The sequence below is a fragment of the Lepidochelys kempii genome, chromosome 16 (assembly GCF_965140285.1).
Source record: "Lepidochelys kempii isolate rLepKem1 chromosome 16, rLepKem1.hap1, whole genome shotgun sequence".
Taxonomy (NCBI): Eukaryota; Metazoa; Chordata; order Testudines; family Cheloniidae; genus Lepidochelys; species Lepidochelys kempii.
In genome coordinates this window covers 3,632,584-3,773,651 of record NC_136395.1, presented here as the reverse complement: position 1 = coordinate 3,773,651, position 141,068 = coordinate 3,632,584, and the positions used below count along the sequence as shown (strand labels likewise).

The 141,068-nt window shown below is 52.5% G+C and overlaps 2 protein-coding genes and 2 non-coding genes across 13 annotated transcripts; 1 reads left to right on the top strand and 3 right to left on the bottom strand.

Annotated features, from left to right (window-relative positions):
• Window positions 1-71,460: 71,460 nt before the first annotated feature.
• RPL12 (ribosomal protein L12) lies at window positions 71,461-77,715 on the bottom strand. Of its 2 annotated transcripts, XM_073314472.1 has the most exons (7): window positions 77,577-77,715; window positions 75,913-75,986; window positions 74,807-74,905; window positions 73,771-73,852; window positions 72,880-72,966; window positions 71,647-71,759; window positions 71,461-71,554 (listed from the first exon to the last, which is right to left on the bottom strand). In XM_073314472.1, exons 1-7 carry the CDS (start codon window positions 77,611-77,613, stop codon window positions 71,549-71,551), a joined length of 498 nt encoding a protein of 165 aa, XP_073170573.1. In that variant the 5' UTR covers window positions 77,614-77,715; the 3' UTR covers window positions 71,461-71,548. The 2 variants fall into 2 exon arrangements, with proteins under 2 accessions (XP_073170573.1, XP_073170574.1); XM_073314473.1 differs by lacking the exon at window positions 72,880-72,966.
• LOC140899453 (small nucleolar RNA SNORA65) lies at window positions 73,097-73,224 on the bottom strand. The gene has a single exon (XR_012155338.1). It is a non-coding gene; the product is annotated as a small nucleolar RNA SNORA65 (small nucleolar RNA).
• Window positions 74,082-74,211, bottom strand: LOC140899454 (small nucleolar RNA SNORA65). The gene has a single exon (XR_012155339.1). It is a non-coding gene; the product is annotated as a small nucleolar RNA SNORA65 (small nucleolar RNA).
• Window positions 77,716-78,119: 404 nt separating the features above from the next.
• LRSAM1 (leucine rich repeat and sterile alpha motif containing 1) lies at window positions 78,120-139,958 on the top strand. Of its 9 annotated transcripts, none has more exons than XM_073314467.2 (25): window positions 78,122-78,395; window positions 85,373-85,465; window positions 88,132-88,188; window positions 89,730-89,774; window positions 93,750-93,827; window positions 96,125-96,193; window positions 114,037-114,121; window positions 116,043-116,164; window positions 116,576-116,666; window positions 118,336-118,466; window positions 120,759-120,788; window positions 122,156-122,278; window positions 122,809-122,948; window positions 124,473-124,517; window positions 127,132-127,202; window positions 128,502-128,601; window positions 129,595-129,682; window positions 130,208-130,282; window positions 132,006-132,086; window positions 135,368-135,463; window positions 136,155-136,253; window positions 137,251-137,382; window positions 137,895-137,976; window positions 138,320-138,456; window positions 139,348-139,958. In XM_073314467.2, exons 2-25 carry the CDS (start codon window positions 85,394-85,396, stop codon window positions 139,471-139,473), a joined length of 2,175 nt encoding a protein of 724 aa, XP_073170568.2. In that variant the 5' UTR covers window positions 78,122-78,395; window positions 85,373-85,393; the 3' UTR covers window positions 139,474-139,958. The 9 variants fall into 9 exon arrangements, with proteins under 9 accessions (XP_073170569.2, XP_073170568.2, XP_073170564.2 ...); XM_073314463.2 differs by having other exon boundaries at window positions 85,272-85,465; XM_073314465.2 differs by lacking the exon at window positions 78,122-78,395 and adding an exon at window positions 78,404-78,844 and having other exon boundaries at window positions 85,272-85,465.
• The last annotated feature ends 1,110 nt before the right edge of the window (window positions 139,959-141,068 follow it).

Genomic DNA, 141,068 nt, shown 5'->3' with positions numbered 1-141,068 from the left:
CACCAAAGGGAAGGTCATGCCTGACTAATCTAATCGCCTTTTATGATGAGATTACTGGTTCTGTGGATGAAGGGAAAGCAGTGGATGTATTGTTTCTTGACTTTAGCAAAGCTTTTGACACGGTCTCCCACAGTATTCTTGTCAGCAAGTTAAGGAAGTATGGGCTGGATGAATGCATTATAAGGTGGGTAGAAAGCTGGCTAGATTGTCGGGCTCAACGGGTAGTGATCAATGGCTCCATGTCTAGTTGGCAGCCGGTGTCAAGTGGAGTGCCCCAGGGGTCGGTCCTGGGGCCGGTTTTGTTCAATATCTTCATAAATGATCTGCAGGATGGTGTGGATTGCACTCTCAGCAAATTTGCGGATGATACTAAACTGGGAGGAGTGGTAGATAAGCTGGAGGGGAGGGATAGGATACAGAAGGACCTAGACAAATTGGAGGATTGGGCCAAAAGAAATCTGATGAGGTTCAAGAAGGATAAGTGCAGGGTCCTGCACTTAGGATGGAAGAATCCAATGCACCGCTACAGACTAGGGACCGAATGGCTAGGCAGCAGTTCTGCGGAAAAGGACCTAGGGGTGACAGTGGACGAGAAGCTGGATATGAGTCAGCAGTGTGCCCTTGTTGCCAAGAAGGCCAATGGCATTTTGGGATGTATAAGTAGGGGCATAGCGAGCAGATCGAGGGACGTGATCGTTCCCCACTATTCAACATTGGTGAGGCCTCATCTGGAGTACTGTGTCCAGTTTTGGGCCCCACACTACAAGAAGGATGTGGATAAACTGGAGAGAGTCCAGCGAAGGGCAACAAAAATGATTAGGGGTCTAGAACACATGAGTTATGAGGAGAGGCTGAGGGAGCTGGGATTGTTTAGCCTGCAGAAGAGAAGAATGAGGGGGGATTTGATAGCTGCTTTCAACTACCTGAAAGGGGGTTCCAAAGAGGATGGCTCTAGACTGTTCTCAATGGTAGCAGATGACAGAACGAGGAGTAATGGTCTCAAGTTGCAGTGGGGGAGGTTTAGATTGGATATTAGGAAAAACTTTTTCACTAAGAGGGTGGTGAAACACTGGAACGCGTTACCTAGGGAGGTGGTAGAATCTCCTTCCTTAGAGGTTTTTAAGGTCAGGCTTGACAAAGCCCTGGCTGGGATGATTTAACTGGGAATTGGTCCTGCTTCGAGCAGGGGGTTGGACTAGATGACCTTCAGGGATCCCTTCCAACCCTGATATTCTATGATTCTTACCTCTGGAGGGACTTTGCTGCACTGAAGCTTTGAATGAAGGCCTGAATGACCCATCCCAGCTGGGGATGTTCTCCAGAGTCTTGATTTGAACCTGCCGTTTATTCTATCACTGCTGCAAGCCTGAAGCAAGAACTTTGCCATTACTGTATGTCATTGATTCCATTTAACCTATTCTAGCTCTCAGCTATATCTTTTTCCTTTATGAATAAACCTTTAGATTTTAGATTCTAAAGGATTGGTAACAGCGTGATTTGTGGGTAAGATCTGATTTGTATAGTGACCTGAGTCTGGGGCTTGGTCCTTTGGGATTGAGAGAACCTTTTCTCTTTTATTGGGGTATTGGTTTTCATAACCATTCATCCCCATAATGAGTGGCACTGGTGGTGATACTGGGAAACTGGAGTGTCTAAGGGAATTGCTTGTGTGATTTGTGGTTAGCCAGTGGGGTAAAACCAAAGTCTTCTCTGTCTGGCTGGTTTGGTTTGCCTTGGTGTGCATAGAAACCCAAGCCTTGGGTTGTAACTGCCCTGCTTTAAGCAATTTGTCCTGAATTGGCACTCTCAGTTGGGTCCTGCCAGAACCAGCATTGTTACAGATGGTCCATTTCAAGGCCAAGCTTGTGGATGGGATAGTGAGTTTCACTGTCAGACAGTCCTCGGCTGGCAAAGGCTATAGGTTTACGTTTGCCTTCCACTTCCTGGTATAGTACTGCTCCCAGACCCTCCAAACTGGCATCAGTATGTAGGATAAACGGTTTGCTTGTATCAGTGAAGACTAGGATTGGAGCATGAGTTAGGCGAGTAATGATTTCCCGAAAAGCCCTTTCACATCTCTCATCCCATTGTGGCCCAAACAGTTCGAAGGGGCCATAGTGTCTCTGCACAGAAGGCTTTGAGGGCCTCCTCTTATTCTTGGTGTCATAGAATCATAGAATATCAGGGTTGGAAGGGACCCCAGAAGGTCATCTAGTCCAACCCCCTGCTCGAAGCAGGACCAATTCCCAGTTAAATCATCCCAGCCAGGGCTTTGTCAAGCCTGACCTTAAAAACCTCTAAGGAAGGAGATTCTACCACCTCCCTAGGTAACGCATTCCAGTGTTTCACCACCCTCTTAGTGAAAAAGTTTTTCCTAATATCCAATCTAAACCTCCCCCACTGCAACTTGAGACCATTACTCCTCGTTCTGTCATCTGTTACCATTGAGAACAGTCTAGAGCCATCCTCTTTGGAACCCCCTTTCAGGTAGTTGAAAGCAGCTATCAAATCCCCCCTCATTCTTCTCTTCTGCAAGCTAAACAATCCCAGCTCCCTCAGCCTCTCCTCATAACTCATGTGTTCCAGTCCCCTAATCATTTTTGTTGCCCTTCGCTGGACTCTCTCCAATTTATCCACATCCTTCTTGAAGTGTGGGGCCCAAAACTGGACACAGTACTCCAGATGAGGCCTCACCAATGTCGAATAGAGGGGAACGATCACGTCCCTCGATCTGCTCGCTATGCCCCTACTTATACATCCCAAAATGCCATTGGCCTTCTTGGCAACAAGGGCACACTGCTGACTCATATCCAGCTTCTCGTCCACTGTCACCCCTAGGTCCTTTTCCGCAGAACTGCTGCCTAGCCATTCGGTCCCTAGTCTGTAGCTGTGCATTGGGTTCTTCCGTCCCAAGTGCAGGACCCTGCACTTATCCTTATTGAACCTCATCAGATTTCTTTTGGCCCAATCCTCCAATTTGTCTAGGTCCTTCTGTATCCTATCCCTCCCCTCCAGCGTATCTACCACTCCTCCCAGTTTAGTATCATCCGCAAATTTGCTGAGAGTGCAATCCACACCATCCTCCAGATCATTTATGAAGATATTGAACAAAACTGGCCCCAGGACCGACCCTTGGGGTACTCCACTTGATACCGGCTGCCAACTAGATATGGAGCCATTGATCACTACCCGTGTCAGATTTGTTCTTATTGGACTGGTATCCCCTGGTAAGATCATTCGTAGCATAGTTCTTCACAAATCTGCAGTAGTAGCCGCTAAATCCAAGAAAGGTCTTGAGTTCTCTGTAGTTACTTGGACGTGGCCAGGTAGCGAGTGCTTCTATTTTACTGGGACACGATGTGACCCACATACTTCACTGAGGTTTGGCAGAACTGGCATTTGTCAATTGAAAGCTTCAAACCGGATGCCTCCAACCTATCAAGCACTTTAAGAAGTCTTTCTTCATGCTCCCAGGTTCTTCCAAACACAATCAGATCATCCAAATAAACTAACACTTGCAGTAAATTCATGTCTCCCACGACTTTCTCCATAAGACGTCGAAATGTGGCAGGTGCTCCAGAAATCCCTTGGGGCATGCGTTCAAACTGGTAGAACCTAATAGGCCAATGAAGGCTGTCTTCTCCTTATTTTCTTCTCCCAAAGGGATCTGGTAGTATCCACTCCGAAGATCCAACACAGAGAACCACTGGCTACCCAGCAAAGGCTTTGAGCCAGAAGGTCCAGTAGAGACTCTCTCTAGCTTGGAGAAAGAGGGACCTGGCTGCAAGGGCTGAGAAAGTACTTAGATTGGGAGCAGGGCTGGGGAAGGCCAAGGGAGCTGGGGAGCTTGGGCCTAGGAAAGCCCCAGGCTGCAGGCTTGGGAAGGCGTATTAGGTATGGGGGTTGCAAGGGCAAACCCCCTTGCCTGTGATGAGTGGCTCATACTGCAGTCTGTCCCAGGGCACGGGGGCTAGCTGGTGACTGGCAGGAGCCTACAACTGAGGCGAGGTAGGGATAGTGGGTGGGGGGTTCCCCTGGAAGGGGGAGACCCAGAACTGTGGGGGTACTGCCAGGGGGCAGCACCCAAGACAAGGGCACCGGGGCCCGGGAGGAACACGGGGGCCAGGGGCGGCAAGGCACTGGCCTGAAGGATGCGCTCTGGAGGCTGGACGCTAATTCCCCGAGACGACCAGCAGGAGGTGCTGCTGGGAGAGTCTGTGCCCCATGACAACCACCCATTAATCAACTGTGTGACTGAACTATGTGAGAACCACATAATGGGACTTGGGGGCTGCTTGCTCACAGTGACTCAGCAAAGCTCACCAGGACATGCCTGGGCTAGTGTCTGCCAGGCACATGGGCCAATGGTATAAAATAAGGAACAGTTGCAGCATGAAGGGGCCTTTCTTCTCCCCCCACCTACACTGGAAACAACCGGGATGCCTAGAAGATGAAGATCATCAGAGGCGACTGGTCCAGGCTTCAGGGGGAAAGTGCGTGCATTAAGGACTGTAGCATCCAGTGGGGTGAGAACACTGCTTGATCTAAATACAGTCTAGTTTGATAAGGTTTAAGATTTAGATTGTGCGCTTATTTTTATTTTCTTTGGTAATCATCTGTCCTTTTATGCCTCCCACTTATAATCACTTAAAATCTCTCTTTCTGTAGGTAATAACCTGTTTTATATTTTACCTAGAACAGTGTATTTTGCTTGAAGTGCTTAGGAAACCTCTGTTCAGTGTACAAAAGCTGGTGCATGTCCTCTCCACATCAAGGGAGGGGCAGACTGGGTAATAAACTGACACTGGTCAGGCTTTTGACCAGGGCAGGACAGTACAGCTCTGGGGTCCTAGGCTGGGGAGGTGGGGGGAACTAGCTGGTGCCTTTCTCCATGTGATTCATGAGAGGCTTTGGGTGCCTTCATGCAATCTGGCTAGGTGTGGGACTCCACCTGATGTTGTGCTGAGTGATAATAGCGCCCAGAGGGATTTGCTGCTTGTCACTAGCAAAGCATTGTGAGAGACAGCCCAGGGGCTGGAGAGTTAAGGGGGAACAGTGGTACCCCAGTTCCAAGTTGCACCCCAGGGATCCTGTTACAGCATTATGATGGGATCGGGACTCACCACTGCTGGCGCCTCCCGCTGGGTGCTCTGGGAATTAGCTCCTGTCAGCTGCAGAGCACCCTCGGCACATGGTGTCTCACCCATTGTCTGCTTTGTTGCCTTGGGATCCGCGTTGCTCCCTGCTCGGCAGCATCCTCTTTAGGACACTGTCCTCTGGCAGTGCCCACTACTCCAGTCTCACCCCCTTTCATGGGGGGGGGCATGTTAACAGCAGTCTTTCAGCTTGCACCTGCCTCAGTGGCCAACCACAACCCCAAAGTCTAGCCCCTCAGCTCAGGGGCAAGTTGCAGTCTGTCTTGCCACACTCCTCTGTGGCCAGGTGCAATACGAGGAGGGAAGGGGGGGAACGAGGCACACCTGCTACACTGGATCCTAACCCAGGGACCCTCTAGCAGCAGCCTCTCTCTGCCCTTCTTCTCTCTCCTCTTATCCGCCTATCTTCCCTGGGCCTCTTCCCCTTTGGCCCTGTGCACCTTCTCAACCCTTCTTAGCAGGGCTGCAGTCTGGCAGGTAACTGGGCCGGAGCTCTCCTCTGTTCCCCAGAGCCTGCCTAGCACTGCTCTGTCCAAGGTGCTAGCTCCTTCCCTCAGGAGCCAGTCCTTCTCACTTGCCAGCCAGGGAGAGACTACCCTGTTCTCTGCTAGGCAGCCTTTATATAGGATCCAGCCCAGCCCTGATTGGCTGCCTCTTCCTTGGCCCTGATTGGCTCTCTACAGACTTTTGTCGATTGGCTGCTGGCCTTTTTCTCATGGGGTGGGGCAGCTGCCACATCACAAGCATATAGGGGAAATGACACATAGCTGAGTAGTTGCTAATCTCTGCACCCTACAGCACACTTACAAAGATATATTGCAGCCTCTCTATACTACAAGGATAGATGCATTCCAGTGTCTGAAGGACTATGTAACAGCAGGAGACAGAACAAGAAACAATGAAAGACTAGCTACAAGGCTGTATTTGAGGCATTCAGTAACTACACTATATCCACACACTTCCACTGTGTGCTCAGCACAAAAAATCCCATTTACTTTGATTCACACATTCAGACAAGAACGCATAAAAAAACATAGGTGTGATCACAAAGGTGGATTGACCTATGGAATGGGTTAAGTCTATGATAATTGTTGAAAAACTGAACAGTAGGATTGCCAACTTTCTAGCTGCACAAAACCGAACACCATGGCCTGGCTCCTGCCCTGAGGCCTCGCCCCTGCCCTGCCACTTCCCTGAGGCCCTGTCCCCCACCCACTACATTCCCCCCTCACTTGGTGGTTCACTCTCCCCCACCCTCACTCACTTTCACTGTGCTGGGGCAGGGGGTTGGGGTGCGGGAGGGGGTGCAGGCTCTAACTGGGGGTGCAGGCTTGGGGGTGAGTCCATAAATGAGGGCTCCAGCTGGGGATGCTGGCTCTGGGGTGGCGCCAGGGATGGGGGTTTGGGATGCAGGAGAGGGCTCCAGGCTGGGGCTGGAGAGGATGCGCACTGCGCAGGAGAGGGCTGTGGGTTGAGGCAGGGGGTTGGGGTATGGGAAGGGATGCGGTTTCTGGGCTGGGGCCAGGGATGAGGGAGGCTTTGAAAGAGCACTTTAACAGTGAGCCAAAATAACACATTTTTTGTACTGCTCTATCTGTCCCTGTGATTGCTGTACAAGTTGGAATATAACATTATCAATGCACCTATTAATTTTGATTGTGAATAGTCCTATGAGTTGTGTGACACTTAAGGTGACCAGATAGCCAGTGTAAAAAATTGGGATGGGGGTGGAGGGTAATAGGTGCCTATATAAGACAAAGTCCTATATATTGGGCCTGCCCCTATAAAATCAGGACACCTGGTCACCCTAGTGACACTGTGCAGTAATAAGTAATTGGTTGCTTTTGGACCTACGAAACATTTGATAGCAGACATTGCAAATGAATGGAGAGGAGTTCAGTTTTAAATAGAAAAGGAGGACTTGTGGCACCTTAGAGACTAACCAATTTATTTGAGCATAAGCATCCGATGAAGTGAGCTGTAGCTCACGAAAGCTTATGCTCAAATAAATTAGATAGTCTATAAGGTGCCACAAGTACTCCTTTTCTTTTTGCGAATACAGGCTAACACGGCTGTTACTCTGAAACCAGTTTTAAATAGACATTTATTTTGAAACAGGATTCAGTGCAAAAAAAAATTGTGAAATGAAAATATATATATATTTAAAACTTATTACAATTTAATAAATTAAGGGAACAGACCTTATGAAGCAGAAGGAACATTCATCTCCATTTCAGGTACACCTACACCATCTGTTGCTTTCACAGGTCAATGTATGTGAAGCTGTGATAGGCTTTAATGTCCCTGGGGTGGAGTGCAACATGATGCCATGTGGAATCTTGGGAGGGGATAGAGGGATGCCCCAATATTGTGCTCTCCATGGGCTGCAGAGGGAGGTGAGCTTGGGAGTGTTGAACCTGCAGGTCAAGCAGAGTTTGTAGTATCTGTAAAAAGAAAAGGAGTACTTGTGGCACCTTAGAGACTAACCAATTTATTTGAGCATGAGCTTTCGTGAGCTACAGCTCACTTCATCGGATGCATACCGTGGAAACTGCAGCAGACTTTATATATACACAGAGAATATGAAACAATACCTCCTCCCACCCCACTGTCCTGCTGGTAATAGCTTATCTAACGTGATCATCATGTGGGCCATTTCCAGCACAAATCCAGGTTTTCTCACCCTCCACCCCCCCACACAAATTCACTCTCCTGCTGGTGATAGCCCATCCAAAGTGACCAGCTACTCCTTACTCCACATCTCATGGCTGCTCGGCAGAAGATGGTACAGTATGACTGCTAGCAGTCCGTATCGCCTGCCCGCTCACCATAAGACGGTTCAATAGGACTGACTGCAGGACTAAAGAGAATGACCTGCTCAAGTCACTCCAAATTTAGTCCCTGCGCCCATGTCTGCCCAGGCGCTCCTGATCGACCTCACAGAGGCGACCAGGAGCACCTCAGACATGACGATGACGGCTACCAGTCGTACTGTACCGTCTGCTGCCACAAGGCAAGGGGTTGCTGCTACTGTGTAGCGATGCCGTACCGCGTCTGCCAGCATCCAGGAGACATAGGGTGACGGCTACCTGAGCGGGCTCCATGCTTGCCGTGGTATGGCGTCTGCACAGGTAACTCAGGAAAAAAGGCGCGAAATGATTGTCTGCCCTTGCTTTCATGGGGGGAGGGAGGGAACGGGGGCCTGACGATATGTACCCAGAACCACCCGCGTCAATGTTTTAGCCCCATCAGGCATTGGGATATCAACCCAGAATTCCAATGGGCAGCGGAGACTGCGGGAACTGTGGGATAGCTACCCACAATGCAACGCTCCGGAAGTCGACTCTAGCCTCGGTACTGTGGAAGCGCTCCGCCGAGTTAATGCACTTAATGCACTTAGAGCATTTTCTGTGGGGACACACACACTCGAATATATAAAACCGATTTCAAAAAAAACGACTTCTATAAATTCGACCTAATTTCGTAGTGTAGACATACCCTATGCCCTGGTCTACACTAGGACTTTAGGTCGAATTTAGCAGCGTTAAATCGATTTAAACCTGCACCCGTCCACACAGTGAAGCCCTTTATTTCGACTTAAAGGGCTCTTAAAATCGATTTCCTTACTCCACCCCTGACAAGTGGATTAGCGCTTAAATCGACGTTCCCGGCTCGAATTTGGGGTACTGTGGACACAATTCGATGGTATTGGCCTCCGGGAGCTATCCCAGAGTGCTCCATTCTGACCGCTCTGGACAGCACTCTCAACTCAGATGCACTGGCCAGGTAGACAGGAAAAGAACCGCAAACTTTTGAATCTCATTTCCTGTTTGGCCAGCGTGGCAAGCTGCAGGTGACCATGCAGAGCTCATCAGCACAGGTGACCATGATGGAGTCCCAGAATCGCAAAAGAGCTCCAGCATGGACCGAACGGGAGGTACGGGATCTGATCGCTGTTTGGGGAGAGGAATCCGTGCTATCAGAACTCCGTTCCAGTTTTCAAAATGCCAAAACCTTTGTGAAAATCTCCCAGGGCATGAAGGACAGAGGCCATAACAGGGACCCGAAGCAGTGCCGCGTGAAACTGAAGGAGCTGAGGCAAGCCTACCAGAAAACCAGAGAGGCGAACAGCCGCTCTGGGTCAGAGCCCCAAACATGCCGCTTCTATGATGAGCTGCATGCCATTTTAGGGGGTTCAGCCACCACTACCCCAGCCGTGTTGTTTGACTCCTTCAATGGAGATGGAGGCAATACGGAAGCAGGTTTTGGGGACGAAGAAGATGATGAGGAGGAGGAGGTTGTAGATAGCTCACAGCAAGCAAGCGGAGAAACCGGTTGTCCCGACAGCCAGGAACTGTTTCTCACCCTAGACCTGGAGCCAGTACCCCCCGAACCCACCCAAGGCTGCCTCCTGGACCCAGCAGGCGGAGAAGGGACCTCTGGTGAGTGTACCTTTTAAAATGCTATACATGGTTTAAAAGCAAGCATGTGAAAGGATTACTTTGCCCTGGCATTTGCGGTTCTCCTAGATGTAGTCCTAAAGCCTTTGCAAAAGGTTTCTGGGGAGGGCAGCCTTATTTCGTCCTTCATGGTAGGACACTTTACCACTCCAGGCCAGTAACACGTACTCGGGAATCACTGTAGAACAAAGCATTGCAGTGTATGTTTGCTGGCATTCAACCAAAATCCGTTCTTTATCTCTCTGTGTTATCCTCAGGAGAGTGAGATATAATTCATGGTCACCTGGTTGAAATAGAGTGCTTTTCTTCAGGGACACTCAGAGGTGCCCGTTCCTGCTGTGCTGTTTGCCTGTGGCTGAACAGAAATGTTCCCCGCTGTTAGCCACAGGGAGGGGGGAAGGTTGAGGGGGTAGTCACACGGTAGGAGGAGGCAAAATGCGACCTTGTAACGAAAGCACATGTGCTATGTATGTAATGTTAACAGCAAGGTTTACCCTGAAAGAGTGTAGCGACTGTTTTATAAAATGTGTCTTTTTAAATACCGCTGTCCCTTTTTTTTTCTCCACCAGCTGCATGTGTTTCAATGATCACAGGATCTTCTCCTTCCCAGAGGCTAGTGAAGCTTAGAAAGAAAAAAAAACGCACTCGCGATGAAATGTTCTCCGAGCTCATGCTGTCCTCCCACACTGACAGAGCACAGACGAATGCGTGGAGGCAAATAATGTCAGAGTGCAGGAAAGCACAAAATGACCGGGAGGAGAGGTGGAGGGCTGAAGAGAGTAAGTGGCGGGCTGAAGAGAGTAAGTGGCGGGCTGAAGACAGTGCTGAAGCTCAAATGTGGCGGCAGCGTGATGAGAGGAGGCAGGATTCAATGCTGAGGCTGCTGCAGGACCAAACCAGAATGCTCCAGTGTATGGTTGAGCTGCAGCAAAGGCAGCTGGAGCACAGACTGCCACTGCTGCCCCTCTGTAACCAACCGCCCTCCTCCCCAAGTTCCATAGCCTCCACACCCAGACGCCCAAGAACGCGGTGGGGGAGCCTCCGGCCAACCAGCCACTCCACCACAGAGGATTGCCCAAAAAAAAGAAGGCTGTCATTCAATAAATTTTAAAGTTGTAAACTTTTAAAGTGCTGTGCTTAAAGTGCTGTGTGGCATTTTCCTTCCCTCCTCCACCACCCCTCCTGGGATACCTTGGTAGTCATCTCCCTATTTGTGTGATGAATGAATAACAAATGCATGACTGTGAAGCAGCAATGACTTTATTGCCTCTGCAAGCGGTGATTAAAGGGAGGAGGGGAGGGTGGTTAGCTTACAGGGAAGTAGAGTGAACCAAGGGGCGGGGGGTTTCATCAAGGAGAAACAAACAGAACTTTCACAGCGTAGCCTGGCCAGTCATGAAACTGGTTTTCAAAGCTTCTCTGATGCGTACCGCGCCCTCCTGTGCTCTTCTAACCGCCCTGGTGTCTGGCTGCACGTAACCAGCAGCTAGGCGATTTGCCTCAGCCTCCCACCCCGCCATAAACGTCTCCCCCTTACTCTCACAGATATTGTGGAGCACACAGCAAGCAGTAATAACAGTGGGAATATTGGTTTCGCTGAGGTCTAAGCGAGTCAGTAAACTGCGCCAGCGCGCCTTTAAACGTCCAAATGCACATTCTACCACCATTCTGCACTTGCTCAGCCTGTAGTTGAACAGCTCCTGACTACTGTCCAGGCTGCCTGTGTACGGCTTCATGAGCCATGGCATTAAGGGGTAGGCTGGGTCCCCAAGGATACATATAGGCATTTCAACATCCCCAACAGTTATTTTCTGGTCTGGGAATAAAGTCTCTTCCTGCAGCTTTTGAAACAGACCAGAGTTCCTGAAGATACGAGCGTCATGCACCTTTCCCGGCCATCCCACGTTGATGTTGGTGAAACGTCCCTTGTGATCCACCAGAGCTTGCAGCACTATCGAAAAGTACCCCTTGCGGTTTATGTACTCGGCGGCTTGGTGCTCCGGTGCCAAGATAGGGATATGGGTTCCGTCTATAGCCCCACCACAGTTAGGGAATCCCATTGCAGCAAAGCCATCCACTATGACCTGCACATTTCCCAGGGTCACTACCCTTGATATCAGCAGATCTTTGATTGCGTGAGCTACTTGCATCACAGCAGCCCCCACAGTAGATTTGCCCACTCCAAATTGATTCCCAACTGACCGGTAGCTGTCTGGCGTTGCAAGCTTCCACAGGGCGATCGCCACTCGCTTCTCAACTGTGAGGGCTGCTCTCATCCTGGTATTCATGCGCTTCAGGGCAGGGGAAAGCAAGTCACAACGTTCCATGAAAGTGCCCTTACGCATGCGAAAGTTTCGCAGCCACTGGGAATCGTCCCAGACCTGCAACACTATGCGGTCCCACCAGTCTGTGCTTGTTTCCCGAGCCCAGAATCGGCGTTCCACAGCATGAACCTGCCCCATTAGCACCATGATGCATGCATTGTCAGGGCCCATGCTTTCAGAGAAATCTGTGTCCATGTCCTGATCACTCACGGGACCGCGCTGACGTCGCGTCCTCGCCCGGTATCGCGTTGCCATGTTCTGGTGCTGCATATACTGCTGGATAATGCGTGTGGTGGTTGATGTGCTCCTAATTGCCAAAATGAGCTCAGCGGCCTCCATGCTTGCCTTGGTATGGCGTCCGCACAGAAAAAAGGCGCGGAACGATTGTCTGCCGTTGCTCTGACGGAGGGAGGGGCGACTGACGACACGGCTTACAGGGTTGGCTTCAGGGAGCTAAAATCAACAAAGGGTGTGCCTGTACATCAAGGAGTATTTCAGGCAGGACTTCACGGAGGGTTCCAATAAGAAATGGTGCACCAAAGTTATCGTTGTTATTGGAACAAGGAGGTTAGCCTGGCCTCTGATTGATACATGGCTAGATTTACCTCGCTGCGCCTTCTCTGTGAGTGACTGCAGTGTGATCTAGACAGGGGAGGAGGAAAATGAGTACAAAACAAATCTGGTCTATTTCTTGTTCTGACCCACTCCATCTATCCTTTACATCTTTGGCTGGCAGCAGACGGTGCAGAAGGACTGCATGCCATCCACATCTCATGGCTGCTTGGCAGAAGATGGTACAGTACGACTGCTAGCCATCTTCATCTCTTGCCTGCCTGGCATAAGATGGTACAATACGACTGCTAGCAATCCTCATCTCTTGCCTGCCTGGCAGAAGATGGTACAGTACGACTGCTAGCAGTCCGTATCGCCTGCCCGCTCACCATAAGACGGTTCAATAGGACTGCAGGACTAAAGAGAATGACCTGCTCAAGTCACTCCAAATTTAGTCCCTGCGCCCATGTCTGCCCAGGCGCTCCCAGCCGACGTGGCCAGGAGCACCTCGGACACGATGAGGACGACTACCAGTCGTATTGCACCGTCTGCTGCCAGAAGGCAATGGGTTGCTGCTACTGTGCAGCAAAGCCGTACCGCGTCTGCCAGCACCCAGGAGACATAGGGTGACGGTTACCTGAGCTGGCTCCATGCTTGCCGTGGTATGGTGTCTGCACAGGTAACTCATGAAAAAAGGCGCGAAACGATTGTCTGCCCTTGCTTTCACGGAGGGAGGGAGGGAACGGGGGCCTGACGACACGTACCCAGAACCACCCGCGACAATGTTTTAGCCCCATCAGAGTGCTCCATTGTGAGTGCTCTGGACAGCACTCTCAGATGCCCGATTGTTTGCCATTGCTCTGACGCTGGGAGGGGCGCTTACAGGGTTGGCTTCAGGGAGCTAAAATCAACAAAGGGGGTGGCTTTACATCAAGGAGTATTTCAGGCAGGACTTCACGGAGGGTTCCAATAAGAAATGGTGCACCTAAGTTATCGTTGTTATTGGAACAAGGAGGTTAGCCTGGCCTCTGATTGATACATGGCTAGATTTACCTCGCTGCACCTTCTCTGTAAGTGACTGCAGTGTGATCTAGAAGAATGAGTCCCCTAGACAGGGGAGGGGGGGAAGCAAATCTGGTCTATTTCTTGTTTTGATCCACTCCATCTATCTTTTACATCTTTGGCTGGCAGCAGACGGTGCAGAAGGACTGCATGCCATCCACATCTCATGGCTGCTCGGCAGAAGATGGTACAGTACGACTGCTAGCAGTCCGTATCGCCTGCCCGCTCACCATAAGACGGTTCAATAGGACTGACTGCAGGACTAAAGAGAATGACCTGCTCAAGTCACTCCAAATTTAGTCCCTGCGCCCATGTCTGCCCAGGCGCTCCTGATCGACCTCACAGAGGCGACCAGGAGCACCTCAGACATGACGATGACGGCTACCAGTCGTACTGTACCGTCTGCTGCCACAAGGCAAGGGGTTGCTGCTACTGTGTAGCAATGCCGTACCGCGTCTGCCAGCATCCAGGAGACATAGGGTGACGGTTACCTGAGCGGGCTCCATGCTTGCCGTGGTATGGCGTCTGCACAGGTAACTCAGGAAAAAAGGCGCGAAATGATTGTCTGCCCTTGCTTTCACGGGGGGAGGGAGGGTGGGAACGGGGGCCTGACGATATGTACCCAGAACCACCCGCGACAATGTTTTAGCCCCATCAGGCATTGGGATATCAACCCAGAATTCCAATGGGCAGCGGAGACTGCGGGAACTGTGGGATAGCTACCCACAGTGCAACGCTCTGGAAGTCGACGCTTGCCTCGGTACTGTGGAAGCGCTCCGCCGAGTTAATGCACTTAATGCACTTAGAGCATTTTCTGTGGGGACACACACACTCGAATATATAAAACCGATTTCAAAAAAACCGACTTCTATAAATTCGACCTAATTTCGTAGTGTAGACATACCCTATAATAGGGACCCGCAGCAGTGTTGCATGAAAATTAAGGAGCTCAGGTAAGCCTACCAAAAAAACAGAGGCAAACGGCCGCTCTGGTTCAGAGCCCTAGACATGCCACTTCTATGATGAGCTGCATGCCATTCTAGGGGGTGCAGCCACCACTAACCCACCCTGTGCTTTGACTCCGTCAAAGGAGTGGGAGGCAACACGGAAGCGGGTTTTGGGGGCGAGGAAGATGATGATGAGGTGGAGGTTGTAGATAGCTCACAGCAAGGAAGTGGAGAGACCGGTTTCCCCAACAGTCAGGATCTGTTTATCACCCTGGACCTGGACGCAGTACCTCCGAACCCACCCAAGGTGGGCTCCTGGACCCTGAAGGCGGAGAAGGGACTCTGGTGAGTGTACCTTTGTAAATATTATATATGGTTTAAAAGCAAGCGTGTTTAATGATTAATTTGCCTCTCAAGTAGTAGAGGTCTGTGGCATGGCTCTGAAAGTCCCAGGGTCAAACCTGCTTTTTCGCCCCTATATCCCCCACCACGGGCGCCCTCCTCCCCTGCCTGCAGCCAAGCAGGGAAGAGTGGTTGCTTCTTCCCTTTCCCCCGGTCCCCCCTGTAGTCCCCAGCCCACTGGTATCTCCTTCCCTGACCGCAGCCTAGCAGGGAGGAGTGGTTAGTCTGGTTCGTTCTCCCCCACTGCCCTGCTCCTCCTGCTGGACCCTCCTCCCCTGCGCATCATCTAGCGGGGAGGAGTGGTGGTTTTCCCTCCTTCCCCTGCCCCCACCGCCCTAGGGGCACCCTCCTTCCCTGAACGCAACCTAGCAAGGGGAAGTGGTTAGCCCTGTTCCTTCTCCCCCCAACCCTGCCCCTCCTGATGGACCCTCCTCCCCTGCATGTTGTTTAGCGGGGAGGAGTGTCTGCCCATTGCCCCAGCCCCATATTAGGGCCTCCTCCTGCTTTTTGCCACAATGGAGGAGGACCCTGCTTCTGCCCCTACTCCTACCCCTGCCCCTGTTGACCCCGTGGTTCCCCCTTTGCCACCACCCCTGCCTGCCCCTGTGGCTTCCCTCTTGGCCACTACTGGTCCAGACTCCACCGCTGCCATGGCCCCCCCTTCCACAAGCAAGAAGGGCCAGGAGAACAAGAAGGGCAAAGGCCCCACCCAGAAAGCAAAACTTCCTGCAGGCGGGGCTGCTCTCCCTGCCATGGGCAGGGCTGCCCTCCCCGCTGTGGCCCCGACACCTGCCACAACCCCTCCTTCCCCTGCCATTCCTTCCACCAGCTCTGGGGGCACTCCATCTCAGGCCCCCAGAACGTACGCCCAGGTGGCCGCTGCCTCTCCACGTGCCACCGTGCCATCCACGACAACTGCCACCTCCGGTACCATCCCTGGCGGCCGAGGTCCCTTCCCCTCACTTACCAGGAAGCACGGCGTCCGCTGCCTCCTGGTGCCAGCCTCGCCCCACGTTGAAACATACGTGCGGGCATTGGCACGGGTGGTGGCGCCCACGGCCTTCGTGGCGGCCTCCAAAATGTATGGGAAGGTCGTCTTCTTCCTCACCAGTTCATGGGCTTTCTCCAGGTGCTGTACACTGAGGTGGAGTGTCTGGTCAGGCTCAACTGGACCCTGACCAAGCCGGTCAGCTTCAGGTGGGGAGTACGGCAGGGGTGCCCCCTCTCGGGCCAGCTGTACTCTCTGGCGATCGAGCCCTTCCTCTGTCTCCTCTGCCGGAGATTGATGGGTTGGTGCTTCAGGAGCCAGAGCTGCGGCTGGTCCTGTCGGCGTACGCCAACGACGTGCTCCTCGAGGTCCAGGAACTGGGCAACCTGGTGCGGGTGGAGGCTTGCCAGGCTGTCTAATCGGCAGCCTCCTCCACCCGGGTCAACTGGGTCAAGAGCTCTGGCCTGGTGGTCGGGGACGGGTGGCAGGTGAGCTCCCTCCCACCCGCTCTTCGAGCCATCCGGTGGAGCATGGGTCCGCTGCTCTATCTCGGCGTTTACCTTTCCGACATGCAGCCTTCTCCTCTGGAGAACTGGCAGGGTTTGGAGGCCAGGGTGGGTGAGCAGCTGCGGAGGTGGACAGGACTGCTCCAGTGTCTCTCCCTGTGAGGGAGGGTGCTGGTGCTGAATCAGCTAGTCCTGTCCATGGTCTGGCACCGGCTCAACACCCTGAGCCCAACCCCTGGCCAGGCTCCAAAGGACAGCCCTGGAGTTTTTCTGGCCAGGACTGCACTGGGTCTCTGCAGGGGTTCTGAGTCCTCCCCTGGAGGAGGGAGGACAGGGCCTGGTCTGCCTTCGTAGTCAGGTCCATGTCTTCTGCCTCCAGGCCCTTCAGAGACTCCTTTATGGTGCAGGTAGTCTGGTGTGGAGCATGCTGGCGCATGCCTTCCTCTGCCACCTCTGAGGGCTCTGATGTGACTGGCAGCTCTTTTTCCTTCACCTGAGGGGCCTTCTGCAAGATCTCTCCCAAGCTGCCGGCCTTCTACCAGGACCTCCTCCAGACCTGGAAGCTCTTTTCGGCAACCAGGTCCATTGTGGCCACCGAGGGGGTGGACCTCCTGGCGGAGCCTCTACTACACAACCCCGATCTATGTGTGCAGGTGACGGAGCCTCCCTCAATGTGCCGGAGGTTGGTCCTGGCAGAAATCACCAGAGTCAGAGACCTCCTGGACTATAACAGGGGGGACTGGGTGGCTCCCCGTGCGCTCGGTCAACGCATGGGGCTCTCCACCCTTCCAATCCCCCTGCGTGTACTCCAGGAGGTGGGCGCTGCCTTGTCGCCCATTTCTCTTGTCTTCCTACGGCGGGCCCTGTGAGAGGGCACTCCCCGCCCGCCCCTCACCCCAGGCCCTCCGGACCTTTTTATTGGGCCCCTGTTCTGCGAGTCCCCCGCAGCTTCCCTGCTCCCATACTCCAAGCTGGATGTGCACCTTGCAGCCAGTTTGCTTCTGAACCATGCCCAGGGACCAACTGTACATGCTCGTGCTCCACACGTTGCATTCCCTCACCCTATCGTCCCACCCCAACACTGAGTGGTGGGACTACTTACCACCTGTGGAGGGTGAGGAGCCCCGCTCGGCCAGCCTCTGTTACATCTTGGTCCCACGGCCCGCCAGGGACATTGGTTGGTGGCTCCTTCATGGAGCCGGAGCGTGGGCATGTATCTGGCACAGTTCACCCCAAACTCGAGGCCTGCCCCTTCTGCAGCATGAGGGAGAACCTGGCACATGCTTACTTTGAATGCGCCAGGTTGCAGCCTCTATTCTGGCTCCTTCAGAACCTCTTGTTGAGGTTCTGGCTTCACTTTTCCCCGCATCTGTTCATTTTTGCACACTCTATCTGAGGCCCCACAAAGTCGCGAGACCTCCTCATCAACCTCCTCCTGGCTGTAGCTAAAGTCGCCATCTATAACAGCAGGAGGAAGATGCTGGATGAGGGGGTGCTCTGCGACTGTGGAGCCTATTTCCGTTCCTCCCTCGTCTCATGCATCTGGGCAGAGTTCCACTGGGCAGCGTCCGCTGGCTCCCTAGACACCTTTGAGGAGCAGTAGGCGCTGTCTGGGGTCCTCTGCTCAGTGTGCCCATCCAGTATCCTTGTTTTGAACCTGTGACCATCACTCCGATCCCTGTTTTCCATTACTTGTCCCCAGTATCCATTTGGTTCCTGGGTCCAGTGGCTGTGCCTGCTAGGCTGGGGGAGGGCCTTTAGAAGTGGGCAGGCTTGCACCTGCCCACCTCCCGGGTTTTCCAATAAATCCAGCTGCTAGGCCCTGGGCTCTCACTGCTACTGCTCCAGCTCCAGCTACTCCCCTGGCTGGGCCAGACACGACCCCCCTTCTCTGCTCCTGGCTGCTGCACCACCCCTCCGGTTGTTGCTGCTCCTGCTTCAGCCCCTTGGAGGGGGGGCTGCTGGCCCCCTCCCCAGAGGAGGGGAGTGAGGGACCCCAGCCCCAGCAGTTGCTGCTGCTGCTGTGGACACCACCACCACCTGTGAGGGGTCCTTCCTGCCTGGCCACCAGGCTGCCTGCTAGAGCTGCTGTTGCTCCCTGGGAGCTGCTGGAGCCTCCGGGAGGAGGAAGAAGAGGATTGTTTGCTGCTGGGGGAGCGCGCAGAGACTCTGCAGACCACTGTGGAGGGGGCCTTCAAGGACTGAGTAACTTTCGAACTGTGCTCTTGTGGTGGGGGTCTTGACTGTGTTTGTGGGGACACGGGGGGGATGGAGCTTCCCCCTGGTCTATCTGTGTCCTCCCCTACCCCCACCGCTGCCCCCTCCACCACCCCCACTGGCTGTATACCATCTGCCTCAGCTCCTGGCTCTGGACTCAGCTGCTTGCTTGGCTTCCCACACCTGTTCCATCATTTGGGCCAGAAGCAGCAGCCAGCAAAAGCTGGGTTTTTTTGCAAGCGCACGTGGGTGCACATGCCCCCCTCCACCCCTGCAACAGTCTCCCCCTCTCCCCTTGCGGCCCTTTGCTTCCACCCACTTTTGGCCCAGCCCCTCAGCAGCTTTAGTTTGTTTGCCTGCCCCCCCCCTTTCCCTCTGCAGTTTTGTTTGTTTATTTGCCCCACGCCAGCCTCTAAAAGCTAGCTGCTTGGTTTCCTTGTCTTCCCTCCAGCCTGGTTGTCCCCTGCCCCCCACCGCGATTCCTCTGCCCTGACTAGCCCTTTGCTCTGTGTGCCCATGCCCCCTCCCATGTGCTTGTGCCCTTCCCCTGTTTCAGTTTGAACCCTTGTCTCACTGCACCCCCCCAATGCTATTATAACCCCCCCTCCTCTAGTGCAGCTAGAGGAGCCGGAATCCCATCCTGTGTCGGTGACTGAACCCCCACCAAGTCCTTGATCGCCCCACCTCCAGCCCCCGCCTTCTGGCGCCCTCCTCCCCTGCCTGCAGCCTAGCGGGGAGGAGTGGTCGACCTGCTTCCCCTCTCCCTACTCCCCCTCCGGAGTTTCTCCTCCATCCCTGCTCACTATGGCGGGGCACAAGGAGGGTGGGAACTTCTGGGCAGTCCCTGCTGCCCCTCCTCCATCTGCCCCCCTGTCATCCCCTGTGGCTTCCACCTCAACTGTTGATGCCAAGCCACCTTCTACCGCCCCCGGGGCACCAGCAGCAGCGAAAAATGGGGTGAACTCCACTGCTTCCGCGTCCCTTGCCCTCTCTGATTGTGAGGGAGCCCAGCCAGCCGGCGAGAAGGGCCAGGGCAGGAAGAAGGGTAAGGGCCCTGCCAAAAAGTCTAGGCCCTCCATGGCAGGGACTGCCCCCTCTACCATGGCCCCACCACTGGCCGCAGCATCCCTCCCTGTTGCTCCCTCCACCAGCTCTGCAGATGCCCATAGCCTGGCCCCCAGGGCGTACATCAAGGTGATGGTGGCTCCCCCGCCTGCCACTCCATCATCTCTCCCGGCCATCGCCTCCGCTACCATCTATAGTGGCCGGGGCCTCTTCCCCACCTTGACCAGGAAGCACGGCGTCCGTTGCCTCCAGGTGCCCGCTTCCCCCCACATGGAGACCTACGTGCGGGTGTTGGCGAGGGTGATGGGGCCCACGGCCATCGTTGCGGCCTCCAAAATGTATGGGAAGGTTGTCTTCTTCCTGGCATCAGAGGCCACGGCCCAGGAGGCGGTGGAGAAGGGCCTGGCGGTGGGGGGCGTGTTCATCCCCCTGGAGCCAATGGAGGACCTGGGTGTCTGGCTGGTCCTGACTTCCGTCCCTCCCTTCCTTCCCAACGCCGCCCTGTTACCTTGCCTCTCTACTCTGTGGAAACCGCTGTCAGTTGTCGGCCCTCTCTCCCTGGGCTGCAAAGACCCCGCCCTCCGTCACGTCCTCTCGTTCCGCCGGCAGGTGCAGCTTCAACTGCCGCCCGCGGCGCGGGATGGAGAGGCGCTCGAGGGGTCCTTCCTGGTCCCCTACCAGGGGGCCCATTACCGGGTGCACTACTCCACGGGGGAGGCCCTGTGCTACCCCTGCTGGGTGATGAGGCACGTCCGGAGGGACTGCCCCTTGGCCCAGCACAGAGGAGCGTCCAGGACCCCCGAGCCCCACCAGAGCACTGGCCCCGTCATCGCCTGCGCCCCCAGCTGCCCGGAGCCACCCCTGCTCCTTTCCAGTCCACCGCTGCTCCCGCTCGGGCCCAAGGGGCAGCTCCCCCAGTACGCCCAGACGAGCGGGAGAGCCCTGCCCCCGCTGCTTGCAATCTGGCGGAGTCTGTGGAGGAGGGTGCGGCAGGGACACCACCGGGCATGGGAGAGGGCCTGCCCCGGGGGAATCCTCCTTCCCTCGTGCCACCGCACCACTGCCTCCCCGAGTTCCCGTGCCATCACCCTTGCCCCCTGACCTGACCCCTTCTGGCCAGCCCACAGATGATGCCATGGAGGGCTGGGTCCAAGTACAGGGGAAGTGGGACAAGTGGAAGGCTTGAGCTCTGCTCTTTCCATCTGATGCGGAGGCCCCCCTAAAAGACCAGGAAGGGGGCCACCAACATCGAGCCTTCTGCCTTGCCGCTGGGTGCATCCCATCTGCTAGTGCCGGCTGGGGATGGCATGGCAGCAATGGAAGGTAGCACTGCCCCTCCTCCTGAGTCCCTCCCTCGGGGAACCCCTCCTTCCCCCTTGCCACCTGAACTCCCTGCATGCTCCAAGGCGAGCATTGCTTCGGGCACCAGCGAGGAGGTCCCTAGGGTGGTGGGTGGTGATTTCCCCTCCATCTTCGCGGAGATTGAGGCCCTAGGTCTGAGCCCAGTCACTCAGGGGGAGGACGACCTTCTGCCAGCGAGCCTCAATCTGGGTGACCTCATCCCGGCCCCCCTCTCCCCATGCTCAATTCCCCTAACCGCTGCTTCTGCTCCCGCCTCCGAGGAACCCTGGATTCTTCCACCACCCCTGCCGCAGATGGCCCCCGGATAACAGCCGCCGAGCCTATTGAGGTGACAGCCAGTGCCACGCGGCTGGGACCTGAGTCACCAGGGGCTTCGCTCGTTGATGCGGGGCAGCCGACCTCCTTCCTGGGTGGGGGCCCCACTGCTGCTTCTCCACCTATCGATGCCGTGGCCACAACAGCTGCCTTGGAGCGCGAGCCCGGTATTGTTGAGGGCCCCCTTCCCACTCCACAGACCCCTGAGCCCAGCTGAGAGGTGCTGCCCCCCCAGTGGCTCAGCTGCTGGGGCCCACAATCCCACTTCCGCCCCTCTCCCCAACCCTGCTCCTGACCTCTGCCCTGCCCCTGATGCTGACCCCGGCCCCCTCCCCTCCATCTCCCATGCTGCTACTGCTGCCCTTGGAGCCATCTCCTTCCCCTTCCCGGAAAATGACCCCAGGGAGTGGCCTTCGTGTTCCCCTGTCCCGACCCCTGGGGGCTGCTATTTTCCCTCCCCCGCCCCCTACTGAGCCAGGGTCTGAGGCGGGCTGCGTGCCACTGGCACATCGGGCACCAGGCCGGGGGTCCGCCCCCTCCCTGCCTGTCTCAGCAGGCCACGGGGCTTTGACAGGGGCCCTACTAGAGGACGGCAGGGGCCTGTAACCCCGCCCCCCGATAGACTGTGAGAGGAGCTGGGTGAATTTCTCCAGGATGCCCGTTTGTCCTGGAACAAGGTGCAACTCACTCTCCAGCTCTGGGAGCACTTTTATCAAACCCTACGGGCCATAAGGGCCATTCTGGGGGAGAGTAAAGGGACCGGGAGGCAGGCCACTTCGGCCTACCAGCAGGCCCATGGCTTCCATGACTCTTTGCTCACCTACAGGGTAGGTCACGGTTTGCTGTGCAGCCCAAAGGGGGCCATGAGTGTCCCTGCCTGCGAGGATCCCCCCCAACCTTCCCCATGGCACCCATCATCTTCGCAACATTAAACACCCGGGGCTGTAGGATGGGTCTCCTCAGGTGCCAGGTGCTCTCCTTCCTTTTGCGGGGGGAGGGGTACTGTGTGGTTTTCCAGTCTGAGACCCATACAGATCCAGCCTCTGAAGCAAGTTGGCAGCTGGAGTGGGGGGACAGGGTCTATTTTAGCCACCTCACAGTTCGTACGGCTGGAGTGGCTACCTTCTTCTCCCCGACCTATGGCCTGAGGTCATGGGGGTCGCCAAGACTGTGCCGGGCCGCCTGCTGCCCCTCTGGGTCCACATGGAGGGGCCAATGGTCAACCTCATCAACGTTTATGCCCTGACATTGGGCCCGGAGTGACTGCAGGCACTTTTATCAGCAGGCATCCAGCTTCCTCGGCTCTTTGGATCCTCACGAGTGCCTGTTCCTGGGCAGGGACTTTAACACCATCCTTGAGGAGTGGGACCACTCGGGGACCAAGCAGTGCCCAGCTGCTGTGGACGTCCTCCAGGAGATAGTCGACCTTCACTCCCTGGTGGACGTCTGATGCAACCACCACCCGGACGACGTCTCAATGTTCACCTTTGTCCAGGTGGAGGCCCATCGGTCATGCCAATCCCAGTTGGACCTCATTTACTTCTCATGCTGTCACCTTTCACGGGCCCACTGCTCCAGCATCCAGCCGTTCTCGGATCACCACCTAGTGACCGTGATGGCCTCTCTGTGTAGAGAGGCCAAGGCCGGCCTATTGGCACTTTAATAACAGCGTGTTGGAGGATGTGGGCTTTGTGGCATCATTGCGGGAGTTCTGGCTGGCCTGGCGAGGGCAGCAGAATGCCTTTCCCTTGGCGCGGAGGTGGTGGGACGTGAGGAAGGTGTGCGCCCGGCTCTTCTGCCGCGACTACACCCGGGGCACCAGCCGACGGAGGGATGCGATGATAGAGCAGTTGGAACGGGAGGTCTTAGAGCTGGAGAGGCGTCTGGCTGCGAGCCCTGAGGATCCATCCCTTTGCGGAGCATGCCGGGAGAAGCAGGAGGAGCTCCAGGCCCTTGAGGACCATTGGGCCTGGGGTGACTTTGTTCAATCCTGCATCTGCCTCCTTTGGGAGATGGATCGTGGTTCCTGCTTCTTCTATGCCCTGGAGAAAAGGAGGTGATCCAAGAAACACGTCACCTGCTTCCTGGCAGAGGACAGCATCCCCCTTACAGATCAGGCAGAGATGTGCAGGAAGGCCAGGGCTTCCTACACAGGCCTTTTCTCCCCAGATCCGACCGATCCTGATGCTTGCAGAGTGCTCTGGGACAGACTCCCGACGGTCACCACAGGCAACTGGGACCGGATGGAGCTGCCTCTCACTCTGGCCAAGCTCTCGGAAGCTGTCAAGGTTCCTTCTCCACTCTGAACTCTAGGGTACAGATGTGGGGACCTGCATGAAAGACCCCCTAAGCTTATTTTTACCAGCTTAGGTTAAAACTTCCCCAAGCCTCAAAGTCTTTGCCCTTGGATTAGGTAAAACGCTGCCACCACCAAGCGTTTTAGACAAAGAACAGGGAAAGGACCACTTGGAGTTCCTATTTCCCCAAAATATCCCCCCAAGCCCTTACACCCCCTTTCCTGGGGAGGCTTGAGAATAAACAAGATGAGCACAAACCCCTTGGATTATTAAGACCCAAAAAACCCAATCAGATTCTTAAAAATCAGAACTTTATTAGAAGAACAAAAAAGAAGATAAGAGAACAGCTCTGTAAGATCAGAATGGAAGATAATCTTACAGGCAGTCAGATTCAAAACATAGAGAATCCCTCTAGGCAAAACCTTAAGTTACAAAAAGACACAAAACCAGGAATACACACTTCCTCCAGCACAGCGAATTTACAAGCCAGAAAACAAAGAAAACCTAACCCTTTTTCTAGCTAGATTACTTACTAACTTTACAGGAGTTTGCATCCTTGATTTGTTCTTGGCAAAGGTATCACACAGACAGACAAAAACCTTTCCCCCCCCCCCAGATTTGAAAGTATCTTGTCCCCTCATTGGTCATAGAATCATAGAATCATAGAATATCAGGGTTGGAAGGGACCCCAGAAGGTCATCTAGTCCAACCCCCTGCTCGAAGCAGGACCAATTCCCAGTTAAATCATCCCAGCCAGGGCTTTGTCAAGCCTGACCTTAAAAACTTCTAGGGAAGGAAATTCCACCACCTCCCTAGGTAACGCATTCCAGTGTTTCACCATCCTCATAGTGAAAAAGATTTTCCTAATATCCAACCTAAATCTCCCCCACTGCAACTTGAGACCATTACTCCTTGTTCTGTCATTTTGGGTCAGGTGCCAGTGGGGTTACCTTAGCTTCTGGCCAGGAGGGATTTTATAGCACTGTATACAGAAAGGTGGTTACCCTTCCCTTTATATTTATGACAGAAGCCCTCTGCTGCATGCCCACCAATAAATCCCCAGGCATGGACAGGCTGACCGTGGAGTTCTATCGTGTGTTCTGGGTCGTCCTCAGCCTGGAACTTCTCACTGTCTGGGCCAAGTCCTTGGAGAGCGGGGTCCTCCCCCTGTTGTGCAAGCAAGCTGTCCTCGCCTTGCTCCCAAAGAAGGGGGACCCCCGCGACCTTCGGAATTGGCATCCTGTCTCGCTCCTCAGCACAGACTACAAAGTTGTAGTGAAGGCCATCTCACTGCAGCTGGGGTCCGTGCTGGCAGATGTGGTCCACCCAGACCCGACCTACACCGTCCCGGGCTGTACCATCTTTGATAATCTGTATTTGGTCCAGGATCTCTTGGCGCTCAGGTGTAGGGATGGTCTGTCATTCGCCCTCCTGTCCCTGGATCAGAGAGAAGGCGTTTGACAGGGTGGACCATGGGTATCTCCTGGGCACTCTGCGAGCGTTCGGCTTTGGACCCCAGTTTGTGAGTTTTCTCCAGGTGCTGTACACCTCCATGGAGTGTCTGGTCAGGCTCAACTGGACCCTGACTGAGCCAGTCAGCTTCGGGCTGGGAGTACGGCAGGGGTGCCCCCTCTCTGGCCAGCTGTATGCTCTGGTGACTGAGCCGTTCCTCTGTCTCCTCCACCGGAGGCTGACATGGTTGGTGCTGCGGGAGCCAAAGCTGCAGCTGGTCCTGTCAGCATACGCCAACGACATGCTCCTCGTGGTCCAGGACCCGGGCAACTTGGTGCGGGTGGAGGCTTTCCAGGCCGTCTGCTTGGCGGCCCTCTCTGCCCGGGTCAACTGGGTCAAGAGCTCTGGCCTGGTGGTAGGGGACGGGTGGCCGGTGAGCTCTCTCCCACCCCACTTCAGGCCATCCGGTGGAGGGAGGATCCACTGCTCTGTCTTGACATTTACCTTTCTGCCACGCATCCATCTCCGCTGGAGAACTGGCACGGTTTAGGGGGCAGGGTGATAGAGCGGCACGGATATGGGCAGGACTACTCTGGTGCCTCTCCCTCTGAGGGAGGGCACTGGTGCTCAATCAGCTAGTCCTGTCCATGCTCTGGCACCAGCTCAACACCCTGGTCCTGGCCCCGGATTTCCTGGCCAACCTCTGGACGTTGGTTCTGGAGTTCTTCTGGCCAGGACTGCACTGGGTCTCTGCAGGGGTCCTCCACTTGCCTCTGGATGAGGGAGGACAGGGCCTGAAGTACCTGCGCACTCAGGTCCACATCTTCCATCTCCAGGCTCCTTTATGGTGCAGGTAGTCCAGCGTGGAGCGTACTGGCGCACGCCTTCTTGCGCCGTTTCCGAGGGCTCCGATATGACCGGCAGCTCCTTTATCTCCATCCGAGAGGTCTTCCACGAGACCTCTCTGGGCTGCCAGTCTTCTACCAGGACCTCCTCCGGACCTGGAAACTAGTTTGGGCCACCAGGTCTGTGGCGGCCTCAGTGGGGGCAGATCTCCTCGTGCAGCCCCTGCTACACAACCCCCAGCTTCGTGTTCAGGTGGTGAAGTCCCCCTCAGTGCGCCAGAGGTTGGTCCTGGCAGAAGTCACCACAGTCAGAGACCTCCTGGACTACAACCGGGGAGACTGGCTGGATCCTCTGACGCTCGTTCGGCGCATGAGGCTCTCCAGGCCTTGAACTCCCCAGCACGTACTTCAGGAAGTGAGGGCTGCTTTACTGCCCACTGCTTGGGTCTTCCTTGACTGGGTCCTGTGGGACGGCATGCCCCGCCCACCCTCCACCCCAGACCCACCAGACCTTTTCATCGGGCCCCTGCCCCGTGGACCTGCCAGGCCATCCCATCCCTTTACCGCGAGCCTGCTGTACGATTTGCAGCCAGTTTGGTTCTGGACCGCGCCAAGAAAACATCTGTACATGCTCGTGCTCCACACTCTTCACGTCCTCACCCTCACATACTGCCCTGACATGAAGTGGCAGGACCTCTTGCCACCTCTGGAGGGTGAGGAGCCCCAGTGGGCCAGCCTATATTCCACCCTGGTCCTGAGGCCCACCAGGGATGTCAGCTGGTGGATCCTTCACAGAGCCGTGAGCACGGGCGTGTACTTGGCACAGTTCACTCCCCTCCCAGACACCTGCCCCTTCTGCGGCATGAGGGAGACCCTGCCGCACGTGTACCTGGAGTGCGCCAGGTTGGAGCCCCTATTCCGGCTCCTCTTGGATATACTATTATGTTTTTGGTTGCACTTTTCCCCTCACCTGTTCATCTATGCACTCCCCATCCATAGCCCCACAAAGTTGCGAGAACTCCTTGTCAACCTCCTCCTAGCCCTGGCCAAAAAGGCCATCTACAAAACCAGGGATAGAAGGCCGGCCAATGGGGTTTCCTGTGACTGTAGGGCCTATTTCTGCTCCTCAGTCCATTCACGCATCCAGGCAGAGTTCCTCTGGGCAGTGTCCGCTGGCTCCGTTGACACCTTCAAGGAGGAGTGGGCGCTGTCCAGGGTTCTCGGCTTGGTGTTCCCATCAGGTTCCCTTCATTTAGCCCTGTCAGGGTTCCTTCCCCACTCTGAACTCTGGGGTACAGATCATAGAATCATAGAATCATAGAATATCAAGGTTGGAAGGGACCCCAGAAGGTCATCTAGTCCAACCCCCTGCTCAAAGCAGGACCAATTCCCAGTTAAATCATCCCAGCCAGGGCTTTGTCAAGCCTGACCTTAAAAACCTCTAAGGAAGGAGATTCTACCACCTCCCTAGGTAACGCATTCCAGTGTTTCACCACCCTCATAGTGAAAAGTTTTTCCTAATATCCAATCTAAACCTCCCCCCTGCAACTTGAGACCATTACTCCTCGTTCTGTCATCTGCTACCATTGAGAACAGTCTAGAGCCATCCTCTTTGGAACCCCCTTTCAGGTAGTTGAAAGCAGCTATCAAATCCCCCCTCATTCTTCTCTTCTGCAGACTAAACAATCCCAGCTCCCTCAGCCTCTCCTCATAAGTCATGTGTTCCAGTCCCCTAATCATTTTTGTTGCCCTCTGCTGGACTCTCTCCAATTTTTTCACATCCTTCTTGTAGTGTGGGGCCCAAAACTGGACACAGTACTCCAGATGAGGCCTCACCAATGTCGAATAGAGGGGAACGATCACGTCCCTCGATCTGCTCGGTATACCCCTACTTATACATCCCAAAATGCCATTGGCCTTCTTGGCAACAAGGGCACACTGCTGACTCATATCCAGCTTTTTGTCCACTGTCACCCCTAGGTCCTTTTCCGCAGAACTGCTGCCTAGCCATTCGGCCCCTAGTCTGTAGCGGTGCATTGGATTCTTCCGTCCTAAGTGCAGGACCCTGCACTTGTCCTTATTGAACCTCATCAGATTTCTTTTGGCCCAATCCTCCAATTTGTCTAGGTCCTTCTGTATCCTATCCCTCCCCTCCAGCGTATCTACCTCTCCTCCCAGTTTAGTATCATCCACAAATTTGCTGAGAGTGCAATCTACACCATCCTCCAGATCATTTATGAAGATATTGAACAAAACCGGCCCCAGGACCGACCCCTGGGGCACTCCACTTGACACCGGCTGCCAACTAGACATGGAGCCATTGATCACTACCCGTTGAGCCCGACAATCTAGCCAGCTTTCTACCCACCTTATAGTGCATTCATCCAGCCCATACTTCCTTAACTTGCTGACAAGAATACTGTGGGAGACCGTGTCCAAAGCTTTGCTAAAGTCAAGAAACAATACATCCACTGCTTTCCCTTCATCCACAGAACCAGTAATCTCATCATAAAAGGCGATTAGATTAGTCAGGCATGACCTTCCCTTGGTGAATCCATGCTGGCTGTTCCTGATCACTTTCCTCTCATGCAAGTGCTTCAGGATTGATTCTTTGAGGACCTGCTCCATGATTTTTCCAGGGACTGAGGTGAGGCTGACTGACCTGTAGTTCCCAGGATCCTCCTTCTTCCCTTTTTTAAAGATTGGCACTACATTAGCCTTTTTCCAGTCATCCGGGACTTCCCCCGTTCGCCACGAGTTTTCAAAGATAATGGCCAATGGCTCTGCAATCACAGCCGCCAATTCCTTCAGCACTCTCGGATGCAACTCGTCCGGCCCCATGGACTTGTGCACGTCCAGCTTTTCTAAATAGTCCCTAACCACCTCTATCTCCACAGAGGGCTGGCCATCTCTTCCCCATTTTGTGAAGCCCAGCGCAGCAGTCTGGGAGCTGACCTTGTTAGTGAAGACAGAGGCAAAAAAAGCATTGACTACATTAGCTTTTTCCACATCCTCTGTCTTTTTTTCCACATCTTAGGGGACCCTCATGAAAGAACCCCTAAGCTTACTCTTACCAGCTTAGGTTAAAACTTTCCCAAGGTACAGATTCCCTTCTTGCCTTGGGATCACTGCCACCACCAAGTGATTTAACAAACAATCAGGGAAGGGACCACTTGGAGTCCAATTCCCCCAAAATATTCCTCCAAGCCTACAACCCCTTTCCTGGGGAAGGCTTGAGCATATATCCTCACCAATTGGTTACAAAAGGACTACAGACCCAAACCCCTGGGTCTTAGAACAAGGGAAAAATCAGTCAGGTTCTTAAAAAGAAGGATTTTATTTAAAGAGAAAAAGGTAAAAGAGTCACCTCTGTAAACTTAGGCTGGTAGTTAACCTTACAGAGTAGCAGAAAATTCAAAGAGCACAGAGGAACCCTCTCTAGCCTTAGTTTCAAAGTTACAACAAAACAGGGATAAACCTCCTTCTAGCAAAGGGAAAATGCACAAGTTGAGAAAACAAAGATAAACTAATATATCTTGCCTGGCTGTTACTTACAAGTCTGAAATTTGAGAGACTTGTTTAGAAAGATTTGGAGAACATGGATTGATGTCCGCTCCCTCTTAGTCCCAAGAGTGAACAGCCACAGAAACAAAGAACCCAAAACAAAACCTCTCCCACCCCACCATATTTGAAAGTATCTTTTGTCCCCATTGGTTCCTTTGGTTAGGTGCCAACCAGGTTACTTGAGCTTCTTAACCCCTTACAGGTAAGGAGGAATTTAGGCTACCTCTATGGTTATGACATGTCCCCCACACAGCCTGTACCACATTGGCTCTGATTTCTTCTCCTGGAGCTCTAGGAGAAAACAGAGTTAATAAGACACATGCACCTCTAGAGATACTACTGATTATATAAAAACTAACAATATGTTCCACATTTCAAGAACAATTTTAACCAGTTGATTCTGGGAAACTTTCATTGGAGAGTGCATCAGACACTTTGTTAGAAGCTCCTGAAATGTGTTGTATTTCAAAATCAAAATTTTGGAGAGCTAAACTCCACCGAAGAAGTTTTTTGTTATTGTCCTTGATGGTATGAAGTCACTTCAGCGCAGCATGGTCTGTTTGCAGGTGGAAACGCCATCCCCAGACATATGGGCGTAGCTTTTTCAGAGTGTACTGTGACAGGGTTGGGCCAGATGGCTATAGGAGAGTAATTTTTTTTTTTAAGTGAAGGCATATGGCCAGGTTTATTGTCAATGAGGCACGGTCCTAGTATCCTGCAGACTCTACAGAACCACTAACACATGTATGCCTGTTACAAAGGACCAGATCGGTGAATGGCAGGACTTTCCGTTCCCCACAAGGCCAGACAAAGACATTCCCTTTGAGATTTGTCTTTATACCCCAGTACAAACAAGTTACGTGCTACCCCTCTGATACAGTTAGGTGCCACACTCTGGTGTGAGTTACTGCCCCCTCTGACGTAGCTAACCACAACCCATTACCTTGTACCTGTTGGTTTGATTAAAACATCTCTATCCATCATGCTGTCACCCTGATCTTATTTTTAAAATGGGTCAGCATGTTCCTGTTATCTTTTGGGGAAAGTGTAGTGTGACAGGGTCGGGCCAGATGGCTATAGGAGAGTAATTTTTTTTTTTAAAACAGAAAAGAATTTTATTTCCATAACACTTACAAAGAGTCACCAAAAAGGAAAAAACAAAACTATGCAACAAAACAAAAGCAAACGCAAGGTATAACACAGCAGCCTTCAGGAGGGAGAAGTGTTCAGGCTAGCCTGGGCCCAGAGCGGGGGGGCTTCCTCGACACTCGTGGTCTTCCACCCCCTTGAGTTACCTAGTGCCACACCCAGTGTCACCGATTATTCCTCTCCTGAGATTTCCCAACAAGATGGGCACGGCTGCGGGGTGGGCGGTTTGGGGGTGGGAGGGACGTACACCCACGTGTGATAGGACCCCTCCTAGGTGATGGTGATGATGGTATCCACAGTGGCAATGGCTGGGGCTGGGGTCTCTCGTTCTTCCCCTCAATCAAAGGGTCAGACGGAGGGAACCGGACGGGGTCACCGAGCAGAGAACCTCGGACAGCGCCCACCGCTCCTCGAAGGTGTCAAGGGACTCGGTGGACGCCGCCCAGAGGAACTTTGCCCGGATAGGTGAATGTACTGAGGATCAGAAAACAGCCCTACAGTCGCAGGACGCTTCATTAGCCAACCTCCCCTCTCTGGTTTTATAAATGGCTGTTTTAGCTAGGGCTAGGAGGAGGTTAACCAGGAGATCTCGCGATTTTGTGGGGCCATGGATGGGGAGTGTGTAGATAAAAAGGTGAGGGGAAAAGTGGAGCCAAAAGCATAATAAAATATTTGTGAGGAGCCAGAAAAGGAGCTGCAGCCTGGCACACTCTAAATATACGTGCGCCAGGGTGTCCCTCACGTTGTAAAAAGGGCAAGTATCTGGGATGGGGGTGAACCGCGTCAAAAACACGCCCATGCTCACAGCTCCATGAAGGAGCCGCCAGCTGATGTCCCCGACGGACCTCAGGACCAAGGTAGAATACAGGCTGGCCCACCGGGGTTGCTCACCCTCCAAAGGCGGCAGGAGGTCCCGCCACTTTGCATCGGGGCAGGACACCAGGGTGTGGGCATGAAGGCTGTGAAGCGTGAGTGTGTAATGATGTTTCCGTGGCACGGTTTGGAAGCTGACCAGCTGCAGTTCATGCAGCCGGCTCGCAGTGAAAGGGTGAGGGGTTTGTTGGGATCTATAGGGTAGGGGCCCAACTGAAAGGTCCGGCGGGCCTGGGGTAAGGGATGGGCGGGGTGCGCCCTCGCGCAGGGCTCGGCTGAGATAAGCCCGAGCAGTGGGCATCAAGGCGGCCTTCACCTCCTGAAGTACGCGCCGGGGGTTACGAGGTCTGGAGAGCCCCATGCGCCGAGCGAGCGTCAGGGGATCCAACCAGTCTCCCCGGTCATAGTCCAGGAGGTCTCCGACTCTCGTGACTTCCGCCAGGACCAAACTCTGGCTCACCGAGCGGGACTCCGCCACCTGCATACGGAGCTGGGGGTTGTGTAGCAGGGGCTCCGCGAGGAAGTCACGGGCCCTCCCACACATCTCCACTGGATCCGTGAGGGGGGTGCCATCTTCTGCTAGAAGGCAGGTGACGTGTTTCTTGGCTCCCCTCGTTTTCTCCAGGGCATAGAAGAAACGGGAGCCACGATCCATCTCCCAAAGGAGGCGGATGCAGGATTGAACAAAGGCACCTCGGGCATGATGGTCCTTGAGGGCCCGGAGCTCCTCCCGCTTCTCCCGGCACGCTCCGCAGAGGAACGGGTCCTCAGGGCTGGCAGTCAGATGCCTCTCCATCTCTAAGACCTCCCTTTCCAACTGCTCTATCGCCGCATTTCTCCGTCGGCTGGTGCCCCGGGTGTAGTCACAGCAGAAGAGCTTGGCGCGCACCTTCCCTAGATCTCACCATTGCCGCGCCAAGGGAAAGGCACGCCGCTGCTCTTGCCAGGCCAGCCAGAACTCCCGGAAGGACGTTATGAAGCCCTTATCCTCCAACAGGCTGTTGTTAAAATGCCAATAGGCCAGCCCCAGCCTCTCTGCACAGAGGGAGGCTGTTATGGTAGCTAGATGATGGTCGGAAATTGGGGCCGACCGAATGTTGGAGGAGTGGGCTCATGAAAGATGGAAATGGGATAAATAAATACGGTCCAACCGAGAGTGGTGTGACCGATGGGCCTCCACCCGGACAAAGGTAAACGTGGAAGTGTCATCTGGGTGGTGGTCACGCCAGACGTCTAGTAGGGAGTGATGTTCGACTATTTCTCGGAGAATGTTCGCGGCGGCCGGGCTCAGCTCAGCACCTGAGCGGTCCTGTTCCTCGAGGGTGGTGTTAAAGTCCCCTCCCAGGACTAAGCACTCATGAGAATCTAGGGTGCTGAGGAAGTCAGACACCCGCTGATAGAATTGCGGCCGCTTTGTGCTCGTTGTCGGGGCATAGATGTTAATGAGGTTGATCACGAGCCCCTCCATACGGACCCAGAGATGCAGCAGGTGGCCCGGCATGGCCTCAGTGATGCCTAGCACCTTGGGCCGTAGGTTGGGGGAGAACAGTGTCACCACTCCAGCCTGTCGAACCGTGAAATGGCTAAAGTAGACCCCGTCTCCCCACTCCAGCCACCAGCTGTCCTTGGCGGTCGGATCCGTATGGGTCTCCTGCAGGAAAACCACAAAGTACCCCCTCCCCGAAGGAAAGAGAGCACCTGGGACCTGCGGAGAGCCATCCTACAGCCCCTAGTGTTCAACGTTGCGATAATGAGAGGCATCATGCGGAGGGCTGGGGGGTGGGGGTTCCTTGTTGGCGGGGGTGTTCGCAACCCCCAGCGGGTCATGCAACAATCCGTGACCCGTTCTGTAAGTGAGTAATTTATCACAGAAGCTGCGGACTCGCCTGTAGGCTGCGGCACTGTGCCTTCCTGTCCCTCTACCCTCTCTTATGAGGACCCTTGTCCTCATAAGTCCCCCCATAGCTGGAGAGCTAGCTGTACCCTGTTGCGGGAGCCACGGATGTCTTCTAAAAACTCCCGCAATGTTTTTCGCAGCTCATGGTGGGGTGGGGATGCGATTTCTCAGTTATTCCCTGGTGCGGCTCTTGGGGCAGCCTCGTGGTCTGCTGAGGTGGGCAGGCAGGGTGCAGACCACCGACGGGGCATCTGACAGGCTAAAGTTATTAGGTCTGTCTCAAGCCTTGGGGTAGAAGGGGATGGTGGAGGGAAAATTGCAGCTCCTAATGGGTCACGGCAGGAAAATGCAAAGGCTGCTCCTTGGGGGGAATCCGCAAAAAACAGGAAAGAAATAACCCCAGGGTCAGCAATAGCATTGCAGGAGGAGGTGGATTGGGCAGGGACAGGGATGAGGGCGGGGGCAGAGGCGAGGCTCTGGGCTTCGGGAGGCAAGCAGCTAAGAGGTGGCACCTCCCAAACAGATTGGAGGGTTAAGGAGGTGGGGAGGGGGCTCCCACTGATGCTAGGCGCAGGACATGCCCCGCTGATCGGCAGAGGTAGCACCGGGCCTCTCCCATGGAGTAAAAGACCCGATAGTGGGCTCCCTGGTAGGGGACTAGGAAGGACCCCTCGAGCGCCTCTCCGTCACGCACCACTGGCGGCGGTAGAAACTGCACTTGCCGGCGGAACGAGAAGACATGATGGAGGGTGGGGTCCTTGCAGCCCAACGGGAGAGGGCTGATGACAGAAACGGGTTTCCCCAGGGTGGAGAGAGCGGGTAACAGGGCGGCATTGGGTAGAAAAGGAGGGACGGAGGTCAGGACTAGGCGGACGCCCAGGTTCTCTAGCAACTCCAGGGGGACAAACACCCCCCCCACCGCCAGGCCCTTCTCCACCGCCTCCTGGGCGGCAGCCTCCGGTGCTAAGAAAAAGATGACCTTCCCGTACATTTTGGAGGCCGCCACAATAGCCGTGGGTCCTACCACCCTCGCCAATGCCTGCACGTATGTCTCCACCCCTCTCAGTCCCCGCCGTCGTGAGCAGGGAGAGACAGGGAGACACCAGAAGGAGGAGGGGGGAGGGGGAAGCAGATTAAGCACTTTTCCTGCTGGGCTGCAGGCAGGGGGAGGGGGGCTAAATGGGTCGGACTGGACAGGGGGAGGAAACAGGAGTTGGGGTCAGGTAGTAGGGGCAAACTGTGGGGTGGGCGGAACGTGGACCCACGCGCATTTGTCCAAAGAGTCTCGTTTGGTCGGCTGTTGTGTCTGGTCCGGACGGCGGAATTCAGAGCAAGCAGCTGAATCCAGAGGCAGATAGCAAGTTGCCAGCAGGGACGGACGGCGGGGGGCCGTGATGGTTGCAGTAGTGTTGGGGGGGCGGCACCGATGGATCAGGGTGCAGCTCCGTGCCACACCCCCTTTGCCCCTACAAACACAGTTAAGACACAGTCAAACTCCCCCCACAAGAGAGTACAGTTCAAAAGTTACTCAGTCGTACGGCCCCCTCCACGATGATTTGTAGCTTCCCTGGGCGATTCCTCTGTTGGCTTTCTTCTCTCCCGGGCTTTGTGGAGCATTCCAAAAATGCCAAGCAGATAAGAAGAAAAAAATAACTTGTCGGTTAATTACGGGTCCACAAACAAGCAGCAAAACGGTTGGGTCTGGGGGCGTCCACTCCCCTCCTCCGGGTAGCGGGTCGGCAGTCCTCCCCCCCGCCAGAGGTTTCAGCTGGAACAGTAGCAGCGTCCGAGGGCAGGCGTGTGGGGGCTGGCAGGAAGCTGGCAGCTGACCAGCACTCAAACGGCAGCAGAAAAACAGCAAAAAAAAACAAAACGAAGAAAAAGCGTCTGGCCCAGTCGGAGTGCGGGGGGAACTAAAGTGGGGGCAAAAAGTAAGAAAAGCCCAGGCCAGGGGGCTTTAGGAGAGAATAGAAGCAGATAGAGTAGCAGCAAGCGAAGGAGGTCTCTTTTCCCTGGGTAAGGGAGCAGGGAAGGTTTTTTGGTTTTTTTTTTTGAGACAGAAAAGTTTATTGGTAACACTTACAAAATTACCAAAGGAAACAAAACAACTATGCAACAAAACAACGCAAACAGAAGGTATAACACAGCAGCTTTCAGGAGGGAGAAGTGTTCAGGCTAGCCTGGGCCCAGAGCAGGGGGGCTTCCTCGACACTCGTGGTCTTCCACCCTCCTGAGTTACCTGGTGGCCTAGAGTGGGGGGGCTTCCTCGGCACTCGTGGTCTTCCACCCCCTCGAGTTACCTAGTGCCGCGCCCAGTGTCATCGATCCTCCCTCTCCTGAGAGTGCCCGGTAAGATGGGCATGGCTGCGGGGTGGGCGGTTTGGGGGGGGGTAGACACCCATGTATTATAGGACCCCTCCTAGATGACAGGAATGATGGTATCCACAGCGGCAACGGCTGGGGCTGGCGTCTCTCGCTCTTCCCCTCAATCAAAGGGTCAGACGGAGGGAACCGGACAGGGTCACCGAGCAGAGAACCCCGGACAGCGCCCACCGCTCCTCGAAAGCGTGAAGGGAGTCGGTGGACGCCGCCCAGAGGAACTCTGCCCGGATATGTGAATGTACTGAGGGTCGGAAAAAGGCCCTACAATCGCAGGATGTTTCATGGGCCAACCTCCTCTCTCTGGTTTTATAAATGGCTGTTTTAGCCAAGGCTAGGAGGAGGTTGACCAGGAGATCCCGCGACTTTGTGGGGCCACGGATGGGAAGTGTACAGATAAAAAGGTGAGGGGAAAAATGAAGCCAGAAGCGCAATAAAATATTTGTGAGGAGCCGGAAAAGGGGCTGCAATCTGGCATACTCTAAATATACGTGCGCCAGGGTTTCCCTCACATTACAAAAAGGGCAAGTATCCGGGATGGGGGTAAACCGTGTCAGAAACACGCCCGTGCTCACAGCTCCGTGAAGGAGCCGCCAACTGATGTCCCCGATGGGCCTCGGGACCAAGGTGGAATACAGGCTGGCCCACCGAGGTTGCTCACCCTCCAAGGGTGGCAGGAGGTCCCGCCACTTTGTATCGGGGTGGGACACCAGGGTGTGGGTGTGAAGGGTGTGAAGCGTGAGTGTGTATAAATATTTCCGTGGTGCAATTTGAATACTGACCGGCTGCAGTTCATGCAGCCGGCTTGCAGTGAAAGGGTGAGGGGTATGTTGGGATCTACGGGGTAGGGGCCCAATGGAAAGGTCCAGCAGGCCTGGGGTAAGGGATGGGCGGGGTGTGCCCTCGCGCAAGGCTCGGTTGACATAAGCCCGAGTAGCGGGGGTCAAGGCGGCCTTCACCTCCTGAAGTACGCGCCGGGGGGTACGGAGGCTGGAGAGCCCCATGACCCGGGCGAGCGTCAGGGGATCCAGCCAGTCTCTCCAGTCGTAGTCCAGGAGGTCTCCGACCCTCCTGACTTCCGCCAGGACCAACCTCTGGCGCACCGAGCGGGACTCCGCCACCTGCACACGGAGCTGGGGGGTTGTGTAGCAGGGGCTCCGTGAGGAGATCTGCTCCCACGGTGGCCGCCACGGACCTGGTTGTTAGAAACAGTTTCCAGGTCCGGGGGAAGTCCTGGTAGAAGACCGGCAGCCCGGAGAGGTCTCGCGGAAAACCCCTTGGAGAAAGATAAAAGAGCTGCCGGTCGTATCGAAGCCCTTGGAAGCGGCGCAGGAAGGCGTGCGCCAGTATGCTCCACGCCGAACTACGTGCCCTATAAAAGAGCCTCTGCAGGGCCTGGAGGCGGAAAACGCGGACCTGAGTGTACAGACACTTCAGGCCCTGCCCTCCTTCCTTCAGGGGTAGATGAAGAACTCCAACAGGGGCCCAGTGCATTCCTGACCAGAAGAACTCTAGAATCAATCTCCGGAGGTGGGTCAGGAAACCCGGGGCCGGGGCCAGGGTGTTGAGCCGGTACCAGAGCGTGGACAGGACTAGTTGGTTAAGCACCAGTGCTCTCCCTTGGAGGGAGAGACATCGGAGTAGCCTCGTCCATCTCTGGATCCGCTCTATCACCCCGCCCTCTAAGTTTTGCCAGTTCTCTGGCGGGGAAGGGTGCGTGGCGGAAAGGTAAACGCCGAGATAGAGCAGTGGACCCGCACTCCACCGGATGGTCTGATGGTGGGAGGGAGCTCACCTGCCGCCAGTCCCCCACCGCCAAGCCAGAGCTCTTGACCCAGTTGACTCAGGCGGAGGAGGCTGCCGAATAGATGGCCTGGCATACCTCCATTTGTGCCAAGTCGCCCGGGTTCTGGACCACGAGGAGTACGTCATCGGCGTACGCCGACAGGACCAGCCACAGCTCCGGCTCCCGCAGCACCAACCCTGTCATCCTCCTGCGGAGGAGACAGAGGAAAGGCTCGATCACCAGAGCGTACAACTGGCCCGAGAGGGGGCACCCCTGCCGCACTCCTCGCCCGAAGCTGACCGGTTCGGTCAGGGTCCAGTTGAGCCTAACCAAACACTCCGTGGAGGCATACAGCACCCGGAGAAAACTCACAAACTGAGGTCCGAATCCAAACGCCTGCAGAGTGCTCAAGAAGTACCCATGGTCTACTCTATCGAACGCCTTCAACTGATCAACAGACAGGAGGGCGAACGGCAGACCATCTCTCCGCCCGAGTTCCAAAAGGTCTCGGACTAGAAAGAGGTTGTCAAAAATGCTGCGACCCGGGACAGTATAGGTCTGGTCTGGGTGGACCACATCCGCCATCACGGACCCTAGCCGCAGCGAGATTGCTTTCGCTACGATTTTGTAATCCGTGCTAAGGAGTGAGACGGGACACCAGTTTCGTAAATCGCAGAGGTCCCCCTTCTTCGGCAGCAAGGCGAGCACCGCTCGCCTGCATGACAGAGGGAGGGCCCCGCTCTGCAAGGACTCAGCCCAGACGGTGACTAGGTCTGGGCCGCGGATGTCCCAGAACGCGCGGTAAAACTCCACAGTCAGCCCGTCCATGCCCGGAGATTTATTGGTGGGCATGCGACGGAGGGCTTCCAAAACTCGGCCAGGGTGAGAGGCAGCTCTAGTCGGTCTCGGTCGCTCACGCTGACCGTGGGGAGTTCCTCCCAGAGCACCCCACAAGCGCCAGGATCGGTCGGATCCGGGGAGAAAAGGCTTGTGTAGAAGTCACAGGCCCTCCCACACATCTCCTCCGGATCCGTGAGGGGGGTGCCGTCTTCCGCAAGAAGGCAGGTGACGTGTTTCTTGGCCCCCCTTGTTTTCTCCAGGGCATAGAAGAAGTGGGAGCCGCGGTCCATCTCCTGAAGGAGGCGGATGCGGGACCGAACGAAGGCACCTCGGGCCCGGTGGTCCTCGAGGGCCCGGAGCTCCTCCCGCTTCTCCCGGCACGCTCCACAGAGGGACAGGTCCTCGGGGCTGGCAGCCAGGCGCCTCTCCATCTCTAAGACCTCCCGTTCCAACTGCTCTATCGCCGCATTTCGCCGTCGGCTGGTGCCCCGGGTGTAGTCACGGCAGAGGAGCTTGGCGCGCACCTTCCCGAGATCCCACCATCGCCGCACCGAGGGAAAGGCACGCCACTGCTCTCGCCAGGCCAGCCAGAACTCCTGGAAGGACATCGCGAAGCTCTCGTTCTCCAACAGGCTGTTATTAAAGTGCCAATAGGCCGGCCCCTGTCTCTCTGCACGGAGGGAGACCGTTACGGTGACTAAATGATGATTGGAGAATGGGGCCGGCCAAATGGCGGAGGAGTGGGCCTGTGAAAAATGGAAACGGGATAAGTAAATACGGTCCAACCGAGAGTGGTGTGACCGATGGGTGAACAAAGGTGAATGTGGAGGTGTCATCTGGGTGATGGTCACGCCAGACGTCCACTAGGGAGTGATGGTCAACTATCCCTTGGAGAATATTCGCAGCAGCCGGACTCGGTTCGGCCCCTGAGCGGTCCCGTTCCTCGAGGGTGGTGTTAAAGTCCCCTCCCAGGACCAGGCACTCGTGCGAATCCAGGGTGCCGAGAAAGTCGGACACCTGCTGATAAAATTGTGGCCGCCTGGAGCTCATTTGCGGGGCATAGATATTAACAAGATTAACCACGAGCCCCTCCATACGGACTCGAAGGTGCAGCAGGTGGCCCGGCACGGCCTCATTGACCCCTAGCACCTCAGGCCGTAGGTTGGGGGAGAACAGGGTCGCCACTCCAGCTTGCCAGGTCGCGAAGTGGCTAAAGTATACCCCGTCCCCCCACTCCAGCCGCCACCTGTCCTCGGCGGCTGGGTCCGTATGGGTCTCCTGCAGGAAAACTACAGAGTACCTCCCTTCCCGAAGGTAAGAGAGCACCTGGGACCTGCGGAGAGCCATCCTACAGCCCCTGGTATTCAGGGTCGCAATAATAAGAGGCGTCATGCGGAGGGCTGGGGGGGTGGGGGCCTAGTATTGGCGGGGGTGTTCAGGGCCCCCGGCGGGTTGCGCAGCAACCCGTGACCCATCCCGTGGGTGAGTAGATCGCGTCGGAAGCTGCGGGCTCGCTCGTAGGCCGCAGCACCGCGCCTTCCTTGCCCCTGCCCTCCTTTATAAGGGCCCTTGTGGCCTAGAGGATTTGATCAAAGTCCCCCCATAGCCGAAGAGCCAGCTGTGCCCTATTGCGGGCGCCACGGGAGTGCTCTAGGAACTTCCGTAGCGCATGCCGCAGCTCATGGGGGGGTGGGGTTACAATTCCCGAGGTATTCCCTGATGGGACTCTTAATACAGCCTCGTGGTCCGCTAAGGCGGGTAGACAGGGTGCGGACCACCGACGGGGCGTCTGACAGGCTGGGGTTATTAAATTCATTTCACGTCTTGGGGTGGAGGGGGATGGCAGGGGAAAAATTGCCACTCCTAATGGGTCGCGGCTAGAAAGTGCAAAGACTGCTCCCTGGGGGGAATCTGCGAAAGGCGGAAAGGAAATAACCCCAGGGGCGGCATTAACATTGCAGGAGGAGGGGACTTGGGCAGGGGCAGGGGTGGGGGCAGGGGCAGGGGCAGGGGCAAGGCTCTGGGGTTCAGGAGGCAAGCCGCTAAAGGAAAGTGCCTCCTGAGCAGAGTCAAGGGTTAAGGGGTAAGGGAGGGGGCTCCCAATAATGCTAGGTGCTGGCTCCATGGTGGTCTTAGCGGCCATGGCATCAGGTGGTGGACCACCTTCTGCAGGGTGCTCACCCGGGAAGGCAATTAGGGGGAGGGAGCATGGGGAAAGGGAGGCTGGGGTAAGGCTGCCCAGCTCGAGGCCAGCCGGCAGCAGATCATCCCCTCCCTGGGTGACCGGGGTCAGATCTAGGGCCTCAATCTCCGCGTACACGGGGGAGAGGCCAACTCCTGCCACCCCGGGGGCCTCTCCTCTAGGGCCCGCCTCAACGGTCGCCTCGGGGTCCGCGGGGGGTTCGGGTGGTGTCCAGGCAGAAGGGGCGTCCTCAGAAGTCTCGGAGGGGAGGGTCTCCCATGGAGGGGGGATTCTGCCCTCCAATGCCAGTCCGTCTTCCCCTCCCGACACCAGCGGATGGATCTCACTCATGGCCGTGGCGGGAGGCTCGATATCAGTGCCTCCTTTCCTGGTCTTCCGGGGGGCTTCCGCGTCGGGTGGATGCAGCGGAGCTCGAGCCTTCCGCTTGCCTCGTTTCCCCTGGACTAGGGTCCAGCCCTCCATAGCGTCATCTGGGGGCTGGTTAGCAGGGGTCGTGTCGGGGGGCGGAGGCAATGGTTCAGGGGTTCGGGGGGGTAGCGGTGAGGCAGCATGAGGGGCGGGGGTTTCTCCTTGGGGCGGGCCCTCTCCTATACCCGGTAATATCCTTGCCACACCCTCCTCCATAGGCTCTGTTGGGTTGGTACTAGCAAGGGTGGAAACCCCTTGCTCGCCCGGGCATTGTAGGGAAGGTATCTCTTGGGCCCGGACGGGAGCAGCAATGGGTCGAGTAGGAGGAGGGTTGGTTTCAGGTGCTGGGCAGCCAGGGGCGTCGGCAGCGACGGGGCTGATGTCCTGCCGGGTCTCGGGGGTTTCGGGTGCCCCTCCCCCCGGGCCAAAGGGCAGTCTCTGCGGACATGCCCCGCTGAACGGCAGAGGTAGCACCAGGCCTCTCCGGTAGAATAAAAGACCCGATAGCGGGCTCCCTGGTAGGGGACTAGGAAGGACCCCTCGAGCACCTCTCCGTCACGCGCCCCTGCCGGTGGTAGAAGCTGCACTTGCCGGCGGAACGAAAAAATTTGACGGAGGGTGGGGTCCTTGCAGCCCAACGGGAGAGGGCTGATGACAGAAACAAGTTTCCTGAGGGTGGAAAGAGCGGGTAACAGGGCAGCATTGGGTAAGAAGGGAGGAACGGAGGTGAGGACGAGGCGAACGCCCAGGTCTTCTAATGGTTCTAGGGGAACAAACACCCCCCCCCCCACCGTCAGGCCCCTCTCCACCGCCTGCTGGGCGGCAGCCTCCGAGGCTAAGAAGAAAACGACCTTCCCATACATCTTGGAGGCCGCCACAATAGCCGTGGGTCCTGCCACCTTCGCCAACGCCTGCACGTATGTCTCCACGCGGGGCGAGGCGGGCACCAGGAGGCAACGGACGCCGTGCTTCCTGGTCAAGGCGGGGAAAGGGCCCCGGCCGCTGGTGATGGTGGCGGAGGCGGGGGCGGGGCGAGATGACGAGGCAGCAGGCAGGGGGAGCCCGTTGCCACCCGGGCATACGTCCTGGGGGCCGGGGGAGGGACAATCGCAGAGCTGGTGGAGGGAAACGCTGGGAGGGGCGCCACGGTTGATGACGAGGCCGCAGCGGTGGGGGCAGCCCCTGCCATGGAGGGCTCAGTGGTTTTAGCGGGGCCCTTTCCCTTCCACCCGCCCTGGCCCTTCTGGCGAACCGGGGGGGGGGTTCCTAGAATCTGGGTGGGCGGTGGGTGCAGCAGCAGCAGCAATCACCCCGGTGCCTCCTGCTGCCGGTGCCCCAGCAGGGGGGTGGCAAGTATCTTGACAATAGTGGTAGCGGGGGGACCTTGGGGGTCGGGCAGGGGTGGTGGTGGGGGAGGGACAACTAATTTTGTTGAAGCAGTCTCGCCCCTCTCGTTCCCTGCCATTGTGAGCAGGGAGAGACAGGGAGACACCGGAAGGAGGAGGGGGGAGGGGAGAAGCGGAGTAGCCCCTCCTTCCGCTAGGCTGCGGGCGGGGAGGGGGGAATGCCGAGGGGATTAGACTGGGGGAGGGGGGAAAAAAACAAAATCGGGGTCTGGTAATAGGGGCAAGTTGTGGGGTAAGCAATCCGGGGGGGGGCTTGCAGACCCACACACGTTTGTCCAAAGAGTCTCGGTTGGTCAGCTGTTATGTCCGGTCCGGAAGGCAAAGTTCAAAGCGAACAGCTGGATCCGAAAGGAGATGGCAGGTTGCCAGCAGGGACAGATGGCGGGGGGGCCGTGACAGTTGTAATAACGATGGGGGGGTAGGGGCACCGATGGATCGGGGGTGGGGGTCTCCACGCCACACCCCCTGTGCCGCCACAAACGCAAGTAATCACAGTCAAACTCCCCCCCACGAGAGTATAATTCAGAAAATTACTCAGTCTTACGGCCCCCTTCACGATGATTTATAGCTCTCTTGGATTATTTCTTCTGTCTGCTGAAATCTTCTTCTCCGGCTGTGTTGGCTGTGTTCCAAGGCCTCCGGCATGTTAAGAATGTTGTAAAGTCCGAGCTGCTGGCAAAACGGCTGGGTCTGGGGGTTTCCACTCCCCCCTCCGGACAGCAAATCGGCAATCTTCCCCCCCTCCTCCGGGGGCTCAGCTGAGGCAAGTAGCTGCGCCCGAAAGCAGGCGTGGTGGGGGCTGGTGCTGGCGAAGGACATAGACGGGAAAAAAAACCCCAAAGAATCAAGAAAAAACAAAAAAAGCGTCTGGCCCGGTCGGCGGGGGGACTAAGGCAGGTGCAAAAAGTAAGAAAAATTCGGGCCAGGGAGCTGTAGGAAAGAATAGAAAGCAGATAGCTGAGGAGCAAGCAAAAGACGTTCCGTTTCCCAACAGGGAAGGTTTTTTTTTGGTTTTTTTTTTGAAACAGAAAAAAAAGTTTATTGGTAACGCTTACAAAATTACCAAAGGAAACAAAACAACTATGCAACAAAACAACGCAATCAGAAGGTATAACACAGCAGCTTTCAGGAGGGAGAAGCGTTCAGGCTAGCCTGGGCCCAGAGCGGGGGGGCTTCCTCGACACTCGCGGTCTTCCACCCCCTCGAGTTACCCAGTGCCGCGCCCAGTGTCACCGATCCTCCCTCTCCTGAGAGTGCCCGGTAAGATGGGCACGGCTGCGGGGTGGGCGGTTTACGGGGGGGTAGACACCCATGTATTATAGGACCCCTCCTAGATGACAGGAATGATGGTATCCACAGCGGCAACGGCTGGGGCTGGCGTCTCTCGCTCTTGACCTGCTACTCGCAAACGGGGAAGAATTGGTAGGGGAAGCAAAAGTGGATGGGAACCTGGGAGGCAGTGACCATGAGATGGTCAAGTTCAGGATCCTAACACAGGGAAGAAAGGAGAGCAGCAGAATACGGACCCTGGACTTCAGAAAAGCAGACTTGGACTCCCTTAGGGAACTGATGGGCAGGATCCCCTGGGAGAACAACATGAGGGGGAAAGGAGTCCAGGAGAGCTGGCTGTATTTTAAAGAATCCTTATTGAGGTTACAGGGACAAACCCTCCCAATGTGTAGAAAGAATAGTAAATATGGCAGGCGACCAGCTTGGCTTAACAGTGAAATCCTTGCTGATCTTAAACACCCCAAAGAAGCTTACAAGAAGGGGAAGATTGGACAAATGACCAGGGAAGAGTATAAAAATATTGCTCAGGCATGCAGGAGTGAAATCAGGAAGGCCAAATCACACCTGGAGTTGCAGCTAGCAAGAGACTTTAAGAGTAACAAGAAGAAAGTCAAGGAAAGAGTGGGCCCCTTACTGAATGAGGGAGGCAACCTAGTGACAGGATGTGAAAAAAGCTAATGTACTCAATGCTTTTTTTGCCTCTGTCTTCATGAACAAGGTCAGCTCCCAGACTCCTGCCCTGGGCAGCACAGCATGGGGAGGAGGTGACCAGCCCTCTGTGGAGAAAGAAGTGGTTCAGGACTATTTAGAAAAGTTGGATGAGCACAAGTCCATGGGGCCGGATGCACGGATCGTCCTCCAGGCTGGCTGCTGGGACTCCACAAGGACAGAGCCCTGAGCTAAGGGTGAAGAATGTGTGGGAGCCATGGGGAAGTGGCCTAGGGAATTATAGCAGCAATGCCGTTTATTTAAAGGGACATTGCAAATGGCTGCTATCTATAGGGTCCCTGGGCTGGGACCTGGAGAAGAGGGTCTCCCCCAACCAGCCACTGGGCACCCCAGAAGGGGAACTGAACTGTAGTGGCCCAGTTGAAGAGCTGAGGCTAGAAAGGCCCTGAGAGGGCAAAGACACTGCCTCCAGGGAAGGAGCTTGGGGCACTGCTCCAGTTTGGAGCAGGGACAAACTGAGAGAGACATCCCAGGGGGCACCAAGAGAGGCCCCTGTTGAAATGCAGACCCCTTTTGGGCTACAAGTTCTTTATCTCTCAGACTGCGTATGATTTGACCGGAGGGCTGAGTCACCAAAGACCCACCACAAACAGAGAGAGAGAGTGTAGGCACACGCACTCGGCCAGGGGACGCTCACGAAAGGTGAGTGTGACCCTGTTACAGGCCATCAACGTTGTCTGGCCTGTTTATTGTTATACCTGAAAGGCTGCTTGTGGGTGTTCCTAACCGCACAACATGTTTCAGTTGCACATACACAGCAAAACTTCACATGCCATGAGAGCGCCTACAGCTTAACAGGATATTTAATGTTCAACATATTTAAGACTTTTAAAATGATACTCCACAAGGCATACTTCGTGCAAAACATATCACAATTATAACACCATGGTGAATATGGGGTGCAGTGCCACACTCCTGATGAGCTGTTTGGTAGCGCCGCTGATCAGCTGTTCAGTGGGGATGCTGATCAGCAGTTCAGCAGCTGGGGGAGGTGCTTTTGGGAGGGCAGAAAGCAGCAAGCAGTGGGTGGGCAGGAGCCTCGTGGAAGGGGTTAGAGCAGGGGCAGGAAGAGGCAGAGTGAGGGCAAGTCCTTGGGGGAGAGAAGAGGTGGGGTGCCTTGGGGCAGAGCAGGGGTTGAGCACCCCTGGGGAAAACTAAAAGTCAGCACCTATGGCTCCAGCTCTGGCCCCTGCTACCTCCAAACCCCTGATTCCTAACCCTTGGCTCCAGCCATTGGCTTGTCTCCTGGCCACAGCTCTAGATCTGCTTGTTGGTTCTGTTCTGGCTCCTAACCCCTGGCTCTGACCCCTGTTTTGCCTCCTGACCATGCCTCCAGTGCTGCCCTCTGGTTTTGCTCTGACCACTAGGTTGCACTGCTTACATGTCAGTGTGTGACTAGGTGAAGTCGTTCCCCCCCATCTTCTAGTGGGCTGCTCAAACTATCGCATGGGGCTCCCCTCTGGAAGAGCCCCAGCAGGAGCCCAACCCATATTCTCAGACATTATTGGGTCCTACAGGCTCAGGTCACCCCACTATGCAACCCAAATCCAATGCTCCAGCCCCTGGCAGCATCTTCTGTCCCCCCAACACTCGCATCCACTTTATGCAAGCCCAGGATGCCTCTACCTGGTGAGTTCAACAGGGATCATCCCAAGTTTTATTGGTTCCTTAACCAACCACAGTCATACCTTTTGGATTGGTCCCAAGTGGGATTAGTACTTAGTCTGCTCAGCAGAGAGGTCCTGAAGTGGGCCTCCCCACTCCTGGAGGACTCCAGACCTCTCCTTGCACACTTCAAGAACTTTGTACAGACAATGGTTGGCATCTTTGACAACGCTAATCAAGATCCTATTGCAGAAGCTGTTCTCCATGCCCTCTATCAGGGTCCTGGCTCTATTGCCAAATGTGCAGCAGAACTTCTGAGTCTGATTGCAGACGCCCACTGGAATGAGGCTATGCAGTGACACCACTTTAATAACCCTATCAAAGATAAAATAGCACAGGTGGTACCTCCACCTAGCCTGGGAGCCTTGATTGATCTTTGCATTAGGATTGATGATTAGCTAATAGAGCAAGCCCAAGAAAAATGCCATACTACCTGGCCCCAACCAGCCAAAATTCTTCCAGCTCCTGGGGGCCAGTTGTCCTATCAGACCCCAAAGTGATGCAAAATGCTCAGCCTCAGCCCCGCCTCTCCAGACAATGAAACTGTATTGTGGGATGCCTAGCACATTGTAGCAGGGTGCCTGGCCAAAGAACAGCTCACTTCTGGGTCAGGAAACACCAGCCCCCCTACAGGTACTAGGGTTGGGTCAGCACTCCACTCCTTGCCAAAGCAAACTGCAAACTGCCTCTCTGCAGGAATCTTGGCCACCCCTTACCAGCACATTACCCCGCTCTGTCTCCCTTTCAACTCCAGAATTCTGCCATGCCCAATGTCCACTTAGAAGCATTGGTCAACTTGGGAGCCTCTGGCAATTTCATCAACCAGGAGTTTAAGGGGCATAAAATTCCTATCCTTTGCAAAGACTTCCCTGAGATTGTTGGGGCTATCAATGGGTCACTTCTCTCTTCAGGCCTCATTATACATCCAATAGCCCTTGTCAAGGTTCCTTCCCCACTCAGAACTCTAGGGTACAGATGTGGGGACCTGCGTGAAAAACCCCCTAAGTTCATTTTTACCAACTTAGGTTAAAATTTCCCCAAGGTACAAACTATTTTACCTTTTGCCCCTGGACTTTATTGCTGCCACCACCAAACATCTAACTAATATATAACAGGGAAAGAGCCCGCTTGGAAATGTCTTTCCCCCACAAAATCCTCCCAAACCCTACACCCCCTTTCCTGGGGAAGGCTTGATAAAAATCCTCACCAATTTGCATACGTGAACACAGACTCAAACCCTTGGATCTTAAGAACAATGAAAAAGCAATCAGGTTCTTAAAAGAAGAATTTTAATTGAAGAAAAAGTAAAAGAATCACCTCTGTAAAATCAGGATGGTAAATACCTTACAGGGTAATCAGATTCGAAACACAGAGAATCCCTCTAGGCAAAACCTTAAATTACAAAAAGACACAAAAACAGGAATACACATTCCATTCAGCACAACTTATTTTATCAGCCATTTAAACAAAACAGAATCTAACGCATATCTAACTAGATTGCTTATTAGCCCTTTACAGGAGTTCTGACCTGCATTGCTGCTCTGGTCCCAGCAAAAGCAACACACAGACAGAGAGAACCCTTTGTTTCTCCCCACCTCCAGCTTTGAAAGTATCTTGTCTCCTCATTGGTCATTTTGGTCAGGTGCCAGAGAGGTTATCTTAGCTTCTTAACCCTTTACAGGTGAAAGGGTTTTTCCTCTGGCCTGGAGGGATTTAAAGGTATTTACCCTTACCTTTATATTTATGACACGCCCCCCAAATCACAGATAGGGTGAAACACTGGCTGGGATTTCTTCCTGGAGCTCTAGGAGAAAACAGAGTGAATAAGACACATGCACCTCTAAATATACTACCAAGTATATAAAGACTAACAATATTTTCCACATCTCAAGGACAATTTTAACCAGTAGATTCTGGGAAACTTTCACGGGAGAGGGCATCAGCCACTTTGTTAGAAGCTCCTGAGATGTGTTGGATGTCGAAATCAAAATCTTGGGGAGCTAAACTCCACCAAATAAGTTTTTTGTTATTTCCCATGGTGGTATGAAGCCACTGTAGCGCAGCATGGTCGGTTTGCAGGTGGAAACGCCATCACCAAACATATGGGCGTAGCTTTTCCAGGGCGTAGACAATGGCGTAACATTCTTTTTCACTGACTGACCAGTTGCTTTCCCTCTCAGACAGCTTCTTGCTGAGAAAAACTACAGGGTGGAATTCTTGATCCGGTCCTTCCTGCATTAAAACTGCTCCCACACCACGCTCGGACGCATCTGTGGTAACTAGGAACGATTTGTCAAAGTCTGGGGCCCTTAGCACAGGGTCAGACATGAGTGTCGCTTTAAGCTGGTTAAAGGCCTTCTGAAACTCTTCGGTCCACTGAACGGCATTTGGCTGTTCCTTTTTGGTTAGGCCTGTCAGTGGGGTGGCAATTTGGCTGTATTGCGGTACAAATCACCTATAATATCCAGCCAAGCCTAAGAAGGATTGGACCTGTTTCTTTGACTTTGGGACAGGCCACCTTTGGATAGCATCCACTTTGGCCTGTAGGGGGTTGATAGTTCCTTGACCCACCTGGTGTCCAAGGTAACTCACTCTGTTTAGGCCTATTTGACACTTCTTAGCCTTAACCGTTAGTCCTGCCTCCCTTATGCGCTCAAAGACTTTTTGTAGATGTTCCAGGTGTTCTGCCCAGGAATCCAAAAATATGGCCACGTCGTCAAGGTAGGTAACTGCATATTCTCCTCTCCCTCTAGGAGACCATCTACAAGTCTTTGGAAGGTGGTGGGTGCATTCTGCAGCCCGAAAGGGAGTACATTAAATTCATACAGCCCAACATGTGTGGTGAAGGCTGACTTTTCCTTGGCGGATTCATCTAGCGGTACCTGCCAGTACCCCTTGGTTAAGTCCAAGGTAGAGATGAACTGGGCCCATCCCAGTTTCTCTAATAGTTCACCTGTGCGTGGCATTGGATAGTTGTCTGGGCGAGTTACGTTTTTGCATGGACTACCGTAAGCTAAATGCTGTATCTCCCCATCTGGTTTGGGAACTAGAACCACTGGAGATGCCCATGTACTGCCAGAGGGGCAGATTACACCCATCTGTAACATATCCTGGATCTCCCGTTCTATAGCAGTTTTAGCTTGAGGAGACACCCAGTAAGGTTGGACTTTAATTGGGTGAGCATTACCTGTGTCAATGGAGTGGTATGCCCATTCAGTCAGTCCTGGGGTGGCTGAGAATGTCGGTGTGTAGCTAGTGCACAGCTCCTTGATCTGCTGTCACTGCATACGCCAACGGTCATGGAGAGGTTCACCTCTTCCACACCACCAGCACTTTTCCCTTCGCAGTAGACACCTTCAGGCCACTCAGCGTCATCTCCTCCCTGGGCTGTAAACTGACAAACCTTTAATTCTGTGGAATAAAAGGGCTTTAGAGTATTAACATGGTACACCTTAGGCTTTTGGTTGGAGGTGGGGAATGCTATGAGATAATTAACAGCTCCCAGGTGCTCCTGGACCATGAATGGCCCTTCCCACGATGCTTCCATTTTATGGGCCTGGAGCACCTTTAAGACCATGACCTGGTCCCCTACTTTGAAGGAACGCTCTCTGGCATGTTTATCATACCAGGCTTTTTGCTCTTTTTGAGTATCCTTTAGGTTTTCTTTAGCAAGGGCTAAAGAGGTTCGGAGGGTGTTTTGTAGGTTGGTTACAAAGTCCAGAATGTTAGTTCCTGGAGAAGGTGTAAACTCCTCCCATTGCTGCTTCATCAACTGTAATGGCCCCTTAACCTTGCGGCCATATACAAGTCCAAATGGTGAAAACCCTAAACTGGGATGTGGTACAGCTCTGTGGGCAAAGAGCAACTGCTGCAACACTAGGTCCCAATCATTGGAGTGCTCATTTATGAATTTATGTATCATGGCCCCCATTAAAATTTCTCCCCCAGGCCATTTGTTTGACGGTGGTAAGGGGTGGCAACCAAGTGATTCACCCCATGAGCTTCCCAAAGGCTTTCCATAGTTCCTGCCAGGAAATTAGTTCCTGCATCTGTGAGGATGTGGGAGGGCCAACCTACCCTGGCAAAAATGTCTGTTAGTGCCTGGCACACACTTTTAGCCCTGGTGTTGCTTAGAGCTACTGCTTCCAGCCATCGGGTAGCAAATTCTATGAAAGTCAGTATGTACTGCTTTCCTCTGGGTGTCTTTTTCAGAAAAGGACCCAGATTATCCACAGCTACTTGCTGAAATGGAACGTCAATGATGGGGAGTGGCTGGAGAGGGGCTTTGACCTGGTCTTGGGGTTTTCCCACTCTTTGGCATACCTCACAAGACTGGACATAGGTAGAAACATCCTTGCCCATTCCCTCCGAGTGGAATGACCTCCCCAAATGGTCTTTGGTCCTGTTCACCCCAGCATAGTCACTAGGATGATCGTGGGCCAAGCTCAAGAGCTTTACCCAGTACTTAGTTGGAACTACCAACTGTCTCTGAGGATGCCAGTCTTCCTGGTGTCCACCAGAAAGAGTTTCCTTGTATAAAAGTCCTCTTTCTACAACAAACCTGGATCGATTAGAAGAGCTGAGAGGCGGTGGGTTGCTCCGTGCCGCCGTCCAAGCTCTCTGGAGGCTTTCATCTGCTTCCTGTTTGGTCTGGAACTGTTCCCTTGATGCTGGAGACATCAGTTCCTCATTGGATTGTGGACCTATACTTGGTCCCTCTGGAAGCGATGTAGGGGATGGGGCTGTTTCCGTTGACTGTGAACCGCTCTCCGCTGGTGCACTATGTTGGGGTTCAGGCTCCAGCTGAGCCTCTTGTGTAGCGTTATGGGCTGCTGCTGGTTCCGGTTCTGGGACTGGCTCTGTATGGGTCTCTGGGACTGGATCCACTACTTCTGTTGCAGATGTTGGCATGGGGTCCGGGTTCATCACCTCTGATCGGGTCCTGGTAGAAGTTTCTGGAACAGAGCTAGGCGGGACATCTTGCTTAGTCTGGCTACGGGTGACCATTCCCACCCTCTTGGCTAGCTTCACGTGATTGGCCAAGTCTTCCCCCAACAGCATGGGGATGGGATAATCATCATAGACTGCAAAAGTCCACGTTCCTGACCAGCCCTGTTACTGGACAGGCAACTTGGCTGTAGGCAAATTGAAAGAGTTGGACTTGAAGGGTTGAATTGTCACTTGGATCTCTGGGTCAATTAAATTGGGGACCACTAAGGAAGCATGGATAGCCGACACTTATGCTCCGGTTTCCCTCCACACGGTGACCTTCTTCCCGCCCACACTCACAGTTTCCCTCCGCTCCAAGGGTATCTGGGAGGTATCTGGGCCTGAGGACCTCTCATGTGATTCTGGTGCAATGAACTGTTATCGGATGGGGTTCTTGGGGCAGTTGGCTTTTACATGCCCCGGCTCATTACATTTAAAACATCATCCAGCTGACAGGTCACTGGGGCGAGGTGGGTTGCTGGAGAACGGTGTGGCAGAACGACAAGGTGTCTGGAGTATTCCTTGGTGTGTAGTTGGGGCCTTGGGCTGCCCCCGGTAGTAGGGTGTGGTCTGAGGTTGTCCCTTCTGGTATCCGCTCCAACTGAGACCAGGGTTGTTCCTCTCTCCTCTCTCCACCCATTTTGTTCTGGCTTGCCCCCCTCTCTGGTGGTCTGGGACTGCTCGTATCGATCAGCATAAGAAGCAAGACTTTCTGCTGAGTCCATTTCCTTATCCCATAAACACTGTTTTATTTCCTCCTTGGACATATTCAGGAATTGCTCCTGAGTGATCAAATCACACATTCCATCAAAGCTAGTGACACCCCTTCCTTGGACCCATTTATCTAACAGATCCTTCATCTGGTTTAGATAAGCCACATTACTTAGTCCAGGCCCACTCTTAAGGGTTTGAAATTTTACTCTGTATGTTTCAGATGTAATTTGAAATTGCTTTAAAACCAAATCCTTGAATTTATAGTCAGAAGCCTCATCAATAGGCGTCTTATTGAATATGTCCAGAGCTCTTCCAGTTAATTTTGCAACCAATGTGGTCATCTCATGAGCTTCAGGAATTTTGTGGAGAGTGCACAGTCTCTCAAAGGTGAGAAAATATTCAGCAATATCACTGGATTCATCATACTGTGGACATAGTCGCTCCCATTTGTGGATTGTTGGGGAAGGATGGTTACGGTTATCCAGTAGATTCCGCTCAGCCTTTGCCTTCTCCATCTCCAGTGCATGCTTCCTCTCTTTTTCCTTCTCCTCCTCAGCATGCTTCCTCTCTTTTTCTTTTCCTCCATTTCTTTTTCCCTTGCCTCCATAGCTCTCCTGTGGGCAGCCTCCCTTTCCTCCTCAGCATGCTTCTATTCTTTTTCCTTTTCCTCCATTTCTTTTTCCTTTGTCTCCATAGCTCTCCCGTGGGCAGCCTCTTGGGCTTTTTCCTTTTCCTCCATTTCTTTTTCCTTTGCCTGCATAGCTCTCCTATGGGCAGCCTCTTTGGCTGTTTCCTTGATTTCTGTCATGTTTGCCTCTCTGTTTTTAACTAACTTTACACCCGAGAGTTAGAACTAAAACAAACAAACAAAAAACTTGGCTTGTCAAAACAAAAATAGGTTGTGCTGTAACCAGATACCTATGTTCTCGGATCGTGACTGTCAGCCTACAGACCAATCCTTTAAAAAAAACTAACACCTTTGTCTCCAGGCAAATAGACAGAAAACCCCTCTAGTTGCTCTTAGGTAAAAAAACAACTTCAGGTCTGTGAAGACTTGTGAATTTCCCTGCAGGAGGTTAACTACCCTGCCTTTAGGTAGAGAAAACTCCAGCTCACAAAAGACAATTCCCTTTTGTCTCTGCTCTGGCCCCCAAGCAGAGACAAAGAAAACTCTAACTGCTTTCAACTTAAAACCTGCTTTCCAGCAGCCCAAAGGAAAAAAAACAGTTCCTTTTAAACTCTGGGCTTCTGGTTTAAAAAATCTCAAATTGATCTCAAAATGCTTTCAAGTTAATCCCACCCCTCTGCCACCATGTCAAGGTTCCTTCCCCACTCTGATCTCTAGGGTACAGATGTGGGGACCTGCATTAAAACCTCCTAAGCTTATTTTTACCAGCTTAGATTAAAACTTCCCCAAGGTACAAATTATTTTACCTTTTGCCCTTGGACTTTATTGCTGCCACCACCAAGCATCTAACTAATATATAACACGGAAAGAGCCCGCTTGGAAACGTCTTTCCCCCACAAAATCCTCCCAAACCCTACACCCCCTTTCCTGGGGAAGGCTTGATAAAAATCCTCACCAGTTTGCATAGGTGAACACAGACTCAAACCCTTGGATCTTAAGAACAATGAAAAAGCAATCAGGTTCTTAAAAGAAGAATTTTAATTGAAGAAAAAGTAAAAAAATCACCTCTGCAAAATCAGGATGGTAAATACCTTACAGGGTAATCAGATTCAAAACATAGAGAATCCCTCTAGGCAAAACCTTAAGTTACAAAAAGACACAAAAACAGGAATATACATTCCATTCAGCACAGCTATTTTACCAGTTATTAAACAAAAGGAAATCTAATGCATTTCTAGCTAGATTACTTATTAACTTAAGGAGTTATGAAGAGCATTCCTGATCTGTTCCCGGCAAAAGCATCCCAAAGACAGACAGACCCTTTGTCCCCGTCCCGTTCCCCCCCCCCCCTGTTTTGAAAGTATCTTGTCTCCTCATTGGTCATTTTGGTCAGGTGCCAGCGAGGTTATCTTAGCTTCTTAATCCTTTACAGTTGAAAAGGTTTTGCCTCTGGCCAGGAGGGATTTTATAGTTCTGTATACAGAAAGGTGGTTACTCTTCCTTTTATATTTATGACAACAAGTTAAAGCATATTCCAGACAGTTGAAATGATTCTAAGTGGTTGTACCTTGTCACAGATGGACGGTCTGTCACAGGCTGCTGACAGTAATTGCTAAATGCTTTGAATCTTATACATTTCTTTCACTATCAACACATACGTATATACATCTTTATTAATACACACACACACATACTATACTATACACTATAGTATTGACTGACAAGCTGACTATACTATACTTGCAGAGGCAACTCATTGGGGGAGTGGGGGCAGGGGAAGGGTCAAGTGCTCCCTCAGCAGCTGGCCCAGGCAGAGCCAGAGCCAGAATGGAAGAGCCAGGGCCAGAACCTTTTCCAGCCACATTGGGACATTGCCCGGTGCAGTGCAGCGGCTGGCTAGGAGAGCACCTGGCTGTGCTGCCCCCCACCCAGGCTCAGCTTCTGGGGACAGGGACCGAGGGAGCCGGAGCACCCCATCCCTGCCCCTCTGGCATGCTCAGAGTTAGCTCCTGGCCCCATAAGTTCCAGGCCAATGGAAGCAGGGGAGTTGGCGTTGGGGGTGGTGGCGGCAGCATGCGGAGACCCCCTGCCCTCCCAGGAGCCGCAGAGATGTGCTGGCCGCTTCTGAGAGTGGTGCAGGGCCAGGGCAGGTAAGTAATCCTGTTGCACTGCCAGACTTTTAGCACCTAAAATCTCCCAGTTTGGCTTCAGTAGCCTCTGGGAGATAGAGCCTGAGTCCAGAAGACTCCTGGTGAAACCGGGAGAGTTGGCAACCCTAAGGGGTGCAAGCCAGAGGAGCGATCCTGGGAACCAGAAGAAAATGTTCACGTTCCTGATCTCCTGAGTGAATTTCACCAAAGATACCCTGACAAGCCAGAGCCAAGGGCAGCAGGAGGAGCCCTCAAGGGGGATACTGTCAGGAACTCAGGTAACTCTGGGCATGGCTGCCCAGGAACCCAAAGTGCTTAACTGGGCCCAATAAACCCTCACGAAGGCCTGGTCCTCACTACAAAGTTACATCACCAACTTGGGTTGACCTAGTTGTGCATGTGTCTACATGTAAATTTGTCTCCCACATATGCTAGCGTAACAGGCCACTTACATAATAACACAACTACCTTGAGCCGAGGTTGATGGGTGGAGATTGACACAGTACTTATGTCAACTCATAGAATCATAGAATATCAGGGTTGGAAGGGACCTCAGGAGGTCATCTAGTCCAACCCCCTGCTCAGAGCAGGACCAATCCCCAACTGTAACAGTCCTCCAGCAGCTGTCCCACAATGCCCCACACTGAGTTCTCCAGGGTGACCATTATGAACTCCACTGCCCAGGGGTCACAGAGACTGGACGCTCCCCACCACACTTGTCCCGCCCCCTTTTAAAGCCCTGTGAATTTTTGAAATTCCTGTTCCTGATTGCCTGGCTTGGTGAGTGCACTCAGCAGCTCTCCATTGCCCAGCTATGTGTTCCAGACGTGCTCCTGCCTGAGGTAGACAAGAGGTATTGGATCTCCTGGGCCTGTGGGGAAAAGATCCTGCCAGCTGTAGAACCGACGATATCTATGAGCAGCTGGTTTGGGGGATGCAGGAAAAGGGGCACATCAGGGGCCAGCAGCAGAGCCACATGAGAGCCAAGGAGCTGCATGCCAGAAGGCCAGCAATTGATCTGGGGGCGAGCGGGGGACCTGCTGCTCTTACAGTGAGTTGCGTGTCATACTTTGCGCGCACACAACATTATCAATACTTCTGAGAAGCCCAAGTTACAGGCCTTTGCCATGTACAGCAAGGAGGAGTTGGAGGCAGATGAGGAGGAGGGGCATAGAGGAAGGCAACCGGGGGACAGCGGTGTATTATCGCCGAGGCTGACAAATTTATAACAGTAGCCAGAGGCGCCAACTTCCCCTGGCACCGGTGGGTGCTTGCGCCCCCTGGCGGTGCCCCAACTCCACCCCTTCCCTGCCCCATTCCAACCCCTTCCGCCAAAGTCCCTGCCCCAACTCCACCCCCTCCCTGCCCCTATTGGTCCCCTTCCCCAAATCCCCGCCCTGGCCCCGCCCCCTCCCCCGAGCACGCGGCGTCCCCCCGCTTCCCCCAAACCATGCAAAGTGTTTCACGCACAAGCGCTGGGAGGGAGTGGGGAGAAGCAGGACCCGGCAGCGCGCTCAGGGGAGGAGGCGGAGCAGAGGTGAGTGGGGCGGGGCACATACTGAAACCACCAATGATGGCGTGAATTTGTAAAAAAACTAAAAACAAGTTCGTATGGGGGTGGCAATTATTTCAGGGCCTAGGGGCAGAAAAATCATTAATCCACCACTGCTGGGGGATCCAGCTGTGCAGGGAGCCAGGACCTGTTTTTGACTCCACCACAGTCCAGCCACTCAAGCACAGGTGAGCCCAGTGGAGAGGAAATAACCTCTGGTAAGGGTGTACATAAATTTTCCGTTACAGGGGTGCCCCCCCCCAGAATAGGAGGACACAGCTTTTGACTTTTCATCAATTTACTTGTGCTAGAAGAGGGAGAGTGCTATGCTTTTCATTTCCCGCCCCCCACCCCAGAGTGAGGCAGGAGGTGGGGGCCATGTGGAGCACTTTATTTATGTACACAGGGATGTCCCTTGAATCCTCCTGAGAGATTTCAATGAAACTTTCATGGAGGTACCTGCCTTTGCCAAAGAATTCTAGGGAGGGCTGCCTTATTTCTTTCTCCATGGTAGGACACTTTCCCATGTCAGTCAGCGATAACTTTGGCGGGCACCATTGCAATAACCAGGACAGCAGCATACCGGCCAGGATGGCTTCGGAATGCCAGCAGCAGTGCTCCCTCTGTCTGTGTAGCTCTCAAGAGTGAGATCTCAGCTGAAATCAGAATCACCTGTGGAAAATGGCACCAATCTTCAGTGCCAATGCCCTGTGCTACTAGTGTTCATGCACCAGAGCAATTCCCTTCTCATTTCCCCATCCACTGGCGGGCCATACTCAAGTTTTGCTTGTCATAGTGAATATGCTGACAATGATACCTCTGTGTGTTTTATCTGCAACTTCTGCCATTACGGCCCTCAGGGTCTCCCCCTCCACACCTGTGGAATGCCTAAACCAGATAAGGCGGAGAAAGAGGAGGACTTGGGTTGACATGTTCAATGAGATATTGCAAGTCTGGACAGTGAGCACAGGGCCTGGAGAGTGGACAGCATGGAGAAGGGCAGACAGGAGAGAGGCCCAGGATGCCCAGCTGGAAAAGGAGAGGAAGATGCAACATGACATAACGGTACTTCTCAAGCAGCAGACATGGAGACTGTAGACCAGACTGTAGGCAACCTTTCAGAAGTGGTGTGCCGCCAAGTCTTCATTTATTCACTGTAATTTAAGGTTTCGCATGCCAGTAATACATTTAAACATTTTTAGAAAGTCTCTCTATAAGTACATATAACAATAGTTTAGTTATATAATATAGAAAGTAAATAAGGTCTTTAAAATGTTTAAGAAACTTCATTTAAAATTAAATTTTAAATGCAGATCTTATCAGTTTAGTGTGATCCTTTCCCCTTGCTGAGTTTTCCAATGTCTGGCACATATTTGGATATTTTAAGCTGCACATAGGCTTCTGAGTGATCAGTTGTTAACTGGCTCCAAGAGGGACAGAGGACAGATTTCATGTGTGCAAAATATCTGTTCACACAGGTATGTGGATCCAAATACTGAAAGCATTGCAAATGCAATTTTCTTCAAACAGGTAAATTTCACTGGCAGGGACGTCCAGCAGGTCAGAATAGAGGCCCCATGATCTTTCTCGGTAGCTTCAAGTGCACTCTGCAGATCTCCAAACTTTGGTGCCCACAATTCTGAGCTTTTTAACTGAATGAGCTGCATTTCAAAATCTTCAACACCCATCCACTGAAATACAGACAAATCCAAGTCACTTTCATTGAACTTTTCAGGTTTAATTAGAAAAGAAAGCTTTGGGCCAAATCCCTGGAAATCTTGAAATCTGTCAGAAAATTCTGATTCCAGTTCTTGCATGTGCATTCCAATCTCATCAACACTGACAGTGCAATGTGTGGATAGCTCTTTTATGTGTTGGAAGTAGCAGAAAGTCGAAGTTCAAATATCCCGAGAAAAAACTGCTAGTTTTACAACAAATGCCTTCCAGGCTTCATAAAGATCCAGAACCATTTGCCCTGCACCCTGGAGACAGAGGTTGAGTTCATTTGGGTGAGCGGTGATGTCAGTTAGAAACATGAGCTTACACAGCCTTTTGTCATCATCCACTTCAGGTAGTTTTGTCCTTTTTCTTTACAAAGTGCACCAAAATCTTGCCACAACTTAGCCACCGAATGTTGCTGTGAAGTGAAATGTCGTTATACGCACTGTCCATCTCTTCTAGCAGTGCTTGAAATTGTCTGTCAGTCAAAGCAGATCGAGCAACAAGGAAATTCACAATTCACGCCACAGTATTCATCACATTATTAAGCTCTGAATTAGAAATTTTAGCACACAGGTTTTCTTAATGGATGATACAGTGAAATTTGACTGTCAGGTGACCAATTTGATCTTCAAGTAACTTTACAAATCCCTTCTGTTTTCTGACCATGGCAGGAGCACCATCCATTGTCACACAAGATATTTTTTTGATGTCAACTCCTCGTTCTTCAAAATGGTTTACAAAACTTTCCACTATATCTTTCCCCTTTGTTGTGCTGCGCAGGGGTTTTAGACAACAAAGTTCCTCTTGGATTTCATTGGAAGCACAATATCTTGCAACAACTGCCAAATGTGGAACGTCGTTTATATCCACGCTCTCAACAGCTGCAACGCTAAACACTGCTGTGTCTTTTAATGCAGTCGTCTGCATTTCGTTAATGTTTTCTGCCGTTTCCCTTATGCGTCTCTCAACTGTTCTGGCAGAGACAGGAAGTTCTTTTATTCTAGATATGATCATATTTTTATTTGGCAAATCATTGAACAAAACCTCCGAACTGCTGAGAAAAACTTTTTATATGTTCCCCATCTGTAAACGGCTTTCCGTTTTTTGCAATGCACTGTGCAATCTTGTAACTTCCTTCTGTAGCTTGATTTTTACTTACATTTAAGCATTTAAACACTGCTTTGCTTCTCATATCCTGCTACTGCCTTTTTGATCAATTCAGTATTGTCTGCTTCGTCAAGAAAGGTTTTTTTCGTGCTTCGTTTCAAAATGTCGTCGAACACCTGATGTATGACAAACAACACTTTCACAACAGAAAGTACAAACAGCATGGACCTTCTTTTGAATAAATCCAATTGTCTGTCCAAGAAGGCTGAAACGAACAGACATCTAACTTTGCTTTTTTAGGACCTGACATTTTGTCAAATGTACCCCCCAACTCACAGTGGGGGAAAAAATGGTGACAGCGGGGGCACGCAACATCAAACGCAGTGCGCTGTTCCATGTGGCCTGATATAAGCAGCAAATCAGGACTTAAAAATATCCCAGTGGCACTGGAACAATTTTTAAGGTGGGGGTGCTGAGCCGTGCCCCTTCTTGCCCCTGTCTGCACCCCTCACTGCCCCAGGCTGGGGCCAGTGGGCCTTAGCTGGGGACAGCTGCAGACCACCAGGCCGAGGCCAGGAGCAGAGCCAACAGCGGAGACCCCCGGACCAGTGGCCGGGACCAGCAGTGGGCTGAGCGGGAACCCTGGCTGGTAGGGGGCTGACAGCTGGTACCTAGGGTTACCAGATGAAATGGAGAAAATATCGGGACACATGGGGAAAGCAAAAAAAAAAAAAGCGTCTGGAGCGGCCAAAGCCTCAATATCGGGACAAATGGTGTCCTGACCGTGCATCAGCTGGGACGCGGGACAAAGACCTAAAAATCGGGACAGTCCTGATTTTATCAGGACATCTGGTCACCCTACTGGTACCTCATGCCGGCAGCGGGCTGAGCAGGGCCAGTGGCCGGGACCCCAGACCAGCAGCGGGCTGAGCGGGGCCGGCAGCTGGGACCCCAAGCCGGCAACAGAATGCCACTGAAAATCAGCTGGCATGCCACCTTTAGCAAGCGTGCCATAGGTTGTTGACCTCTGCTGTAGACTGTGCTTGATGCAGGCTTGCCTCCCTCTGCAGCCCATTGAGAGCTCAATATCAGGACATCCCTCTATCCCCTCCAGCATTCCACATGGCATCAGGGGCCGCTGCACTATCCCTTCAACTCCATCCTGGGGGACATTAAAGACTATCACAGCTTCACGTACACTGACCTGTGAAAGCCACGGATGGTGTAGGTGTAGCTAAAATGGACTGGAATGTTCTTTCCCCTTCATAGGTTCTCTTCTTTTTATTTATTAAATTTTAGTAAGTTTAAAATATATTTGTTTTAAAATATAAAGCCATGGTTTCTTTTTTGCACTGAATTCTGTTACAAATGGTCTATTTAAAACGTAACTCATCTTTTAGTTTGCAGCACCTGCTATCAATTGCTTAACAGGTCTGAAAGCAACCAATTGCTTGTTGCTGCACAGTGTAACACAATTCATAGGATCATTCATAAACAAAAGTAACAGATGTATTGACAATCTTATACTCCTACCTGTACAGCAATCACCACCCAATTCCTAAGAGGCCACAAAAGAGCAGGACCAGGTAGAGCACAGTATAACAAAATGCATTACTATGGCTCACTGTTAAAATGGTCTTTCAAAGCCTCCCTGAGCCATACAGCTCCGCATTGAGCTCTTCTAATTGCCCTTGTGTCTGGCTGTTCAAACTCAGCATACAACTGCGCCACTCCACCCCCCAACAGAAAGTTTTCCCCCTTTGCTTCACAGATATTATGCAGGGCACAGCAGGCAGCTATAACCATGGGGATATTTTTCCCACTGAGGTCCAATTCCATGAGTAAACAACGCCAGTGACCCTTCAGATGACCAAAAGCACATTTGACTGTCATTCTACACCTGCTGAGCTGGTGATCTACCAATGCTTGCATAACCATAGAAATGTAGCCCTTTCTGTTGATGTACTCTTCAGCAAGGTGGACTGGTGCCAAATAGGGATATGCATGGTGGCAACTCACTTCTCCACTGTCAGTACAGCTCTCCTTTTGGTATTCCTGTGCTGGAGGGTTGCAGCCAGCTCAGTGCACAGATCCAGCAATGTTGCCTTGCACATACAAAAGTTCTGCAGCCACTGCTTGTCATCCCAAGTCTGCATTACCATGCAATCCCACCAGTCAGTGCTCTTTTCTCAGGTTTAGAAGTGGCGCTCCACCATCTGCAGCTGCTCCATGAATGCCACAAACAACCATGAATTGGTTTTTGCTGTCCCACAGCAATCTGTCCTGCAAGGAATTGTCATGTCCTCCACTGATTTGGTTCTTCTTGCAGCTCTGCAAATACTCTAGGATCCTGCACCCAGTGCTTGCAATGTTTAGGACGATATTGCAGAGCTGTACAAGCTCCATGCTTTTGTTAGAGTTGGCAGACAGCAAGGAGGGCCGCACAGGTTTGTGGGATTTTTTAAAAAGATGCAAAAATCGTGGGATACAGATGACGTTATGGGATGGCAACCGTTGAAAACTGGGAAGTTGATGCCCATGCTTCCAGTCACTCATGTGACTCATTTCATTGCCACCATGCATTGCCAAAACTTCCCAAAAGGCAGTGCACTGGATGGTGGTAGGTTGCACAGTGGGAGACCTCCTCATGGTTCACCGCACTCTGCATTGATGCAGAGATCCCTGGTGAGTACACACAAACGCACACACACCACCGACACAAGGAGCCAAGTATGCACGCATAATAACTGTGGTGGCTTTATGCCAACATAACTTGCGTCAACATGAGTTTGTAGGGTAAACATGGCCCCAGTGACTGTGCTCCCTGATTGGATAGGAGGGCCAACAGATCATTATTTAAGCCTGGTAATAACAACACCCTGATGGATATTCAATGCATTCCACCCCCACAGCTGCACCAGACCCGCTTCCTGTCCAGCCCTTGCTCCCATCCTTCTCTGCTCTTCTAGAGTCTGTCCCTGCCTGCCTCCAAACTCCTGATTCCTAATGCTGCCAGCTTCTTCTCTATTTCTTGGTACACATGGTCATTCCTTGTTAAAATCATGCTTTTTGCTCATCTCACACCAGAGAGTCACCAAAATCTGGCTGTGCGCCCATGACCTGGAAGCAATGTGCTTGGCAAAGGACTTTTTCTGGTGGTGGCCATTGCAAATACAGGAGAAGTTTCAATGTGTTTGCAGCTCATCAGTCAGAATAAAATGAAAGGGTTAAACACCGAGCTGCTGTACTAGAACAAGAGGGGCCACTTCCGTTTCTTGGGAGTCATTTACCGCTTTTGGGATAGAGAGGCTAAACAATACAACAGCGTCAGCTCGCTCTCAGGGACTGAGTCTGGGGGGCCTTGCCCCGGGCCCAAGCTGTGTCCACGCTGCAAAATTATGGTATTTGGGCCCGAGCCCCCAGGGGAACCAGACTTGACCCTTCCACCCCTGTGGAGTTCTGGGCCCAGTCCCAAGTCAGACAGATTTTTGTATAGACTAACAGGGGTTTGGGTTTGCCTCTGGGTCTGAGCCAGGGCTTACATCGCAAAGTGTATGTACCCTAAGTCTCTCTGGCGGGAGCCCTGCTTTGCACTAGTGCCGTGTCACTACACTAGAGGTTTGAACTGATGTAACTGCTGGGGCAGAGTCCCCTAGTCTAGCCAGGCTCTAAAGCAGAGCGGGGAAGTGCCTTCCACAAGGTCACACAGAAAGGCTAGCAGAGTGGTTCCAGCTCCCCAGGGCTGCTGCAACAAGGGAGAATGGAACTACAAATCTTCAGAATACAGGGACTTGCTGATGTCACACAGAGGGGAGCTATTATTCCATCCAATGGCTGGAGGACAGCCGCGCCGCCCCCCCCCCCCCGCCAACACAGAAGGGCAAGACACATTTCTCCGTCGCAGAAATGGAATATCAGCAAAAACTCACCAAGTTTTTGGCCCAATACTACATGAACGGCAACCAGCACTGGAAACCACATGGGAAACCATTGCTCAACAAGCAGCACACACAGTACCACTGGTAACACTGGACAAGCATGTTTAAAGAAGGGGGATTTTCTCAGTGCCCTCCCATCTGCTGGGGCAGCTCCTGTGCGCCCAGGGGTTCTGCCCTTAGGGTTGGTCACACGCTCTGGAGGTCTTCATCCGCGGGTTTTCATTCTGCCCCCAGAATCATGAGATTCTGATGCTGAGCTCAGGTTTGAAGAGTTAACACAGGTGTCGGGTTTGAGCCATTCGCTAACAGGACAACTCCATGGCAGTGTTAGAGCCCCCTTCCCTTTGGTTCACCAGGAGCTCAGGGGAATGTCACTGGGACATTGTGCCATCCACAGTCAGGTCACAGATTTAGTAAGTCCAGACTGATAGCAACCAAACATCATCACGACCTGGCAGCTGTTCAGTGGCTGGGCAGCAGCGAGGTTGGTGGCCTCCAGTCATAGCCTCAATCTGCTATTTCCACCCCAATGGGCACCCTTGTCTGCAATCCCAGCAGCATCCCCGGGTGACTGAGCTCCATGATTCATCTCAGGGCTGGTGCAGGGAAGATTACCACTGCCTGAAACCAGCACTGCATGCTCTGTCACTCCCCAGCTCGAATTCCCAGGCCAGGCCCTGTGCACAGGGCCTGGGCACAGACCCAGTTCTTTACTGTTTTTTGTGCTGTCCCTGTTGATTCCTGTTATAGTCTGTTTGTGCTGCTCCCCACATGCTCAAAGGTGCACTCTTTGAACACAGCTGGTACGATTCTATTTTATCTGTATTTGAAGCTGGCGTCAGCTCTGTACCTTAATACCCACCTTGCCACTTCTGTGTGTCATGGGGGCAGCTCCTCCCAGAGAGGGCTCAGCACTGCCCAAGGCTGTGGGGAGGGACTGATGCTCAATATGTGTCTTGTTTGCAGGGGTCGCCTGAATAGTGAACCCAGCACGCTTCTGTTACCGCAGATCAGTGTGCTGAAGGGCAGCAGTAAGTACAAGTGCCTCAGATGGCCTAGGCTAGGGGGAATCCAGCCTTGGACGGGGCTGCGGACCAGAGATGAGCTCAAACTGCTTAGCTCAGCTGAGCTTGGGGTGCTCAGATCCGGCATTTTTCCCCGTAGCCATATTTAGTAGGGACGAGAATCTCAGCAGGGATGTCAAGACTCTCTTCAGCACAAGGTTTCCCTGGAGTTTTCCCAGTGAAATGCTTTACACTGTGGCCAGCAACTGATCCTTTTTATTTATTAATAAATGGCTGCTGCAGGGAAGCGGGGCCCTCTTTTCCTTCAGCCAGGCTGGCAAAAGCCCCCGTCCTTCCGTCACCCGTCTCTCCCCTGCTGCCAACCATGTATCCCCTGCCCTACTCCTGTTGGGATACCAAGGAGGCAGGAGTACACTGTGCTGGGTGGCCATGGTCTGTCAGTGGCTGCATTAATCAGGCCGCAAGAGACAGTGGAGACTGGCTCCTTCCCTGCTGAGATTTTGGTCCCTACTCGATATGGCTACAGGGCAAAATGCAGGATCTGAGCACCCCAAGCTCATCTCCGGTTCCTACTGGTCTCCAGGAGCAGGTGCGCCAAGGGGGCTTTCACTAAGGTCTGGGTAGCAGCACTTGGCAGCACCCAGTTGCAGGGGAGGGAGGAAGGTTGGCAGCAGCACAAACAGCCAGGCTCCCCATTTGCATGCCCATCTTTTCAAGGCCAAGGCCCAAGAGGAAGCATTGCTAGATTCCTAAAGTCCAGGATTAGCCAGCCCATGTGTGGGGAGGAAACGTCTCCCAACATTCCAGTGCAACCACAGTCACACACTAAAACACTCTGAAGCTGGCTCTGTCATGGTGGCCCATGGCCTCCGCCACAGAAGAGTCCCTTATGTTTGAGCACAGAGCCCAAGTCCCGGAGAGGAAGGACGTCAGGGTGGGGGAGGCCCCAGTGGTTTGGGTCTAGGATCCAGCAGCCCAAACATACACTGAGGTCACAAGGGAGGTGTCTGCACCCGGCAGCAGACAGCCGTGCCAGGAGCCCACCCCACTGTGCCAGAGCAGGGGGTGTCCAGAGCACAAGGTCTATCAGGCAAGGCCAACCTACGCCTGTCACCTACTGCACATCTCCTGGAGCAGCTGCTCAGTGCGGGGATGTCCCAGCAAACACCCAAAGGCCTGGCTATTCCAGCCTTTGCCTTCCTGGCCCAGGTCCTGCTTCCTCCAGGATCTGCCAAGCTCCATCTTCACCCACCTCTCCTCACAGGGGACCCCTCTCCTCACCGAACCATACCCCCACTTTCCCCACAGGCCTCTCCTCTTCTCCCACCATTCCACTCCCTCCCCCCACGTTATCTACTCCCACTCTCCTCTCCACCCCAATGGGATGGGCTCTAGTTCTGGGTATTTACCAACCATTGGGTCAGACTTCTCCCAGCCAGTGCCAGGGCTGGCCTCTTCTTCCTCCACCCACAGGAGCACCAGGCTCTTGCTAGCACTGAGCTCCAGCGACTTGTGCTGCTGCTGAGTCCAGCTGAGGGCAGCTGGCAGAGGGGCTTGGGGGCTCCTGTAGCCATGAGTGGGTCTATAGTGCTTAGAAGGGCATAGCATCGCTGTGCGAGAACCACCTCCCACATGCCAGGGCACTGGCTTGGGCTGAACTACCCCAGGGGCGATTGCAAGAACCTGGGGCAGTGCTGAACAAACGATGGCTGCTGGCAGCTGCGCTTCCCCTGAAAGCCCAGCCAGCTCCAGAGCAGCCCTGGAGCGTGTAACTTACAGATGGGGCATGGACCATGCAGCCAGCCCTTTACCCCAATGAGCTTGGCTCCTTCACCATGTTGTGCTGTTTTCCTAGGATATAGAGAGGCAATGGATAGCCGCCCGCCTCTGGTCATCAATGTAGATAGCCCTGGGCCAGCTGCCTACTCGCCATCCACCAGGAGCTGCAGGGAGACCAGTGCTCCAGCCTATACCTTTGGGAGGAAGACGCCCCCTAGAGGTATTCAGTGGGATGACCTGCTTTCAGTCACTGACCAGATGTTTCCCAGTGTGTGTCTGAACAGCACCTAGCACCATGGTGTCCTGGTCCAGGACTGGGCCTGCTACATCCTACCCCAACCCAAACAATACTGGTATGCTTAACTTTTTGCCCTGGGATGGGGAGTAGTGAATTGCACAGCTGTGGCTCTTCAGGTGTCTGTCTGTCTTGTGGAAGTGTTATTTCAGTCCGCTCTCCCTACGTCCTACCAAGTGCTTGTATAGGCGGAGCAAAGGGCTCCTGGGTGAAGGGAGCAGCTCCCCAGACTTACCCTTTGCTGTTTGTTTTCTCCAGAGGGGGGAGGCCGCAGATCCTGGCAGAAGTCCTGGTTCCAGAGCAAAAGCCCCTTTACCAGGAAGGCGGATTTTAACACAGAGAGCAATGTAGGTGATGCTTGTTTATTTCTCTTTGGTTGAATCTTTACAAATTCCTCTCCCCCTCCCAGAGCTCAGACTGGAAAAAAACAGGAGGGGGTATTCTCCCAGGCTCTGTCCTCCACCAGCCCACACATCTGAGACCGAATGAGCCACCAGGGCATAGACTGTGTTTCTCACCCCTGTGTGCAAAGAGCCTCCATTGTAGAGGAAAAAGATTATTGCATGGGCCTGGACCTTGTGCAGCCATTCACAGCAGTGCAGAGCCAATGCAAAATGCTTGCCCTTGGGAGCTGGTAGCATTTTACATCCACTCTGCATGCGTCTTACACTTGTGTAAATGACTGCCCAAGGCACAGGGCTGGGATGGACAAGGCTCAGACTTGAGTTGAACATGTGGCCAGCAGGATGGCACAGTCACATGGGGAGGACACTTCAGGCAGTAGGGGGAGCAGATGGCAAAGAGAGACAGTGTAGGCATAGCATTTAAAGAGCTCTATATGACCTAGCAGAACTGGAGCAGCCTGGATCCAGACTGCTCCTCTTCACTAACGATCACGCTGGCCATCACTTTAGCCACCTATGACCTCAGCCTTTCCGGTAACTGAGGGGTCCCTGAGTGTTCCAGACCCTCTTTCCCCGTAGACCCACAGTGCACGAGTCTCCCTGATGCTCCTGCAGAGGGATCTGCCCTTCACAGTAATGTCTGTTGCTTTACTTAGCACTGTGCTTTGATAAGACTAACTCTGTTCTGGTAGTGGCCGTCTCCATTCCACTACACGCAGGCCTCGACCCTGGGCCCCCGGCAGGCCAGCAGACCAGGGTACCCGAGCTACAGCATTGGGAGAAAGGGGAAATTCAGCCTTGTCAGCAAAGGTGAGTGTTCTGATCAGGGCCATAACCAGGTGGGGTGAGCAGAGCAGCCGCCCACAAAGCCATGGGGGCAGAAAAATGACAAAAGCAGTATGGGGTGTAAATATGCTCTCACCCTGGATGCTAAAATGCCCAGTTATGGCTCTGCTATTAACACTGACTCCTCCCAAGTTCCTGTGCCCAGTAAGGTAGTCTCCTCTTAGCTCTCTGACCATCTTCCCCAGCACAGCTCTCTGGGCTGCTGTCAGACCTGCATGTGCCCTTCTTGGGGCAGCTAAGGGCCTACACTTTATTGCTATGGGTGGGTCCCTCTCTTCTGTCTAGCTGATCTCAGTGCAGCTCTCAGCATTAGCAGTACCCTGTTGTTCAAGGCCTCATTTAAGGTGGAATCTCCTACCTTTGAGGTTTTTAAGGTCAGGCTTGACAAAGCCCTGGCTGGGATGATTTAGTTGGGGATTGGTCCTGCTTTGAGCAGGGGGTTGGACTAGATGACCCGCTGAGGTCCCTTCCAACCCTGATATTCTATGAAGCCTGCTTCCCCAGCACTGTTCTCTAATAGTTTATATCCTTCTGTAACTCTCTAGCTGTCCCCCATGTACACAGAGAAGAGCTAGCATTTTACCTCTTAAAAGGACATGGTCAAAGTATTTTTTTTATTTTTTCCTTCACCATTGCTCAGCCTTGTAAAATTTCACCCACTCAGCTAGGGGTGTGACTTGACAAGGCAGGTAAAATACACATCGAACCAAAAATCTGTTTGCTCAAACACAGCACTTTGTTGCTGTAGAGCCACATGTGAACACAGGGTTGCACAGTGTAGTTGGTTGTTGAAAAGTCACACCTGTATATTATGGGAGCTACGGTCCTAGGTCCTGATTCTATGCTGTTAGCAAGATGATAGATAGGGCAGACCCCAACACCACTGTCTCTTCAAAGAGTCTCCAGGTTTTGTTTTAGTCCTGAGTTTGGTATCATACTTTCCCATTTCTTTTTCCAGATGCTCAAATTGATCCAGCACCAAATAAATATGACACAACACCAGCATATTTCCAGGTGTTGCAGACCTCACCTTCTTACACTATAAGAAACCGGCCACAGGGGACTCATCAATGGGGCACTTCAGGTAAAAAAAACATCAAAGCCCTGTGCAATTAAATCTATTACTCTCTGGCTGTATACACACTTCACCGTGCAAGCTAAGCAGCAGTTTGCTACAGAGCAACTAACTTCCTGCATACTCCCTGCGTTATTGCAATTGTCTCCCCTATTCTTCGTACCATATTCCCATTTCTCTTCCCCTCTGAGATTTTTCAGGGGAAGGGATGGAGCATACAGATGCCATTCTTGAAAACATGGGAGTAGGTTGTGTCAAGCTGGACACTGATAATTTCACACTCATGGGTGATAGCGAAACACCACTGACAGAAAAAACTGATTAAGCAGAAGTTCTGTTTTGAGGATAAAACAGGTAGCAGCAGCCAATTTGGGGGGCCACATATTTTGTCAAAGCTCATTATGAATTGGGAAACATTGTTCCATTCAATGTGGGAAAGGACCCACAGCAAAACAAGCAGCTTTGGCATAGTCCAGTGGTTCTCACTATGGGTCACGACCAATTTTTCTGCACTAGGGCTAGTTCTGTGCTGGTTTAAAAACAAAATCACCCCTCCCCCCATTACTATAGTATCTAAAGTGAAGTGTAGACCTGACCTTAGTTGGTATTAGGACCAGAGAATTTTCAGATTTACAAGGTTTTCAAAAGAGTTTAGCTCCCCTTTAGGTACCTCAAGAAGTAGTCAGGTTTTTAGGATTGCTCAGCATCCCCTTGAAAATCTGACCGAACACAGGAATTTCTCTCCTGAAAAGGGGAACTGAGATAGAAAGATAGAAATAGGGACTGCTCTGTCCTAATCCCAGCTGACGTGACCTCAGCAGCCAGCTTGGATAAGTCACTTGAGCTGTCTGACTCAGTTTCCCCTTGTAAACTGAAGAGGTGAGCCAGGGTGGGAGGCAGCACATGTGCTAGGTTACAGTTGCAAAGCATTTTGAGCTGCAGTTGACTAGTGTTCATATTTAAGAGATCATGATAGCACTGCACACACACTATTGTAAATCCTTCCACGGGCACATCCCTTACTTTCATACTACAGCGAGAAGAGGCTGTTCTAGCTCAGAAGTTACCCAGCAAAGGCTGCATTGGGTTTTCAGTTACAAGTTGTAGCCTGGTTCAGAAAGTTAGACTGTATAGTAGCCCTGATAGGAGTGGATGTTACACCGAGAAGAGGAAGCCAGGACAAAGATCATGTGGAGAATGTGGTTCTTACAGATGGTCTAAATATTTAGAGGAATAAATCCTATGCTGGTAAAACTGCCATTGTCCAGTGTAAGTGAAAATGGCCCTTTGTAAAGTTACTGGTGTAAAGGGCAAAACGCACTGGGAGCGTGCTCAGCTTCAGAAGTTTTACAACCACTGCTGTTCCTGCCATTCATGTACGGGGCTATTGTCATTTGCAGATACCCAGCCTAATTGTAGAATGGCAATTTTAAACACACTGGAAATCTAGCCCTTCAGACGTTCAGTTTGAGTTAGTACTTTTCCACTGAAGTGGTAGTTCGCATATTCTAGCACTTCTGCTCCTGCACCAGATCTTCGTAGCTGGAACATTTAAATCAAAACATGCAGGCTACAGCATCTGAATTTCATTAGGTCTGTATACACCTAAACCACCCTGCCAGACATCAAGGGGAGCAGAAGCAACTATGGAGTTGTTTTTTACAGCAGTAGGTGAAATCTTAAAGCTCACAGGATGCATTTCACATGCTAGTAATTAATTCATGGACAGCACTAAGATCCTGTTTACATGTAGTTAGGAAAGCCACGGGTGATGGGGTCCTAATGTCTATCTGCACATGAAATGCAGAGCAGAGACTCTTAGAGGAAGCCTTTTAGTACCAAGAGAAGGGCAGATCGTCCACAAATTTAAGATGTACCAGCTGCTGGGTTCTCTTCCTTTCAGGAAACACACCAGGACCAGGATCATATGATGTTGAGAAGGGGCACATAGCTCGTTTGCCCAGCTGCCCAAGTGTCATCATCCAGGGCATCAGGAGACCTAAGAGACATGAAACCGGGCCCTTCACAACTCTCTGAACAGGAGCTGCAAAGACCAAATAACTTTGCTCATTTTCCATCTGCTTAACAGCAGCCCATGTAGTGTGTTCATCTAAAGAGGCTCACAAAGTTAACACAGACTAAGATTCATTATGCAGTGTACTCTATTACTAAGTCACCTCCCTACATGGATTCTGATCTGAAACAACCTGTTTATTCAGAGAGAGAAGTACAAGCCCAGTACACCTACGAAGCTTGGAGCTGTACTGTAATAATGGGTAGCTTTTGCTGTTAGAAATTGAGGATGCTAATGTTGACCAGACACACATTTACAAGTAATAAACCCTTGAAAATTGAAGTTTTGAATTGGACTAGGTACCTATTACACACTAAGAACCAGGGTGCCTGTCTTCACAGACGCTCAAGCAGAGGACTTTGGGAGCACTCACTTTTTACCTGTTACTAAAACAGATTTGTCTAAGTATATTTAACACGGCAGGGTGTTCAGGAGTAAATTTCCATTTAAGATGGAAGTCATGTAATGTCAAGATCATGCTGTATCCTGTTTCATCACTACCACAGGTGAAAGCTTCATAATTTAAATGCATTAGCTTAAGCTAGCCACCTGAACAATCTGCTTGCAGGCTGTATTACATTTTATGACATGACTGCAGTTCTCCATAGCCTACACATGCAAAGGTATCAGTTATTTATGCCCTTCTAGCTGTTAGGTACACATAGCACTAGCATAAATTAAGATTTGCACAGATTTACTATTCTGAATAAACCACCTGCTCACAAGGAATACATCTATTTATGATGGCAAGTTTTAAGAGGGATAGGAGTTGAGAGGCAATCTCCACTTTTAACCTTTGTAAATTTCTGTGGCATGTTTTCTCCATTCCAAAATGCAGGGGTTGTCTCAAGGACAACCTCTTAGTGTAGGTACTAGATATTAGTTCAGTGTGGGACCAGAAAAAAATCCTGTAATCTTGATGTGGCAGAATACAGATTGTCTGGAATCAACCATGTGTTTAGATTCCAGCATTTTGCACCTTCAGATGACAACCTGGATCCTGTATTTAAATTACCAGACCACTCTCACTCAATGCAGGTTTTATTGAGGTTTCCCAATTGTCACAAAAAATCTTAATCAGCTTTCATGTTGAGAGTTCTTGGTTTCTGTCTTAGCTCTGTTGAAAAAACAAAACAAGCCTCCCATTAGTAAAGAGATATTTTGTTCTTAGACAATGCTAGTCAATTTCAACTGAAGTTTGAGACTTACAGCTGGGCATTCTATTGTGCCACTGTTGATGTCATCAATGACATCATGAGGATGCCTGCCATCAATATTGCAGCCAACAGACTGAGCAGTTCCTAGAATCTCCTTAATAGTTCCTGTAACAGAGAGACTGCATCTTAGACCACCTCCAACACAGTGGTGACACACAGACCAAGCCTGACTTGCTTTCAGAGTTCAGATTTTTCCATTGGGGGAAAAAAAGTGTCCCTGCTAGTTACGCTGGTAGCAGCAGGTCAGTGACGTACAACAGCATGTTAATTCCTGTGCATGTCTCCCTCCTGGTGGAAGTCTGTTAAATACTGACCTGTTTGATGAATGGGTGCAAGGAGGCTTGGCATGTGTTATATGGGAGGCTCCTCTCCTGGGGTCCAGTGACCCCAAAAAATTTCTAATGGAGGTGCAGACCCCTTTGGAAATCTTAGGCATAGTCTGGGGACCCCCAGGGATCCATGGATCATAGGTTGAAAATCACTGCCCTATGCCATTTTTCTATCTATACAAGCCATAACCTCCATCCCCAGAGGTCTGCAAGGTACATTAGCAGGATTCACTGCTGAGGGCATAATGAGCATATCCTGGAACCTGGGTCTCCTGCATCAGTGCAGCACACTGTCTCCTGGGTATGTCAATCTAGAAAGGCCACTGATGTTTCAGGACAGGAAGGTACATGGGACCTTCCAGAAGGACATTCATAAGTTCCCTTTGTATCCCCTTTCAGAGCTGACTTGGCTGAATGTATCTCAGTAAGACAGGCCTGTTACTAAGCAGGTCTGACCTATTTCTAAGACTAAGGTATCTTGATAAACTGAATCAGATATGGAAGCTACTTATATTGTAGTTTAGGAAGCTAGCTAATGCCCAGGTATCTGTCAGCAGGGGACGGGCTAGTCCCCTTTGGAAACAGACTGCACTGTGACAGGGTCAGGAGTATGGGGGGAAAAAAAGTCCTGCCATGTTCTGCCTCTGCCAGCTTGACTGTCCATGCTCATGGATCTACCCATTCACACCAGGAAATATAAGTGAAAACCTACAGCAGAGGCTGAGGTTGCTGGAATGGAGCCCAGAGCTGCAGAGTAGGCCAGCTAGTGGGTAGACAAGCAGGATGAGGGGCTCTGCAGCCCATCTGAGTTCAGAAGGCAGAGCTGGTTCAGGCACTCAGGACCAGCCTATGGCAGCCACCGCATTAGTAACCCCCTAGCAGCATACTGCTCTTACCAGAGAGCTCCCGGGCCAAGGACCTGTGCCTCATCTGGCGTGCAATGTTTACTATCTCATCAAAGCTGACACTGCCACTGTGTTTAACTGTGAACAAAATCAAAACACCAGTGAGTCCTCTGAAGAGCAACAAACAAATCTGTTCAACATCTCAACCCTGGGAGTGAAGAGGGTAGGGGGACAGTATAGCAGCACACTCATTCCTTGGTTTATCATCTGGTGTTCCCAGACTTTGGCACAGAGTTACCCACAAAGAGAATAACTCTGTTTCCTAAGCTGGTGTTTTCTATCAGCTCACCACTGGATTGTACCAGGCACTTCATACTAGACAGGTACAGTGGCAGGTGGCTGTTTTACTGAAGTTTTTAGACCAGACAAACTCCAGGGGTTCTCAAACTGGGTGTCCTGACACCTCATGAGGTTATTATGTGGAGGTCACAAGCTGTCAGCTCCAAACCCCACTTTGCCTCCAGCATTTATGATAGCATTAAATATAAAAAATGTGTTTTTAATTTGTAAAGGGGGTTTGCACTCAAGAGGCTTGCTGTGTGTGAAAGCAGTCACCAATACAAAAGTTTGAGAACCATGGAGCTGGTCATAAAAGTACAATGATCCACAGGCAAATCATTTCAATACCCTGCATCCTAGGGAGTAATTTCCCCTTCAGATAGATCTTGGATTGTACTTCTGTGCCTTGCAGGTTGAAATCGTGAAGTGCTTCACAACATTAATGAAGCCCCACAATCCCCTACAAGGTTGGCAAATATTCCCATTTTGCAGAGGAGTAAACTGGAGGCAAGCAAGTTAAGTGACAGCCAGCTAGATCTGGGCTGGCTGGCTGCACCACTTAGCACCAGTGACCAATGGAAGTTAGCAAAAAAGAAAGCTTACTGTTCTTCTGCTTCTTCCTGTCACGAGGAGGCTCCTTGAGGGCTTTGATGATCAGGGCAGAGGCAGAAGGGACAACCTCGATCTGATTGGGGGAGGGGAACATGTTTTCTTTAGGAGATACTGAGGTCAGAAAGCAAATCCAGAATGCTTGACAAATATCAGTCTTGAAAGAGCTAACAGCCTCCAACTCACACAGAACTATAATAAACCTAAATGCATTGTATTTACTAGAAAATAATTGGGATCACCCTCCCACCTGTGTGTACTCGACATGCTTGTTACTATTCTTCTCTATGGGAAGACGTGTGATTCAATGTTCCCAGCCTTTCGGCACAGAGCTCTCCACACATAGAATAGCCCTGCTTCCTAAGCTGGGGATTCCTCTCAGCACACCACTGGAGTACACCAGTCACTTCAGTACAAGACAGGTATGGTGGCGGGTGGCTACAAGTATACTGAAGAGTAGTTGGAATATTCCAGTTTGGCACAGTGTTTCCCTGGTCTAAAAACTTGCTCTCCACCCCATCTCCAGTATCAGCCAACAGTTCCCCCATAGTAGTCTCTCAGAGTGTTGTCATGGTTCCAAGACCAATACAATACCAACCCTGGCAGACTGATGAACTCATTTGTTCCTCTCCATTCTATTGTCATTAACTCTGACAGTCAGTTTGATGCCTGCTCTTGATTCAGACACACCACTATTTCTGAGCACAGTGGCACACACAGCATCTTTAGCCTGGACAGCCCTGAATTATACACTGAAATGCAGCTGCCTCTGGATGGTGGACCAGAGACAGTTCTGGCATTGGATACACCCCAGCTCTTCAGAGCCTACAGAGATTAGGAAGGACTTTGTTTTTAAGGTCTCGTCCAGGAGACCCCCACACAGTAAACTGCATGGAACTCATTTTATCTACCTCGGAAGGATGAAGGGCTGAGTCAACCCTGCCGGGATTGACACTTGTGGTTCAAGCAAACGCAGGTGTTTCAAACCTGGCGCTTCTCCCACCAAGCCATCCCTTCTGGCGTTTAGTACCTGAGCTTGCCTGTTCTGGATAGTGAGTTTCACGGTGATCCTCAGCCCCTTCCAGTCACCTGTTGCCTTGGCGATGTCATCACCAACCTTTTTGGGAGACTGAAGGCAAGAACAAGCATTTAATTGATTATTTTCTCTTCAGAGAGATTTTCCAACACTCATTCGTTTGAACTCCCGTATTATGCTGTACACTTCATGCCCTGTACCGGCAGTTATTTTTATTGCTGTATTTGAAAGATTCCCCTCTTCCCAAACAGCTAAATTCACTGATGTGAGCAAATACAAACCCTTCTGTGTATCTCTGAAATCTCATGGAGAGAGCAATGCCTCAGCAGAGCGAGCCACAAACCCAGAGTAAGTGGCAGCAAGGACTGCTAGACACACACATTAAACAGCTTTCTGCAGTTTTTCCTCTGCCTTAACTGGCTATTTGCACCAGTCCACTCCCACCCTCAGTCATTTCCCATGCCTAATCACACTTCTCACTCCCTTCAGTGGCCCTTCTATTTTGCTAAATTCCCCCCCTTTTCAAAAAGCCCATCTCAAAACCAGGGCCCCCCTCACACCCAGGGAGGTGCACTAACATGTTCACACACCACACCCAAAGAGATACAATAGCCTAGTTATACAAAAACAAGGCTAAGTTCAATTTCTTGCAAGTTTGCTCTCTGCCCAGTCACAAGGAGCAAACTCACATCCATGGCAAAACGTAAGGCATTTTAGAAGAGCTAACTCCTTTTATGTTGATCAACTGACCAGTTTACAGCCTTAGCAGTCTCTGTAAAGAGGGCTCCCATCTAAACGGGAAGCGGGTACACTGGATTCCTGTACTTAAAGAGGCAATTGACTCAGTCTAGCTCAGGACTCTCACATTTGGAGCTCAGGATACACGGTTAGATTTCAGCTCATGGCTATCCTGTAGGGGGGTTTTAGAGGTTCACGTTAGGACAAAAATCTCTCGATTAGACTAAAGTAACTTCACCCTAATCATCCCCTTCAGTAGCGCAGCCATCCAGGCATCAGTTACAGACAGTTTCAGCAGCATCTGCCAAGCACCTGGTAATACCGCGAGCGACACAGAGCAACCCCCTCCCAGCGCCACTCACCAAACCCAACGGGCCGATTTTAGGCGCCAGAGCGGAAGTGGCGCCGACCTCCCCGCCGGTGCACCTCAGGAACACTGCGGAGAAAGCGAGAGAGGCGTCAGGGCGCCCAGGCCGGGCCCCCCGCGGGCGCAGAGCGCGCCCAGGCCGGGCCCCCCGCGGGCGCAGAGCGCGCCCAGGCCGGGCCCCCCGCGGGCGCAGAGCGCGCCCAGGCCGGGCCCCCCGCGGGCGCAGAGCGCGCCCAGGCCGGGCCCCCCGCGGGCGCAGAGCGCGCCCAGGCCGGGCCCCCCGCGGGCGCAGAGCGCGCCCAGGCCGGGCCCCCCGCGGGCGCAGAGCGCGCCCAGGCCGGGCCCCCCCGCGGGCGCAGAGCGCGCCCAGGCCGGGCCCCCCGCGGGCGCAGAGCGCGCCCAGGCCGGGCCCCCCGCGGGCGCAGAGCGCGCCCAGGCCGGGCCCCCCGCGGGCGCAGAGCGCGCCCAGGCCGGGCCCCCCCGCGGGCGCAGAGCGCGCCCAGGCCGGGCCCCCCGCGGGCGCAGAGCGCGCCCAGGCCGGGCCCCCCGCGGGCGCAGAGCGCGCCCAGGCCGGGCCCCCCGCGGGCGCAGAGCGCGCCCAGGCCGGGCCCCCCGCGGGCGCAGAGCGCGCCCAGGCCGGGCCCCCCGCGGGCGCAGAGCGCGCCCAGGCCGGGCCCCCCGCGGGCGCAGAGCGCGCCCAGGCCGGGCCCCCCGCGGGCGCAGAGCGCGCCCAGGCCGGGCCCCCCGCGGGCGCAGAGCGCGCCCAGGCCGGGCCCCCCGCGGGCGCAGAGCGCGCCCAGGCCGGGCCCCCCGCGGGCGCAGAGCGCGCCCAGGCCGGGCCCCCCGCGGGCGCAGAGCGCGCCCAGGCCGGGCCCCCCGCGGGCGCAGAGCGCGCCCAGGCCGGGCCCCCCGCGGGCGCAGAGCGCGCCCAGGCCGGGCCCCCCGCGGGCGCAGAGCGCGCCCAGGCCGGGCCCCCCGCGGGCGCAGAGCGCGCCCAGGCCGGGCCCCCCGCGGGCGCAGAGCGCGCCCAGGCCGGGCCCCCCGCGGGCGCAGAGCGCGCCCAGGCCGGGCCCCCCGCGGGCGCAGAGCGCGCCCAGGCCGGGCCCCCCGCGGGCGCAGAGCGCGCCCAGGCCGGGCCCCCCGCGGGCGCAGAGCGCGCCCAGGCCGGGCCCCCCGCGGGCGCAGAGCGCGCCCAGGCCGGGCCCCCCGCGGGCGCAGAGCGCGCCCAGGCCGGGCCCCCCGCGGGCGCAGAGCGCGCCCAGGCCGGGCCCCCCGCGGGCGCAGAGCGCGCCCAGGCCGGGCCCCCCGCGGGCGCAGAGCGCGCCCAGGCCGGGCCCCCCGCGGGCGCAGAGCGCGCCCAGGCCGGGCCCCCCGCGGGCGCAGAGCGCGCCCAGGCCGGGCCCCCCGCGGGCGCAGAGCGCGCCCAGGCCGGGCCCCCCGCGGGCGCAGAGCGCGCCCAGGCCGGGCCCCCCGCGGGCGCAGAGCGCGCCCAGGCCGGGCCCCCCGCGGGCGCAGAGCGCGCCCAGGCCGGGCCCCCCGCGGGCGCAGAGCGCGCCCAGGCCGGGCCGCGCAGGGGGACGCTCCCCGCCCGGGCACAGGGCTCCCCGGCCGCCGCGGCCCCAGGCCCGGCACCTCACGGGCCGCCCCGCACCAACGTACCGACTTTGATCTCGTTGGGGTCGAACTTGGGCGGCATGGCGGCGGCGGGCCCGAGGCGGATGGAGCCGGATCCGGGACGCGAGACTCAGGCAGCTCCTGCCACCTCCCGGCCTAGGGCAGCGCGCACGAGAGGCCGGAGATGCCGTCGGCCGCACAACATATACTAGCCGAGATCTCGCGAGACCCATGCAAGCCACACCCGGCCGCCATGTTAGGGGTGGGCAAGAGCCTCCAGGAGGGCGGGGGATCTGGCCGCCATGTTGTGTGTGGGCAAGGCCCCCAGAGGCGAGCTAGCCGCCATGTTAGGCGTGGGCAAGAGCCCCCAGGAGGGCGGGGGATCCGGCCGCCATGTTGTGTGTGGGCAAGGCCCCCAGAGGCGAGCTAGCCGCCATGTTAGGCGTGGGCAAGAGCCCCCAGGAGGGCGGGGGATCCGGCCGCCATGTTGTGTGTGGGCAAGGCCCCCAGAGGCGAGCTAGCCGCCATGTTAGGCGTGGGCAAGAGCCTCCAGGAGGGCGGGGGATCCGGCCGCCATGTTGTGTGTGGGCAAGGTCCCCAGAGGCGAGCTAGCCGCCATGTTGGGGTGGGCAAAGCCCCCAGCCTAGCTCGCACGGTAACGAATCCCCGTCTAGCTGCAGGTCCCTGGGACTCCGGATCGCGAGGCGGCTCGCTGTGCGGGCGCCGCCCGCTCCGCCCCCACCGCTCCCACGCCTGGGCAGTGGGGCGCTCTGGCCTCGCCTCCGTGGCGGCGCGGTCAGGTCATGTGACCCCGCAGCCGCGGGGCGGGGAGCCCGGAAGTCCCTGCGGTGACAGCGGAGCGCGGTGAGTCGGGGGGCGAGGTCGGGCGTGAGGGGAGCCCGCCGGGGGCTGTCGGCGGAGCTCCCCGCCGGCCCTGGCTGTAGCTGCCCGGGGTCCCGGCGGCCGGGCCGGCTGCCCCGCCGCGAGGTGGCCGGTCCTGTGGGGCTCCCCCTGGCCCGGGGTTTCCGCGCTGGGCTGCGGCGGCCGCCCTTCTCCCGGCCCGCCGCGCGGCCTGAGCTGGGAGCGGAACGGCTGGGCCTGGCGTTCCCCTCCGGCCAACTGCCCGCCAGCCCCCGGCCCTGGCGAGAGGCCCCGTCCTGCCTCCGAGGGGTTGACGGCCGGCTCGGGACTCGTCAGCGCCTTCAGATCCCGGCTGGCACGGTCGCCGCTTGCACGTCGCAGGTGCAGCTTCGCCTGGTCAGCGGCGAGACGTGCACGTACACCCAGAAACCTGTGACAAGAACATTATTAAGGTTGGAAGTTCAGGCATGACTCAAAGTTAGGCAATGCCAGTATTCAAGCTGGAAATAAGGCGTAAATGTTTAACAGTGAGGGACGGTAATTAACCACTGGAACAATTTATCAAGGATTGTGGTGGATTCTCCATCGCTGACCATTTTAAAATCAAGATTGGCTATTTTTCTGAAAGATCGGCTATAGGAATTATTTTGAGGCAGGTATCTGCTCTGTGTTGTATGGAAAGTCAGACTAGGTAATCACAATGGTCCCTTCTGGCCTTGGACTGTATGAAAGAATGCTTGTGCAGCCTTCAATCAGTGTCCTTGCTTGTATGTATGATACAGTTTTGTAATTACATGGTCATATGGTATAAGACACATTGACACCCATATGTGTCATCAGTGTGGTTGGAACCTTTAGATCCACCACACAGACCTCTGCCACTTGAGCTAATGGAGTAACTGATAGCAGGTTGTGCACTGGAGGGGAATAAGAACATGAGAATGGCCATACTGGGTCAGACCAATGGTCCATCCGGCCCAGTATCCTGTCTTCCAGCAGTAGCCAGTGCCAGGTGCTTCAGAAGGCATGAACAGATTGGGCAATCGAGTGATCCATCCCCTGTCGTCCACACCCAGCTTCTGGCAGAGGGTAGGAACACTCAGAGCATGGGGTTGCATCTCTGACCATCCTGGGTAATAGCCATTGATGGACGTATCCTTCATGAACTTATCTAGTTCTTTTTGAATCCTGTTGTTGTTTTGGCCTTCACAACATCCTCTGGCAACAAATTCCACAGGTTGACTGTATGTTGTGTGAAGAAGTACTTCCTTTTGTTTGTTTTAAACCTGCTGCCAATTAATTTCATTGGATGACTCCTGGTTCTTATGTTATGTGAAGGAGTAAATAACACTTCCTTATTCAGTCATGATTTTATAGACCTCTATCATATCCCCTCCTAGTCTTTTTTCCAAGCTGAAAAGTCCCACTCTTTTTAATCGCTCCTCGTATGGAAGCTGTTCCATACCCCTAATCGTTTTTGTTGCCCTCCTCTGTGCCTTTTCCAATTCTAATATATCTTTTTTGAGATGGGGCAACCAGAGCTGCACACTATTCAAAATGTAAGTGTACCATGGATTTGTGTAGAGGCATTATGATAGTTTCTGCCTTATTATCTATCCCTTTCCTAATGATTCCTAATATTCTGTTTGCTTTTTTGACTGCTGCTACACATTGAGCAGATGTTTTCAGAGAACTGTTCTCAGCGACTCCAAGATCTCTTTCTTGAGTGGTAACAGCTAATTTAGACCCATTTATTTTGTATGTGTAATTGGGATTATATTTTCTAATGTGCATTACTTTGCTTTTATCAACATTGAATTTAATCTGCCATTTGTTGCCCAGTCATCCAGTTCTGTGAGATCCCTTTGTAACTTCATAGTCTGCTTTGGACTTAAGTATCCTGAGTAATTTTATATCGTCTGCAAATTTTGCCACGCCACTGTTTACCCCTTTTCCCAGATAATTTTTGAATATGTTGAACAGCGCTGGTCCCAGTACGGACTCCTGAGGAACCCCGCTATTTACCTCTCTCTATTGTGAAAACTGACCGTTTATTCCTACCCATTGTTTCCTATGTTTTAACCAGTTACTGATGCATGAGATGACCTTTCCTCTTGTCCCATGACTGCTTACTTTGTGTAAGGGTGAGGGACAGTTACAGTCTCCTTGTGCATCCAGTTCATAGAATCATAGAATATCAGGGCTGGAAGGGACCTCAGGAGGTCATCTAGTCCAACCCCCTGCTCAAAGCAGGGCCAATCCCCAACTAAATCATCCAAGCCAGGGCTTTGTCAAGCCTGACCTTAAAAACTTCTAAGGAGATTCTACCACCTCCCTAGGTAATGCATTCCAGTGTTTTACCACCCTCCTAGTGAAAAGGTTTTTCCTAATATCCAACCTAAACCTCCCCCACTGCAACTTGAGAGCATTACTCCTTGTTCTGTCATCTGCTACCACTGAGAATAGTCTAGAACCATCCTCTTTGGAACCCCCTTTCAGGTAGTTGAAAGCAGCTATCAAATCCCCCCTCATTCTTCTCTTCCGCAGACTAAACAATCCCAGTTCCCTCAGCCTCTCCTCATAAGTCATGTGTTCCAGTCCCCTAATCATTTTTGTTGCCCTCCGCTGGACTCTTTCCAGTTTTTCCACATCCTTCTTGTAGTGTGGGGCCCAAAACTGGACACAGTACTCCAGATGAGGCCTCACCAATGTCGAATAGAGGGGAATGATCATGTCCCTCCATCTGCTGGCAATGCCCCTACTTATACAGCCCAAAATACTGTTAGCCTTCTTGGCAACAAGGGCACACTGTTGACTCATATCCAGCTTCTCGTCCACTGTAACCCCTAGGTCTTTTTCTGCAGAACTGCTGCCAAGCCATTCAGTCCCTAGTCTGTAGCGGTGCATGGGATTCTTCCGTCCTAAGTGTAGGACTCTGCACTTGTCCTTGTTGAACCTCATCAGATTTCTTTTGGCCCAGTCCTCTAATTTGTTTAGGTCCTTCTGTATTCTATCCCTACCCTCCAGCGTATCTCCCTCTCCTCCCAGTATAGTGTCATCTGAAAACTTGCTGAAGGTGGAATCCACACGATCCTCCAGATCATTAATGAAGATATTGAACAAAACCAGCCCCAGGACCGACCCTTGGGGCACTCCACTTGATACCAGCTGCTAACTAGACATGGAGCCATTGATCGCTACCCATTGAGCCTGACAATCTAGCCAGCTTTCTGTCTACCTTATAGTCCGTTCATCCAGCCCATACTTCTTTAACTTACTGGCAAGAATACTGTGAGAGACCATGTCAAAAGCTTTTCTAAAGTCAGGGAACAACACGTCCACTGCTTTCCCCTCATCCACAGAGCCAGTTATCTCGTCATAGAAGGCAATTAGATTAGTCAGGCATGACTTGCCCTTGGTGAATCCATGCTGACTGTTCCTGATCAGTTTCCTCTCCTCTAAGTGCTTCAGAATTGATTCCTTGAGGACCTGCTCCATGATTTTTCCAGGGACTGAGGTGAGGCTGACTGGCCTGTAGTTCCCAGGATCCTCCTCCTTCCCTTTTTTAAAGATGGGCACTACATTAGTCTTTTTCCAGTCATCCGGGACCTCACCCAATCGCCATGAGTTTTCAAAGATAATGGCCAATGGCTCTGCAATCACATCCGCCAACTCCTTTAGCACTCTCGGATGCAGCGCATCCGGCCCCATGGACTTGTGCTCGTCCAGTGTTTCTAAATAGTCCCGAACCACTTCTTTCTTCACAGAGGGCTAGTCACCTCCTCCCCATGCTGTTCCAGCCTATCCTCCCCACCCCAGCTCCACGCCTTCTTGCCCAACCAGCCTCCCTGTGCAACCAGTCCTAGCCTCCCCTTCCTTCCTCTCAGTCTAGCTTCTTGCCCAGACAGTTCTAGTCTCTCCCGAACTTCCTGTCACAATCTGTTCCCCTCCCAGTCTCACCAGACTCCTTGCCCCAGTCAACTCCTTTCCCACCCCCAGGGTCCAGCTTTTGTCCCTTCTGTATCTGGATCAGGCAGCTTCCTCCTCCACACGGCCTGGGTGCCAGCGAGAGGGGGTGGTGGTGGTGTCTCTGAGAACACAGGAGAGACAGGCTCCCTGCTCTCAGTTCCAGTGACCTGTTCCGCCCCAGTCTGGAGCAGTAATTACAGGTAAAGTCCAGCTTTTCCCCTGTAGCCCTGGATTGACGCATGCGCAGTCACTTGGTGGGGATGGCACAAGCGCAATCTGGTCACAGGTAGAAGTTGTGAGAGGATGGAGCATGCTCAGCCTGTGTGAACTGTGATTTTTTTCCAAAGGCGTATAACTCAGCCATGTTTGGGTGGGTTTTCGTACGGAAGACAAAATACCTTTGTTTCAGCAAAGTGCCATCTCCCTGCTGAATGTCACCAGCTCCAAAGCACTAGAGCATATCAAAAGATCGCCAAATATTTTTTTTTAAACATTGCAAAAGGACTTATTTTTCCCTAGTGTTGTTCTCGGAAATGGCTGAACCATTTTGGCTGAAATTTTCCAAAATAATTCAGTCTGAGACAGACACCTGGCATGGAGAACTTTACTTAAATGGTTGAAATCTGTCAAAGTTATAAGCAATTGAAAATAGAGTGTTATAATGGGATGTATCAGGCGACATGAATAGGCAGTACTACCAGGCCCACCTATAGTATAGTGATGAGATAGCTTTCATGTATACAGCACCTGAAAAATGATAGCCATGTAATACGCTCCTTTTATCATGCACCCAGGTCATGTGCTGTGTGCCAGCTAATCCACATCTGCTGGATGACATCCTGAATTTCCGAGCAGTTTCCAAGCAGCTGCCATTTAAAGGACCCAATTTGCCAGACAACCAGTTGAAATTTCTCCTTCTAAACTGCTCATCCTGCCCTTCACAGCAATCTTCAGTCTTGGAGCAGTGGCATAGTTAAGGGCCCATGTCTCAGAAATGATTGGGGATAAAACCAGGTCTTTACTTTCCACTGGGATGCCCAGCACCCAGTTCTAGCCCTGGAAGGACCTGAGATATCAGACCTTCCACTTCCCTCATTGTTATATCAGAAAACTATTTTAATGTTTAGAGGTCTTTACAATGTATTATTTACAACTGTCCTCACCCACTGGAGCTCTGCGTGTTTGGGCGCATATAATCTACAGCAGCCTACCTTTGTAGGTGAAAGGCCTTGAAAATTGTATCAGTTTAGAAACCTAAAATCTTGCAAACACTTTTACAGTGTTTAACATATACAAAATATATGTGGAGATATTGTAGGCATAAAGAAACCGTGCCTTCCCTGACTCACTTATGCCTTCACTTCTTGTGAGTTATGCAGCTACCCCAACATCAGCCAATAAAACCTTTGTAATGGACCTGTACAGTTGTGTATTGTGTGTGTGTAAATTTCTACGAAGAGTATCATGTTATAAAGCACTAGGGGCCATTCAAACAGCCAGATCTATATTGGCTGAATATTCCTAATTCTCTCATTCTGCAGCTAGTGCAAGCTGCTCGTAGTTTCGTTTTGGCTGCTGGACTTTTCCATTTTAATGTTATTCTGAGGGAATGAAAGCTGCCATATTTTTCATGAACTTAATGTCATTATTTTGTTTTTCATATTATAAATCTTAAAAATGTCTGCTGCTGTGATGCTCCCTCTGATGGGACTGTATCTGCCATGGTCGTGTACAGCAGATAGAAAAGGAGGACTTGTGGTACTTTAGAGACTAACCAATTTATTTGAACATAAGGTTTCGTGAGCTACAGCTCACTTCATCCAATGCATTCAGTGGAAAATATAGTGGGGTTCTCTGTGTATATAAATCTCCCCACTGTATTTTCCACTGAATGCATCCGATGAAGTGAGCTGTAGCTCATGAAAGCTCATGCTCAAATAAATTGGTTAGTCTCTAAGGTGCCACAAGTCCTCCTTTTTGCGGATAGACTAACACGGCTGCTGCTCTGAAACCTGTCAGTATAGCAGATAGTAATACCTCAGTAATACATAGTCTTAGTCACAGCTCGTCTGAGAAAGAACCATTCAGTTACACTTTGCAACCCTCTATCCCAAAGCTCTTTGAGGTTTTGGGGTACATTATCTCCAAACAGTAATAACCCCTAGTGCAGGTTAGTTCATGCAGGCCTCATTTCTGAAGATAGGAATGGTCTTGGTGTGCTAACAGCACTCTCCTCTTATTGCTATTGACACTACATGACTGCAATATTGTTTGCATAGTTGCTGGTTAATTCAGGATTGGCCAAATGTGTCCCACAGAGTCCATAATTCGGTGTAACAAGGCCACCCTAGTGTTTAATATGGCAAGTGTTTGTGCTGCAAAAACTACAGGTCGCAGCATCAATGCTCCAGCTTAAGCTGAGAGGCTTGTGCTCCAGGCACTGCAGTTTGGAATTTATTGTCTCTGCAGCCCATGCCACCGCATATGACTAATGCGGTGGCAATCAACTCTTATTTTATGGGCAAAGTTTAGGTGCATTTGTGTTAACATAGGTCCGAATGCCAGTGATTGTATCTTGAAAAGTCTGCCAACTGAAAATGGGCTTTAAACTGCTAGATGTTTTAAGCAAAAGTACTAGGTGAGTAAAATTGGAGAAGTATTCTGTATTTTTGTCTAAAAAGCAAGTGCTTGAAAAGTATTACATTAGCACAAGGCAAAGGTAGGGTTTAAAAGCATAAAACAATCTACTGTAATGGCAGGTACTACGTGGATGCAACATTAGCACCCAATTGGGCACTCTAATCCGTGTGCCAACATGGAGCCCCAATGACTTCTGGGGATTATCTGGCAGAATCAGAGCCTAAACCAGGACAAACTCAGGGATGGCGATTTTTTCTTCTTTTTACTTAGAGTGCAATTCCTTAACCCAGGCTCCCTGTCAACACCTGTTACATACACTCCCTGCCTCTTCTGCCTTTGTTTACACTGGTCGCTTTCTGCCACTGAGACAGATCTGGAGTGAAAAGTGAAAGATGCTGCTGTTCTTCCGTAAAAGGAAACCCAGCGATGCGGCCCGGAAGCGCCTTGAATACCAAATGTGCCTGGTAAGCTTTGGGATGATGCTTTTCCCTTTTCTGTATCCCTGTTTTGGATAAGGATGCTAAGCTGAACTCCCAACCACTGGTAACTACAGATCCTATGGCACTTTCATTACTAGGTGCTACTGCAGTGCAAATAATAATAATGAATAAAAGTTCAGGTGTTTACCTGTGCTGTGATTTGGCTAGGACAGCTGGGGTAGATGCTCAACTGGTATAAGTTGTCATAGCTACATTGAAGTGAATGAAATTACATTGCTTTATACCACCTGAGGGTCTGTCCCCTGGTTTATAGTCTGCCTCCTTAAAACCATCCCCAGGTAGTTTTTTCACCACTTCTAAAAGTAGTTGTGGAGTGGTGCTGGCATAGGATGGCTGCCATGTTCTACCCCAGAGGCAGCCACATTTCGCTAGTGGGAGATTGATTCCTATTTAAGCAGACAGCAAAGTGCTTCAGGATGAAAGGCCTTATGCACTGTATGAATATATGTAAGTAGCTGGTGTAACTGAGAAGAGATGAGTGGTTTTAGACTTTTTTCCCTATTCATAATTTTAATAGTTTAGAGACACTATCTAGCCAAAGGATCAAATGTTGCTTTGGATGCCTGCATCCAGTGTGTGTATTTTAAACTAGTATGATGCATAAGCTCCACTTCTCTAAGCTCTTCCTGACATCTTGCTCTGCACTAAAACTTCATTTAAAGCTGAATTTGGCCCCTGTATTTTCTGACATGTATTTGCATGACATCAGTTTCACTACCTGGGTTAATAACAGTGGTTACATCTAATTGTCTGGTGAAAACAGGAATGAATAAATATGTATTAATGATGCTACTCCCTGAAGTCGTTACTGTGGAAATGATTAGACCCCCAAAACATAATTTACCTTAGAAGCTGCAGAGGACTAGAAGAACTCTTCTTCCAACTGGTCATTGTATCTTTTAATAGCTCAGAGATGAGGATGCTGGGTGTTGTGAAGAATTGCCCTTGTGACTTGCAGCTGCTTCTAATTCTTCCTAGTAACCCCAGCGGCCTGACCAGTGAAAGTGATGGTTTTCTTTGAGTCTGAACGTTACAGCGATTTATGTGTTCAGAGTCCAATCAACTAAATGGACTGGCTTGGCAGTTGTTAGCCTCTGTCGGGTTCCCCATCATAACTCCCTTTCACTTTTAAGTTCATGTAAGCTGCCTTCATTTCAGTAGACTGTGTGAAATGAATTTGCGGGGAGGGCATCTCTGGCTAGTTCCTGGTGGGACAGGTATACATGTCACAAAATACACAAAAATGGTCACTTATTGGCCCCCTTGTTGACAATCTCAGCAGAGAGGCTAAGGACAGTGAACTTACCCTCTTGCCCCAGATATGGTTGCACCATGTCACGATTGGCACATTGGTTTGGGCAGTAAAGGGGCAGTTTTCCCTTCCTTGCTGGGGCTATACCTGTTCTGGAAATAAATGGGAACTTTGGTCTCCAGGGCTATCAGTCTGTCAATCCACCAACCCTAAAATTCACTCAAACTTCCACCTTCACGGATAAAGCTTAGGTGGTGTTTAAAATTGACTTTTTGCTCCTTGAAACTTGTCTGAGGGCCCCAATTCAGCAAGGTGCGTAAGCACGATAGCGCTTTTGAGTCAGTTGGACTATTCACAAGCTCAAAATTACACATGTACTTAAATATCCTTCTGGATCAGGGTGCTTATGCACTTGAAGACCCTGATCCAGCCCCCCTCGAAGTGAGTGGTGAAACTCCCATTGCTTGCACTGGAGCAGGGTCAGGCCCAAAGTGTGTCTCTGCTCTGGAAGAGTGTCTGTAAAACTAGCACTGTGGGGTCTGGTGTTTGCTGTCCCAGGATTATTGCCATAGGGGCTGTGCTTAGTCTCCAAGTGAAAGGATTTTTTTCTAACTGCCAGCCTTGCAGACTCAGTCTGGGCTCCAAGTCAAGCTGGACTCTTTTCATCTTATGAGCATCACTAATAATAACAAGTTCGGGAGGCCAAGTTACGCTCCCTGGTGCAACCTCATTATCGCCTTTAGTGGTAGCAACAGGTTGCACAGGTGCTACAAGCTGGAACATAACAACTGCTTTATACAAGAAGGAATGAACCCCAGCTCCCCTTTCTGCAGCTGAGTTAGCCCTGTAGCAGGAATAGAAAGCAGCAGTAATTACTTTTGTTCCCCTAGATAGCAGATCTGATTCTGAATGCACAAAGGGAGTAAGAGGTACCATTTTTACAGTAGTCCCTTTATGTAGTAGAGCCTCCCTCTCATTCATGGCATGATCTATTTATCTCCAGTCCTAGAGAACCGGGAATTATGTCACTAAAACACTTGCATATGCTCTCTGTTAAAATCTTCTTGCACAAGTAAGTGACATCTCTGCTCTTGATGCAGAAATTCACTTTTCTGCACAAACAATGTTTGTATTGTAGAATTTAGTTTCTTGGTTGCATGAACAGGGCTTCAAGTATAGCTATGGAATATACTTTGCATCTAATACTGGCCTTTGATTGGGGTGGCGATAGCAAAGAGCTGTGATTAAATTTCTAAAGAGAGGTCAGCAGGGTAGTTTAGCCAACATGCAGCAAGAGGCCACTTTTCTCTCTTAGCATTCTAAACGTGCAGCACATATTTCTCTCTCTCTCTCTCTCTCTCTCTCTCTCTCTCTCTAGGCAAAAGAAGCTGGTGCTGATGACATTCTTGATATATCTAAATGTGAACTCTCTGAGGTATGTGATTTGCAGAGTGAGGGGACCTGTCCAGCTCTCTCATTTCCTTCCCAGTATAGAACGTCAGTTGTTATAACTCTGAGACTAGAGCAGTGGTTCCCAACCAGTCGATCCCGGAGGATCTCTGTCAATTGCGATCTCTGGCTGTGCAACGGGGCTGCTGCTAAGACAGGCTCCCTGCCTGCCCCAGCTCCAGGCCGCTCCCAGAAGCGGCTACCATGGCCCCAGGGGTCTCCCTCCACACACTGCTCCTGCCTGTAAGTACCACCCCCACAGCTCCCATTCGCCAGGAATGGGGACCTGTGCCCAATGGGAGCTGTAGGGGCCATGCTTGCAGAGAGGGGCAATGCACAGAGCCACATGCCGCCCCCCCCCCCCCGGGGCGGCAGGGGTGTCTTGGCGCTTTCCAGGAGTGGCATGGGGCTGAGGTAGGCAGGGAGATTGCCTTAGTGGCAGCCACGCTGCACCGCTGAGCATGAGCTGCTGGAGGTAAGTGCTGCCTGGAAGGAGGCCGCACCCCAAGCCCCAGCCCTGACCCCCCCTCCCAGAGCCAGCACCTGCACCCCCTCCTGCATCCCAACACTCTGCCCCAGCCCGGAGCCCCCTCCTGCACCCAAACTCCCTCCCAGAGCTTACACCCCTCACCCCCTCCTGCCCCCCAACCTCCTGCCCCAGGCTCAGCCCAGAGCCCCCTCCCACGCTGCAAACCCCTCGGCCCCAGCCCAGAGCCAGAATCCCACCCCCGTACCCCAGCCCAGTGAAAGTGGTAGTGAGTGTGGGGGAGAGTGAGTGATGGGGGGGGGGGGGAAGGAGTGAGTGGAGTTGGGCTTTGGGGAACGGGAGGGGCCTCAGGGAAGGGGCGGGGTAGATCCTGGGTTGTCTTTAAATTCAAAAAGTGATCTTGGGTGATCTTGCTGGTCTGGAGACAGAGATGAACTGCTTAATTTATCTGTCATGGCTTTATCTGTGCAGAATTGTTGCCTCTTTGTTCAGTCTAGTTCATCTCTTGAAGTGTGGGGCTTCTGCCCCTTTTTTGGGAAGTCTTCTCTGTGGCCTAAGACAGTAGTTCTGCACCTTTTCCATACTCGGAACGCCAACATATGTAAAGGCATCTGTCCTCTCCCCTTTCCCATTTGGCCAAGTTGTGTGCTGGGAGTTACAAAGACATGCTGGGATTCCCCATTTGTATAGAGACTCACTGAGAATGTGCCTGGCCTTCTGAGGGATCTGTGCGCTGCCTGTTAAGCCACCCAAGTCCTGGACAGCTGTCCAGACCTAGCAGCACATTCTCTGTTTGCCTGAAGTCCCTGTCGTGCTGCCCAGAGCCACTGGTTGATGTTCACAGCAGTGCAGTGAAGTGCTGGGTCCTGGGACCAGCTATTGACTAATGACAGAGACAGTAATCTTAGTATCAGTTTGGTTTTTAATGAAAGCGGATTGTTGAGTCCTGTGGATGGATACTTTAGAAGTGCTTAGAAAATTAATGGCACGTTGCAATGTATTGTTGTGATCTATTGGGCTATTTTTGTGCTTGATTTCAGATTCCTTATGGCGCTTTTGCAACATGTAAAGTTTTGCAAAAAAAGGTAAGAGAAGTCTAATACTAAGTGTTATTACAGTATGTGAAGTGCCTATGTAACGTATATGGGCTTACGTGATGCTTCAGAGGAAGATGAAATCTCTGTCCTTAATGCACTTGACCAGTTATGCAATGCTATACATAGAGGGTGTTCTGATGTTTTCTTGAGGCACCCAGGATTCTGTTATCTTGTTACTCCCCTGCCTCAGTGAGAGAGAGACTTGCTGGTGCTAAACATGGTGTCAGCTTCCTGTCACTCTAGTCTGGTAGCCACTCAAACAATCTCCTCAGAAGCTCTGCCAGCCTTGCTTTGCCTTGCCGGTTAACTTTAGGTGCACTCCAATCACCCTTGAAAGCATTCCCCACAGTATCCAGCCTGTCACTGGACACTCACAGAAATTACCAAGTTTGCTATCTCCAAAGGGACACTGCACACACCAGCCTGTTTGATTCAACGAAGGATTCACGGTCTGCTTAATATTACAGCACTGAGAGGTATTTATGATAAAATAAAGAGAAGTGTATTAACAAAGATAGAGATTTAAGTGGTACTGCGTAAAGGTAATGAAAACAGAATTGGTTAAAAACAAAACTATAACACACTTTTAAAAGACTAAACTTTAGCAGGCTACCGTCCTTTGGCTAAAGCAGTGTTCTCACCCTCAAAGTCTGTCTGCAGAGCTTGCTGGTTTTCAGTCAAAACCATCATCCACAATGGTCACGAATCACTCCCCTCTGCCAGAGACATGGATAACAAAATGTCTTTTAGTTTCTCCTTATATTTCCTCAAAACTTATTGTTTTGACCCCAGAAACAAGACAACCCCCCAGTGGTTTTAGTTTTTGGTGCTTTCCCAGGCTGATTTCACACTCCCTGCTTCCCCGGTCAGCCTGGCTTTTCCTGTTGTCTTACATGCAAATGCAGCTCCCATCATATTGGCTTTTGAATTGCTTGATTTACCTGCCTGCCAAGGTCTCTGATGTAAACCAACATTCCTGTTTCTGGGACAGGCTTGTTCATCAGTCCTGCTGGGTCACGTGGTGAACACATTTTTAGCACATACATACAGCTTCGTAGTTATCACCCATATATACATCTCGCAACGCTTATGATGACCAGTATACCATAAGCCAGAGGTCCCCAAAGTGTGGGGCGCACCCCCTTATGGGGGCATGGAGTGGGGCCTGGGCCAGCTGCCATGGGGGCAGGGAGGGAATGCCACCCAGCCCCTTCCCACTCCCAGCTCTGCTCTGGTCCCGCCCCCAGGAGTCCCCGGCTCCCGGCCCCACGCCTGGCCCTGGCCTCAGCCTTGGCGTGGCTCAACTCACGGCCCCGCACCAGTCCCCAACCCTGGCACCCCCACCGCAGCTGGGCTGTGGCCCTGCTCCCAGCCCCAGACTCGCCCCTGGCTGCAGCCCCAGCCTTGGCACCCTTACCCCTGTCCACATTCCTCCTCCCTGAGCTGTGTCCCCATTCCTGGCCACTTTGGGGACCACTTTGTGGTCTCTCGTTTGGGGACTGCTGCTTTCAGCTTTCATTTAATACCTCACATAGAATATCAGGGTTGGAAGGGACCTCAGGAGGTCATCTAGTCCAACCGCCTGCTCAAAGCAGGACCAATCCCCAACTAAATCATCCCAGCCAGGGCTTTGTCAAGCCTGACCTTGAAAGCCTCTACGGAAGGAGATTCCACCACCTCCCTAGGTAACGCATTCCAAGTGCTTCACCACCCTCCTAGTGAACAGGTTTTTCCTAACATCCAACCTAAACATCCCCCCTGCAACTTGAGACCATTACTCCTTCTTCTGTCATCTGCTACCACTGAGAACAGTCCAGATCCATCCTCTTTGGAATCCCCTTTCAGGTAGTTGAAAGCAGCTATCAAATCCCCCCTCATTCTTCTCTTCTGCAGACTAAATAATCCCAGTTTCCTCAGCCTCTCTTCATAAATCATGTGCTCCAGCCCCCTAATCATTTTTGTTGCCCTTCGCTGGACTCTCTCCAATTTATCCACATCCTTCTTGTAGTGTGGGGCCCAAAACTGGACACAGTACTCCAGATGAGGCCTCACCAATGTCGAATAGAGGGGATTGATCACGTCCCTCCATCTGCTGGCAATGCCCCTACTTATACAGCCCAAAATACTGTTAGCCTTCCTGGCAACAAGGGCACACTGCTGACTCATATCCAGCTTCTCGTCCACTGTAACCCCTAGGTCCTTTTCTGCAGAACTCCTGCCTAGCCATTCGGTCCCTAGTCTGTAGCAGTGCATGGGAATCTTCCGTCCTAAGTGCAGGACTCTGCACTTGTCCTTGTTGAACCTCATCATACTTCTTTTGGCCCAATCCTCCAATTTGTCTAGGTTCTTCTGTATCCTATCCCTACCCTCCAGCGTATCTGCCATTCCTCCCAGTTTAGTGTCATCTGCAAACTTGCTGAGAGTGCAATCCACGCCATTCTCCAGATCATTTATGAAGATATTGAACAAAACCAGCCCCAGGACCGACCTTTGGGGCATTCTGCTTGATACCGGCTGCCAACTAGACATGGAGCCATTGATCACTACCCATTGAGCCCGACGATCTAGCCAACTTTCTATCCACCTTATAGTCCATTCATCCAGTCCATACTTCTTTAACTTGCTGGCAAGAATACTGTGGGAGACCATATCAAAAGCTTTGCTAAAGTCAAGAAATAACACAACCACTGCTTTCCCCTTATCCACAGAGCCAGTTATCTCATCATAGAAGGCAATGATCTTGTCAGGGTTCCCTCCCCACTCTGAACTCTAGGGTATAGATGTGGGGACCCTCATGAAAGACCCCCTAAGCTTATTTCTACCAGCTTAGGTTAAAAACTTCCCCAAGGCACAAATCCTTCCTTGTCCTTGGAATGGTATCGCTGCCACCACCAAGTGAGTTAGACAAAGATTTAGGAAAAGGACCACTTGGAGTTCCTGTTTCCCCAAAATATCCCCCAAAGCCCTTCACCCCCTTTCCTGGGGAGGCTTGAGAGTAAACAAGGTGAGCACAGACCAGACCCTTGGGTTTTTAGGACACTAAAAACCCCAATCAGATTCTTAAAAACAGAACTTTTATAATAAAAGAAGAAAACGTAAAAGAAACACCTCTGTAAAATCAGGATGGAAGATAATTTTACAGGGTAAGATTTAAAACATAGAGGATTATCCTCCAGGCAAAACTTTAAAGTTACAAAAAAAACAGGAATAAACCTTCCTCTTAGCATAGAGGAAAATTCACAAGCTAAAATAAAAGATACTCCTTGCTCTTATTTACTATTTCTGTAAGTTTAAATGTATCATTCAGTAGGAGCTGGATTACTTGCTTGGTCTCTCTTTGTCTCTGGAGAGAACACACAAAACCCAAAACAAAAATCTTCCCCCACAGATTTGAAAGTATCTTCTCCCGTTATTGGCCCTTTTGGTCAGGTGCCAACCAGGTTATCTGAGCTTCTTAACCTTTTACAGGTAAAGGAGGGATTTTATGCTACCCTTAGCTGTATGTTTATGACAGACCTTCTTTACAGACAAATACTGTGATAGCAATGTTAGGTGTAGTGAGTTTGTCAAGCCTGAGAGGAGTTGCTGTCAGAGAGTAGTGAACCACCAATGAGCCTCTTTATCACAGGAGAATATATGTAGGAATTCTTGCTGAGCCTCTACAGGAGTTAACTTAGAAAGAATCAAATCTCATGCTGTCTTAGCCTGCATGACCTCAAGTATTATTGATCAGAAAATTATCCAGACCCCTCTTTAAATTCAGCTGTGATATCTGACTCTGGCCTCCTATGGCAGTCAGTTCCACTCATGCAAATACATATTTTATTTAATATTTAATCTAATCAGGTCTGAACCCCTTACAGAAATAGAACAATTGAATACAGAATGAAATCCATGGGGATGTGGTTGTTCAGGCTGTAATATCTCCTGTGATGTTATTCCAATATTATTTTTTTTCTTCAGGTGCTGATTGTTCATACAAATAATCTAACATCTCTGGTTCCAAAGTCCTGCAGTCTCCTGAATCTCATAACTGTGAAGGTAACCTGTGAGCCTGTAACAATGTCTCTGTTCGCATTCAGTCAGGGTTAAAAATAAGCCCTCTACCCATCAAACTGATTCTCACCTCTAGGGACTGACAGCAAGATGTAAAATCTTCTTCACTGACCTCACCCCTTCAGTTTCATCCCCGGGAGGCAGTGGCAGGAAGTCTTTACCATCTGGGGGCTGTTGAGCTCCTGTCACTGGCACTACAGTGAATCCATTTGTTTGTAGAGGCTGGGATTTTCTTGGCCATATCTACACTACGAAAGTACTCTGATTTTACAGAAGTCAATTTTTGGGAACAGATTGTATAAAATTGAGTGCATGTGTCCATCCTAAGCGCATTAATTCGGCGGTGTGTGTCCACAGTACCGTGGCAAGCGTCAACATTCCGAGCGTTGCACTGTGGGTAGCTATCCCACAGTTCCCGCAGTCCCCGCTGCCCATTGGAATTCTGGACTGAGCTCCCAATGCCTGATGGGGCCAAAAATTTGTCACATGTGGTTATGGGTGAACGTTATTAGTCAACCCTCCTTCCCTCCATGAAAGCAACAGCAGACAATCGTTTTGCACCCTTTTCCCTGGATTGCCCGAGCAGACGCAATCCAGGGAAAAGGGCATGAAATGATTGTCTGCTGTTGCTTTCATGGAGGGAAGGAGGGTTGACTGATGACATTTATCCATAACCAGGCAGAGGACCCAGCAAACAATGGGACCATACGCTGCCAAGCTTTGTCATGCAATGATACCAGATTACTTGCTACAAGCATGGCGTGGTAAAGTGTCCTACCGTGGAAGACGGAATAAGGCTGCTCTCCCCAGAAACCTTCTGCAAAGGTTTTTAGAGTACCTCCAGGAGTGCTTCATGGAGATGTCCCTGGAGGATTTCCGCTCCATCTCCCGACACGTTAACAGACTTTTTCAGTAGCTGTACTGGCCATGAATGCATCCCAAGTCTTCAGGGCTACTTAATCATTAAAAAATGCTTGCTTTTATAACATGTATTATATTTAAAAAGGTACACTCACCAGAGGTCCCTTCTCCAGCTTGGTTGGGTTGGGAGGGTATTTCAGTCAGGGTGATAAAAAGATCCTGGCTGTTGGAGAGAACAGTGTGCTGTGTGTTCTTCTCAAGCTCCTCCTCCTCATCTTCCTCATCCACAAAATCCTCAGGCATGGCGGAGAGTGTCCCATCACGGACAGGGGTGGGGTAGCGGTGGCAGCCTCCCCTAGAATTGCATGCAGCTCAGCATAGAAGCGGCATGTCTGGGGCTCTGTCCCAGAGCGTCCTTTTGATGCTTTGGTTTTCTGGTACGCTTGTCTGAGCTCCTTAAGTTTCACACGGCACTGTGTTGCGTCCCTGATGTAGCCTCTGTCCCTCATGGCCTCGGAGATTTTTTGAAATGTTTTGGCATTTCGTCTTTTGGAACGTAGTTCTGATATCACGGATTCCTCTCCCCATACAGCGATCAGATTCAGTACCTCCCGTTCGGTCCATGCTGGAGCTCTTTTTCGATTCTGGGACTACATGGTCACCTGTGCTGATGAGCTCGCCTGGCCAAACAGGAAATGAGATTCAAAAGTTCCCGGGGCTTTTCCTGTACACCTGGCCAGTGCATCAGAGTGCTGTCCAGAGCAGTCACAATGGTGCACTGTGGGATAGCTCCCGGAGGCCAATACCTTTGTATTGTGTCCACACTAACCCTAATTCGAAACGGCGATGTCGATTTCAGCGCTAATCCCCTCACTGGGAAGGAGTACAGAAATTGCTTTTAAGAGCCCTTTGTCGGAAAAAATGGCTTCATTGTGTGGACTCCGACATAAACTCGTAGTGTAGAGTCATAGAAATGCAGGGCTGGACAGGATCAGGAGAGTTCATCAAGTCCAGCTCCCTGCACTGAGGCAGGACCATCCCTCACAGCTTTTTGTCCAAGCTGTTCTTAAAAGCCTCCAGTGACAAGGATTCTCTACAAGCTTCCTTGGTGACCTGTTCCAGTGCTGAACTATCTGTAGAGTTAGAAAGCTTTTCCTAATATCTAACTTAAGTATCCCTAGGTCCAACCTGAGCCCATTACTTCTTGTCCTTCCTTTGCTGGACGTGGAGAACAGTGGATTACTGACAGGAGCTAGGTGCCCAGCCCCTACCAGAAGTCCATAGAAATTGGATGCCTGATGTTCTTAGGGCCTTTTGAAAGTTGCAGCCTGGCAGACTGACTTTCACTGCTGGGTAACTCCTCTCTGTGCTTACTTCACCACAAGCTTGATTGATGACAGAATCTTCTCCTCCTGTCCTAGGTTTTAGATCTCCATGACAACCAGCTGACATCACTTCCTGATGATATTGGCCAGCTGACATATCTCCAGGTAAAGGGTTTGTGGGTTGTATCCTGGGTGCCTGATTTAAGATTCTACTCTAGGACAGCGTGGTTGATTTGTAGTGCTATTAAATAGCTAACTAGTATTTTAAATGACAGTTGTCAGTCACTGGATCCTTATCACTCACTTGACTTTCCCTAAGAGCCAAGTTAATCGCATTGAAAATGGCAGTTTGGGGCATAGCAGGCACGTCGCATTCCTTGGTGCCAGTTTACACCATTCTGCTATAACTGGCCTTTAGGATAGGGCAACGGCCGGCAAACCACTCACAGCAGGTCACCAACCATGTGCCGGAGGCATAGAGAGGCTGCAGTTTCCAGTCTAATTTCTTTCTGAAGTACTCAGGTTCTGCAGCTCCTATTGAAATGAATGTGTCGGGAGCGACAGTCCCAGTGTGCCTACTGTAACTCTGACGTCCTGTCGTCACTGGGGAAGAAGATTAGTCCTCCCCTCCATGCACCCTTGCCATGAAGAGCATTGGAGTTCATTACTCCCTGTTGCTCTAGGAAGTTACTGGACATTCCACGATGGGAACCCACTGGAGCACAGGGATCTTGTCTCCTGAGAAATGAGGAAGAGCATTACAAGACTTAAAGTATGTGTGTTTTGTACATAATATGGAGGGGGCATATGTCCTGTGCAGCCTGTTAGAGACCTGCCCTCAGCAGTGACTTTGGGAGCCCTGTTTTATAGACCATGGGAAGCTGTGCATTGTGGAGGAGGGAGATGGTCTCCGTGGGTAGGGAAGGATTGGACCATTATGTGAACAAACTAACTGAGATCCCAGAAGCATGCTCTGATTGGGTTGTATGCTCTGTCCTTCTGTTGGGAAGGTGGCGCTCTAGCAATGGAGGCTGGGAAATATGTTCTAGATGGGAAGAAATAAATCGGCATCTGCCAGTCTGAGAGGGGATGAGACTTTGCTCCGTGCTTTGACTGGGGGGCTAGATAAGAGCCTCCCCTAGTAAACACTGAGATCCCACAGTAGTCCCAGGCAAGGAATAATGGTTGCAGTGTCTAATGAAAAATAGACTAAGCAGTGACTAACTAATGTGTAGATCCCAATAGGATCACTCTCCTGTAGCCCTCTGGCCTGGAGGGAGAAGGAGGGAGAGGGCTGCTGCTGCTCCTGCTGATACTGATACTGCTGCTGTTAGGCCCTGGGCTCTCCCTGCTGCTCCAGCTGCTCCCCTGGCTGGGCCAGACACCATCCCCCTTCTCTGCTACCTGGTTGCTCGCCAGCTGCTGGACCCCCCACCCTCGGGTACTGCTACTGCTCCAACTGCAGCCCATTGGGGGGCGGGAGCCTGCTGGCGGGCTCCCCAGAATGGGGGAGTGAGGGATCCCAGCTGTTGCTGTTGTGGACACCACCACCATCATCACCTGAGAGGGGTCCTTTCTGCCTACCCGGACCACCACCTGGAGTTCCTGGAGCTGCTGCTGCGGAGTCTGCTTCCTGGAGCTGCTGAAGCCCCGAAGAGGAGAAGAAAAGGACGATCTACCAGTGGGGGAGCACCTTGAGACTTTGCCGGCCTCCGTGGAGGGGGCCTTTGGAACTGAGTAACTTTCAAACTGTGCTCTTGTGGTGGGGGTCTTGACTGTGTGTGTGGGGACACGGGGGTGTGGCGTGGAGCTGCCCCCCGATCCATCTGTGTCTCCCCCCCAACCCCCACCACTACCACCACCACCGCAGCCTCCTCTACCACCCCACTGGGTGTATACCATCTGCCTCAGCTCCTGCTTCTGGACTCAGCTGCTTGCTTGGCTTGCCACGCCCTGATTGCACCATTTGGGCCAGAAGCAGCAGCCAGCCCAAACTGACTTTGTGTAAGTGCATGTGGGCGCACGTGCTCCCCCCTGGACTGCCCACCTCACAGCTTTTCCCCTTGCTATCTGCCCCATTTGCCCCTTCCAGTCCTTTGCCCCCCCTTTGCCCCAGCCCCCCTTACTAGTTCGGTTTGTTTGCCTGCCCCGCCCATTTCCCTCTGCAGCCCTTGTTTGTTTGCCCTGCCCCAGCCTCTGAAGCTAGCCCCTTGCTCTGTGCGTCCATGCCCCCTCCCATGCGCTTGTGCCACTCCCCATGTTAGTTTAAACCCTCTTCACTGCACCCCCAACGCTGTTGTATCCCCCCCTCCCCTAGTGCAGCTAGAGGAGCCAGAATCCCACCCAGTGTTGGTTATTGACCCCAACTCCTGATTGCCCCCCCATCCAGCCCACCCCCTTTGGCGCCCTCCTCCCCTGCCTGCAGCCTAGCGGGGACGAGTGGTCGACCTGCTTCCCCTCTCCCCTCCTCCTTCTGGTGTCTCCCCTTCCCTCCCTGCTCTTGATGGCGGGGGACGAGACGGGTGGGGCCCCTCCAGAAAACCCCACCACCCCTCCCCCACCTGCTGCCCCGTTGCCCCCCTGAGCCTCTACCTCCAGTGCCGCAGCCGAACCACCTGCTACTGCCCCCGCTGGGGCACCGGCAGAGGTGGACACCGGGGTGACCTTCGCTGCTGCCACGTCCCTCGCCCCTTCCGACCCTGGGGAAGCCCTCCCAGCCGGCAGGAAGGGCCAGGGTAAAAAGAAGGGCAATGGCCCCGCAAAAAAGACCAAGCCCTCCATGGCAGGGGCTGCCCACACTGCTGCGGCCCCGCCACCAACCGCGGCGCCCCTCCCCACAGTTCCCTCCACCAGCTCTGCGGGTGCCCCTCCCCCGGCCCCCAGGGCGTACGCCCAGGAGGCGGCAGCCCCCTGGCCTACTGCTACGTCCTCTTTCCCGCCCACCTCCTCCGCTACCATCTATAGCGGCCAGGGCCCCTTCCCGACCTTGACCAGGAAGCACAGCGTCCGTTGCCTCCTCGTGCCCGCCTCGCCCCATGTGGAGACGTACATGCGGGCATTGGCAAGGGTGGTGGGACACACAGCCATTGTGGCAGCCTCCAAAATGTACGGAAAGGTCGTCATCTTCTTAGCATCAGAGGCTACCGCCCAGGAGGCGGTGGAGAAGGGCCTGGCTGTGGGGGGCGTGTTCATCCCCCTGGAGCCGCTAGAGGACCTGGGCATCCGTCTGGTCCTGACCTCCGTCCCTCCCTTTCTTCCCAATGCCACCCTGTTACCTGCCCTCTCCACCCTGGGGAAACCCATCTCCGTTGTCAGCCCTCTCCCACTGGGCTGCAAAGACCCTGCCCTCCGTCACGTCCTCTCATTCTGCTGGCGGCGCGTGACGGAGAGGCGCTCGAGGGGTCATTCCTTGTCCCCTGTCAGGGGGCCTGTTACCGGGTGCACTACTCCACGGGAGAGGCCCGGTGCTACCTCTGCCAGGCGATGGGGCACATCCAGAGGGACTGCCCTTGGCCCTGCAAGGAGGGGCATCCGGGACCCCCGATCCCCGGCAGGGCGCCGACCCCGTCATCGCCGGTGCCCCTGGCTGCCCGGCACCTGAAGCCACCCCTCCTCCTTCCCAGCCCACCACTGCTCCCGCTTGGGAGAATCTGGTGGGGCCTGCGGAGGAGGGTGCGGCAGGGACACCGCCGGGCATGGGAGAGGGCCTGGCCCAGGGGGAATCCTCCCTTTCTCGTGCTGCCCTACCGTTACCCCTCCCTGAGTCCTGAGCCATCGCCTCTGCCCCCTGACACGACCCCTGCTAGCCAGCCCCCAGATGATGCCATGGAGGGCTGAGCCCTAGTACAGGGGAAGCAGGGCAAGCGGAAGGCTCGAGCTCTGCTCCTCCCAGCCGATGCAGAGGCCCCCCAGAAGACCAGGAAGGGGGGCACCGATGCCGAGCCTTCCGCTTTGACCACGGGTGTGATCCATCCACCGGTGCCAGCTGGGGAAGATGTGGCAGCACCGGAAGGTAGTATCTCCCCTCCACGGGAGTTCCTCCCCTCCGAGGCCCCCAAGGGAGCCCCTCCTGCCCTGGTACCATCTGAAGCCCCTGTGAGCCCCGAGGCGACCGTCGCTTCGGGTGCCAGCGCGGAGAACCCTGGGGTGGTGGAAAGCAATCTCCTGTCCATATATGAGGAGATCGAGGCCCTGGGTCTGACCCTGGTCACCCAGGGGGAGGACGACCCTTTGCCAGCGGTCCTCGATCTGGGCGACCTCACTCCAGCCCCTCTTTCCCCATGCTCCTTCCCCCTGACTGTTGCTTCTGCTCCCACCTCCGAGGAGTCCCTGGACTGTTCCATCCGCAGAAGGCTCCCTGCTGACAGCTGTTGAGCTGATGGCCAATGCCAGGCAACCGGGACCTGAGTCACCAGGGGCACCCCTCATTGGTGTGGAAAAATCGACTTCCTTCCTGGGCAGGGGCTTTACAGAACACAGTCCACCTCCTGATGCCGTGGCTGCCAAACCCACCATAGAGCCTGCACCCGGCATCACTGAGAGCCCCTCCCCATCCCCCCCAACCCTTGAGTCTGACCGAGAAGTGCCACCGCCCAGTTGCTTAGCTTCTGGAGTTCAGAATCTCGCCTCTGCCCCTACCCCTGTCCCGGACCCCGGCCCTGCCCCGATGCTGACCCTGTCTCAATCCCCTCCATTTCCTGCGATGTTATTGCCGCCCCTGGGGCTGTCTTCTTCCCATTTCCGGTAAATGACCCCCAGGCAGCGTTGTGTTTCCCTGTCCCGATCCACTAGGGGCTGCTGTCTTCCCTCCGCCGCCCCCTATTGCCCCAGGGTTCGAGGTGGGCTGCGTGGCGCCAGCCCATCGGGCGCCCCGTCGGGGGTCCGCACCCTGCCGGCCCGTCTCAGTGGGCCACGGGGCTGTGCCAGGGGCCCCGTCAGGGGATGACCAGGAGACAGTAACCCCACCCCCCCTTGTGCTGCGAGAGGAGCTGCGGGAGTTTTTAGAAGACATCCGTGGCTCCCGCAACAAGGTACAGCTCGCTCTCCAGTGATGCGGGGACTTTCATCTGGTCCTCCGGGCCGCAAGGGCCTTTATGGGGGAGGGTAAAAGGACCGGGAAGCAGGCTGCCGCAGCCTACCAGCAAGTCCGCGGCTTCCGTGACTCGTTACTCACCTATGGGGTAGGTCACAGTTTGCTGCGTGTCAAATGGGGGCCGCGAGCGTCCCTGCCAGCAAGGATCCCCCCCAGCCCTCCTCATGGCACTGTTCACAATCGCAACATTGAACACCCGGAGCTGTAGGATGGATCTCCGCAGGTCCCAGGTGCTCTCCTTCCTTCGGGAGGGGGAGTACTCTGTGGTTTTCCTGCAGGAGACCCATACAGATCCGGCCGCCGAAGACAGCTGGCAGCTGGACTCGAGGGACAGGATCTACTTTAGCCATCTCACAGTTCGTACGGCTGGAGTGGCGACCCTGGTCTCCCCCGACCTAGAGCCCGAGGTGCTGGGGCTCGCCAAGGCTGTGCCGGGCCGCCTGCTGCACCTCTGGGTCCATATGGAGGGGCTCATGGTCAACCTCGTTAATGTCTATGCCCTAGCATCAGGCCCGGAGCGGCTAAGATTCTATCAGCAGGCGTGGGCCTTCCTCGGCACCTTGGATCCTCACGAATGCCTGGTCCTGGGCGGGGACTTTAACACCAGCCTCGAGGAGTGGGACCGCTCACGGACCGAGCAGTGCCTGGCTGCCGCGGACATCCTCCGGGAGATAGTCGAACACCACTCCCTGGTGGACGTCTGGCGCAACCACCACCCGGATGACATTTCCACATTCACCTTTGTCCAGGTGGAGGCCCATCGGTCGTGCCACTCCCGGTTGGACCGCATTTATTTATCACGCTTCCACCTTTTATGAGCCCACTCCTCCAGCATCCGGCTGGCCCCATTTTCTGACAATCATTTAGCCACCGTGACAGCCTCCCTCTGCACGGAGAGGCCGGGGCCGGTCTATTGGCATTTCAACAACAGCTTGTTGGAGGATGTGGGCTTCATGACATCCTTCTGGGAGTTCTGGCTGGCCTGGCAAGGGCAGTGGTGGGACCTGGGGAAGGTGCACGCCCAGCTCTTCTGCCATGACTACACCCGGGGCGCCAGCCGATGGAGGGATGCGGCGATAGAGCAGTTGGGTCGGGAGGTCTTAGAGCTGGAGAGGCATCTGGCCGCCAGCCCTGAGGATTCGCCCCTCTGCGGAGCGTGCCAGGAGAAGCGGGAGGAGCTCCGGGCCCTTAAGGACCATCAGTCCCGGGGTGCCTTTGTTTGATCCCGCATCCGTCTCCTTCGGGAGATGGATCGCGGCTCCCACTTCTTCTGCGCCCTGGAGAAAAAGGGGGTCCAAGAAGCGCATCACCTGCCTTCTGGTAGAAGATGGCACCCCCCTCACGGATCCGGTGGAGATGTGCAGGAGGGCAAGAGCCTTCTACGCAAGCCTTTTCTCCCCAGATCCGACCGATCCTAACGCTTGTAGAATGCTCTGGGAGGAGCTCCCTATGGTCAGTGCGGGCGACCGAGACCGGCTGGAGCTGCCTCTCACTCTGGCCGAGTTTACGGAAGCCCTCCGCTGCATGCCCACCAATAAATCTCCGGGCATGGACAGGCTGACTGTGGAGTTCTACCGCGTGTTCTGGGATGTTCTCGGCCCAGACCTAGTCACCGTCTGGGCTGAGTCTTTGCAGAGCGGGGTCCTCCCTCTTTCGTGCAGGCGAGCCGTGCTCACCTTATTGCCAAAGATGGGGGACCTCCGCGATTTACGAAATTGGTGTCCTGTCTCACTCCTCAACACAGACTACAAAGTCATAGCAAAAGCCATCTCGCTGCGGCTAGGGTCCATGCTGGCGGACGTGGTCCACCCAGACCACACCTACACTGTCCCGGGCTGCAGCATCTTTGACAACCTATATCTGGTCTGGGACCTTTTGGAACTCGGGTGTAGGGATGGTCTGTCATTCGCCCTCCTGTCCTTGGATTGGGAGAAGACGTTCTACAGGGTGGATCACGGGTATCTCCTGAGCACTGCGTGAGCGTTTCACTTCAGACCCCAGTTTTGGGGTTTTCTCTGGGTGCTGTATGCCTCTGCAGAGTGTCTAATCAGGCTCACCGGTCAGCTTCGGGCAAGGAGTACAGCAGGGGTGCGCCCTCTTGGGCCAGTTGTACGCTCTGGCGATTGAGCCCTTCCTCTGTCTCCTCCGCAGGAGGTTGACAGGGTTGGTGCTGCGGGAGCCAGAGCTGCGGCTGGTCCTGTCAGCGTATGCCGCCAACATGCTCCTCGTGGTCCAGGACCCAGGCGTCTTGGTGCGGGTGGAGGCCTACCAGGCCATCTATTTGGCAACCTCCTCCGCCCGGGTCAGCTGGGTCAAGAGCTCTGGCCTGGTGGTCAGGGACGGCTGGCAGGCGAGCTCCCTCCCACCCGCGCTTCAGGCCATCTGGTGGAGCGCGGGTCTGCTGCTCTATCTCGGCATTTACCTTTCTGCTACGCATCCCTCTCCGCCGGAAAACTGGTACAATTTAGAGAGCGGGGTGGTAGAGTGGCTCCGGAAACGGACAGGACTATTCTGGTGCCTCTCCCTTCGAGGGAGAGCGCTGGTGCTTAAATCAACTAGTCCTGTCCATGCTGTGGTCCCGGCCCCAGGTTTTCTGGCCAACCTCCGGACATCTATTCTGGAGTTCTTTTGGTCAGGACTGCACTGCGTCGCTGCAGGGGCTCTCCATCTACCCCTGGAAGAGGGAGGGCAGGGCCTGAAGTGTCTGCACGTTCAGGTCCATGTCTTCCACCTCCAGGCCCTGTAGAGGCACCTTTATGGTGCAGGTAGTCCGGCGTGGAGCGTACTGGTGCACGCCTTCCTGCGCCGCTTCCGAGGACTCCGAAACGACCGACAGCTCCTTTATCTCCATCCGAGAGGTCTTCCGCGAGACCTCTCCGGGCTGCCTGTCTTCTGCCAGGACCTCTTCCGAACCTGGAAACTGCTTTCAACAACCAGGTTCGTGGAGGCCACCGAGGGGGCAGATCTCCTCACGGAGCCCCTGCTACACAACCCCCAGCTTCGCGTGCAGATAGCGGAGTCTCCCTCGGTGTGCCAGAGGTTGGTCCTGGCAAAAGTCACAAGAGTCAGAGACCTCCTGGACTACGACCGGGGAGACTGGCTGGATCCCCTGACGCTTGCTCAGCACATGGGGCTCTCCAGACCTCGTACTCCCCAGCACGTACTTCAGGAGGTGAGGGCTGCTTTGCCACCCACTGCTCGGGTTTACCTCGACCAGGTCCTGCATGAGGGTGCGCCCCGCTCACGCTCCACCCCTCATCAGGCCCCTGCCCCGTGGACCCAACCGACCTCTCCACCCCTTCACCGTGAGCCGGCTCCACAAGCTGCAGCCAGTCTGCTTCCAGACCGCGCTAAGGAAACATCTATACACGCTCGTGCTCAATACCCTTCACGCCCTCACCCTTGTGTCCCGCCCCGATACAAAATGGCGGGACCTCCTGCCACCTTTGGAGGGTGCGGAGCCCCGGTGGGCCAGCCTATATTCCACCTTGGTCCCAGGGCCTGCTGGGGATATCAGTTGGCAGCTCCTTCACAGAGCCGTGACCACGGGCGTGTACTTGGCGCAGTTCACCCCTATCCCAGACACCTGCCCCTTTTGCGGCATGAGGGAAACCCTGGCACACATATCTGGAGTGTGCCAGGCTGCAGCCCCTATTCCAGCTCCTCACAAATGTTTTATTATTCTTTTGGCTGCACTTTTCCCCTCACCTTCTTATTTATACACTCCCTATCCGCAGCCCCACAAAGTCACAGGATCTCCTGGCCCTAGCTAAAATGGCCATATATAAAACCAGAGTGAGGAGGTTGGCCGATGGAGTCTCCTGTGATCGTGGGGCCTATTTCCAATCCTCCGTCCGTTCACGTATCCAGGCAGAGTTCCTCTGGGCGGCGTCCACTGACTCCCTTGACGCCTTTGAGGAGCAGTGGGCGCTGTCTGGGGTTCTCTACTCGGTGTCCCCGTCCGGTTCTCTTCGTTTGACCCTTTGACCACACTCCTGTCCCTGTTATTTCATTAGTTGTCCCCTGTATTTATTTGGTGTCCAGGTCCTGTGGATCTCCCTCTTAGGCTGGGGGGGATCCTTTAGCAGTGGGCGGGCTTTGCCCGCCCACTTCCCGGATCCCAGTAGGATCACTCTCCTGTAGCCATCTGGCCTGACCCCCCCCCCCTCCCTCTCTCTCTCTCTCTCTCTCTCTCTCTCTATATATATATAGACACGCACACAGTATAAGTTTTAAACAAACAATTTAGCACTGTACACAGCAATGATTGTGAAGCTTGGTTGAGGTGATGGAATCAGAGAGTGGGATGTTTCCCAGGGAATGCGTTACTGCTAAATGATGAACTAGCACTTGGTTGAGCCCTCAAGGGTTAACACGTTGTTAATGTAGCCTCACACTCTACAAGGCAGCACGAATGGAGGGAGGGGAAACAGCATGGCAGAGAGAGACAGAGATATGTGAGAGAGAGAGAGATGTGCATTGCCCTTTTAAGTATGCAGCCCACTCTAAGTACTTAAAAGGCGATGTGACGGAGAGACTGCCGAGACTCATCAAGCCCTCGGATCGCTACCCCTTCCTGCTTCTCCACGTGGGCACCAATGATACTGCCAAGAATGACCTTGAGCAGATCACTGCGGACTATGTGGCTCTAGGAAGAAGGATAAAGGAGTTGGAGGCGCAAGTGGTGTTCTCGTCCATCCTCCCCGTGGAAGGAAAAGGCCTAGGTAGGGACCGTCGAATCGTGGAAGTCAACGAATGGCTATGCAGGTGGTGTCGGAGAGAAGGCTTTGGTTTCTTTGACCATGGGATGGTGTTCCATGAAGGAGGAGTGCTGGGCAGAGACGGGCTCCATCTTACGAAGAGAGGGAAGAGCATCTTTGCCAGCAGGCTGGCTAACCTAGTGAGGAGGGCTTTAAACTAGGTTCACCGGGGGAAGGAGACCAAAGCCCTGAGGTAAGTGGGAAAGCGGGATACCGGGAGGAAGCACAGGCAGGAATGTCTGTGAGGGGAGGGCTCCTGCCTCATACTGGGAATGAGGGGCGATCAACAGGTTATCTCAAGTGCTTATATACAAATGCACAAAGCCTTGGAAACAAGCAGGGAGAACTGGAGGTCCTGGTGATGTCAAGGAACTATGACGTGATCGGAATAACAGAGACTTGGTGGGATAACTCACATGACTGGAGTACTGTCATGGATGGTTATAAACTGTTCAGGAAGGACAGGCAGGGCAGAAAAGGTGGGGGAGTAGCACTGTATGTAAGGGAGCAGTATGACTGCTCAGAGCTCCGGTACAAAACTGCAGAAAAACCTGAGTGTCTCTGGATTAAGTTTAGAAGTGTGTGCAACAAGAGTGATGTAGTGGTGGGAGTCTGCTATAGACCACCGGACCAGGGGGATGAGGTAGATGAGGCTTTCTTCCGGCAGCTCGCGGAAGCTACTAGATCGCATGCCCTGATTCTCATGGGTGACTTTAATTTTCCTGATATCTGCTGGGAGAGCAATACAGCGGTGCATAGACAATCCAGGAAGTTTTTGGAAAGCGTAGGGGACAATTTCCTGGCGCAAGTGCTAGAGGAGCCAACTAGGGGGGGCGCTTTTCTTGACCTGCTGCTCACAAACCGGGTAGAATTAGTGGGGGAAGCGAAAGTGGATGGGAATCTGGGAGGCAGTGACCATGAGTTGGTTGAGTTCAGGATCCTGACGCAGGGAAGAAAGGTAAGCAGCAGGATAAGGACCCTGGACTTCAGGAAAGCAGACTTCGACTCCCTCAGGGAACGGATGGCCAGGATCCCCTGGGGGACTAACTTGAAGGGGAAAGGAGTCCAGGAGAGCTGGCTGTATTTCAAGGAATCCCTGTTGAGGTTACAGGGACAAACCATCCCGATGAGTCGAAAGAATAGTAAATATGGCAGGCGACCAGCTTGGCTTAATGGTGAAATCCTAGCGGATCTTAAACATAAAAAAGAAGCTTACAAGAAGTGGAAGGTTGGACATATGACCAGGGAAGAGTATAAAAATATTGCTCGGGCATGTAGGAATGTTATCAGGAGGGCCAAATCGCACCTGGAGCTGCAGCTAGCCAGAGATGTCAAGAGTAACAAGAAGGGTTTCTTCAGGTATGTTGGCAACAAGAAGAAAGCCAAGGAATGTGTGGGCCCCTTACTGAATGAGGGAGGCAACCTAGTGACAGAGGATGTGGAAAAAGCTAATGTACTCAATGCTTTTTTTGCCTCTGTTTTCACTAACAAGGTCAGCTCTCAGACTGCTGCGCTGGGCATCACAAAATGCGGAAGAGATGGCCAGCCCTCTGTGGAGATAGAGGCGGTTAGGGACTATTTAGAAAAGCTGGACATGCACAAGTCCATGGGGCCGGACGAGTTGCATCCGAGAGTGCTGAAGGAATTGGCGGCTGTGATTGCAGAGCCACTGGCCATTATCTTTGAAAACTCGTGGCGAACCGGGGAAGTCCCGGATGACTGGAAAAAGGCTAATGTAGTGCCAATCTTTAAAAAAGGGAAGAAGGAAGATCCTGGGAACTACAGGCCAGTCAGCCTCACCTCAGTCCCTGGAAAAATCATGGAGCAGGTCCTCAAAGAATCAATCCTGAAGCACTTGCATGAGAGGAAAGTGATCAGGAACAGCCAGCATGGATTCATCAAGGGAAGGTCATGCCTGACTAATCTAATCGCCTTTTATGATGAGATTACTGGTTCTGTGGATGAAGGGAAAGCAGTGGATGTATTGTTTCTTGACTTTAGCAAAGCTTTTGACACGGTCTCCCATAGTATTCTTGTCAGCAAGTTAATGAAGTATGGGCTGGATGAATGCACTATAAGGTGGGTAGAAAGCTGGCTAGATTGTCGGGCTCAACGGGTAGTGATCAATGGCTCCATGTCTAGTTGGCAGCCGGTATCAAGTGGAGTGCCCCAAGGGTCGGTCCTGGGGCCGGTTTTATTCAATATCTTCATAAATGATCTGGAGGATGGTGTAGATTGCACTCTCAGCAAATTTGCGGATGATACTAAACTGGGAGGAGTGGTAGATATGCTGGAGGGGAGGGATAGGATACAGAAGGACCTAGACCAATTGGAAGATTGGGCCAAAAGGAATCTGATGAGGTTCAATAAGGATAAGTGCAGGGTCCTGCACTTAGGACGGAAGAACCCAATGCACAGCTACAGACTAGGGACCGAATGGCTAGGCAGCAGTTCTGCGGAAAAGGACCTAGGGGTGACAGTGGACGAGAAGCTGGATATGAGTCAGCAGTGTGCCCTTGTTGCCAAGAAGGCCAATGGCATTTTGGGATGTATAAGTAGGGGCATAGCGAGCAGATCGAGGGACGTGATCGTTCCCCTCTATTCGACATTGGTGAGGCCTCATCTGGAGTACTGTGTCCAGTTTTGGGCCCCACACTTCAAGAAGGATGTGGATAAATTGGAGAGAGTCCAGCGAAGGGCAACAAAAATGATTAGGGGACTGGAACACATGACTTATGAGGAGAGGCTGAGGGAGCTGGGATTGTTTAGCCTGCAGAAGAGAAGAATGAGGGGGGATTTGATAGCTGCTTTCAGCTACCTGAAAGGGGGTTCCAAAGAGGATGGCTCTAGACTGTTCTCAATGGTAGCAGATGACAGAACGAGGAGTAATGGTCTCAAGTTGCAGTGGGGGAGGTTTAGATTGGATATTAGGAAAAGCTTTTTCACTAAGAGGGTGGTGAAACACTGGAATGCGTTACCTAGGGAGGTGGTAGAATCTCCTTCCTTAGAGGTTTTTAAGGTCAGGCTTGACAAAGCCCTGGCTGGGATTATTTAACTGGGAATTGGTCCTGCTTTGAGCAGGGGGTTGGACTAGATGACCTTCTGGGGTCCCTTCCATCCCTGATATTCTATGATTCTATGATTCTACACTGCCCTTTTAAGTAGATGAGCAAGTTGAGACAGCAGCTGCTGGCAGTAGGCTCCCTCCATCCTGTCATGTTCCCCTTCTCCCCCACTCTGTGGAGATGGGGGGCAGGAGTGGGGGGAGGATGACACCCTGACATTAGCACCCCTCTTCCCCCAACCCTTGCACAGCAAGCAGGAGGCTCCAGGGAGCAGCTCCAAGGCAGAGGGCAGGAGCAGCACACGGCAGTGGGGGGAGGGACACCTGAACTGCCCAGCAATTGATAGCCTGCTCTGTGGCTGCCGCACAGGGAACTTAGGGGAGCTAATGGGGGGCTGCCAGTCCACCCTGGTTCCAAGCCCGCACCAGCTCGCTCCAACCAGCTGCTCTTTCTGCAAGCAGAGGACAAAGCAGGCAGCTGCCAAGCAATGTTATCAGGGAGCATTGCACAACTTTAAACAAGCATGTTCTCTAGTTGATCAGCAATGTAAGAACATAAGAATGGCCCTACTGGGTCAGACCAAAGGTCCACCTAGCCCAGTATCCTGTCTTCCGACAGTGGCCAATGCCAAGTGCCCCAGAGGGAATGAACAGAACAGGGAATCATCAAGTGATCCATCTCGTGTCATCCACTCCCAGCTTCTGGCAAACAGAGGCTAGGGACACCGTTCCTGCCCGTCCTGGCTAATAGCCATTGATGGACCTATCCTCCATGAATTTATCTAGTTCTTTTTTGAACTTCGGTATGGTCTTAGCCTTCACAACATCCTCTAGCAAGGAGTTCTACAGGTTGACTGTGTGTCGTGTGAAGAAATACTTCCTTTGTTTGTTTTAAACCTGCTGCCCATTAATTTCATTTGGTGACCCCTAGGTCTTGTGTTATGAGAAGTAGTAAACAACACTTTTTTATCTACTTTCTCTACACCAGTCATGATTTTATAGACCTCAATCATATCTCCCCTTAGCCGTCTCTTTGCCAAGCTGAGAAGTCCCAGTCTTATTAATCTCTCCTCATGCGGAAGCCGTTCCATACCCCTAATCATTTTTGTTACACTAACAAAACGACATTAACGGGATCACTTTAAGTGAGGAGTACTGTACGAATAAACCAACAAAATTAATTCTGATTACAGCAGCTTTAGTAGAGGGTTCTGCTGGGTTTCATGCCCCTAGACCAGGGATAGTCAAAAGGTGGACCAAGTTTGAAATCCAGACACTTTTGAGTGGACTGTAAAGGTCAGATGGGCTGAAGCCAAGCAGGACTGGATCCATGGGGAGCAGGGCCTCCCAGTGGCATAGCTAGGTGGAGCGAACATAAAAAAAAGGTGCCAACCGCTTGTACTCACTGGGCAGCGCTCCGGGTCCTTGGCAGCACCGAAGGCCCCTGCCACCGATACCTGGAGCAAGTGAAGGCCCCTGCTGAGCCGGAGCGCAGGAAGGCCTGTGCTGCTGAAGTACCACCGAGGAGCCAGAGCACGTGAAGGCCCCTGCTGAGCCGGAGCGCAGGAAGGCCACCAAAGACCCGGAGCGCCACCAGGTGAGTAAAAATTTAAAAAGGCCCCTATAAATTAAAAAGGCACCACTTGTGCTCAGAGAGGGAGCAGCTGCTCCCACCTGGCTACGCTACTGGGGCCTCACCGTCAGGGGCAGGTGGCTAGGCCAGGCTGCGGGGCACAGTGTGTCTCCAGGCGGCTGCTTGGTGCAGCTGAAGCCTCACCAGCTCCATCCTCCACCAGCTGGCAGCAGCAGAGGGATGTAGCGAGTGGGCCATATGGGTGAATGAGCAGGCGCTGGCATCTGGGCTCAGTGAGTGGAGCAGCGGGAGCCCCTCTGGGTGGGGAGCTGGTGGGCGATCTGGGGGCTTGTGGAGAGCTGGGTCACCCAGCCCACCAGGTAAGCGGAGCTGCCACACATCTCTCAGCCAGGTCACCTGCCCTACCACAGGGCCTCAGAGCCAGGCCCCAGCTCCCCACCCTGGAGAGGGGGTGAGGCAGCGAAACACTGACTGATGGGCTGGCACTGAGTCCCAGGCCTGCACCAGCCACTCTGACACTATGACACGGAGCAACACTGCCTCCCACATTGAGAGTGAGGCCCCAGGGGCCCCATCCAGCACTCCCCAAGTACTCCCTCCAGCACCCCCCCCAAATACCCCTCCCAGTACAGAGACCCTCCAGACCCCTCAGGAACTCCCTCCAGTACCCCCCCAAATACCACATCCCAGTACACACACACACCCCTGCAACACCCCAAATACCTCCTCCCAATACACATAGCCTTCTTGCACCCTCCACCCCTCGAATCCTCTCCCAGTACACAGACCCTCCAGCATCCACCAGGTAACTCCTCCAGCATGCCCAAATTCTCCCTCCCAGTGCACCCACCCCTCCTGCACCCCTAAATATCCCCTCTCAGTACACACCCCTCCAGCACTCCCCAATTACCCCTTCCTAGTACACACACTTCTCCCTCATCTCCCCAAATATTCCCTCTAGCACCCCTAGCTGTACTGCCAGCTCCCCCTCCCCTTCTGGCCATGTCCTGGGAACTTGAAATATGGTAACCCTAAGCTGGGTGCGGTCAATCAGGGGTATGGGGAAGGGAGCTAGGGGCGGGGGGTAATATGCCTACAATAATTTCATTTGACAAACCAAAGTTAATACTCCTTGTAAACTCAAAACAAATTCAAATTTAAAACCGTTGTCTGAAATCTATGTACTTTCTCAAAGTCTGAGATCTAATTTATTACATCTTTCCTGGAGATTATTTTTAGGTTATGCAGTGCATTAACAATATAGGCGCTGGGTGTATTACACAGCATTGTATGTGTTGAACAGGGTCACCTGTGGTATGAAAATGTTTCTCTGGAGTCTGGACCTTGACTATGCTCTGGCCAAGAAATTTGGACCTTGACAAAAAAAAATTGACTACCCCTGCCCTCGACCCCGATACTCCTGGGGGAATTCTGCTCTATTATGCATGTGCAGAAGTCGTGTTCCACAGAATTCTTTTTTTTCCAGCAGAAAATACATTTGTCCCAGAAGTGCTGCAGTTCCACCTTTGCCCAGCAGAAGCTGCTGTGGCACCAGAACAGCTAGCAAAGAATTCCCCCCCCCCCCCCCCAAAAAAAAAAAAAAAAACTAGGAGGACTTGTGGCATCTTAGAGACTCACAAATTTATTAGAGCATAAGCTTTTGTGGGCTACAGCCCACTTCATCGGATGCATTGAGTGGAACATATAGTAAGAAAATATATATATATATACACACACACACACATACAGAGAAGGTGGAATTTGGCATACAAACTGTAAGAGGCTAATTAATTAAGATGAGCTGTTATCAGCAGGAGAAAAAAAACTTCTGTAGTGATGATCAAGATGGCCCATTTAGACAGTTGACAAGAAGGTGTGAGGATACTTAATTTAAGGGAATAGATTCAATATGTGTAATGACCCAGCCACTCCCAGTCAAACCCAAGTTAATGGTATCTAGTTTGCATATTAATTCAAGCTCAGCAGTTTCTCGTTGGAGTCTGTTTTTGAAGCTTTTCTGTTGCAGAATTGCCACCCTTATGTCTTTTACTGAGTGGCCAGAGAGGTTGAAGTGTTCTCCTACTGGTTTTTGAATGTTATGATTCCTGATGTCAGATTTGTGTCCATTTATTGTTTTGCGTAGAGACTGTCGAGTTTGGCCAATGTACATGGCAGAGGGGCATTGCTGGCACATGATGGTATATATCACATTGGTAGAAGTGCAGGTGAATGAGCCCCTGATGTCGTGGCTAATGTGATTAGGTCCTGTGATGGTGTCACTTGAATAAGTATGTGGACAGAGTTGGCATCAGGCTTCGTTACAAGGATAGGTTCCTGGGTTCGTGTTTTTGTTGTGCGATGTGTGGTTGCTGGAGAGTATCTGCTTCAGGTTGGGGGGCTGTCTGTAAGCAAGGACTGGTCTGTCCCTCAAGAGTAACTCTGAGGAGTCTGGGACAGCCATGGACTGTTACAGGTTACTGGGTCCTCAGCCTATGTGTCAGTATATTGCGCCCATCTGATCATAGCTGGCTTATTTTTCTGTGCAAATAAAGGGCAAGATGGCGGAAAGTCAGCCTGTTTTCCACTTGCTGCACCTGGACTCAGTTCTGTGTTCTGCTTTCACCAATGAAGGGGATCACCATTGTTCTGAGTAACTGGACATGCTCTGGGTCTTGCTCCTAAAGGATAGCTCTGCAGGATCTCTTACTAGCAAAGAGAAAAGGAGTACTTGTGGCACCTTAGAGACTAACCAGTTTATTTGAGCGTGAGTTTTCGTGAGCTACAGCTCACGAAAGCTCATGCTCAAATAAATTGGGTAGCCTCTAAGGTGCCACAAGTACTCCTTTTCTTTTTGCAAATACAGACTAACACGACTGTTACTCTGAAACCTGAATACTAGCAAAGCGAGACCCTTAGGCCATGTCTACACTACAGCCTGTGTCTGCAAAATTTATGTTGCTCCGCAGTGTGAATATTCCACACATCTCCGAGTAACATAAGTTACACCAACATAAGCGTTTGTATGCACAGCACTATGTCAGCGGGAGAGCTTCTCTCACCAATATAGCTTATGATGCTCGTGGGGGTGGTTTTATTATGCCAACAGGAGAAATCTCTCCCATCGGCATAAAATGTCTTCACCAGGTGCGCTGCAGCAGTGCAGCTATATCGATACAACTGCGCCACTGCAATGCTGTCCGCCTAGACATGGCCTTAGGGACAGTAAATTGACAAATCCTCTTAAAGTGACTCAGTGGGAGCTTCCAAAAACAGCTCTTCCCAGCTAGGCCAAAACTGTGCTCATGTCTTCTGGTCAGCTGCAGAATCCCAAGTCTCCCTGAGTGACTGGCCAATGGCTCTTTCCAAGAGCTTTGTTACCCGAACAGCAGTTCCTAAACCCATTGAGCTCATGGGCACCCTGACAGAACATAAGCAAGCAGAGGTTCCGAGGCTTACGGAATGAATCGCCTGAATATCTTCTCTCTCTTAACATCCTAGGTCCTAAACTTTGAAAGGAATCTCTTAAAAGTTCTTCCACGGTCTATAGGGGACCTCGCCCAGCTCCAGACCCTCAATGTGAAAGGTATGGCAAACTTTTCTAAGGCTGGCCACCAGAAGAGCAGCAGTAACAATTTCCCAACTCCTAATTTGCATGTAATTTACGTATTTTAAAACCATATTGAACTCTCACACCTGTGGCTCTTGCTTGCCCTTGTATCTTCCTTGTTAGATGACCAGAAACCGTTGCTAGTTCAAGCTCTCCGGCAATAACAAACAATGGCCCCGCGCCTGCTCAGACTGGCAGTTCTAGGGTGAGAGCAGTGACAAGCAATGGCCCCGCGCCTGCTCAGACCAGCGGTTCTAGGGCGAGAGCATTTTAGAGCTCCCCAGTCTGTGTTTCGCCCTCTGGCTGCACTTTGGGCACCCTGGCTTAGATTACACATTCCTTGAATCTCCCAAACATAGAGGGGAGGAGAGCAGGGATCCTGCATCTGTGGAGGGAAATACAGTCAGAGAATGAAAGTAACCTCTTTCTGCCTGGTGACTTTGCCTCTGCAGATGCCAGCGGTGCTAGACCGGAGGAAGAGGACTGGAGGGCAGGGGAATGGGAATGCTGTGTATGCTGGGTGGGGTACTAGTGATCTCTCAGGGATGGGGGGGATGTAGATCACATGTGCTATTTATCACCTTAACCGGTCATTTCCTCGATTTTGTGTGCTTGTTACTTATGTACAAAGCCCACTGACACACAACCGTTTGCTAACAAAGTTTTTGTGTGGAAATTCCCTTTGTGTAAATTCAGACACAAAACTCTTCTCTACTAAGTGCTATATTTTGGGAGCGCATGAATACAGGTGATTGACATGACAGGAGAAGTCACGCAAACAGAAGATGACTCTTAAATATTTGAGTGCTGGGGTTGTTTCTCAAACATGTTGACATACCTCTTGCTTCTTGATCTCCTGTGAAATCCCCCTGCCCCGAACCAGGCGCTAGGTCGGTTCAGTTTTCTGCTAGGCTGGTAGAAAGGGCCAGGAAGCAGTAGGATTGGCAGATCTGCTGTAGGCTATTGAAATACTCCCCTTTTTGGTTTAGTTGTGACAATGTTTTTGGTGTGGTGTGGTGGGGGGTGGGAAGAGCTAGACTCTGTGCTGTGAGCCTAGTTCCTGGCAACAAGAGAAATGAAGGTCTATAAATATAGAAAGCTCTCAGGAAACCTGTCTCTGACACTATGTATAGAATCAAGATACACTCTTGGAATTCCTCAATTGGCTTCCACTTCCCTCCCGTGCCCTATTCTCCTCCTCACCTCCCAGGCCCTGACCAGCTCCACCCCTTCCTCCAGCTCCCCTCTTCTTCCCTCCTGCCTTCTGAATTCTCTTTGTGGGTTTTACTCCCACTTTCACTTTTGTTCCTTCCATGCAGCCACTTAAGCCTGAAGTCCCTTCCCTCTGCTTAGGGGTCAAGCCCTGCCCCTCTGTGAAGCCCCTTGCACTCAATCCACTGAGTCCTTAACCTGGTACATTTGGGTTCTGGGTTGTAGCTAACTAGTCAGCCTCTTAGGCCATTAACCATCCTCCCAATATCTTTTGTAAGGGGCTGGCTGGTCACATGGTGTTGGCTTCCAGCTGGCTGTGTCCCACTGTTACCTTCCCAGGGAAGCAACTGCTGTAGTAACCCCAGGGATGTTATGTGGCACAGTTGTCGAGCGATCTTGACTATGAGGGCGGAGTCTACAATGGCCTCTGTGTTAAAATGTGCTGAGCCTGCACCAAGTTTTGAGATCCCCTCATGTATGGTACATAATGTAGGGACAAAGTGATTTTTATGCACAGACTAGTATAATCTCAAGTCAATGTACTGAAAATACCAAGCTAGCTGGCAGCTGAGGGATTTGCAATTCAGAGGAATGAATTCTCTGAAGGATCAGTTTGGGGGGTGGACTAATTTGGGGGGTGGACCTTTTCTCCCCAGGTAATGGGGGGCGGACCTTTTCTCCCTAGGTAATAAGCTGAAGGAGCTGCCTGCTACCCTGGGTGACCTGCGCAGCTTGCGAACCCTTGATGTCAGTGAGAACCTGCTGCGGGAATTGCCCCAGGCGCTGGCGCACATCCGCACACTGGAGGTACGCAGCCCCTGCGCACATGTGGCAGTGTTAGGCCCCCGCAACCCAGGCAACTGCAAGGGGCCCCGAGGCAGTGAGGTGACTCTGTTACTTGTCCCTGGTGACAAACACAGTTGCAGCCGAGCTGGAACACTCCCTACCTGTGCGGATGATGCCATTTTTCTCAACAGAATGGCATCCTCTAAGCGCAGGAAATGTGAGATCACGGTGGCTGCGGGTGATGCCTGCTAGTGCAGAAACATTCTGCCATTCAGTTATAGTGGGGTGCAGTGAAAGTACGGCAGTTCAATCTCCAGGGTGAAACCCTCCTTTTCTGCTGCTTTGACCCCCTGGCTTTGAGCCAGCGGGACTCTGTCTGGGTTGTTAGATTGTGAATGAAAGCTGGAGCTCTGTGTGCTTTTTGTTTTGGAGACTCTGACGCTGGATGCTTCGTCCATGACATACCCGCCATATGATGTTTGCAATGCTGGCACAGAGTCTATCCAGCAGTTCCTGTGCAAAGGTAAGCAAGGGGAGCAGCCTGTGGATGGGGGTGAAAGGTCAAGGGTCTGCTGCACAGCGTACCTGGGGCTAAATGCCAGTCAGGTCCTGCCCTGAGTTCCAGGAATGTGTCTGTGAAGGTGTGATGTTCCAAAGGGGTTTGGTACTTCATGGGCTGTACCTGGTACCTCTGGGAGCTCTTGATTGGCATTTTGCTCATGTGGCAGATACGTTAGACAGCATGTAAGCCGTAGCTGGCAGACATCCAGAGTATGAGCTACGGGATGGGTATTGACTTCTTACTGGCTTCTTGAAATTGCTGACCAATTTCTGAAAGGGGCAAGATTGGTCTTGTGGTTAAAGTATAGGAGTGGGAGTGTGATGGCGAACGTGGACCCCACACTGACCAGGAAAGGGTTAATGAGCTGCTGTGAGCTCAGTCAGCCCTGCTCCACTCCACCTGCAATAGGCATCAGTCTTGGAGGGAAGGTTACCAGGGGAACAGCACAGCTCAGTGAGGGATGACTGGGACGGAGAACAGGCTTCCAGCTCTCATTCTGAGAGGTGCCTGGCTGGGGCTGCAGACGGCTTGAGAGACAGCTGGCTGCCAGAGCCTTTCTGGGGGAAAGTGCGCCCAATTCAGGACTGTTTTGATTTGCTACTGATGACTTACCTGCAGTTGCAGAAGCAGGTGACTGCAGGTATTGCCTTGCCCGAAGGGGGCGACAGCCCGATAAAACCTTTTTGCTTTTTTACACCTGCCCGAGGACACTGTAGTGGTCTATCCTGAACCCAGGAGAAATCAAGGTGCAGGGAGTCTGGAGAGCTATTCTAGGCTGCATTACTGACTCTGCGTGACTGTGGACAAGCCACAGTCTCTACGTCTTCTGTTTCTCATCCATAAAATTGGGACAATGTGACTTCTCTTCCCCACGAGAGGATGTCAGGCTTATTTCACAAAGGGCTTGGAGGCCCTGGGAGAAGAACAAGGGACTGTATTAAAACACAAACCCTTAAGCCTGCTCGATGAGAAGAGGGCCAGGGCGGAAGCGCTGCTTGTGTGTGTAAGCTATATAGCCAATATGGGGGGTGCCAGATGGAAGTGCCCAGTCAGACTTTCAGCTGAACTCCCCGCGATAAGAGCGATCAGGGTGAGAGTCAGAACTGTAACGTTACTGTAATTCCGACTGGGGGCAATCTCCCCCTCAGCTGATCCCCATGCAGTCCAGTCAAAGTGGGTCTGGTGACGCAGAGTAGCCTTGTTTGTCCCTAAGGTGAAGGGGACACTAATGCTCCTCCCATCCCAGTGTTTGAGACCATTCATCACAGCCACCATCTTCCTAGGTGAGAACAAAGTCACATCACTCCCTTCAGAGCCTGCCATTGCCAGCTCCTAGCTGGCTTCAGGGATCAACGAGCTCCTTCAGGCACTTTAAGAGGGTGGGGAGTGAGAGACTGTGGTTGGAAGCAGAGTCTCCCTAGGCCAGCCCCGACCCATGTGGTAGAATCTCCTTCCTTAGAGGTTTTTAAGGTCAGGCTTGACAAAGCCCTGGCTGGGATGATGTAACTGGGAATTGGTCCTGCTTTGAGCAGGGGGTTGGACTAGATGACCTTCTGGGGTCCCTTCCAACCCTGATATTCTATGATTCTATGTGTTGTTGTAACTGGGTGGCTCTGTGTGCTTTGCCTAGAGTCTGGAATCAAATACTGCCCTCCCTCCCAGTATCTGCTTCCAGTCCTGGAAAGTGATGGAGGAGAAACATCAGTGGATGGTGTCAACAGGCGTGTGCATAAATACATGGAGGAAGAGAGCGAGTGGCAGGTGAGGATCTCAGCCACATACAGAGCGGAATACCAGCACTTTGCACTTCTGCAACACCTTCCATCTGCAGATTTCCATGCCCTTAGTTCACTAACCGTCAGGATCTCTCACCACGGGAGAGATGGAAGCATCATCCTTACATCCATTGGCTAAACAGAGTCACTCGGGTCATGGAGTGAGTCGATGGCGGAGCCCTGATGCCCTGGCACACAGCTCAATTACCATGGCCCTGCTGCTCAAGGTGTACAAAGCGCCCTGGAAGCCAGTTGCAAAAAGCACATGTTCATGTTAGTATTTTCCTGCACTAATTTCATTTTAGGTCAGCATCTTGAAAGCAAGGAGGCAGGATAGCTAGAGGGACGCACAGAGTGTAATGTGGTGTGTGCCCGGCATTGCAATATTAGGGAATTCTGAGTTTTCTCCAAGGGGCATCAATTAAGGTGCCATATAGGCGACTTTCCTGTTCGAAGGTCAGGCTTTAGAATGAGAAGTCCTTCAGCTCCACCCAGGAAGTGTGGAGTCAGCCCTTGTAGGTCTCAGTTTGATACTGCTTAGCTACTGATGCCATGTGGCAAGTGTGCTGGGAGAATCTGTTGAGAATCCTTCTCCCATAAGCCATACTGTGTTTTTTTTGAACTCTTTCCTCACTTGGGTTATTGTGTGCAAACCAGCATGCCCCATTGCTTGCTTCTCATTTGGGGGGCAACATGCCTAATTAGGCCCAGTTTACCACCACGTAAATGCAGAATTACTGCTTGTGGTCAACAGATTTACATGAGAGCAGAACCTGGCCCATCAGCTTCTGTCTCTCACATTTCAAACCCTTCCATGGTAGCTAATTGGCATTGGCTTTAGATGGGCCATGGTACTGTAAACTGAGGACCCATATTTCTAGATATAGTATGGGGCATGCAAGGTCAGCCCTGTACAGGGCTGTGTGTAGAAGAGCTTTTTCATTGGACCAGCTTTAGCTATTTGGGTAGGGCTAGATACCTTTTCAGTTACAGGTTCCCTCTGGGAGCTTAGCTGGGAAATTACTGCTTGAAAGTAGGTAGCTGTAAAACCCTCATATTCATTTATTTTTTCATAATAAATGAAGAGATTTGTGTGTATTCGGTTTTCCTTCAACGGCACTACAATCCCGACATTGCAGCCTTGTCCTAGGGCATGAGAACCCGAAAGTGACAAGCTGGCTGCTAAGCTGCAAGTTGTACAAAGGTAACAATAATGCTAAGCTTCTCTATGGTATATCTGCATTCTTAGGTTGCCAGGCTCTTTACAAAGGGGGGTGAGCCTCGTTATCCCTGGTTTATAGATGAGGAGCTCTGCATGTTCACAGCCCTTGCCCACCTCTTCTGTGGAGTTGGGCTCTTCTGTGACTCGGGGTCTGAATTTCCTTCTTTGCACGAAGTGTAGCTCCTTTCACAGACATGGAGTTACTCCTGATTTACACCAGTGTGAGAAGAGAATCTGGCCCCGGGGACTGGTGGGGGGAACTGAGGCACCTCCTACAGACTTGGCCCTGAATCTTCAGTGGCCCCAGAGCATACTCCTTTCCACCAGGTTCTGAATCTCAGTGGCACCTGGCTGGGACAGGTGCTTCTCCCAAGTGTGCCTGGGCAGGGGCAGCGTGCTCTCAGAACAGCAACTGTGTGTCGAACCACTTCCTCTTTAATCTTGCTGTCCCTTTAACAGATTGTCAGGCTATGTCTGCACTACAGCAGCACAATTATGGTGCCGTAGCTATGCTGCTTCCTCTGACAGTGACAGAAGGGTTTTCTGTCTCTGTGGGTAATCCACACCCCTGAACGGCAGTAGCTAGGTGGACAGAAGCATTCTGCCATCAACCTAGCTGCATCTACCCCAGGGGTTAGGTCGGTGTAGCTACGGAGCTCACAAGTGTGAAACACTGTAGCTATGTCAGCCTAACTTAAGTGTAGACCAGGCCTTAGGCCATGTTGACAGTAGAGAGCTTACAGTGGCGCCGCTGTAAAATCTCCAGGGTAGCCGCTCTATAATTAAGCCACCTCCAACAAGTGGTGGTAGCTGTGTTGGTGGGAGAAACTCTCCTGCCGACATAGGGCTGTCCATACCGGTGCTTACGTCGGTGTAACTTATGTCACTCGTGTGGAGAGTATTCACATCCCTGAGTGACATAAGTTATACCGATGTAAGTGGTAGTGGAAACATAGCTCAGTTGAGGAAGAGGGAATGGAGTGGTCTAACATTACCTACAGAATGTGGTTCCCCTGATTAAATACCTCTCTCCTAACTATTACATTTACTTTTCAGAACAAATTCTTGGATTATGAGAAGAGGAAGGTAAGGAAGAGTTCCTGCAGCGGCCTTTTCTGGGGCTGAGTGTGCTCGCTTTTCTTTCTGTGTAGTTGAGCAAACTAGCACTGAATGCCTTGAAACCTGGAGCTCTGCAACCCCCCGCTCTCTGAGTGAGAGAGGCATCTGAACACACACTCCACATCTGGCTCTGAAGGCAGGAATTGCCTGACACCCATTAGTTGTTTTCCTTTCAAATCAGTTTGTTTTGGCAGCCGTGGCATATTTTTGCGTGAGAAGTCCCAGTTCAGGTTAAGCTTGTGTCCATCTCCATGTGGAAGAAGCAGGGCTGCTTCTAGTGCTTATGCTGTCTGGAGCCCTCCAGACACTTTCTTCACTTCTTTTCTACTCTCTAAGCTTCAGGAGTTTTAGTGCCTAGCTAGATCCAGACACAGTGTGTAAACGTATCCACACACAGCTGTGCCAGAGCACCCGCGTCCTGACCTGTAGCCCCCTGCTACTGCAGTCCTGGGCCCCATTCTGCTGAGGTACCTCAGTACTGCCCCACAGCAGCTGCTGTTCCTGACCCCCTTCCTCCTACCATATAGCTCTACCAATGCACCTGCAAGCCAGACCTGCATCCATAGTGAGAGCCCTTGTTGCTGCACCACTCCTTTGCACATGCGGCTAAAATGTCCGTGATCTTTTCTGCAGCCAGAGTGCTGATTTGCTGTCAGTTGTCACCCCAGGACTGACATTACTGCGCCTCTGGCTTCCACCTCTCATTGAGCCTCTGGCTCTGGGATTCTTTCCCCTGATGCGTTGACTGGCTGCATTTTTTCCTCTGAAATCTCACTTTATTTCCTGCCCCTTTCTCTAACCTCTGCCTGTCCTCGCTGTTAGGCCAAGTCCATGAATGTTCTGCATCAGCACTGCCGACCTCTGTTAGTCACTCACTCTGTGTGTCACCCAGTTCCCTCTCCCTCAGCTCAGACTTTCTGACTGGCTGACTCTATTGCTGACGGCCTTCTCAGCTGTCATTCTGGAGCTTCTAGGGATTTCACTGGCCAGGCTAACAGTACTTGCTGCAGCTCTCTCTTCCCTACAGCGTGTTGTGGGACTGGGAGAGAGGGTGAGCTCACAGAGTGTGAACTGACTTTCTGACCATGCTGAAATGTTAGTAGCATGGCAGCTGGAACAGCAGTTTCCTCTTGATGCTGTTTGGATTTCTGTATAGGAATCACCGGATTTTTCTAGTTAAGCACTCTAGCTCCCTGCCTGGTTTAGCCAGGACGTACAATTGGGATCTCATTTCCCTGATACTGTTTTTATCAGCCTGGGTCTTGGTTTGAACAGGGGAATAGCCTGCAGGCTGCCGATCCCAAACCTCACTCTGCTTCTCGCTCCTCTGCCAGGAAGAGAAGATGCTGGAGAAGCTGGAGTTCGAGCGTCGCCTGGACATGGGGCAGAGGGAGCATGCTCAGCTTCTTCAGCAGAGCAGCAATCAGAAGGAGGAGATTCTGCAGACTGTGAAAAAGGTACATCAGCTGGGGACTGAGGCTCTGGCACCCAGCCTGTGGCTGAAGTTTGCATTTGATCAGGGCTGTCCATCTGTCCAGCTCTGGACAGACTTGACCATTTCCCACCTGCTCCCTTTCAGAACAGGCATTTCATGTATCGACGTGTGGGCCCCACCCATGCAGAGGGGCCCCCCAGAGGTAGCACTGACAGGGTTCTCTCAGCTCTCTGTTATTTTTATTCCCAGTTTCTCCTCTCCTTTTGACTTTCCAGAGGGCCTTTCAGGGATTGCAGGGACAGTCCTGCACTGACCCCTCACACTGGCCTAGGGGTGGCCTAGCATGTCTCTGCTCTCTCTAGTGTCTCTGGCTTTCATGTGGTTCTGTCAGTGTCGGTGTAAGCTCTGGATAGGCTCCCTATCCACCCTCTTGGAACCTTTCAGCTCCTTGTAATAAAACACCATCCTCAGCAATTCTCATGGGCTGTGGGCACAGCCCAGCAGAGTTGTCACTTCTCTCTTCTGCTAGTTTCCCTTTTCCCCTTGCCACAGGAGCAGGTGAGGCTGGAGAAAGGTCTGACAAAGCATCAGCGCAACCTGGAAGGAGAGCACCTGAAGCTGCTGGAGCAGCTGAAGCAAATGGAGCAGGGCATTGCCAGCCGAATCCAGAAGCTGCTGAAGGAGAATCAGAGGTTGGCCTCCTCCCTGGACACCTTGCAGTCAGCTCTGCCCCTCTGCGCGTTTATTTCTCTGTGTCCCATTTTGTGCTGACCTGCTGCTCGTGACCTGTCCATTTCTCTGAGGTTTTTCCATAGTCAAACTCCCCAAGCAGCGCAGAAATGACTGAGCAGTGAGGGTGAATCCCTGTGGCAGGGCAGGGACGAGGCTGGAGAACAACCCCAAGGGAAACCCTCCGTGCTGCGAATCCTTGTTTGCAGGCACATTCTATCCCACAGTCTTCCTGGTACAGACTATGGGTAAAACTAGTCAACATGCCTAAGGCCTTGTCCATACATCCAAGATGTCCTACTTTGTACAGGTATAAGCCCCTAGTGTGGAGAAAGATCTTCTACACTTTCCACAGTATGCATCCGATGAAGTGAGCTGTAGCTCACGTAAGCTTATGCTCAGATAAATTGGTTAGTCTCTAAGGTGCCACAAGTACTCCTTTTCTTTTTGCGAATACAGACTAACACGGCTGTTACTCTGAAACAGTTACACAGTGTCTCTGGGCCTTGTACCCAGAGAGCTGGCCTTGGGCTTAAGACACCGGACAGGGACCTGAGCTTTGGTTCATTTCACAGCCCTGCTAGTCTCTGCTTCTTCTCTGGCTTTAGCAAAGTTTTTGGAGGTCTGACTGAATGACTACAATAGTCCTGTCGCCCAAGTCTGAACTCTGTGAAATCCATTAGGTGCGAATCAGCCACAGGCCGCTGTTATCACTGGGGCTGGCCACTGGAGGGCGGCATGATCACATATGTTTAGCCCATGGGGGACAAACCTAAACTTTCAACCCAGAATTCCTGGTTCAGATAACTGTGAACAGAAGAGTTTGGGCCACGGTGGAAGCTGCTGCATTCTGGGTGTCCCAGCTCCCACTACCTGGCCTGAGTCTGCTCGGCACAGTGCTGCAGATGGATTGGTGCTGAGCTGAGCCCAGATGCTGCGGGGAGGGAAATGTTGCAGAGGCACTGTACCCCAGGAACTGTGTGTCCTCTTGCTTTGCAGGAGAGGGGAACACCAGCTAGTGTGTATGGAGTTATATGATGAGGCTGCCAACAGCAAGGAAGGCTGCCAAGCTCTTCCATGCTCCAAGGGGTAAATTCTCTGGCTAGCGCCTAGCCCAAGCCCTGGGAAAATAGGTACAAGGAAGGAATCCTGCTCCACTCCCACTCCCCCAGTCATGGGATTAGCCTCCCAGTGGCTCCCCCGGAGGGGCGAGGATGGGAAGATCTACCAGAGGCAGTGTCCCCCACCCCTTGCCTTTTCCATGCCTGTGCCCTGAGGAGTAGCGGGGGAGCTCACATAGCTCCTGCCCCCACATAGCAGAACTGCACCCTGGCTGCAGCTGACAGCTCCACCAGCACAGAGGCAGGGACAGTGGCCAAGCCAGTGGGCTGGTGGTAGCGGCATGTGGCTTGCTCAGGGACGACTCCACTCCCTGGGGAAAAGGGTGCCCTACTCTGCAGTAAAAACCTTCTGCTTTATTTTTCTAGGCAGAAACAAAGTTCAGAACTTTTGAAATCCCTGGAGAACGAGAGGTAAGTGCCCTGCCTAGGCTCCTCTGGGCAAGGGTGAGCGGCTGGGGTGGAGAAATGGACTCATTCACCTCTAGATTCACATCTGAATCCAGCTCAGGTCAGCAGGGATGGAAAGTTGTTTGCATCTGGCAGCCATTAGGTGGCCTGTGTACAATGAGTTTGCTGGGCCTCGGCCTGGTTCCTGATGAAGCAGGAATCCACACCACAAGAACCAGATCCACAGTTGGCAATAATTGGCAGGCTCAGCAGAAAGTTCAGGGTCTAACCAGGCTGTGAACGTTGCTGAGGATAACCAGAATACCCACGGTTGTTACAGCTAACAGTATGGGAAGGGTGAGGAAACAGTGTCTCACTCTTTGGGATCAGGATGAGACGTAATGTGAGGGCAGATTATCCCTTGTCTGCCTGCTGCAAGATTCCTTACATCTCCCTCTGAAGCATGTGCTTTGGGTGCTGTCAGAGACCTGACACCAAGCTAGATGGCCCCAGTCTGATACAGTCTGATTCCAATGGGAAAATTGACCTCTCCTCTCCTCCACAAAGAGGAGGTCCATGCAATCTCCTGAAGCCCTAAAATGTGGGTCAGAGGCGTCTCCCTTCAGAGGACTCCTGGCGAACGGGGGAAGTCCCGGATGACTGGAAAAAGGCTAATGTAGTGCCCATCTTTAAAAAAGGGAAGAAGGAGGATCCTGGGAACTACAGGCCAGTGAGCCTCACTTCAGTCCCCGGAAAAATGGAGCAGGTCCTCAAAGAATCAGTCCTGAAGCACTTACATGAGAAGAAAGTGATCAGGAACAGTCAGCATGGATTCACCAAGGGAAGGTCATGCCTGACTAATCTAATCGCCTTCTATGATGAGATTACTGGTTCTGTGGATGAAGGGAAAGCAGTGGATGTATTGTTTCTTGACTTTAGCAAAGCTTTTGATATGGTCTCCCACAGTATTCTTCCCAGCAAGTTAAGGAAGTATGGGCTGGATGAATGCACTATAAGGTGGGTAGAAAGCTGGCTAGATTGTCGGGCTCAACGGGTAGTAATCAATGGCTCCATGTCTAGTTGGCAGCCGGTGTCAAGTGGAGTGCCCCAGGGGTCGGTCCTGGGGCCGGTTTTGTTCAATATCTTCATAAATGATCTGGAGGATGGTGTAGATTGCACTCTCAGCAAATTTGCGGATGATACTAAACTGGGAGGAGTGGTAGATATGCTGGAGGGCAGGGATAGGATACAGAGGGACCTAGACAAATTGGTGGATTGGGCCAAAAGAAATCTGATGAGGTTCAATAAGGATAAGTGCAGGGTCCTGCACTTAGGACAGAAGAACCCAATGCACAGCTACAGACTAGGGACCGAATGGCTAGGCAGCAGTTCTGCGGAAAAGGACCTAGAGGTGACAGTGGACGAGAAGCTGGATATGAGTCAGCAGTGTGCCCTTGTTGCCAAGAAGGCCAATGGCATTTTGGGATGTATAAGTAGGGGCATAGCGAGCAGATTGAGGGACGTGATCGTCCCCCTCTATTCGACATTGGTGAGGCCTCATCTGGAGTACTGTGTCCAGTTTTGGGCCCCACACTACAAGAAGGATGTGGATAAATTGGAGAGAATCCAGCGAAGGGCAACAAAAATGATTAGGGGTCTGGAACACATGAGTTATGAGGAGAGGCTGAGGGAACTGGGATTGTTTAGTCTGCAGAAGAGAAGAAAGAGGGGGGATTTGATAGCTGCTTTCAACTACCTGAGAGGTAGTTCCAGAGAGGATGGTTCTAGACTATTCTCAGTGGTGGAAGAGGACAGGACAAGGAGTAATGATCTCAAGTTGCAGTGGGGGAGGTTTAGGTTGGGTATTAAGAAAAACTTTTTCACTAGGAGGGTGGTGAAACACTGGAATGCGTTGCCTAGGGAGGTGGTGGAATCTCCTTCCTTAGAAGTTTTTAAGGTCAGGCTTGACAAAGCCCTGGCTGGGATGATTTAATTGGGGATGGGTCCTGCTTTTGAGCAGGGGGTTGGACTAGATGACCTCCTGAGGTTCCTTCCAACCCTGATATTCTATGATTCTATGACCCAGGTACATCTGCTGGCTGTTGTAGGGCAGAGGGTTTCCGGGAAGGTGCCGCGCTGTTGGGTTGAGCACTTTGGGGCCATCGATCACCACCATCCTTGTTTATGCAGTGCCATTGATGTGCGTAGCAAGGCAGAGATATAGAGTCCTTGGCAATCTAGAGGCTGGGGGTGTGTATATGGGGGGACCCCAGAGAACAGGAAGCAAAAGGAGGGGCTCACGATTTAGGGAGAGGAATAGAGGTTTTATAGAAGTATTTTGTTTCACCTATTTCTTACTCCCTTGGGTTTTCCCAAGGGCAGACAGCCCGCTGGCAATGCCCTCTGGTTCGGCCCTACTGTGAGCAGCGTACGCACCCTCCCCAATGGACAGGCAGCGTCCTGCCTGCAGCTGAAGATTCCTGAGCCTCTGCAGGCCTCCTCCTGGCATCTCTCGCTCACACGGATAAGTGAACAGATGGAATCACTCAGCCATTCAAGTCTAGGGTGCAGCTTTGAGGAGGGTGGAGAGGGCGTGGCTGGCTGGCAAGGGTGAAATGTGGCTCTGCTTCTTTCCTAGAATAAGGATGGACCAACTGATGGCAATAACGCAGGAGGAGACGGAGCAGCTACACAGAAGGGAAGTGGCCTGTAAGTCCAAGGGAAGGGGGCTGTGGTAGTCATCTGGGGAGTGGAGGGGGGCTGAGAGGTCCATATCCTCTGGGGAGTGGAGGGGGGCTGTGAGGGCCATATCCTCTGGGGAATCGGGTTGGGGCTGTGAGGGCCATATTCTCTGGGGGATGGAGGGGGCTGAGAGGGCTGTATCATTGTGGGGAGGGTTGTGAGGGCCGTATTCTCTGCGGGATCGGGAGAGAGAAGGCAGGGAGGGCCATATCCTCCTGGCTACACATGACTCTTACTGCTATAGCTTGCCTGAAACAGTGGTGTGAGCAGGCGTGTAGCTAGCACTTGGTCCCTGGATGGCAGCTGATCCATTATCCTCCTGCACTGCACCACTAATCCCAAGGGAGACACATCCCTCTGGTCACTGCCATAGCCAGAGCAGTGAGAGATCTGGCAAGGGATCAATCCCCAGCACACACACAGCACTTCGTACTTTCAAACCAGCTATAACTGGCAACCAGCCGGGAGAACAAGGCAGCACTCAGACCTGCCTGCCTGCCACGGGTAAATGCTGTGCCCTGTGGGGGCGGGACATGGGGGTGCTGGCTGGATCCCGCTGAGCCACCTTTGCTGTATGGGGGGGGAAGAAACTGACTTTAAGGTGTGGAAAGCAGCCTAGTGTGTGCGCTCGTCACATAGAGACACACGTCTCACGTATGCTGTTGGCATTTGCTGCTGGGATTAAAATGTGCGTATGCAGGAGCAAGCGCGTGCACTGCTGTGACAGAGACATCTGTGCCGAAGCGCTCTCAGAGTCAGTCTCCTGCGTCAGCCCCTATTTGTGGATATTTCAACCCTCGAAGCAGTGACTTAAACCTGCCTTAGTGGGATGGCAAAGTTTTCACCCATCTCTCTATTTCTCTTCAGCAGTTGCGTGGAGGCCCCAGGCTGCAGTGGGGAGATCAGACTTGCAGCCCAGTGAGACCACTAGTTAGTGACTCTGATCCTGCAAGCAGCCGCTGGGGAGCTGAAACTGGGGTGGTGCCCTGCAGAGGCTGAGAGCATGTTGTCTGTGCAGAGCAGACTCCGCAGGGCACGCTCCTGGCAGGCCTCTCATCGAGCCCTGATAAGTGGTTGCCCATTGGGAGGGTGCAGCTGGCTAGCTTTCCTGTCTGAACAGCTTTACATGGAAACAGGGATGGAATGAAAATTGGTGGGGGGACCCCAATATTAGCAAGTTCTTGTAGCTGAGTGGGGAGCAGAAATGATGCTGGACACAGAGTTAACCTGCTTCTAGCACTAACGGCTCCTCTTTGTGTCTCCCAGCTGCCATGCAACAAATGCTGGCTGAGAGCTACAAGAACAAGCTCATCCACATGACCTCTGAATCTCGCCGGCAAGACCTTGTCAACCAGGCCTGCTCCAGGTATCTTGAGAGAGCAGTGTGACTGGTAGCAATGTTGTTATAGAACCCCTTTCACACCAAAGGGCCCCAGCACAATTCTGATCACACACATAGGGATCTCTGCAGCCATTTCTGGAGTAGAGCATGACAGCTATTTAACAGCAAACAGCACTAAAGATTGAAGAACAAAAGGGCCACCAAGATAGAGCTCTTATGTTTAAACACAAGTAATACGAGTGTTACGAATGCTCTGGATTAGTAAGAACTGAAAGAACAGAGTAAACATGATTTATTTTATTTCTTACATTTCACTTGGTTTGGAGGGTGAAATGAAACCAGTCATTTCATTTTTGAGTCGTCACTTTCACTGCCATGCAGTCGCACACTGCTCTTTGGGGTCCTCCACGCTACCTGGAATCCATGGGGCGCTTTGGGGAGAGGAAAAGAATCAGAATGTTGGTTCTTGTCCCTTGAAAGCAGCCAGAATAGTTTTCTCATTGATCTTCAATCAATTACACTTACAGCACAGTTTTGCTCTGAAAGTGACAGGACAAATGGCCCACTGGGACATCTTTGTACTTGAGATCTGAGACCATTTCCTCTGCAATCACTGAGGCAATGCACTTCATGGGACTATTTATACAAAGTCCTCTCTTGGAGCAGAGGCCACGCTTTACATCCAGGGAATATGATCCCCACACTGTGATGTTTTATGAGCTGTCGGGCATGGACACTGAGTCACTCACAGCAGGTGCACCAGTAAGTTGTGCATCTGTTTTTGTTTCATTTATCGGCCAGGGTTGGTTGGTGGGAAAGAGTTTACACACCTGCCAAGAGCAGGTTAATGTCACAGTGTGAGAGCTCTGGCTGTCCATGCTCAGTAATAAACTCTCATGTTTTAGGAAGTCCCCATTCCTGGATTTCTCTGGGTTCATTTCCATGGCCAGCTTGTCCTCTTATTTGCATTGCAGTCTGAGACCCTGTAATAATCCCCTGGTGATGTATCTCTTGCAGCCTGGCAGAGATGGATCAGAAGTTCCAACAAATCCTGGCTTGGCAACAGCTAGATCAGAGCAAGGCCACTAGTCAGATCCTGCGGGAGGTAGGCTTGTGATCAGGGAAGCTAAGTGCATGTTGTAATGGGGGTGGGGAACAGAGCTGGCATGACAAGCACATTGGCTATTCTAAAGCCTTGTTAAAACTAGTTAGTTGGGTGCAGAAATTTCTGGCGATCTGGATAATTGGCTGCAGTGGCTAAAGGGAAGCTATGTAATTACTTGTTTCAGAGTAGCAGCTGTGTTAGTCTGTATTCGCAAAAAGAAAAGGAGTACTTTTGGCACCTTAGAGACTAACCAATTTATTTGAGCATAAGCTTTCGTGAGCTACAGCTCACTTCATCAGAAAATGTTTGGCCTTAATTTCTTTGTGCCTCAGTTTACCATCTGTAAAATGGGGCAATTGTGTTTTACTTCTTGGGATTGTGAGAAGGCACCCAGATTCTGCAAGGGTGAGCACCAGGGAAGTGTTTGTAAATCAGATCATTTCAGCGTAGTGAGGGTTGCCTGTGTGTTTGCATCCCCATGATTGGGCATCGTTCCTGGGCTAAGCAGAATGTAATGTTTCGTAGAGTGAAATGCAGAAAGCGGCCTTTGAAGCCCTTCAGGTGAAGAAGGATCTCTTGCACCGGCAGATCAGGAACCAGGTGAGTTGGCGCTGGCAGAACAGAAGCAACAAAAGATTCAGCTTGTTCATCTGAGTGGTGAGACCACTGCAAGGAAAGTTGTCGTGCTGCGTATGCAGCGCAGGGTCTGAGGAAAACCAAGCACCCTTCTGTTTCTGTAGGGCTGTGTAACACAAAGTGTCAGATTTGATTTAACAATACTTCTCTCCACCATGGAGGAGTGGCAGTGAGGCCTAATAGATCCAAGGGAAATGCTGGAATCCCCATTACTTGAGTCATCTGAAACTTGACTGGCCAAAGCACGTGAGAATGGGTTATAGAGAGCAATCCTGCACTGGCTTCTAGGGATGAGCCAGAGAGAGCCAGGCCTCTGCCATGTGACAGGCTGCATAGTGAGCGGGGCTGCTGTCTCCATAAGAATCCATTGCATCTCCATCCAGACCATTAGACTTGTACATTGCAGCATGAGCTCATTATTATTTGTTTCTGTTGCCAACCTGCTGTTTGATCTCCATTTTGTTAAAGATGAAGCATGTTACTGGGGGTGGGTAGTGGAGACAGTTCTGGGGAGCACGGCACCGGGATGCCCCTCTGGTTAAATGACAGAAAGGACCTGGCCAGTTTCTCAGCGGAGTGCTCCAGGCTTTCCCCCATCTGACCCTAGGAAAGGAGCTCGTGTAGGAGGTGGGGAGAAGTTGAATGGCTTTGCTTTGTTATAATGAGCTAAACAGGGCCAGTCTTTGCAACTTGTGGGAAGCCCACAGGCTGCTTGCACATATATATGGACCTCGTCAGTGATCAGATCACACAAATGTGCTTTTTGCTTGAACTTGTACCTTCCGTGCAAGGTTCCGTTGCTGGAGATCACCAGCAACAAGAACCTTGCGGATGGTCAGTTTGCTTATCTTTGGTCTACAGTCCTAGGGTGTCTTGGGGACATGTCTGGCCTTCAGGTCTCACTGCTGGGCACCTCTCTATTAAACGCTTCGCTCCTGGGCCTCCACTTCCCCTGCATTCCATTGGCATGCTGTGCACCTAATGGAGTGTTAGGATGCCTCCGGAGCAGTCAGCTGCATGCCAAGGGTGTTCTTCCTGAATGGTCATGGGACGTATAGCAGCAGATAAAATAATGGTTCAAGTACAAGCCTGGGCTATGGGCTATCTGGGATCTGTTCTTGGCTTTGCTACTTATTTGTTGTGGGATTGTGGACAAGTCACTTTGCCTTTCTGTGCCTCAGTTTCCCCATCAGTAGTATCTGTTATTTGTATTGTAGTAGCACCTAGAAGCCAAGTGTTGTGTGCACTGTACAAACACCTACGGAGCTTACAATCTAAGGAGCTGCATTAACACAGAGTTAATGTGTCCTTACTTTCCAAGCTGGCTGGGAGGCTTGAATGAACCAACTGACTGCAAAGCACTTCCAGGCCATAGGCTAGAAGGTGCTTAGAGACAGGCACATAAAATGCCTTCTGTTGTTGGGGGGTGGAACACAGCTAGTTAGCATCAGGCAAGAGACTAAGCACGAGCAGCTGGCAGCGCAGTCATGCAGGCAGTGCAAGTTAGCTTGTGGGTTGTTTACTTGGCCCTGGAGAATTGACAGAATGAAGGCAGACAACAGGCTTTCCAAACCACAGCCCAGCCCCCTGTCTCCCCGAGGGCAGCTGTGCAGTTTTGCCAGCGCTAAAGCAGCTAAATAAAAGTCATTTCAAATGTCAGTAAAAAACTGTTTCATCTTCTGTTTAGATTAAGTTAATAGAAACAGAGTTATTGCAGCTGACACAGCTGGAGTTAAAGAGGCAAGAACTGGACACAGAGACACTGCAGGTATGTAGGGCTCTGGGGCTGCCCCTCTTCTACCCTCTACCTTCACTCTGGGGGTCTCAAAAGATCTGCTCACTTCCTGTGCTCTTTGCAGTTTCTAGGCAGTTTCATGCTTAGTCAGAAGGGGATGTTCCCCAAATTCCCCCTCTCCTGCTGCTTTCTGCAAACATTGCTGCTGCTCCTGAAGATCTTGAGTAATTTTCAGTTTGAAAACTTGGCACAAGCAGGCTCATTGGGCAGGGAAGGAGCTTCTCCTAGCACACATCTGCCAAGCATCTCATGTTTTCTTGCATTGTTTTGTTTTAATTTTAATTTGTTTAAGTATCTGCCAAAAATGACCCACACCTCCCTCGTCCTCCTTTCTAAGCCATGTCTCCAAGGCCATGACAGCATCCCCTCTGCCCAGCCAGCCTTCTATCTCAAGAGGAGTTTTCGTCCAGCTGTAGAGGGAGCTCAAGTTGGGTTAAAGCAGCTTAGCTTTAGTTTTCTTTCATATGCCTTTGCAGGAATTGTCTTCCTATGTGAATTATCCCATAGGATTTGCCAGTTCAGGTCCCTGGTCCAGTAAGTCTGGTATCTGTAGCCAGTAGCTGATGTGTCAAAGGAATATAGTTTGCTTAGTACACTCAGCAGCCATGTAATACTGTAAGTGGTGGGGTGGTGTTGGGAGTTCCTTCCTGACCCCGGAACTGATCAGTTGGCACCCTGAAGCATGAGATTCAATTGCCACCTAGTCAGCAAGTGTGACTGTAAATGCTTTTAGTCATAAAACACTCCAGTAACTGACCTCTGGTGGCAGGGAACCCTCCATGCTCATTATACCTGGGGAAGCAAGCCAGTCGCAATTCCCTCTCTTCCGGAAGGCTGCCAAATAGCTCAGAGTAGATTGTTAAGAGCTGGGCATGTCTCTGTGCACCCTGATACACAGCCCAAGGATCATGGCGCAGCAAGTTGCAAAGCAGCGGCTACAAGGAGAAAGAGTGGGAAGTCCTGTGGTCAAGTGAATGAGACGGGGCTGGAGTGTAGGCAAACTATGGCAGTACCAGGGATGGTGTTAAAGTGTCAGAGACTGTGTCTTGACCCTAATCTGTCAGCTACTCTTAGCACCGACCGCTTAGAAACTAGAACTGAGCCGCATTCCCCCGGTAACCCATTAGCCAGCGTGGTTATAAACAAGCCCATAGCACAGTAGTCTCATGCATTGTCTTGAACCCTTAATACAGGATCAATGCCCAAAATGGGGTGCAGCAGGAACGCACCTGAAGCCCAACTGTTGCACTAGATGTGCATCAAGTGGAGCAGACTGCAGCTGCCACCTTCTTTAGTACCAAAGTGCTGCCTGCAGAGATGCCAGGTCCCATCATACAGTGACTGGCCTGAGCACCCTTCCAGCTGCTGCGAGCTACAGCCTGTGCAGGCCACAACCAGCCAGGGTAGTTTGAGAGAAACACTGGAGAGCTCTGTGGTTGCACTCCAGCCACACGTGCTCCAAGGGGCTAAACCCCCTGAATCGGTACTGCGTGTGAATGTTCTCCCCTGGTAGCAGCTTGAACTTGGGCCTCCGTGAAGTGGGTGCACTGGGCATACCTAGGGGCTGTGGGGAACCTAAGAGAAGGCCTGAATAACTGGCCAAGGAGAGCTGGCCATGTGGGGAGAGGAGCACCAGGCTGGATTCGCCATGTGAGAACTAAGCGGCTGCTTCTGAGCCGTGCATCAATGGCTAAAGCCTCCAGAAATATTACTTACCCTGTCCTGAGAAAATGGGGAGAGAGTCAAGCCACTTAGAGTGGGACAGCCTGGGGGGGATGGGAGCAGATTGCTCACAGAGGTATGTTTCTAGCAGAGCTTTCCAGGTGGCTTTCTCCAGGGTAGTTGTCTTATGACCTTCAGGGAAGCTGATCTGTTCTGTGCTCCAAACCAGCCCTTTCTTGCTCACAGAATCCTGGATCTGTGTCTCTGTGGAAATGAAAGAAATCAACAATTACAAACAAACGTGAACACAACAGTTCTGTATTGAGGGAAATGTCTTCTCCAAATGAGATCAGCACAAGACAGAGGGGTTGTGTGGCTGGTGTCCCATGCCTAGTACCTCCCTTTGGGACAGAGAGGAAGTCAACGGGTATTTCACAGTCTCCTGCTGCACCACTCAAAGTTAGGAGGCTCTTGTCATTAAATCCTCTGCTGAGACATAACCCCCTCAAGAGTTACGCAAAAGCAGAGATCAGAACCCACTGTTCCTGTCAAAGGAAATTTCCGCCAGCAATGTGTCTGAGCCCTGTCAAGGCTATGCTCGATGAGAGCTTCTCTCTGCTGCCCGGGCCTCTTTTGGGGGGTTGACTCCAAATAACGTTGCTGGCACCTTGGTCCCAGCCATCTAAAATGTCCAGCTCCAGTGTTCTGTTGGTTTCACCATACTCTACGTTCCTCCACACTAACAAAGAGCTATGTGGGATAAACCTCTGCAGCTGCATCCCTCTCGTGGCCAGCGAGAGGCGCTGTGATTTGGAATGTCCAAGGGGTATTCCAGCTGTTCCACTGTCATCACTGTCCTTGATGACAATGGTTTACAATGATGACTGCACCTCCACAGCATCCTCCCCTTCCCCACAGCCACAAGCTCAGGGCAGCATACAACAGAATGAAGATCAAATCCAAGCCCCATGACATACAGCTCCATCGAACCAAACAAGCACCCTGCCATGGGGCCTGATTCTATCTGATACTCATGAGATCTCAAGGAGTCCACCCATCTCCAAGGCCATGGAGATGCTGTTGCCTAGGCCCATCCCCACCCACCTGGGTACCTGCAGGCTTGCAGAGCTCAGCCTCTGTGGCCTTGTTGCAGATAAGGAAGGGGAATACGGATGTTCCTATTCTATAGATCGAGGCAGAGTCTCCAGCTGGAGTGTGCGAGTGGGTTATGGGCAGAGGGCTGCCTCAGTGAGTCTGGTCACTCTGCACAGCGTGTGGCGGGACTGGGGTAATGGACAAGTTCAGGGTGTTACGTTGAGAACAGGGGAACTGCCATTACTGGGTCTAATGCACATGGCAGCGACCCCTGGGCCCCAGCAGAAATCTCCCTGAGAGCAGGATTGGGCGTCTGCTCAACTTTGCTGAGGTTCAGTTGGACACGGCTCAAAAACTTGGGTTGAGTATTTGAGCAAAATAAATGCTCTGCCCACTGGAGGCTGTAGGGTGTGACTGAGGGACAACGCTCTGCAGCTGCACCCCTGCCATAGCCTCCATGTGGTCTGGAGACAGGGCTGCCTCTGCTTCTGTTGCAGGAGATGATCACAGAGCAACGCCAAGCCCTGAGCTACATGCTGCAACAGCTGCTCAAGGAGAAGAAGCAAAGGGAAGAGGAACTGCAACAAATCCTGGTATGTGGTGGGACTTGTTAATGACTCTGCGTAGATCAGGAGCAGCAGGCAGTGCCATGTGGGGGGTGACCATGGGTGCTCTTGGCCATGGGGAGAAAAGGGGACTGAGATGAGGGATGTGATATTCTGTGCTCGTAGGGCCCGTTAGTGTCAATGGGAGCCTTGCCAGTGACTTTGGAGGGCTTTGGATCAGGATCGTAGTGTCCTTGGACCAGTGTGGGTACTGTTTGGCAGAGGTCAGCATGCATCCTCCATCCTTGCCAGAGCAATGGCAACCATTGCAATGGTTGTTTCAAGGGGAGAGGTAGGGAAGGAGGGGAGCAAGATGCAGAGACCCTATGCAGTATGCATGGTCTGCCGATGTGCTTCATCTTCTTGAGCCATAGCCACTGGCAGCCCCTTAGCAGTTTGGTCCCAGCGCGTGGGACAAGGGTGCCTGGAGGGTGGGGACAGAGGGAGATGGAGAATCCTGGGGGTGAGCAAGAGGAGGGATGTGGGAATCAAAGCAGAGTCAGCCGCAGGAGGCCGTTAAGGTCTGACTGTGCCCAGCCCTGGCTCTCCATGGCAATGTGAGCTACCATCGGTGTATCTGAGCTTGCTCCATGCTGACGGTGCTGTTGGCTTCCCCTTTGAGTCTGTAATTCAAACTCCCCTAAAGCCCGAATTCTAATTCACCTTCTTTTTCTTGCAGCTCGAGATGGAGGCAAAAAGTGAAACGAAGCAGGAGAACTACTGGCTGATCCAGTATCAGCGCCTGCTGAACCAGAAACCTCTCTCACTGAAACTCCAGGTCACTGGGGGGTATTGCTGGGAGTGCAGTAGTGCTGGGGCCATGGTACTAGGCGCTGCCCCAAATCTAAGCCGGTAACGAGCACTTTCCATTGCCCTGCCCATGTGCTCAGCTGGAGCTAGGGTTGGAGAGCAGTTCCATTAGCAATGTCACCACAGAGGCTGAAACGCTGCCAGATCTGCTCCCCTCTGATCCCCTTGTGCGGTGCATTGCTAGACCTCCCTGCCCTGCGCAGGGTTATGGCTGCTCAGCATCTCCACAGAAATCCCAGTGCAGCTGTCAGGAGGAGATGCTCTTCCCTTTGAGCCTGCAGTGAGCCAGTAGCTCAGCATGGCATTGGAGGGTGCTGGGCTGCCAGAGGTATGGGCCTCACCCTGAATTTTTAGCTCCTGGTGATGATTACACTGATAGCCATTTTAAGAATAGGACTTTTGGTCTTAGCCAAACTCCAACTCAGGCAGCTGCATTCAGCTTCCCCAAATCCCCCTGCAATTGCAGTTGAATGCGGGAGTCTTTTCACTTCCTGCCCATAACTTTTGCCCTGTGTCATGTACTGTTACGTAACTGCTGGAGTGGTGCAGAGGTGGCTGATTTCAGCAATAGCTGAATGATCCCTGTTGGCTTGCATATCGACTGGTGTTTGTAAAGAACTTTGGGAGGGCAGGTACCTGCCAGAATGGGAACTGTCAAACCCTTGGTTTTATTCTTCCAGAAATGGAACATTTGGGTTGTGGCAGGTAAACTAGAAAGGTGCAAACGCTGCTCAGATGCATTGGGTGCTTCCAGGGATGCAGCATCTCTTGGGGAGCAGCCATACCTGTGAGGAAGGCTTCTAACCAGCTACTGCCTAGAGCAGGGGTTCAGCCTAGAGAGCCGGTTTGGGAGCAGTGCCTGTTCCTCTGACATGGCTTTGGAACGGGGTCTGATCCTGACCCGGGGCTGAACCCTGCACACTTCCTGGCTGGGGGATGGCTGGGACTTGCCTTGTCTTTTGCAGGAGGAGGGCTTGGAGAGGCAGCTGATAAACCTGCTAATTGAGCTGTCAGCTGAACAGTACGTACCAATCTTTGCCCATCATCGGCTGTCACTGGAAATGCTCAGCACCATGACCCTCAGCGACCTGGCAAAGGTACGATGGCAAATGCCCCTGCAATGCCACTCCCTGCCTCTGCCCTGCACTCCAGGAGCTGATCCTGCCATGGCCCTGGGTCTGAGCAGCCTGGGGAAGCCCTGTGTACTGCTGTGGGGGCGGGGGAGTGGGGACAGGGGACTGGATGGAGTGCCTCATGCAGCCCCATGAGCCAGATCCAGCTGGGTGCTTTTAAAGAGCCTGTTCCCCGACACAGGGAGCCTTACCAAATGGCAGCTGCTGCTCAGAAGCCACTCCCTGCAACGTCTCCTGGGAAGGAATCTGTACAGCTGGCTTGGTACCTTCATCCTCTCCTGAGTGCTCTCCAGGCCTTTTGCTGTCCCATGCCAAGAAATGCTTTGGTTCTGGCTCCAGGGCCTAGTGGAGACACAGGATGGCATCACCTGCTTCCCAAGGCTTTGCGGCATGAAGCCAATGAGCTTTGCCCAGGCCTTGTATCCTGTTCTCAGCCCTGGCCTCTCAGAGCTAACTGGCTTCTCCTTGTGCTGCAGATTGGAATAACAGAAACTGGCCTGCAGCGTGCGATCCTCAGGCGAGCCCAGGAGATCCTGGCTGTGGCTAAAACAATCCCAGGTACCACCAACTTATTCCTCTGCCTCATTGCTGGATGTCGGTGTTCTATAAGAGTCCTGGTCCCCTTCAGCCCAGAGCAGCCTCCTAGCCCTCTGGGCTGAAGGTCTGCAGCTCTGTGCAGGCACTGGACAGCCCAAGAGGGGAGGGGGAGATGTGCAGGGCTGAGTGGGAGCCAGAGAAGAGGCAGGCCAGGGAGGAGCTGCAGAGCCGGTTGTTTAGAGAAGGGAGTGCTGCAACCTCCCACCAGTCAGATGGCAGGGCTCTGTGCTGTGCTGCTTGGCGTGGGGGCTGGTGTTAAGAGGAGGCTAGTGCTGACACTCATGCTTTCTCCTGCTGACTGCAGAGCTGCTGACGAGCACTGAGACCAAGGGCCCTGCAGCCCCAGAGCCGAGCACCCCCCCTGAAGAAATCCTCCCTTCTGCGCCCCAGCTGGAGCTGGACGAGAGGAAGTCTGAGTGCGTGGTCTGCATGGAGCAGGAGGTGAGATCCTGGAGCCGGGGAAGGGACTGTTGACTGGAATGCCACAGCTGGGCAGCAGTGTACAGCAGGGAGCTCCCAAAGGCTGACCTACTGGCTGGGATCAGCCTCCTAGCCTGGGGCAGGGCCCTCTCATCTCTCCCTTTATGGAGTCTGTCACGACACCCACCTCCCGCCTCAACAGCTGGCTGATGTAGGGAGCTACTTCTGATCCTCGGCACTTGCCAGGAGCCCAGTGTGTCCTCATCACGTCTGTGAGCACAGCCCTGGGCTGCCAAGCAGAATGCCGAGAAGAGCAGTGAGTGGAGATGCTGGCCCTGCTCGCCTTGGCTTCCATCCAAGCGGTGCTCACAAGCAGGAGACGGGGAGTAGGATCAGTCGCCTGGTGGGTGGGGGAGAGATTTGAGTTTTCACCTGGGTTTATCCCTGAAAATGGGGCAGAGCAAGATTCAGGGTCAGGCAGGGGTTGCCAACAGCTCTGATCCCCGCAGACTGGCTCTGTCCAACCCCAGCTCTCCAGAGTGGCGATGCCTGAGCTCTCTGCTTTGGAAGCCCTGCTTTGCTCAGTGTATTCAGGAACATAGGAGAGTGAAAGCTGGGCCCGACACTGGATCTACTTCAATAGGAACGTGCAGTGCTTAGAGGAAGGGACCAAAGATCAGGACACCTGGATTCTAGTCCCAGCTCTGCCACGGACTCAATGGGTGAGCTTGGGCAATTCACAGCCCCGCTCTGTGCCTCAGTTTCCCCTCTGTAAAAGGGGAATGATACTGCTCTTCTACCTGGAGGGTGCTGCGAGGCCTAGCAGGTGACTGTGTGTGCCAGTCTTTCTGCTGTGCGGTGGACTGGGCGGGAGCAGTATAACCTCATCTCTGCTCTGCCTCCTTCCTGCAGGCCCAGATGATCTTCCTGAACTGTGGCCACGTGTGCTGCTGCCGGACGTGCTGCGAGGCCCTGCGCACCTGCCCCCTCTGCCGCACAGACATCGTGCAGCGCATCCGCATCTTTCGCAGCAGCTAGCCCAGGAGCAGCTGCTGAGCGCTTGGGGCTGCAGGCTCACTGCCCAAGGCTCCTCAGAGGTCTGGGTCGGTGTCAAATCTGCTCATCCCCATGCCACAGTGTATCAACCGCCCCTCCCACTGTGATGTGTACACTTTGCACTGGCTCAGAGCCTGGGAGGCTGCTTTGGGGGGGACTGGAATGTGCAGTCCCCTCATGTCCTGGGCGCGTAACTCTGGGGTTGAATGTTCTCGTACGATCCTGTAGGCATGTCTAGCAACACCCCTCTTCCCCCCACAGTAACCCCTGCAATCGCCCCCTGTGCTATGCAGATGGAAACGGACTCTGCTGAGGGACTCATGGGTTGTCTCAAGTCCCCCTGAGTGTCGGTGGATTTCTGCCTCCCTTGCCTTTGCATGGCCCTCTCTGTCTGTGTGCTCCCAAGTCGCCTGGGGGGGCTGAAGCCCATCCCCCGCCTGTCTAATATATTTATTTGCCTTCATCAACGTGATCTCACTACACTGTTTCCTCTGAGCCAGAGGAGACTGGCTCAGTCAGTAGCTTCCTTTTGTGCTCTGAGTAGCTCCCTTTCAGCATGGACCTGGGCACCTGGGAGACCAGAGCTACTCCATGGGGTGCTGTTGCTGGGAAAGGACAAGCATTTGGCAGCAAGCGTGTGATTCTCTGGGAACCCTGCCAGGCCCTCACACCCAGACTGCTCCAAGCCCTCACCGGCCTGCACCATGCACCAGAGAGATCTGACCCTTAGCAGCTGACCATGCTGGGAGAACCATGATTACTCCCCCCCACACACACACACTCTTTAACCCAGCTCCCGTTGCAGGGGGAGTGCCCATGGGTCTGCTGGCAAGGAGCTCTTTGTCAGGTTGGATCTGCTAGCTAGACATAGAGGGGGCTGGTTCTGGATGTCAGTGGCTGCTCCAGTCTTGGCATCTTGGACTGCAGGCTGATAGCGCAAGTCACGCGTGGTCCGGGAAGGCCCACTCCTGTCACCGGGTTTGGGGAGGGACAAACCAAGTGGCATCCATCAGTGATGTGACCGGAGAACTCGCAGCTGACCCTGCAGGATGGGGCTCACAGGCGGTCTGCTGGGGCCATTTGTCCAGCCCTGCGGGGTCTTGGCTGACAATAGCTGTGCGTCTCTTGAGCTAAGGCTCTGATTTCCTCAGGGCACTACTGCTGCCCCAAGCCAGCGGCGCAGGAGAGCAGGGCACTCTTGCCAAAGCTATGGGCTGGAGCTAGCCATGCGGGGGGGGAGAGTGATGTTCTTCATGTAGCTGTTGGCTGCTTTGCATTGGGCGCAGGGCATTTGGTTAATTGCTTCTCCATTTTAATTAATAAGTAACTGTTTCAGTAAGTCCCCACTCTCTAGACCTTGACCTACAAGCTTAACCAGCCTGTCTTGTCCCCTGAGTGCAGCTAGTTTGTGCTGGTGGCTATTTACTCACGTTTCTCTCGAGAAGTGAGAGGGCAGTTGAAGGGTGACTCAGTGTTGTGCACTGGCCTTTTACCTCCAGGGGCTGAGGTTCAAAGCCTGCCCTGGGTCGCCAGTGGCAATGGGACTTCTGGGATCTCACTGGCTATCCTCATCTGTC

Excerpts from the sequence above, each read along its gene's own strand:
- RPL12 (XM_073314472.1), bottom strand. The coding sequence starts at position 77,613 with ATGCCGCCCAAGTTCGACCCCAACGAGATCAAAGTCG. Across the intron at positions 73,853-74,806 it reads TCCAGAACAGGCAAGCTCAG|ATCGAGGTTGTCCCTTCTGC; the intron begins GTACTAAACGCC and ends TCCCCCAATCAG. Across the intron at positions 71,760-72,879 it reads CTTGGCCCGGGAGCTCTCTG|GAACTATTAAGGAGATTCTA; the intron begins GTAAGAGCAGTA and ends TCTCTGTTACAG.
- LRSAM1 (XM_073314467.2), top strand. The coding sequence starts at position 85,394 with ATGCTGCTGTTCTTCCGTAAAAGGAAACCCAGCGATGCGGCCCGGAAG. Across the intron at positions 88,189-89,729 it reads CTAAATGTGAACTCTCTGAG|ATTCCTTATGGCGCTTTTGC; the intron begins GTATGTGATTTG and ends GCTTGATTTCAG. Across the intron at positions 124,518-127,131 it reads AAATCCCTGGAGAACGAGAG|AATAAGGATGGACCAACTGA; the intron begins GTAAGTGCCCTG and ends CTTCTTTCCTAG.